Source organism: Micrasema longulum, unplaced genomic scaffold, assembly GCF_059751315.1.
Source record: "Micrasema longulum isolate JH-2025_06_02 unplaced genomic scaffold, ASM5975131v1 h1tg001729l, whole genome shotgun sequence".
In the NCBI taxonomy this organism is placed as follows: Eukaryota; Metazoa; Arthropoda; class Insecta; order Trichoptera; family Brachycentridae; genus Micrasema; species Micrasema longulum.
The window spans coordinates 136,174-280,352 of record NW_028278907.1 but is presented as its reverse complement, the minus strand read 5'-3'; the positions used below and the strand labels follow the sequence as shown (position 1 = coordinate 280,352).

Sequence of the window (144,179 nt, the reverse complement as noted above, 5' to 3'; positions counted from 1 at the left end):
ATTGATTTTAAGCAGTGCCTTAATTGAAAGTGTTTTTTTTTAAATCGTCCAGAAAAACAAACGTCATTTTTTATATGTCTCAGCGAATAAAGAAGTTCTGTCTGAAAATGAACAGGAGTCCTGGACAATTGTTTCTATAAGTACAGGTAGAACCAGATGAATTTAAGAAGATATGCGGAAGGCAGCGTTGCAGCGCTGCCCCATCAAGAAAAAATCGGTAGAATCTGAAAAATTAATCTGTAGATTCATTGTCAACCCAAACGTTGCTATTAAATGTTATAGTGCACAATCTACTTCCATTATTCGTAAGGACAATTAGTAAGTTCTCACAATATAAAATTGCTATTAAGAAATGGATAGTGGAGGTGGGTTGCGCACGGATCAATAAGTGGATCGAGCCAAATAGGTAAAATGTGTGTACTGTTTATGAAATTTGTTCTATTGGTCTATATAAATTAATTATGTTATTATGTTAATGATAATTAGGTTAATTGGATTAATTAGGTTTTTTTTGTTGTTAATATTATGTTAACTTTGTTAAATAGCTAATTTAATAAGGCATGTTTTCATTTTGTAAAATGTTTCCCTCGGCACGGGACACAGTAAAGGAAAATTATTCTCTATAAAAAAAAGAATACAAACAATGTAAAAGTATAAATAAATAAATATGGCGAAATGTTTGAAAATCTGTAGAATTTCCATCGCATTCGGTAGATCGGTAGATTGCTCCTTAATTCGGTAGGGTAAGCAACGCTAGTAGTTGGTAAGAATTTTGACGAATGGGTATTTGAACTTTGTCTTTCTGTCACTCTTTATAAATGCCTCCCCGAAAGAGAGCGGAAAGACAACCGCAACACAACGAGGTGTATAATTACGCCACATTTAATGTATACGTGTTACACGTTGGAATTATTTGCTACCTACTGGGCCCTGGTTAAGATGTTGCGATGCCTACTGTGTGAAGGTTCCACATTTTTGTCTCCAGCCCAACATATTTAATTTTCAATATTATTAAGAAGCGAAATACGAACCGAACTGTCATTGTGCATGTGCTTTTGGTATTCTCACCGCGATTGCGAATAAGGTTTTTTTGCGAAAAATAACTCACTTAATCCACTGTGTAATAATATAAAAATAATAATAATCAAGGAACCAAGTCAAGAGCCCCTCCTTCCTGACCACAGGATCTGATCTGATCCTGACAACCGCGAGAGAAATTTCAAACAATAAGGTTGCTAGACTCCAGTACAAGGTAGGGAATGACATTAATTGTATTGAGGTCCGGTGACAAAGTAGATAAAAATAACGCATACCGCAAACCGGACCAATTTTGAGCGTACATCTGCCTACAGGCAAGTGGCACGATCAGTTTACATATCTCCAATTCAGGATTTCGACCATCGAGTGGAAAACACTCGTCCAGGGTTTCGGTTATATTTCACGCACAGAACTGTATTCTTTATCCATATGCACAAAAATAATTTAATTAAAAATATTATTTAATTGTCGGCCTCGTGGTGTAGTGGTCAGCGCGTTTGCCTACCATGCAAGAGGTCTCAGGTTCGAATCCCGACATGGTTGACAAGGAATATTTAAAATCGTGTTTTTACACTAGAACATTTCACAGTCTCTTTCCTGGCACCTGAAGCGTAAGACTGATTATATTACCTTCGTGTAACAAAAATAAATCAAGATACGCTGCGATCAGTGTACTAATGCATTGCTCTATGCACCATTAGGTGCGAAAAGGTAATGATGATGATGATTTTTTTGATTTACAAACAATTAATAATAATATATAATTCACAGAAATATTCTAAATAAAAAAAGTCTACTTATTGTTCAACAATTACGTGTAAACACTAATAAATAATCTTACCTGCATGTAACAAAAATTATCAAGATAAGCTGCTTGGTGTATCAATGCAGTGCCCTTTGCACCGTTAGGTGCAGAAAGGGAATGATGATGATGATTTATTTTTAGAACTATGTAATTGTTTGATTATTGGATACTTTTCAACATGCTCGTATGTGAATATCTTTGTAATTTTGTAATCTGTGTAATACAATTTTGTACTCTTTTAAACAGCATGGTTTTAATTGAAATATTCACATGTAAATATTCTGCTACTGTGCCGTATAAATACATAAAATATATTTTTTTTAGAGAATGATTGCAGTTTGACGAATTTGTCAAAAAAAATCTAAACTTTTTCTCAAGTTAAGATACGCAAAAAAATATTGAATGACTCTTGAAATTATTATTTTTTTTTGGAAAAAAAAGTTTATTCATATTATGAGAGCAAGGTCTTTTCGCTTTAATTAAATATTCCACTTTCGTTCACATTAACCTTACCAGCCTTGAACCAAAAGACCACGGAAATATAAAGTTGTCTTTACGGGTCTTATTATATCAATGTAATTCTTACTATGGAACTGAACTTACCTAGAGACCTTGCTACAATGAAAGACCTTAAAATACCCGAGAGACTTTAATGCACTTTAAAACGTTAAAACGTTAAAACGTTAAAACGTTAAAACGTTAAAACGTTAAAACGTTAAAACGTTAAAACGTTAATTGAAAACATTTACGCGGAAATAATCACAAGTTTGGAGTCCGATGATGAAAATAAGACAAAAGAAATCAAAATCATACAAAAAAATAAAAAAACATGGTGAAAAATAAAAAAATACAACGTCAAAATTTTTGCAGATAGCATATAATAAATTATACATTTGTAAAGATATGATAAAATAAAGGTGTTATTAAGATCATCAAGTTTTCATATTGCTCCAAAAAACAATTTATTTTTGAAGTATTATTGAAGCGCTATTTTTCTTTTCCATTATTCATCATCATCATCATCATTTTCTTTCCGTATCTAATGGTGCATAGGGCACTGCACCGGTACACCAATCGCAGCGTATCTTGATCATTTTTGTTACATGAAGGTAAGGTGGTCAGTCTTACGCTTCGGGTACCGGGTAAAAACATCATTTTAAATAATATTTCATATCAACCATGTCGGGAGTCGAACCCGAGACCTCTTGCATGGTAGGCAAATGCGCTGACCATTACACCACGAGGCCGACAAAATTATTACTTAGCTAAATACTAGCCACTTTATGTTTGTGTTAAATTATTCTCAATTTTACTTTGTCATATTTTTATTTAGAACATAAGATTTTTTCACGTAAATTTTTTAAATCTTACTTGTCATCTTAGATATGTTACGTTTCTTTTTTACTTTTTTGCTGTTTTATAAATATTTTACTTTCACTAAGTTGTTAAGTTTTAATTATTCAACTTTATTTCATATTATATATAACATAATGAATTGTTCACTGCTGTGATTATTTTTGCTAAACTTTTTATTGTAAAAGGTTCTTTGGACCGTTTATATATAAATAAATACGGAGCTGAGAACTTATAACCACATAATATGTACTAGACAAAATATTACATCTTGATTCATACATATAATTAAAATACAAAATAAATATAATTATACACCTCGTATAAATAAGTTAAACAATTACACATATTTTTAAAAATTTGATAACATTAGTTGTGTCTGCTTTTTTGAAATGAAGAGAACATCAGGACAAAACAAAAACAAATTACAAAAAAATACAAAAATGCAACAGGGATGGAGAATACCTTAAATAAAGGAATATGGAAGTCTAGGCATTTACAGGGCTTGTGACCTGTCATTGGCTGGTTTAAGTGGGCAAAGTACACACTGTGTAACATTCACCATTTTGCCTGTTTGAACATCCAAATTTCTTCAATTCTTCCATTTGTTGATTTTAGTGAAGTTAAAGAGTTGAAACCTTTATTGTTGTGAAGAGATTCATCTGACTGAATTATTTCACATACTAGGCAACGCCTGAAAACAATTTTTCAATTTTTAAACTTCTTCTTAGACCAGTTGGTTTCATTACAATATTTGAGTTTGTCCAAATGATCGTAGACAAAAGACTGGATTTCACCCTCCCCGGGAGTCATTAAGATTAACAAATTACAACAACAACAAATTCTCCATCCCTGTTGTAATTTTTTAAAAGTTTAAGAATTATATCTCGAGAGAAAAAAAGAAATCAGACTCGTTTTATAACTATCAAGTCCAGAACTAAATAAATCAGCCTTGTCCTCATACTGATTATCATGTCTGTGGAGCCTAGGGATCGGCGATTGCATGTGATAGTTGCTCCTAGAACTTACCGAACTCCAGCAATTCTGGACAGTCAATGAATAAATAAATCGATCACTTTATAAAGTAATATTAGATCTGTTAGAATTCTCCTATCGGTAAATTTTAAAAGATTTGCCAACAATAACAATTGATTGTAATTAAATAAAGTAGTTCAAACTTGTAGTGTAAAATTAATGTGTTTTAGAATTTTTCTGTAAGCGCTCAAGTGAATCAGAATGTACACTATAATAGAGCGACCAGACTGGAGAAATATATACTAAACGACTTCTAATCAGAGAGCAATAAAGTATCTAGATTGGTGTGATACTTTTTTAATTTGGTAGTAATCATGCAAATAAATCCCAACATACTTAGAGCCTCATTTGAGTTTTTGTCAATATGTTTGATAACTGTAAGTTTATCATGACAAATCACTCAAAGAAATTACCCCAAGAAATTGAGTTAACATTTACCTTAAATTGTACCTATAAAGTGATATTGAGTTTTTTGTTTGAAAAATAGAATACGTAAGTATGCAACATTTTTTATAAACATATTCAATTATAGGTTACTAACCAAAATACTTTAAATTTTTTACAGATATTCAAATTTTCGTACAGATACAAGTTTCGTTTTAAGTCTCGATATGTACCGATAACGATAGCGTTTGTTATCGCCCCCCTGAACTATTTAGTGTGTAAAAATTATTTTACCTTCATATAACCAAAATTATCAAAATACGCTACGGTTGGTGTACCAATGCAGTGCCCTATGCACCATTAGGTGAGGAAAGACAATGATGACATGATATATTATTATAATGAAATATAAACGGCCACTTCGAACGTCACATGTCTTATGTACATTATACGTCAATAGTATCGTATTAAAAAAAAATAGTCTTTCAGAAATAATGTTCGAAATATTAGTTTCCAAATAGAAAGCCTTCAAATAATATTTGTAATCTGCAAGTTTAATTAAGTACGAAAAAACAAGAACTGAGTTAAAGATGTAAAATAAAGTGTACTTTTTTGTATGGAGAAATAAGCTGAGGTACAAAAACGGGTAATTTCATCGTTCACTGAAAACGGGCTAGGCGCTGGACGCACTTTATAGATATTTTTTTAGAAAGATATGAACATTGGCGGTGATTTAAAATAAATAACAATCATTCGATTTATTTTCTCATGAACATAGTTACTTCTTTTTCTTCTTCTTCAGCCTTATTCTCTCCACTGCTGGATAAAGGCCTCTTCCAAACGTGTCTATTCCTTCCTATCACCCGTTTTCATCATCCACGTTTTACCGGCAATAGAGGCAATGTCGTCGACCCATCTTTTCTGTGGCCTTTCAATACTTCTTTTTTTGCCCATGGTCTCCACTTTATTATTCTGGGTGTCCACCTGCCATCATTTTGTCTCGCCAAGTGTCCTGCCCACTGCCATTTCAATTTCGCAGCACAATCCATGATATCCATGACTCTGGTTTGGCGCCTTATTTCTTCATTTCTTATCCTGTCTCTTAGACATACACCGAGCATCTGTTTTTCCATGGATCGTTGCGTGCATTTGAATTTCTGGCTACTTTTTGTGTTATAGACAGTCCTACGCGGAGCCTGTTACCGCTAGAGGACGCGTCTCCAGGTGGTGGATAGGGGAACACTCAGCAGATATGCAGGGTAGGAGGGAAATAAAATACCTCCCGTGAACCAAACAGGCAGTAGTGTCTGACCCAGATTGGGCGGCTACAAACAGCGTCTGCTCCCTATGTTAAGGGTGGCTGAATCCAAACTCACCAACAAGTCTGGCAAGCGTGGTGTTTTAATGCCAAAAACCTCCAAACAAAACGAAATGAACTCGAATTTTTAAAACATAGTTACTCTAAAACATTATTATAGAAGGTCAAATATATTGAAGCTGTGCATAATCACTTATTTGGACAATTCGCCCCTGAAATGCACCATTAGGTGCGGAAAGGCAATGATGATAAAAACAAATATTCGACATATTAAAAAAAAAAAAAAAAATGATTAGATCGTGCATAATTCATTCGTTTCCTGTCTTGTTAAATAGTTGTTACAAAATTAAATCTTTTTTAATGATCCAATCATCAATCATCAAAACTGATGCTCACGGAATAGGAGCAAATCTTGAAAAAAAGTGATATAACAATTCCACGCACATTACATCATGTGGATGTGGGCAACTAGACTCGAATATTCTCAATGCTTGAATAACTTTCCTCTTGCGTTAAACTTGACCCAGTTTTTTTGCCACACCCTGTGTAAAAGTGGTCTGGTATTGACCGGGCAAGGTGTCAGAACGCGTGTCAGCAATTTTAAACCACATTGTTGAAAAAATATTCAAATTTTTAAAATAGCTCAGTTAATAATTTTTATGTTTTTTTCATTATGTATTTTTGTATAATTTAATTTGGCATATGATTTATTGCTCCTGTTTCTTATATTTCTTACTATAGTATTAGTGAGTTTCTAGAAAACATATCTCAATTATCATTTCAATTATGCTTTTAAATATATATATTCTTTTTCTGTTGATTTAAATGATACTCTTATTTTGTTTTTTTTTTTAATACTACTATATTTTACTATTATTTTGTTGATTTTAATGATACCACTATTTTGTATATTTGATTATATGTGATTCTTAATTTGTATAATTTTTATTTGAAAAATTATTTCTGATTGTCTTTTTTGCATTGTATTCTTTGGAATTTGATAATATATTACATTTACCTTTTTTTTCTAGATTGTTATTCTATGTCATTATAATTTGATCTAATTAATTTTACTATGTATTTTTATTGATATTTATTGTGGTTTGACACGGACATAGCCTAAAAAGCCTTAATAAGTTCATAAATATTTAAACTAGTGTAATTTTTAATGAATAAATAAATAATGTTGCTATTGTTGTGTCGTTTTAATTGCAAGTACAAAAAATATTTTGATTTTTAAATGGGCATCGACAATTTGATACATTTTATTAACAAACAATTTTTATTTTATAATAATACTCTTTAGTAAAAGTATGTTATGCGTAGTGGTAAAGCAGTTAAAACGTTTGTCCACTATGCATCTGATCTCAAATTCGATTTCTGAGATGGTTGACATAGTAATAATTTTAATATTTATTCAACAACATTTTATTGTACTGACAAGGCTGATCTTCTTACGTTCATGTAAAGTTAAAAATCAAGTGAGATATATCAAGTCTTGTATGCTATGTCACGCTAGTCAACATAGGTTACAAGAATTGATATATCTCTCTAATTTTTTTAAATGGTGAAATCGAATTTTTCGTAATCTTCAAATTCATTAAAATAAAATGAAAAATTTTTTTTTTAATAAATTATAAATCGAAATATATTACTATTTATTATGTTTCTCTTTCCTGGGCCCGTATTACAATAGGAAGTTGACATATAAAATAAATGACACTGAAATTCCTTTCACGATTTCCATCAAAAACTTAAGTATTATTTTGCATAAACATTTAGAATGGCACGATCAGGATAACGAAGTTAGTCGTAAACTTCATGGCATGCTCATACACTTACTTAAAAGATTGCAAAATTTGCCAACCAATGTTAAGCAAACATCAGTCCAGAGCTTACTTCTCCCACTCCTTGCTTATGGAGATGTTTGTTACTCAAATGCTTATTCTGAACTGCTTGATAAATTAGAACGATTGCAAAATGTATATAGACATTATATCTTTTATCTTTGCAAATACGAACACATATCCAAATATTGCACGCAACTACACTGGCTCAGTATCAGGCATAGAAGAAACATTCACATTCTATCACTTTTTCACAATATTTTGAATAATTCCGCTTTGCCTGTTTATCTGAGAAAGCTCTTCCAATCTTTATCACAACATGGACCATCTCTTCCTTCTAGTAATGAAAGAACCCTTTTAATACCCATTCATCGCTCTAATTGTCTTGCCTCCTCTTTCACAGAAGTAGCTGCTCAATAGTAGAATAATCTAACTACTAATGATAGAGACATGCTAGAGACAGACCCTTCTTTTTTTACATTAAAATCAAGATTGTAAAATCTAAAATCTAAATGCTAAAATTGTTCCTATCTCTTCCTTTTTCATTCCCACCCCCCCTCCGCTCTTCATAGTATAGTGTATTTTTTTGGTTAACTTTTGTTTTAAATTTTGTATAAAATGATACATTTCTGTATATTAATTACCTAGTTCTTCATGTTCTTGTAATTTTCTCAAAGTTAACAGTTTGAGTAGGTGGGAAGAAATTGCCTTAAGGCAATATGCCCGCCCTTATACGCGAACAATTGTTATGGGTATATGAGGTGTTAAATAAATAGAACTTATCTTCAATTTTATCTATAAAGTGAAATTAATTTTTCTATATGAAAACTAAAATAAACATTTTTTTTTCTAAATCTGTTCACTTATAGATCACAGAAGATACTTTAACTTTTCATACAAATACACACATTTTCGTAAATAAATATCGACTGTACTTTGCAGTCGAAGATAACTTTGTTAACTTCCGATTGTAATTGCCTCCCTGGCTTACAGCAGAGTTTGTACCTTAGTTATCTATAATACGTTATGCAGATACATAAATTTTTATGGCAAAATATAAAGAGTAAATAAATCAATAATAATATTAAATAAATATACGTATAATTTCTTTGTAGCCTTTTTACCCCGAGCGAAACTGTCAGCATTCTAGAAAAAAAAAAACAAGACGTTGTATTTCCACGTATGGTCGTGGGTATACAGTATTTCTTTAGTAATGACATGTCAAAATGTGTAACACAATTTAACGAAGGAAAAATAAAAAACATTAAATGGAGTAATGAAAATAATCATTACCTTCCAATGCCACCAATAAATTATTTATTACTTTCTTATTATTATTTAAAAATAACTCGCCCAGAATCCTGATTGCCAAGTTTACTTATGTTGAATATAGCAAAAATTTTGTAATCAAGGGCGTTTTACTAAAGTAATACCATGCAGTTAATTTGAATTAAACTTTAAGTAAAGCTTTTCACTGAGTCAATTTATTTTGTCTTTGCTTGATAAGGATTTATTAAAACGATTTAGAGGACAGGTGGGTTTTAAGTTTTTTATGAAACATCACTTCACGCCTCAGAGTAATAACGCGCTACCGACATAGAGACAAAAATCATTCTAAGATTATGAATCACGATTAAACTAAAGTTTACAGCAAAACATTTGGTCGTAGGTGCTTAGATCGAGAATCGCAAGCACAGCAACGAAACCGTTTGTTGCACGTCCGCTGTTAAACCAAAAATAAAACTAAAAATTGTGTAACGCTTTTGATAAATGCAATAGAGCGAAAAGGCATCTCTTTAGCAGTAGCACGCTATTACTCTTCTTTTTTTGTATTAACTCTTAAAAGACTGTGGTAAATAATCCCTTTGCGAGCGGTGATGTAGCATCGTGTTACCGCTAGTAAAATACGGTATATTCTAAAGTTCAGACATTGAAAAAAAACAAAAAGCATGGAGACATACTGTTTAATATTTTCTTTTTCATAATTTAAGCAAATAAAAATAAAATTAAGCCCTGGTATAGTAAAATAAATTTAAAATCATAGATACATCGCTCATATTACGCGCGTACGTCCCCCATCACAGACACAATCCGACTGAATCTGTTTTACACAGCCCCGCCATAAAACAGCGTCTCTGTCTTTCTTATTATGAGTTCTATCTTTGTGATCTCTCTTATACATATGTGTTGCTGAATTAGCGGACATTCATTCTTCGCGTAGCATAGATAAATGTTTTTTGTATTAACATCTAGCATAGTTATATAAATTTTACTTTATTTATACAAATCCGGTGTGAAAATGTCCATTTGAAGATTACAAAAAATAAGACATTATAATTTAAGAAAATAAGAGAGAAATATCAAGTCTTGTACCCTATGTCGACTAGTGTGACATCACAGCCACACAAGAGTTAATTGGCTCTTTTACCTTCTTACTGAGGTGTTGTATTCTATCATGAAGGAATATTTTATGTGCTTTTGAAATTTAATATTTTTATTAATTCTGTGCCGCACAATTTTGCTGAGTAAATATTTTCCGGTATAACCGAATTTTCGTTTAACCAAAACCTCATCGGTCCCATCAAATTTTGTTAAACAGGATGTATTGTAACAATAAAATCTTTAGTCGGTGGATTATTATTTTTTTTAATTGAAAGAAAAATTCTTGAGTTCTTACTATTTACTCGAATAATTTTTTGAAAAATTCAAAGCATTTCCTTAAAGTCGTGAATAACTTGTGACGGAAAAATGGAAATCGAGTTATGGTAGAGTGGGATTTGAACTTCGGACCTTTGGTTCGTGAGTCCACAATACTACCACAACCTATTTCAAATATTTTTGTTTAAGAGTATTAAAAATCTTTTGCGCACGCCCTATGTGAAATTGTAATAAATTGCTGAAAATATATTTTCCTTCTGAATATAGAATAAGTTGATATCGCACCTTTAGGACAAAAACGGCTTAACTTAAAAAAGCTTAAAATAGGTTAAGATCATAAAACAACTTCAATGAACATTGTACATCTTTCTAAATAAAAAAAAACGCAACATTCGGGTGGGAATAGCACAAATCGTTACATCAGTCTCTTTATTACTCATAGAATTTAGATTCCGTGTCAGTACCGAAGCGATGCAATTAGTGTCGTGTTTACATTGCTGTGTGAAGGACGCAACGCAGACAAACATATACTGACCGAAAGCCGGTTGAGTCGATTTTATTCCGATACAAATGGCATGTTTACTTATTTTTTTTATTATTAAAACGACGAATTTAGCATTGTGATTTTTTCGTTCCGACTTACTAATAATCTTAGTAACTTATTAAAGTTAATGTCATTTTAATATTTAAGTTATCGATTATCTTAGTGGCTTATTTACGTTTATGCAGTTTTGTGAATAAATAAAAACATGTGTTTGGTGACTTGATCTGACCTAATTAAAATGATGTCATTATTTTATTCATCAAAGTGCTTTTATTTGGTTTTTTTTCAATCTTATAATGACTCGTTAAATAAATGTCTTGTTTAAACTCATTATTATTTTTTTATTTTTTTTCATAGAAAAAATAAATATTTGCGTTTTTATGATTAACTCAAATATTTCATTTTGAGGGCCATTTTCAACGAGTTGTAAATAACTCACTATTAGAAAATGGGAATCAAGTAGGGGTAGAAAAAATGGAAACCAAGTAGATTCGAACCACGGACCTTTGGTCCATGAGTCCGAGACACTAGCCACAAGACCACAACACGATTATATTACCTTTTTTTATAGACTCATAGCTGGAAGACTTCGGTATAATTTTTCATTCTTAATTTGGTGCTCACTTCTAAAAACACAAAACAATCGACGAAAGAATACGAAGCTGTCACAATTTAAATTCTTCTTTTGAAATATCCCAAAAAGTTGATTTTTTGAGTTAAGTCGTTTTCGTTCTAAAGGTGCGATATGACTTTAAATTTTAATTATCTTAAAGTAACATAAGTGATTCATGTTTGTACTTTGCGTATACATTCCTCACGGGTTGCCACATATCACACCATAACTGCTAACGATATTTTAAATATATTATTGGAATTCGTCATTAAAGCACTCAAGTTTATTGATGTCATTGCGCGGGATTGTGCATGTTAATTAATGAATTTTATTTTGATTAAATATGACATTAAAATTAATGCTGTGAAATCGAAAATGGAGAATGCCTTGCGCAAAAAATTGCGAAGGCGCAGGCGTTTTTGTTTTAATTAAATAAGTCCGCCACGTAGTGCAGTAATGGATGCGATTGCCTACCATGCTTAAGGTCCTAGGTTTCGATTCTGAGATAGATGGGATATTGGCACTTAGTGCCTTTTACATAAAAGTTGCATATAATAAAATACATACATGTAAGTGAAATAAATAAAATATAATATTTAAAAGAAATTATTACTAAACAGTTTTTTACAAATTAAGGAGTCAAAAAAAAAGGCACACAGTTAAAAAATAATATTACTAGTTACAAAAATACTTGAAAAATTAAGTATTTGGTGATAGAAATATTTTGAACCTGTAAAAAAAAAGAGAAAAAAAAAGTAAGAAAGCAATACATATTAATAAAAAAGAAAAAAAAAATCAAACAGTTTTGAATAACACTAAACGAAGATTTTTCTTTTAAAAATTACATGTATTAATATTTAAATCTACTACTTAGGTAACTAATATAAATATACACATAATTACATACTGTTAAAAAAAATATATAAGAAAAATATTTTGTGCTTTTAAATAAAACCAAGAAAAGAAAAGAAAAAAAACATTAATAAAGAAATTTAAACAATTTTGAAGAGTGAATACTAATTGATCTAGAACTATTAGGTACTAGCTTCTCCTACCCATGAAATACAGGTGAAGGGTCGTCCTATATAAACTAAACTTAACATGGAATGAGTCACTAACGTCTTGGTACTTATTACCTAGAGCGTGAAGTCTATTGATGACTGCATTGTTACCATATGAAGTCGAAGTATTGTTGCCACAGTATTGGCAGGTTTGCCGAGTCGCTCTTTTTGGCACATTGAAATTAATAAGTGATAAAATTGCAGGGGTATCAAACATAGAATGAATTATTTTATATACATTTAGTAAGTCAGTTATAATTCTTCTATCGCTTAATCTTAATAAGTTCAAAATATACAATGACAAGTTATAATCTAAAAATTCGATACTAACATCTAACTTAAAATTAATAAATCGTAAAAACTTATTCTGAACTCTTTCAATGCAATATTGATGCCTAGAATAATGAGGAGCCAAGATATTGATTTATATATTACTTATTTATTAATGGACTTAGTCCTTTCAATTTACACAGCACATAGTGCCATTTACCTTACAGAAAAAAAACATATTTGATAGAAACAAACGTTTTTTGGAAAATGGCGAGATTTGGCCTGGGCAAATTTATAGATTGTTAAAAGTTCAATTTGTTTGGGGGAAAAAAAGTAAGGAGCATAAATATTTATTTATCAACAGGGCTGTATTTGTCGATTATTAATAAAAACACTCAGGCCCGCTTTCATACAAAAAACTGTAATAATTACCTTCTGAAAGTAGCGTTAATCGCAAAAACGACATTTCTCAATTTGCAGAAAACACTTACAGCACTAAAAAAATAATACGGTATTGATGCTGACAGGAAGATAAATGCCTCCAAAAATCTAGTACTCGTAAATAAATTATTGTGTATAAAAACATTAGTATTCCAATGTTATAAATTCATTAATCTGTAATAAAAAAACATGTTTTAATACAGATTGTTACCTCATAAATTCAATATTAGATCTGGCTGTTTTCTGCAAAATGCATATTGAGTTGTGGGTCAACCAGACTTTTAAAATTCCTTTAACACATAAGTTATTTTTAAAGTTATTTTAACAAACTATTTAAGTGATTCTTAATAATGAAGTACCCTAACATAAATTAATTCAATATATATAGACGCAACATAAAGGTACATTGGGATTTTACTAGGGCTGGCTTTTTTCTGTAAAATGCATATCTTATTTTCTGTCGTCAGCCAAACTTTAAAAATGATTGAAACTGGCCAAATACATAATTAAATGTTTTTTTTTGTAAAATGAAAAAAAAATTAATGTTTGCATTATATATGATTTTTCAAAGTGAAAAACATTCTAACCGCTGTGTAGATTTGATTATTAAGACTATTCTATGGCTGGCTGTTTTTTTGCATAACTTCGATAAATTGAACGTAGTTATGCAGAAAATGGCTAGTCCACAATTAAATAAAAAAAAAAAAAAAAAAAGGGGTATTGATGTTATCGGGTAAAGTAAGATCAATTCTATGTTCTGATAAAAAAGCCAGACCGCTTTCATACAAAAAACTATATTAATCACCATCTGAAAATGGTGTCGATCACAAAAATTGCATTTCTCAATTTGCAGATAACACCCCAGCACTAGAAAAATCTTATGATACTTTATAAATCATTAAAACTGGTCAAATACATTATTAGATTCTTGTTTGCAATATTTAAAAAAACTAATGTATTTATTGTTTATCATTTGTTAAAGTCAAAATCATTCATACTGTTGTGTAGATTTGATAATTCACTCTTTTCAAAGTGCTATTATCTCAGTTTTACTTTTTTATAGCTGGCTGCTTTCTGCATAACTGCGTTCAATTTAAAGTCTTTTTTGGTTCAAAAAAAGAATAATTAGATATTTAACTGATATTATTTATTTTTATTATGCTATTTATTGTTTTCTTATGTAACTGGCCTTGGTTTTGAGGTTTATCTGTCGCATTCCGGACACAATGAACTATGATTTACTTACTAGATATTCCTAGAAGTAATGACTTGATTTCAAAGAAAAACTATTATAATTTATTTACCCAAAACTTTAATCATGGAAATACCAGTTATTCAATTGATTTTTTACTAAAACCACAGCAGAAACTAGATAATAAACCGTAAATTGTAAACCAACGGGACTTTTCGCATTTTTTTTCTTATTCATTCATCCTTCATATATCAGTGGAAAGAGGCTATATATTTATTTTATTTTATTTAATACTTCATAAGAATACATAACATAATGAAATTATCAATGTATTCTTGACATGGAAAACCCGTGCCGAGGACGACATTTTACAATTTTAGTTTAGTGTGATATACATATACGAAAAAATATTTTAAAACAATGAATTCTTCAAGACATTTTTCATAGATACATAAAATAATTTTTAAATAAAAATATATTGTTACAAATTTTAACTACGTGAAGGTAGCTTTTTTTTAATTTAATTTTTTTATTTATAAATCATATAACACAAATTATTTTACAAGTATAATACGTTAAATTACATTCCCTGGAGTTACATCAACTCAATTTGGGACATAAATAATATTAACATTTAGAAAATAACACATATTGAGAACAACAAAGAAACATAGCAAGTTTAGCACCTTTATAACTAAATATAGCACAACAATATATACGCCAAAGACCTTTTCTTACACAAACAGAATAAATATATGTAAAAAAAACGCTTTTAAGAATAAAGAAAAATAGTGAATCTACTAAGGGAGATAAGGTCATTAACGTCACATACTATGCAGATGATGCTGCCATAGTGATGCTGAGAACATATCCATCTTAGTTAGTAAACATCTGGATGCCTAAGACATGTCGTATAGTACAATGAACACATGATTATTGGAAACATAATTCGGATATGCAAAACATGTGTCAGACCAAATCATGATGGAGGCGAAGATAGATAGAGAGAAAATCAAAAATACGAAAAACCTAGTAGAAAAACTAAGTAGAAAAAATGGATTATATAAATTATCGGAAGATCATGGTTTCCAAGTTGGTTGCATTTATATATATTAATATATTTTTTATTTCTTGCTTGAATTTTGAGTATTTTGATGTGTTCCGAACATTGATAAATGATGTCACTTTTTATACATTTTTAAAGTGAGCGATTTGAAAGTTTGATGGGCGCTGATAATTCGGCATTAAGTTTACAAGCCTTATTCTAATAATAATAATAATAATATTTGGCTGTTTTATATAGCGCCATTTTTGTAAAAAATCACCTCAAGGGCGCTTTACAATTGTATTTCTAAGCTTACATTCTAACTAAACTTAAGTGATACATTATATTTCCAGATATAAAATTGAGGGTATGATAGTTTAAAGAAGTGGGATTTTAGTTGGGATCTGAACTGACTAGGACTGTCGATGATTCGTAAGTTTGAAGGCAATTGGTTCCAGGCAGAGGGGCCAGCGGCGTCAAAAGCACGATCTCCAAATCTAGTATCTGGGGAGCGCCGGATTTCAACGTTTCAAGTTTTTCTCTTCCCGAATCAAATGCTGACCTAAGAGTAGATTTTCTTTGACATGTATTTTCCCTAATACAAAAGTCCGATAGGTATTTTGGAGCCATTTCATGAAGGGATTTGAATACTGTCCAGCACAGCTTGTATTTTATTATCTCTGGGCTTTTTAACCAGTGCAAATCTCGAAGATGTTGTGAGATGTGAGAATATTTTTTTACTCCCGTAATAAGCCTTGCTGCTGCATTGAAAACAGATTGAAGTTTATTAGTTTGATATTTTGGGAGATTTGCGTATATTCCATTACAATAATCTAGACGCGAAACTACATAAGCATTTACAAGAGCTTTAGTTGCATCCATAGGAATATTTCTCCGCACGGATTTGATCTGTCGGAGATGGAAAAAACCAGCACTTACCGTTTTATTGACCTGAGAATGAAGAGAAAGATCTGAATCTAAATGAACACCTAGTAGTTTGACATTAGTACTAGGGGTAAGATCACAACCTGTGATTGAAATTGGAGATTGGTCTAAAAGGTGTTGTCGCTTTTTTGTCGCTGTCAATAGGAGCTCAGTTTTAGATGGATTGAGTTTGAGTCTGTTTGATGACATCGGTAGATGCATTGAACATTTGTTTCTCCAGGACTTCTCCCAGTGTGTTGCCGAAAATTTTTTTTTCTTCCAAACTTCCCTGATATATTTAGCCATCTAGAATAAAGACGAGAAAACATGTGTTTGACCTACAATATTTAGTCATTTTTCAACAGATATGACATACCATTTTTAGAAACAGAGTAATGGTTGTCAAAATGAGGTATATTTGACATATTATGTTTTGCCGTCTAAATCAAAGACGGCAAAACGAGATGTGTTTGACTTTTTATAAATTGTCAACCGTTACTCCCCTTCTAAAGATGGTATGTCACGTTTGTCGTCGTGTCATGTTTGTTGTAAAGTGACATATCTCAATTTGCCATCGTTGGAAATAGAAAAAAATACATTATAGAGTCACACAGCTAATATTCTCTAACCCTATTCAACAAAGACATACCATATTTAGCCAGATTGCAGATCTTATCGAGACAAATTGGGTGATATACTATACATATATAAAATTCAACATGCCTAAAAAAGTGACATATTATCATACTTAGTCATCATTCCACCGATATAATATGTTCGTTTAAAAACTAAATCGCTTTTTTTGTACAGTGTAGTAAAATAATACCTTACAATTTATTTTTTTATTTCGAATTAATTAACAGTTTACATATTCACGAACTTAAATCATTTTTACCTGTTGCCGTGTTAAGTCATTATAATTGCCATATGAATAAATCTAATAAATTATAATAAATAATAATTATGCCTAAACAATATCAAGAATCAAAAAAACAATGTTAAATACAACATAAATAGATTGAGAACAATTTAGAGAAGTGAATTTAGATGTTTAGGAATTTACAGAGCTTAATGACCTGTCATGAATAATACTAATAGTAATAAATATTTTTTTACTATAATATATACAGTATGATAAATACAAAGTAATGAAACAAAGGTACAAACGGTTAATTGGCGAACTTATTGCCGCTCATAATCTCTTACAGTCTTATAAAAAACAAATATATATATTTTATTATATAAATAAAAGACGAGTGATACTTTAATCTACAAATTTGGAATATCCAATGACCGGTTTCATCGCTTTCGTGACATCTTCGAGACTGGTATCTTTATTCACTGAATATTCCAAATTTGTGGATAAAATTATCACTCGTCTTTTATTTATATAATAAATTACAATGAACTTCCATCAAGAATTTTCACTTACAAACATAAATGTTTAAAAAAAAAATATATATAAATATATATTAAACGAATTAAATAAAGTTAAAATTTATGGTGTTTAGTGCTTACATTATTTACATTTGATGATTAAGGTAGCCACTTCAAACACTGTGTAACATTTACCTTTCTGCTTATGTTTGAACATCCGTATGTCTTTAATTCTTCCAGCTGTTGATTTTTTAAAGTTAGTTAGTTTGAGATTCATCTGACTCACCCGCATCAACAAAGATTTCAGCCAATTATAAATAACAATGTGGCCAAAAAATTAAAATATTTGGGTACATCATAAGAACACACATATTATGCATTTCAGTAAAACATGTGCCAAATACAAAATAAATCTTAATTAAAAAAACGAGTTCGATTTTTTGGCGATCGTCAATCATCGATTGTGGTGTGCACACACGCTATAAGTTATTGTATATGGGGTCAGTAGGCTTCTGAGTTCATGTTTACCAACTGTTTTAATTCGAATACTCGAGTAGGTTCTGTGACAAAATAACGATGGTGAAATCAAGATCGAAACTTCACGAACGTTAAATTTATCTGGAAGAGAATTTTGTAACCGATTTTATGTAGGTATGAATAACGTCCGTGTATATTTTTAGTATTAAATATTTACATTTACATTGGAAAATATATATTATACAATGTATTGAACAATTTATATCTATTGATTTACTAATTTGTATTTATTATTTTCGTTAGTAAATGTACATTTTTTCATAAATTTAATTACGAGTATCTTTATTATTAATAATAAAAAAAAAAAACAACTTAGTTTTCAACCATTTTTTTTTTTTTTTTTACCCACCAGTTTCAAAGCTACACAAGCTTCTCTATCAAGGTATAATTCGGTAGTCAGATGGCAGAAGGGATCATCTGTAATTTTCAAAAACGTTCAGGAGAGTTGAAATACGACTCAATTTCAAGACTTCAATCCCTAAACTGAAATATTTTAGTGTTGCTTTTCAATAATAAATTACCATTCCTAATAATGATGTTTTTTTTGTTGTTTTTTCTATGTGTATTTTTTCTATGTGTATTGATTAAAACTTTTGAAAACTGAAAAACAGAAAAAAATACAGAATACCTTCTGCCATCTGACTACCGAATTTAGTCATAAATTTTATCCTGTTTTAAATATATTTATTTTATTATTATAAATAATCACAAAGTTAGTGCTTCAAATATCCTTTTAGTTTTACAGCATATATATCTCCATCCCACATTCCACCCTCGGTGGTGTATAGGGCACTGCATCAGTAAACCAAATGCTTTACACTTTGATCATCCATTGTATGAGGGCAAGGTGATCGCCTGATCATTTTGATTTCGTTCAGCCGGATGAATCTCACCCACATAATAAAGGTTTCAGCTCCTTTACTTCACAAAAGTCAACAGATGGAAGAGTTGAGGAAATGTGGATGTTGAAACATGAGCAGAATAGTGAATGTTACACAGTGTGTAAAGTGGCCACTTAAACCAGCCAATGACAGGTCATAAGCCTTGTAAATGCCTAAACGTCCATATTCCCTTCTCAATAATGTTTTCCCTCTGTGTTGAAATAAATTTGAATTCAAATGTTGATTGTAAACAAAAATACCAACTTTTTTATGTACCAAAAATGGGCATCTTACAACAGCAACATTTTATTAGACAGGGCGCGTCTATGTATTAATTAGACGATGATTTTTTTACATCATTTTAAGTTCCGGCGTTCGTTAATTCTCGCATTTAGATGCTGATGCCAAGAATGCAATTTATTTAACTAATCGCCTTTAAAAATATCGAATGGCCTAATTAAGGCAGGAATTCGCAATAGCTCGGTTAGATTTGGAGTGTGCATTCATTTATCAGAATTAAAGCAACATGTTTGTAAGTCTATATGCTATAATTTGGAGCAGACATTTGATCACAGACGGCACTTGATATGTCAGTGACTGGATGAAAATATTTCACATACAGGTGTGGTTACCTAACGTGCTATTAATTGCAAAATATGAATTAATATTGCACCTTTACTATTATGATTATAGGCTACTAGCAAAACTCTCATGGACACATAATCGCAACCGGACAGGGCTCGTATAACAATGGGAAGTCGACTTTTATATCATATTTAATTACTTATATTGTATATGTATATGAAATCAATATATTGCTGCTCTTACTATGTGTCATTAATTCTGAAGATGTTTTTTAAATTGACATAAATTTATTTTCTTATTTAAAGATTCTTCTCGTGTATATATATAGATTCTTCATATGTATATATTTATGTTTTTCCTTTTTAAAAAAATGTTTTTATTTTATTTTATTTTTACATCTAAGCATGTTTTTCATTCTTCATTTATTCCTTAACTTTTAATTACTTTAACAAATTTTCTTCATTTTTTTTACTATAATTTTAATTTTTAAACAACTTCTATTTATGTTTATTTTCCTTCTCTTTTTTGAACTTTAATTAATAACCTTTCTTATATATATTTGAAATATGGAAACTTCACTGGTCCATTAGAGTTAAATCTAACTGTGTTAAATATAAAACAATGTTACTGTACTGTATGTTTCCTAAATAAAATAAAATTAAAATTAAAAATATTATATCAAAAAAGTAAAATTAAGTTTAAATTAAAATAGAGTAACAAATTACAACAGGGATGGAGAATACCTTAAATAAGGGAATTTGGAAGTCTATGCGTTTACAGGGTTTATGACCTGTCATTAGCTGGTTTAAGTGGACACATACACTGTGTAACATTCACGCCTATGTTTGAACATACATATTTCTTCAATTTTTCAATTTGTTGATTTTAGTGAAGTCAAAGAGCTGAAACATTTATTGTAGCAAAGAGATTCATCTGACTGAATTATTACATATACTAGGCAACGCCTGAATTTTTTTTTTCTAATTTTAAAACTTCTTCATAAACCAGTTGAAATCCAGTCTTTTGTCTGCAAACATTTGGAAAAACACAAATATTGTAATGAAACAACTGGTCCAAGAAGAAATAAATAAACATTTTAAAGAAGGTAATATAGAAGTCTAGGCATCTACAGGGCTTTTGACCTGTCATTTGCTGGTTTTAGTGGCCACTTTACACACTGTGTAAGATTCACCATTCTGCCCATATTTGAAAATCTATATTTCTTTAATTATTTCATCTGTTAATGTTTGTGAAGTTAACACTTTGAGTACCGGCCGAATACACTTAGAATTTACCCCGTGCCCGACCATTTTTGTAAAATTTCATGCTTTTAGAAGGGTTTCTTAAAAGTGTCATAATTAGGAAAATACTGGGTTCAGTGAATTGAAACTTCTAATATTTATTTTAAACAATTTAAAAAGTCATTTTTGTATGATAGTTTTGCCAACATTGGCGAGAGAGATTATGGAGAGCCACATTGCAATGTTCGCACATATACAGGGTGAAGGGTCTCACTCCTCTTATTGTGCTTTGTATCCCGGAGCCGTCTAAACACGTGATTATAATAACCATGCGTTGTGTCCCGGTCACGTGTTTTCACGTGGTTTACCAGCATCGAAAAAGTCCTAATAAATGTCACTAGATGTCAATAAAAGGCACCTTTTTAGACAGCTGGTAAACACGGGACCGGGACACAGCGCGTGGTTATATAATCACATGTTTACACGGCTCGGGGATTCTAAGTGTTAAAAGCTGAAATCTTTATTTATACGCGTGAGATTCGGCACACTGAATTATTTCACCTACATACTAGGCAACGCCTGAAATTTTTTTTTTTCAATTTCTATACTTCTTGATGGATCAGGTGGATTGTTGATCAACAATATTCTGAGTTTGTCCAAATTAATAAATATATAAATAATTCAATGTTATAATAATATTAATATTAATGCTCCCCATGGAGTTGAATCCAGTCCTTGTCAAAAAAAATTTGGACAAACTCAAAATATTGTTAATCTCTAATATACAGGGTGTTTTTTAAACCCTGTCACATCCGAAACCACAATGATTAGTATGGGCAAGAAGACATATACGCATATTAAAAAAAATATTTAGAACAAAGAATTGTTTTAAAAATAAAATTTTAAAAAAAACAACAGGTTGCTTACCTCTGCAGAGGTGAAACGAGGGGGGCGCGGCCAAGCGGTTGACGGGGAATCCGACTCCCCCCCCCCTCGTTTTACCACTGCAGAAGTACGCAACCATTTGTTTTTTTCTATATTTTATTTTTTAAGATTTTAGTCGTTCTAAGAATTAATTTTAATGTGCCAATGTGTCTTCTTGCTCATACTGATCGTCGTGGTTTCGGATGTGACAGAGTTTAAAGAAAACCCTGTATATAAATGATTACAATATTTGAGTCTGTCCAAACGTTTGTGGACAAAATTTGTTAAATAAATGATATTTGTTGTATAAATGATATTGATTTTTGCTTTCATTAATTAAAAATTTCTTCTATTTACCGATATGTTACTTGCTACATGTTGCAGTGTGTCGCTTCACTCAAAATACTCCTTGTCGCTTGCGTCAGTGCCGCACGCCACATGTTACCCAGATGTTGCCTCGGTGGAAACTTACCTTTCAATCTGGTATTTGCAAGCGTTGTTCGAGTGTGAGGCGTTCCATTGGTAATTTGAGTATCGTAACAAAACACAAAATAAAAAAAATTGTTATCATTCGTTTAACAAGAGATAGTATTACCAATCGAAAGTTCTATCACGACATGAACAACATTGTATAATATGTTAAAAAAACAGCTTCTCAGACTCGGTCTAATAAATACTCATGTGGCAGAAATCCAACACTTATCTACGAGATTTGAATTATATATGTATACAGGGTGTTCTTTAAACCCTGTAACATCCGAAATCACGATGATCAGTGTGAGCAAGAAGACATATTGGCACATTAAAATATTTTTTTAGAACAAATAAAAATTTTAAAAAAATATATTTAAAAAAAAGCAAATGGTTGCTTACTTCTGCAGGGGTGAAACGAGAAGGGGGAAGAGGGGAGTCTGATACTGCACCGCGCTCCCCTCACTTCTCCCCTGCAGAAGTAAGAGACCATTTGTTTTTTAAAATATTTAATTTTTTAAATTTTTAATTACTTCTACTACTACTACTACTACCATCACGCCATTTCTCCGTAAGGGTAGGCAAAGAGAATGGACCGCCACACACGTCTATCCTGGCATACAATCCTAGCCTCTCCCACATTCATGCATCTTGTCATACATGTCCTTCGGTTCTGTCTGCTTTTGACATGACTAGACTTAAGATTTTGGTTTATCTGATCATGCCACGTCTTCCTTGGTCATCTTCGTCTAACGTTGCCGTTCATTTTCGCCATAAATACTTGTTTTACCATTCTTTCGTCGTCCATTTGTTCTACGTGACCAAACCATCTCAGATACCCTTTCTTAATCTTATCAATTATACTTGTCTCAGATTTACACTCTCGCCTGATTTCATCATTCGTAACCCTGTCATACATTGATTCCCACACATTCGTCTAAAAGATTGCATTTCAACCGCGTTCACTCGGCTTTCATCCTTCCTCTGCCAGTTCCATGTTTCACTTCCATACATAAGTGTTGGGACTAAAACTCCGTTGTGCACTGCCAGTTTAGCTTCGATTGACATATTTTTATTAGAAATTACTGTGCTTAGTGCTCCGTTCATTTTGTTGCCCGCATTCACTCTTCTTTCAACATCTTTTTCTACTCTTCCATCTCTTGAAAACATGCTTCCCAGATACACAAATTCTTCTACTTGCTCGAAGCATTCGTTGTTTACATTTATTATGCAGTCAGTAACCTCACTATCCCTTTCAAATACCATCACTTTTGACTTACTTTCGTTCATCGCCAATTCGCTCTCCAGGCATACATCATACATTCTAGAGACTATTTGCTGCAATTAGCCTTGCTGCTTGCTAACAGTTAATTGTTCTAAATATTTTTTTAAATGTGCTAATATATCTTCTTGCCCATACCGATCATCGTGGTTTCGGATGTGACAGGGTTTAAAGAACACCTTGTATATATAGTTACAGCCGTGGACGTCTAGAGCCGCGAGAACCTGATACTTTGTAAAATAGGCAAACGTTGTTAATTAAGGTTGTCCTGCTAAGATAATTATTTACTTGATTAAAATTACAAACTTAACATACCCATTGAAAATATTGATTACGATTATTTATTGTATACACTAAATATAACAACTATTTGTAAAACATGATTTATAAATGATTTATAAAATTTATATAAAATAGCAAATGGCGAATTGTACGTCCCGGAATCGACGAGTGTTATCAGCATAAAAGTACCTGTTCGAAATATTCGGCAGCTAACGTTATTTTTTTAATCTCCTGCAGTCATAATTATTATTACAATTCACCAATACCTTGACTACACCGGCCAGCGGCCAGGTAACGAGTATGGTGAAGTTGATATATTTCGTTTGTCTTTATATAATTATGGGTTAAGTATTCAAAAGGCTATAAATTAATCTGTGTAAAATTTCTTAATATTGTTCCATAGAATTAAGAATAGTCCAGAAGGAGCGTAGAATCATATTTGAATACATCGGACTGTGTCTAATAATTCCCCTACTTAGACACACTTTCGCCGCGCGCATACTTGAAGTCACCGAGTAATATTGCCAGAAGAATATAACCATAACACAAATGCAAGGTAAAAAAAAAAACAACTTTTTAATTTTACTAAAATTTTATTGTGCACTCGGAAACATTGATTGACACAACAGAGTAGATAAGTAAAGGGTCATTTAATAAGAGTAATGAATGAACTTTGAACTTAAAATATAAAACAAATTTTATTTTACATAAAACGGATATTTTTATTTCATGTTAAATAATATTTTATGTTTTAAAGATAATGTCGACGAAATATCCATCACGGCGTTGTTTCATCCGAGGTTCAATTTTCATTATTTCTCTTACTATATGAGCAAAGTAGGGTAAAAAAAATTTACTACCCTGGTAAAACTAACGAAATTTCCATTTTGTTTCTTCGACAATCTGACAGATGGAAAAATAATAAAATTTTGAAGTAATGCATTTGTGACAAAAACGTTAATTTGATAATTACACATAAAATGTGATTGCACCTATTTCTTTAAGATCTTAGCAGTATTTTTACACTTTAAAAGGACACAACACTGCATGGTTAAATTCGAATCAGGAGTTGCGTACTTAGCGACGTCTACAAAGAAACTAATGCGTCAAAACGTAAACCTACTCATTTATGAGTAGTTGAGTCGCCTTCTGTTTGATGTGCGTATGCGGTTTCTGGACTTTTCTTAATTCCATGTATTGTTCTATATTTACTATTTTTTTTCATGTATCTCTATAATAATGTATATACTTATGTGTGTGTATATATATGCATGTATGTATATGTTTGTGTGTCTGTATGCATATGGGTGTGTATGTATGTGTGTATGTATTATATGTAAATATCTTTCTTTACACCCATATACCTATGTTGGTACATTTCCTTATTTTTACTTATTAACTTTTTTTAATGTTTTTCTTATGTTATCTTTAATTTTAACCAAATGTACATTCTTATGTTTCACTGCTGTGGTTAAATATATTTCTTACACATGTAAAAACCCGTAGGACGTGTAAATTAATAAATTAAATAATAAATTTTTAAAAATTAAGTATTAAGTTGGTAATTTTAATTTTTTTCCCATATGGTTTAGAAGTTTAATATTTTTGTATAACATAAAAAAGGAAAAATAAAATATTCCGTAAAAGATAATATGGTATTTTTTTTATAGTAACTATAAAAGGAAATAAAAAAAAATAAAAAAAAATCATAGAAAAAAGAGTTCATATCTTTTGTTTGAATCCAGGAAAGTGCATGTTTTTTAAAAGAAGGAAAATTTAGAAAGTTTGTAATCAATGAAATATTATCAGTAAAAAAAGAATTAAAATTTTGTGGGCCTATAAAATATGCCTATAAAGTATAAGGTCATAAGTCCTGTGAATGCCATGGCTTCCATATTCTCTTCTCAAAAATGTGTTTCCACCCTTTTGCAATAAATTTCCACTTTAAACAATAGTCAAAATTTATTACAATAGGTAACTTCCGTTATATAATGAGATGTCCGCTTTCATAATTAAACATCATATTCAAAAGAAGTATAAACTCAACAAAGATAGAAATTGGAGTACACCTATTAAATATTAATTTTCTTTAATTCTGTATCAAGCCCGGGGCCTGACCACAGGCAAGGTTGTTTCACAGCCATTGTAACTTACTAGCTTAAATTACAAAAGGATATTGTATAATGTCCAAACGTTCATTTTTTAAATACATTAAAAAATTATTCATTTATTTATTTAAACACTTTATGTATATAATATAAAGTTTACATAAATATGCATTTTAATTTTCTTTTTTTTTTGTTACATTGAGAACATTACACAGTATCCAATTAATTCTCAACACATTACAAAATATACATTTCAGATTTATTAAATAGAAAAGAGAAAAAAAAAGTAATGTAAAATTGACATACATATAACAATTTGAAAATTGCCCTCTTAAGAGTAATCCCACCGTCATGAAATTTATCGACATCCGAGGCGATATGATTAAATAAAACTATTGCTCTTCCTACCGGCATAACCATTGGCAGGTTGGTTCTGCATCGTGGTAGGTAGAACAACCTGTGTTGCCTTTGTCGAAGATAATTATTATATTATTAATATTATTATTAACATTATTTTCTACCTTCCGTTACAAATACAAGAGTTACTAGATACTCCACCCTGAAGCTGCAAAAAAATAAATACAACCTTCGGTCAAAGAGGATTGGCCTACTACTCGGTTAATGTGTGCAATCTACTTCCATTATCCATAAGGACAATTAGTAAGTTCTCACAATATAAAATTGCTATTAAGAAATGGATAGTGGAGGTGGGTTGCAGAGTGAGTTGAAGAGTGGATCAAGCCAAATAGGTAAAATGTGTGTACTGTTTATGAAATTTGTTCTATTGGTCAATATAAATTGGTTATGTTTTTTTTTTATTAATTTATTTATGCTTTTTTAAGTTAATTCATAACATTTTTAGAACTAATATAAACTTTTAATAATATAACAATTCTTTATCAAAATTTCTCAATTACATATTTTTTCAAATTAATTTTAAATATTTAAATTTTTTCTATTTCTTTTATTTCTTCATGCATTCAGGTAACTTATTGTACAGCTTCAATCCCTTGTACAACGAGTTTTGAGATTCTGTTTTTTTCCTCATTGGTAATCTTATCTTTTTTTTTACCCCTTGTTTTATATGTATGACATTGTTGGTTAAATTTTATTATTGTTTTTATTTTATTCATCCCCTTAATTATTTTATGTATAAAAATTGCCACATTATTTTTAATCTGTTGCTTTACTGTGAGTAAGCCAATTTCTTTGTGCATTCTTTCTACATTAGAATATATATATTTTTAAGTTTAATCCCTTTTTATGATTATTTTAGTTTTTTTTATTGTTTATTATGTTAATGATAAATTAGGTTGTTTGAATTAATTACGTTTTTTTATTGTTATTAGTATGTTAATTTTGTTGAATAGCTAATCTTAGGCATGTTTCACATTTTGTAAAAATTTTCCCATGGCGCGGGATACCTCAGTGAGGGAACATTATTTTGTATAAAAAAAGAATATTAACAATGTAAAAGCATAAATAAAAATATTTACAAAAAGGTTTCGAAAGTAGGTAAAAACTATTTTTAAATTACTAAACTTCTTACCAAGCTTTTTTCTGTACAGTTTTCAATATTATAACTTTAAAAATAGATATGTTTATACTTACGCACCCACAAACACGCACCCTCTCCTTCATTCATTCACACTCGCAAATGTACACCCTCCCTCATAATTCATTCACACATATACACATTCACATACACACACATGAATACAAACGTCACACACATACAATTACGTAAGCTCTTTTCTTATATATTATTATATTTAGAGTGGATTTTTAAAATTGGCTCTAGTATTGTTAATATATTTTTACTTATTTTATTATGTAATAGCGGCAAAAATCCCAAATAAAATAAAATTAAAATAAATAAATAAATTACTATCGCGACGTAGCATCATTATTTTGTTTTAATATTAATTTATTTTTCCGATAAGAATTCATTTTTTTATTAATCATTCTCCAGAGGTAAAGATATTTTTCGGGATGAAAAGCTTATGTCATTTGTCAGCTTTTCGGCAGACCCTATACAAATTCAATTGGTTGCTCCATTGTAAAGTTAAAGAATAATGAATTTTTCCAATAGGAGTTTCCCGAGGAAGTGATTTTTTTTTCGTGGTAAATAGTAGCCTATTTTAGTTCTCAGCTCTCCAGCTATCTCATCTCTATGCAAAAAAAACGAATGAATCAGTTGCTCCGTTGTGATGTGAAGGAAACAAACGAACACACTTTTTGTATATGGATTACGCATTGTCAAATCAATTAAAAAATAATTGAATATATATTTTTGAACCATCTTATTTCGAAACCGTATAAAACGTCCGAAAAGAAAAACCCACTGAGGTATTAACACTTTGTATCCCGGAGCCGTGTAAACATGTGATTATATAACCACGTGTGCATTTTATTGACATCTAGTGACTTTTATTAGTACTTTTTCGCTGCTGGTAACCTACGTGAAAACACGGGACCGGGACACAACGCATGGTTATTATTATCAAGTGTTTACTTGGCTCCGGGATACGAAACACAAAAAAGGAGTAAAAACCTGTATATGTGAGAACAATGTGGCTCTTTATAAAGGCCAATGTTGGCAAAACTATCATTCAAAAATGACTCATTAAGTTTATACTTACAAATATGAAAAGATTTAATTGATTTCACAGAGTATTTTACAATTATAACACTTTTAAGAAACCCTTCACAAAGCATGAAATTCCACAAAAATGGGCCGGGCACAAGGAAAATTTTATGTGTAATCGGCCGGCACTCAAAGTGTTAAAAAAAAAAAACAAAAGCGTATGTGAGTTCTGTTTTGTGATTCGATCCACTGTGCACATGCTCTGAAGCACATTTCGTTTGAAAGAACTTTCACTTCGAAGGCTGGTCCGGTGTTCTTGAATCTGTCGATTGCGTAACGTAAACCGCTTTGTCCGTTGACCGAATACCGCTCGACAAAAATGCAATATGTCGAACGGGTTCCGACAATAATTCACTAATATATGCGACCGATGTCACGAATTTTCGACCGCGCCTACCCATATGCTTTGTTTAAATACTTGTTTAATTTAAATATACAAGTCGGTACCCACTTACACATAACTTCAACTGAAATATGCAGTCGCTGGTGGTGACATAATGATATTTTAAGTAGGGCAATTAATTATTTCACTCGGCCAAATTCATACTTTTACACGGGGGTCGCATCAAAAGTTTTCTTTGTCGCAAAAAGTTGCTTATCTTGTTAATTTGTCATAATTATGCTATATTTAAGATATTATTGGATCTTTTTGTAAACACGTTATAGTTCCAATCATTTAAAACAAACTAAGTGTAAGACATTTTGAAAAGAAAAAAACAATAATTCGAAATAAGACTTAAATACAAATTATTAAAAATAATCAGAACATTAAAAATACATAAAACATTTGTATATAACCACTTACCGACTTTCCTATGTCTACCGGTTTCGAGACGTACCTGTCTCTTCGTCGGGACATCAATTAAATTAACATGCAAAATCCACTATGCACCTTCAACACAGTTGTTGCAAAGTTGAAAAAAAGGTAACACTTAAAGTTTGTTAAATACAGTTAGAATAAATTATTCAACAAAGTTTTGAGTACGTCCAAATGTTTGCAGACAGGCTGGGTTTCCTCTTTAGGGAGTTATTCGTATATAAATTAACAATATTTTGAGTTTGTCCAAATTTTTATAGACAAGGACTGGATTCAACTCCCTGGGGAGCTGTTTATATTAACGTATTACAACAGAGATGAAGAACATTTAAGAAAAAGTAATATATAAGTCTAGGCATCTACAGGGCTTATGACCTGTCAATGGCTGGTTTAAGTGGTCACTTTACACACTGTGTAACATTCACTATTCTGCCTATATTTGAACATCTATATTCCTTCAATTCTTGCATCTGTTGATGTTTGTGAAGTTAAAGAGCTGAAACCTTTATTTATGCGGGTGAGATTCATCTAATTGAATTTTTACACCTACAAACTAGGCAACGCCTGAATTTTTTTTTTCTTTCAATTTCTGTACTTCTTCATGGATCAGGTGTATTTATCAACAACTGTACAACAACAACTGTAGACGCCTAGACTTCTAATGTATATAAATTAGTTGCAACAGAGAGGGAAACCACCATTGTTAAGGGAATTTAGAAGTCTAGGAATTAACAGGGCTTATGACATGTGAATGTTTCAGATTGTTAATATGGTCACTTAAACTAGCCAATGATAGGTTATTAGCCCTGTAAATGCCAAGACTTCCTTATTTCCTTCTCAAAAAAAATTTTCCTCTCTGTTGCAATAAATTAAAATCAGAATAAATTATAATTATTATTTACAATAATTAAGGCTCTTTGAAGTTGTTTACAGAGAGGAAACATATTTTACGATTTCAGAAAAAAAGCATGTTGGTATATGAATCATCATATCATATCAATTTTCTCATGAGTTGAGGACAATCAAAGTTGTTTTTGACTATTTTGTAAAAAAAGAGGATTTCAGTGATGGTTCTTCTAAATTACAAGGTTTAGATTTTATGATCTAGTGCAGCTTTTTTACAGTTATTAAAAACATTTCAACCGTTTTGCGTACAAGCATATTCCACTTTAAATATTCGTTAAATGTTTTTGAAAATTTTGTGACCTCGTGTTGCTGTGTAAGTAAAATAACGTTTAAAAAATTTAATTTACATATTTACTTGGTTCACTGACAAGCAAACTAACACATTAACTATGGTTATTAAACATTCGAACGCACTGTTCTATTAAAAGCGCCCTTCTTTTATTATTGTGACCATCCCCGTCCGACGATATTATTCACCCCTGCAATGTATACTTGTTAACTATTTTCTCATTATATTGTACATTGCCTGAATTTAATGAGTTTTTGTCTTCATAGAATTTGCCTTGTATTTTTTAAACCGTTCTATAAAACTATTGTTATTGGAATTCATGTTATTTATTTGATTTATCGAGAATAGAGTATTTTCACAAATCGGAAATGACGTTAATTACATATTTATAAAAAACAAATATTCCTTTATTCTTGTGGGGTTTAAAAACGAGCACGTACGAAACGGGTCGCATTAGCGTCACGTCATTTTGACGTCAAACGTCATGTTTGCTAAGTGCGCTACTTACAGACATTGCGTATAGTTATAGTGTAGTAACGTAATACATTCCCATAGACCGCGAAGCGACTCATTTTCAGGTAATCTAAAATATGCGTATTTCAAACATTTTTTGAAAATTTATACGACGTTGCGCTAAAAAATAATAATACCGTTACATATTTTTTTGCTCTTTTAAAAAAATATTATATATAATATATTATTTATTTTACTAAAAAGAGATGTAGAACAGACGTAGGAGTTTATATCGGGTGTTTAGAGTAATGTATGCCATATGTTAATTTGACTACAAGTCAACGTTCTTTTTCGTACACAATCGTACGAAAATACGGCTCACAAGAAAGCTTAGCGCAATTTTTTTTGTTCATTTGAAAATTCAGAACGAAGGAAGATATTCGTATTAAAAATTGCTCTTAATAATATAAATCTACCCTTCGTAAATATTTTACTAAGATTCAATAAAAATCCGCATTTATTACAGTGAGTTTTTTTAATGGCATTTTTATAGATTTTGAATATCAACTGTTTCTTAAACTCGAATATTTAACTTATGTACTTATTTTTTGTATAGAGTTTTTCAATAAAGGTGGGTAGATGTTGAAATAAAACAAAACAATTTGTGGGTGAGATATTAACAAAATTATTTTATAATACGTGTATTTTATAATTCCAACTTCTTCCAACCAACTGATAAAATAAAGGTGTTATTAAAATTATTTAAGCTTTCACATCGACACAAAAAACGTATTATTTATAAAATCTTATTGTAGCATTATTTTTCTTTTTCATTATTACCTAGCTAAATACTAGTCACTTTATGTTTATGTTAAATTATTCTCAATTTTAATTTGCTTTATTAATATTTAGAACATACGGTTTTCTCACTTTAATTGTCATCTTAGATTTGTACGTTTCTTTTTTACTTTTTTGCAGTTTTAAAAAGAACAAAATATTACTTTTTCGTTTAGTTTCAATTATTTGGTTGAATTAAATAGTTTTATTTCATATTAAACATTACATAGTGAATAATTCACTGCTGTGATTTTTTCTGTAAAACTTTTGATTGTAAAAGGTTCTTTGAACCGTTGATATATAAATAAATATATTTGCCTTAAATAAATATTAAGTGTAAAATATGACATCGTTTAAATACCCGCCTCGACTTTTTACGGGGGCACGGATCTGAGTAGTCCAATTTTCAATGACTCTTCCGCGTAGATCCGGCTTAATTTGAGTGATGGCCTGTGTTATGTTCACCTTTAGGGCATCGGTCGATTAAGGTTTATTTGCATAGACCTGTGACTTCAAGAAACCCTACAAGAAAATGTTTAGCGAGGTCAAATTGCATGATCTTCGAGGCCAATTCAGATCAACCCTGCGAGAGATAACCTTACCCTCAAATTGTTCATGTAGAATGTCAATCGTGGCGCCCGCTGTGTGGCACGTAGCGCTATCCTGCTGGAATTGCATGTCGTCGAGGTCCATATGGTTCAATTTGGATTATAAGAAATTAGTTATCATCGTTCTGCACTCGCTGTTGACGGTGACCGCCTCACTAACGTCGTTTTCGAAAAAGTACGGACTAATGACGCCGCCGGCCCAAAATCCACACTAAACAGTATTTTTTTGAGAATGGAATTATCACTCAGTGAACCTCGCGCGGGGGTGTGTTGTCCCATATACCGCTATTTGCTTGTTAACACAGCCGTTCATCCAAAAATGCGCCTCGTCGCCCAAAATTGTTTTTCGGCAAAAATTGTCGTCGTCTTCCAAACGATTCGAACAGTCAACTAAGTCAGCGAACTCAGCAACTTCGGGCTTCTGGGTCAGTTGGATTTTGTTCCGGTGAAAAATAAATATTTAACTAAACAAATATAAAAAAAATAAAAAAGAAACCCGTGAAATATTTTAAATACTACTACTACCATCACGCCATTTTCTCGACGGGGTAGGCAGAGAGAATGGACCGCCACACACACACACACATATTTTAAATACATTTATCAATTAGCCCTTTTATGCCTGAACAAAGATTTAGAAGAGTTTTTGAACTTTTTGTTTTTGAATTGTGTTATTTGTAGCTTGACAATAGTTACAAGTTTTTATTGTTTTTTTTTTATTCTCTATAAGTACAAAAAAACATTGGTACAAATTTGTACCGTTAGGGATTTGCAATGCAAAAATTTGTTATTTTTCCATTACGATACACAACGTACAAACGCAAATGAAAAACTCGTATTATAATCTAACCACAAAAAGATTTTTGAAAAAAACTTACTATCATTATTGTAATATTGAGGTTAATAAAGGAGTATTCATTTTAAACAACCGAACAAGTTACAGCTCTACGCAAAAATTATCCCCGGGAGTAATTTGTTTAAACTTATTACTTTAAAATGGCCAAAACTACTAATAAATCTCCAAATATGTACCGACAGTGATTAGCTATAACAAATGCATTCTCATATAAGAGATATACGAGTTATTTTACACCGGGACATATGTGTACCGTTAGGGAGTAAAGGGTTAACGCGTTCATATTTTAATCCTTAATTCGTTGATTAAATTCAAGTTCCGAAAAAAAAATACGATCAAGTCAAACTGGCATATTGTGAATTTCATACAGGTGAGTAAAAATTTTTTTGTGACTTCTGTAAAACACCTATAGAAGCAAGTATATGATCTCGAAAATATCGATTGGTATCAATATTATGTCATTCATTGCGCATACATATTGATACCTGTTTAAACTCATATTATGTTAATATTACAACATTTTTCTTGGGCAGTATTATAAATGGAAACAGTGATATAAATCATAAATGTTACTATAAACTTAATCTGATATTTACATAAATCTCTGCCTGCAAATTATGTTTGACATTTTATTGTATGCTATTGATTTCGGGCGACAAATGGCGGTGTTCTACATGCTGTTAATATTGGTAATATTATTATGTGGAAAACCCCGTTTTAGAGCCCCGGCAATTTGCAGCTCCATAATTCATTTTAAAAAGGCTTAAGATTTCTTTAAACTGATTTATTTTAAATTAGCATGTTTAAATACAATATTGTAGGTACACAAGAAACACAATGGATTTATTATTATTATTAGCAGAAAAGACGTATCTTTGTCATTTGATATATTATTAGTGACTGACTGAAGTTCCGGTTCGAGTTTTGGCCGCGGTTAAGGTTCCAGCTAAAAATTGGCCGAAACTTCGGCTCAGCCCAGACTTGCGGTCGGGATTTGTATTTTATTATTTTTATTTTTTTGTTTTATTCAGGAAACATACAGTACGGTTACTTAGACTCAACTCTAATGGACCAGTGAAGTTTCCATATTACATAATAATCATATGTAAGGTTATCAATAAAAGTACAAAAAAAGAAGGAAAAAACCAGAAATAGAAGTTGTTTAAAAATAAAAGTTAAAAAAAGTTATTTTAAAGTTTGTAGTTAGTATTTACAAATGGAAATAATATTAAAAATGAGGAAATTTTTTTTGTAAAAGTTAAGAACTAAAATAAAGAATAAAAAACATGCTCAAAAGTAAAAAAAAAAATTTTTTAAAGGAAACATAAATATACACAAACATGTTTTATGGGATTCAAAGAAACGATGAGAATAATCTTTAAATGAAATATAAGACACTAAATTTAAGTCAATTTAAAAAACATCTTCAAAATTAAAATGATGTGTAGGATTACGTTCGACTATACTTGGGTGCATTTTATGGCATGACTCGGCTATGTGACCCGTGATTTGCTGACTATAATAAATAAATATATTTAAATATTTTTGTACCTAATTCCTTCATAGTTAATAAGTTTATGTTTCTATTTCTTATAGCGTACATTGACGAACTGTTACATATGTCTACAGTACTTCATACGTCATAGTTAAGATGATTGGACCAGCAGAGATTTAAAGACAAAGAAGTGATAATGTTCTCCTGCACAAAATCGGGTCCCGTGGCTAGTGACCAAAGGTCCGTGGTTCGAATCCCACTCTACCCCAACTTGATTCCATTTTCTAATAGTGAGTTATTTACAACTCGTTGAAAATGGTCTCTTAAAATTAAATATTTGGGTAAATCATAAGAACGCAAATATTTCTTTTCAAAAAAAAAAAAAACACACTTATCAACAACAACAAAAAAGTTTTTCATGTAAAGTATAGTTTATAAGAAGCCTTGTGCAGCTTCAAAACTGGTCGGAAAAGTGGTTAAAAGGAAACTTATTTCATTTTTTATTTATTTTCAGTGAATTTTATTCAATGAACGATAAAAAAACGACGATATAAATCTTAACGTTTCTCGCGAATAAATTGAAGTTTCTTAACGCCTACGTTATCATTTTTATCGAATCGATCGATAATGCTAATTGCGTCTGATCTCTATCGCGGTCTTAGACAGAATTGCATAATATTTGCATAAGAAAGCCCAATGACCGACGTACATAAAATGTATATTACATGCATATGTAATTAATTGAATCAGAAACATTAACGACGCATTTACGAGAATAACCGGTTTTTGCATTATACGTTTTATCTAGACCACATATCATGTTCTGTTCTAATATAAATTTTGTTTATATCCTACGTTACTTTAAAGTCATATTTTTAGTTTGAAAGATAACGGTTTTTGATAGCAAAAAATATTCAACTGATAACTAATTAAGGTATTTTATGTGACTAATGTTAATAGATTTAGCCTCGTATTCACTGTCAAATTATACATTAAAATATGACAATGAAACCGAGCGTTTACATTTATCATTTAAAACAGGTGCTCCTTTCACACCATGGTAAAAATACATTTAAATTTTTTAAATTTATATCTTATATTCAAATACACGTTATTATTTCATTAACAATGTTTTCAGTATGACCAAATGTTTGTAGACAGGCTGGATTTGGACAAGTTTAAAACATTGTTCATTAAAGTAACTCGCTGCCCTAGTTCTTGTATGTTAAATTAGATCGTTTTGCAAATTTTACAAAAGACATTTAAGTAGATTTTAAGTAATATAAGTAAACTCATCAAGTGTACCTCATATAGTAAAGTGTAGTCCTTTAGTTTATTTTTGTTTCAAATTTTATATAAAATTATGAGATTTCGTATTAATACCTAAGATACGTCAATATCCTCCATATTTTCTAAAACTGAACGGTTTGGGTAGGTAGGAAGAAATTGCTTTAAAGCATTATGCCCGCCCTTATGTGTATAAAAAGTGTTAAATAAACAACAACACAAACAACAAACCATCACGCCGTTTCCCCGTAGGGGTAGGCAGAGAGGATAGAACGCCATAACACTCTATCTTGGCATACAGACCTCGCTTCCTCTACATTCATACATCTTCTCATGCACGCACGCCGATTATTCCTACTTTTGACATGTCCATCTTCAAGTATTTGATGGACTTGATCGTGCCATGTCTTTCTCGGTCTTCCTCGTTTTCTGCATCCATCGAAATTTGCATCGTAGATCATTTTAGCCGTTCTTTCGCTGTCGATTCGCTCTACATGTCCAAACCAACGCAGCACCCCTTTCTTGATTCTGTCAATAATGCATGTCTCAGCCTTACATACTTCACGGTTTTTTTTTAAATTTACTTATTACTATAAAATGTGTATTGAAATGGTCTACTTTGCTCATGTTCGCAGTTTGCTCGAGTATGCTTCTTCTGTTTGGTCTCCACAATATGTCACACATAAAGAAAAGTTCGAGAAAATTCAATGGACATTTCTTAGACATCTTAACTGGAGATGCAGGTATACCGATCTAAATTATATGTCTTCCTGCAAAAAACACCACTTGCTTACTTTAGAAGATCGCCGTCTACTGTTGGACATGGGGGTGCTTCATGACATACTTAGTGGACGCTTTGATAGTCCGGCTCTTTTGTCGGAGTTATCATTAAATGTCCCCGGCTACCGCACTCGTCACACGTCGAGCTCTCTATTTCATCTGCCAGCAGAACTCTCCACTTATACGTTTTGTTAGTGAATATAATTTGAACTTTCCCCTTATTGATCCATTTGATTGTAAAAAAATAACATTTAAAATGCGCGTCTTAAAACATATTTTTTTGTCTTATACTTAGTTTCAATACTAAATTCTTATTTTATCTTATTTTATTTTATTTTATTATATTTTATCTCTAATTCTTAATATTTTTAATATATTTATATTTTCGACACTTGACACTTGTGCAATATTTACACACATGTCCACCCTCATTCCAATATAACACGCACCCTCTCACTCACTTACACTCACACAAACACACTAGTATGTATTGTGCGTGTATTTAATGTATTTCTGTGGATATCTGTCATTGGTTTTATTCTCTGTATATTTTATTTGGTGTATTTTTGTTACATGTATTACTGTTGATATCCCCAATAAATAAAATAAAAAAAAACTACGCTTTTTTTCTCTCTTTAATATTTGATGAATGTAGTATCCATTTGCGTCATTATGTGCGTAAAAAGGAAGGTGATGAATCATTAAATACTTATAAAATATAATCGTTAATGCATTTTCACGTTTGTTAAGATTACGTAATTATGTAGAAAGTATTGCTGATATTTATACATTTAACGATACATTATTCAAATGGGTGGTTCAACCGTGGCGGGATATATCCTAGCTGGAAGGGAGATGTAGCTTTAAAATGCTGCGACGTCATGTTGCCCTTGCGACGATACCATCAAGTCAGAACTCTACTTCCTCGTCGTAAATTCTGGACTATGTGTCTTTCGGGACATAGCTAACAGAGTTAAGGGTAAATGGCGAATCTCAGACTCCACAAAACCTAAGCAACTCCAGCTAAGGGATAAGAAAAAACCCTGACAGAAAAACCAAAGACATGGTACTAGGTCTTAAGGTAACAGTCCTGCCAAGTACCTAGGATACCACAGTCCAAAACCCAAACTGATTATGAAACCAACAGAAAATGAAACCGGACGGGACTGCAACAGACCTGGCAAACGGAATAAAGAGTATGTACATGGAACATAAGAAGAAGAGCCGCAGGGTTCAGGGAGGAATGGAGACAGATTCTGGAGCAACCAGGGCCCACAATGGGCTGTAGCACCACTGATGATGATGAACAATACATCAAATAATTTTAAGATAATCAAATAGTCCCCTATGATCGTTAGGTAAAATAATTTGTAATGACCCGTTAGTATAATTTATTTGTCATGACTTTAATAATATTAATAAAATTTAATTGAGCGAGTCAATTTAAAAATAAATCAATTATAGACTGTATTTTTTCTCCTTATTTGTACATGTTGTGTTCACATATAATTGATGAACAATATCGAACATAACAAATTGCGATTATTATACCATGTCGTATGTATTGTTTATTGTTTGTGAACCATGATAAATATTAAATAAATAATTATAAGTATGTAACCGTTAACTAGTGACATAGATTATTTCGTCTAAACGTCACCTACTTCTAAAAAGACTATGTTATTAATATAACTTATTAGATAAAACCTTGACCTGTTGTATCAAATTTTTGGCCAAATGAATTATTTAAATATGATACTAGACACCTTTTATAGATTGCTATGGACCAATTCAAAACATTTTTCTTTTGCTTTTTTTGGTGAAGCTAATAGTTTTTTTTAATATATATTGTGTATGCAAACAATTTGTAGAATTCCATATTCAATTTTTTTTTTTTTTTTTTTTATTGAATTTTTTTCACATAAGCATTCTTCTAAATAATTTTTTTAATTCCCGCCAAACTGCAAAAGCAGTTTTTTGCAGAGATTTCTCTCTTTAAACATTTTATTAACACAATATAATAATGTTTACATAAAAATATATTAAAACATCTTAAATATATCAATAAAATAAAAGTTAAAAAAAAAAAAAAATACAAGTAAATCAAGTCTTTTTTGATACCGAAATATAAAAAAAATAATAAACAAACACTTTTTTGGCACTGTTTTAAATTGTTTGGTTTCCCCATTTTAAAGATTTTTTTTTACGCACTAAACATAGAATTTAAGAAAAAGATTTTTAAAACCAATTTTAATTTGTTTTTATTAATATCACTATTCTTTATTTCGTCCGGGAGTCTCTTAATGTATCCAAAATAAAAAACATTAATTGGATTTTAATTCTACTTTATTTTTTTAATTTACAAGAGGGTAAATTGTGGCGTGTTTCGTCTTGTTTTTTTTTCTGTTAATAAATCTTTTTTTTTATATAATTCACTATTTTTACTGTTGGAATGTACCCAAGTAAGTTTTAGGGTAGAAACTTAAATTGTGAAGTGCCAACCACGACACTACGAGGTGAACTTATCTGAATCAAAAGTCTGAGGTTTAAACTCTGCTATACCACAACTTGGTATGTTCTAACAGTGATTTTTTTAAATATTTTTTATTTGTACATTTTATAGTACATACATTTTTGCCCAATTTGGCCAGATAGCAAGGGTACATACCCCGTTCCAAGCTAGGAAATTACGTTTTAAAACAAGTTAATAGAAAGAACAGACAAAAATATATAAATTTACTAGAATACATATATTGATACATCTATACACAAATACATACACATACATATACCCATGCGAATATACATACACATACATAAAAAAAAGACAATTTTATTTATATATATGTGAAACTTCGTGATTGCCATTTGGTTTTTCAAAATTATCCTTTAGTTTTAATATCCAGAAAGAATCTCCAAATCGCGGCATGCATCAACCTCGCTGTCTATGAGTTATTTACAATCATTTGAAAACGGCCCGGCGAACAGAGAAGAGGATTTGTCACTAGCTGGTTTAATAAATATTACATGATAGTAAGATGATCAGTCGTACGTTTCAGGTGCCAGTTCAGGAACAATGAATATTGTATTAAAACAATCCTGAAAATGGTATTACACTCAACAGAAATCGAGCTCAGAACCTCGAGAATAGGAGACGAATTGGTAGTCATCGAGTTGAAAACGCTTGTCCAGAGTTCTGGTTCTTTTTCACATACAGAACTGTATTATTTTTTTGCCTGGAAACGAATAATTTTATTGCTTACATATTAGTCAATAATAGCTTAGATTGCCTACAACTGCTCAAGAAAATTAAATTTCGTATCCCTCAACGTACAACTTGACGGCACCAATTATTTCATGGTTTTATTTTTAGCACAAATAATAATAAGAATGCATCTTTTCCCAGAATCTTAAATTATTGCCATATGTTTTTTCTGAAATCGATAAATATTTACTTACTCAAAACAACTGTAATGAAAATTCTAGAGCCTTAATTGCAAATAATAAATATAATTTAAGCTTACTTTACCTATTTAACAAATTATACATTATTATTTTTTTCTATGCTTTCATATTATATTTATTTTCTCTTATTTGAAAGAAGAAAGAAGTGAAGGCTGATCTGGGATTACTCCATATAGATTCGCCGGCGGAAATATATTTTAAGACCGAGTAAACAAAAAACTTTTTCCAATATGTTCTATTTCATTTTTTTGTGATGTTTTATTTTTTTACAAATGGAATGATTCGGAGTGGCTTTACAGAAGTACGTTTTTTTTCATTGTATTTAACTATAATTTTGGTTTATTTGTAAATATTGTATTTTTTGTGATAATGGCTATTGTTTTTTTTTATAAATTAATAAAATAAAAATAAATTAATACATTATCTGTTTATCTGTAACGGTGTTTAAGTGTAAAATTATCGACAAATTAATGCGATTTATTAGAGTCTAGACATTTCTTAGTGCTTTGGTATCTATAACGTATGTGGCAAATTTTAATTAGAAATTGCTACGAATACCTAACTCAGAGATAGATAGTAATTATCCTGTAATAATAATTATTTAACTGTCATGCGAATATGTAAATATCTTAGTAGTACAGCGACAATAATGTTGCTTGAAACGATAACAATTTACAAATAGGTATGAAGAAATGTGTATATTGTGAGATGATTGTACATTCGGATAATACTTATATTGTAAGCTTAAAAACATCGGTTTTTTTTCGGTCTTTTAAATCCATTCATAATTTATTTAAGTTTTTTCATTTTTCTACAGTTTTGCGTAAGTTCAAAATTGATCAATTAAAAAAAGTATACTTAGTGTGAAAAATAAATTAAGCAAATTATTTTTTTAGATTATTATTTAATTTTATTTATACAAATACAAACATACATATTACAAAAAAAGTATTCCTAACTCCATGAGACCAAAAGCCTTGTGTTGATACAACATAGCGGAAAGTGGAAGCATTATTAAACAGTAGCACAAATTAAAATTTAAAATTATTACATAAACATATTTCAATTAACATCTGGACAACACCCTTAACAGCGTATAAATCTATACAATATCTCGCTAAACTTTTTAAATGTGGTGTTCGGCAGAGGTTTCCCCAGTGAGAATTACTTTGTTAATTCTAACTTATAATGTATTACGATACAATATAAATAAATACAAATTATGCCTGCATGGTACAGAGTTTTTTTTAGGGTGAGTAATAAAAATACATTAAAAAAAACATTTATTTATTTAAATCTTCAAGTACAAAATAAAAGTACAACTAAAAAACAGACTGGTCAAAAGAAGAGGTAGTAAAAATTTTTTTCAATTTTTTTCTTCAATTATATATTAAAATATGCATATTTGAATTAGCGTAATTAATTAAAGATAACTGCTGTTTTTAATAGGAAGACAAAGCTTGCACATTATAAACTGAAAAAATGAACATTATGTTATTCACATTAAAGTCTAAGGAATGTAAAATCAGGTAAAGAGTTTGGAAGGAGACTTATAAAATTGACTTTTGAGTCATAAAACGTACAAATAACTATCTTTTTTATCTATTGAAAGACGAAATATGCCCTTTGATAAATAAAGAAAAATACGTTGCATTATTTTTCATGTGCTAATCATTGCATAAGACATTCGCTATACTTCTAACGCACCTAAATTGGAAATTTTAAAATTACCATGTAACAATGACATGAATTTGCAATTAATTGTGTATTATAATAAAATGACAGGCGGTGATTTCATCCATCAATCATCATGACAATAGCTATTTACGAAAGTGGTATTATAGGCTAAGTAAACGAGTCAAGTATTGAAGGCAACCGTGTAATTTTGCACAAGTGCGTGTTGTCACTGAACAACAAAAACTTTGTTGTAAGAACAATTTTCGCTAATTCATATGTGATTTTGCCTGCTTAATCCGAATATGCTATCAGAATTCGTTCATAAGGCTTTTTTTTGTAACTGTATTTTTTACTCTCATATTAGCATATATTGCCCGATACGTTAAAATCTTCAAATTTTTAATGTTCGAAGCCGCTTTAAAACCGTGCTCCTTCAACTGTGCATATTTATGCACCCATAGCGTATTCGTCTAGGTTAATTGGGTTTTGAGTAACAACCGGACGACTTGGGATTTCCATCCTTATGAGTTTTCGTGGGTTTAAGGGTTTTTTTTTTTTTTTAGTTGCTTTATTATTTACCTTGCTTATAATAATCAAGGTTTATATATCAAAAGATGATTTTTCTGCAATTAAATTTGTTAAAACTGTTGGGATCAGGAGGGATATACTAATGTGGGCCAATGAGGAACATCTCAGCATTTGCTCATGTAGAGAGGAAACCACTTAAAACTCTTCAGTTGAAGCCGGTCTGTTGGCAGTAGTCAACAGTCCTTCCGTTCCACTAGAGGAGTGTTCGGCATTTTATTCCCTACGTTGGTTTATATTACCAATTGCCTGCACTGTATTGACCATGTATGATACTACCTCTCGTGCGAGTTCTTTGTTACCTATCACTGATGGGGTGTCGCATTGATCTTTACCCGAGGTTCTGCATCGCGCCTCCAGCTGTCATTGAAAGCTGAAAAGGGGGGCGCGTCGCGGCAACTGAATAAAATATATTTATTTAAAAGGGTTTATTCACACCGGAATATTTCGTAGTCCCAGAACTGGTACCTGAAGCGTAAGATTGATCATTTACTTTTATTTAACAAAAATGATTAAGATACGCTGCGATTGGTGTGGCAATGCAGTCCCCTATGTACTATTAGGTGTGGAAAGGGAATGTTGATATGAGTTTTGAATTCCCGCAAAAACAGCCATTCCATTGGCCACGCCTCTAATACGTCGCGATTTATGTTTATTTGTTCCCGACTACTCTAATTTGTTTAGAACATTCTCACAATTATCAAGGCCAAACATGTCGCGTTTTTCCAGTAACGTATTTAAAAAAACATTTCTCCACAATATCCATATTGATTTTGGAAATACAATGAATTATTCTTAATCCATTTCATAAATTTTTATTGGTATTCGTAGCATGTGATATTTCCTTATTGTACTAGAGCTGCACTTTACAGCGCGTCCCCAGTCAACCGTAATTCGAGGTTAATATCTATTTATTTCTAAATGAAATTTTATTCAGATTTTTCGCGTTATCCTCTAACGTCTATAATAATTGATAAAAATTCTTCCGGCATCCTGAAGTAGGTAAGTATGAAACCTCTGGGAACTTTTTGTAAGGTGTGGTTTTATCAGTGTCCAGGCTGATGAAGATTATAGTTCTGTGTGTGGAATAGAACCGGATTCCCGTATTTTTTGTCGTTGTTGTTATTGGTTTATTTGTATTTATTGGTTTAGTTTGTTAATTTAAAGAAGAAAATCAAAACGCTAATAATACGATACACAAAAAAACAAATTCATTTTTGGCTTAGTTTGAAACTCTATTAACAAAATAAAAAGTATTCAAAAACCACAAAATTAAGTCATTAAAACTATTTTAATGACTTAATAAATCGTACTTATGTACGTACTTGGGTACTTTTTAATACGTATGATTTATAAATGAAATATTAATTAAATTTAGTTTCAATTATTACCCTTGAATATATCAAAGAAATTACCTTCACCTGTTATTTTTTTTTAATCTACTTTAAAATACATTTGAAATCAGACAGTTCAAGTTGTTTTTTTATGCTTTTCAATACAGCATATCAATTTCAATAAATGATTTTATTAGGTACTTCAATGTCATTAGTTTGTTTAAATTAATTTACAAAATACAGGAAACATGAAATAAATGATAATTTATTTTCACAATCTTTTTAATCTAATTCAAATTTAATTTAATTAATCAATAACTGGAAATACATTTTTCGTTGATTTCTTCGTTTTTCTATATAAAAAATCTTTATACTATATATTATCAGCATTAATGAGTGCAAAACGTTATCTGGATATGCAAAAACGCAGTTTCAGGCCCTAGTGAGGTGGTATCCGTAGAAGAGAATGAGTTTTATTCACTGAGTAAATATCCGATCGATAGGCAGCCTTCATTGTTTTGAACACCGTTCCTAAAAAAATATTTTTTACACCCATAAAGCTTTTTCATATAACAAATCATTATAAATTTTCATTTGCATTTTCCAAATTATATAGCTTCTTTAAAATTTAATAACCTTGATTCACTAACACACAGAAGAGATATCTTCGACCCAATCCTGCTTTACAAAATTGTAATTAATAATTTTGATTTCCTAGAACTAGTTCATCTACTCGTACTTGCTTACCCTATCCTCTCCGGGCCACTGTCTGATATTTTCTATATTTCTAACATTAAAACTGACCATCGAAAACATTCTACCATCCCTCATTTAACAAGAATTTTAATAGTCAAGATATATTTTACACTCCATATAATATGTACAAAAGAGAACTAACAAGCTTGATTAAGAATAACAGAGAATAGACATTGTGTCTTTTTTTACCCTTTATTATATACCCGTCATCAAATCATGTGAAATTTTCTACTCCTACTTTCTTTCGTCCATCTTCCACCATTCCTCATCCTTTTCCTTTTTTTTTTCTTCTCACTATTTCCTAGTTTTGTTCGTATTCCTTTTATTTTATTTTATATGAAAAAAATTGCCGTCGCGTGGTCGCTTTATTTTATTACAATTAAATTTTCAATATAAGGGTGCATTTTTTTATAGTCTCCATGTATAATTATTTAACATCCATATCTGTTTGTAATCTAAATAAATAAAATTTATTAAAATAAATAACATTTCAAAAGAAAAATATATTCTTACATTAATTTCTTACAAATTCATACCTACATGTAGTAAAAAACAGTCTTGTCTTCTGTATTGGGTACTTGTGGATTTTATGCCTGTTTTCCTGGTCACGTAGAAAAAAACAAAAAAAAAAGTATATATGATACGGTATATGTACAAAGAAAACTAAAATGTAGAATAAATTAACAAGATAAGCTAGTTGTTACGCAAAATAACAAAAAATTACCCATAATAAATTTGCAGATAATATTCAATGTTCTTCATTAAATTGCCTCGAGTCCAGTTAAATGAATTGGCATCTATAAATATAACTCGTGTGTTTGTTCCCAAGAAAGGGAAGTCTTGGAAACAAAACCTCAATATATGTAGGCAACTGGAATGTCTCAAAATTAGACAGCGGAGAGATTATTATTCCCTCTCAGTTCTGTTCAATGTACTTCATAGTCCTAACGCTCCTATATACCTGCGTGAAAAATTTCAACGCTTATCAGTTCATGGTTTACCTCCTCGTTCTAATTCTCAAGGCACTCTTTTAATACCCATCTCCAATTCCCCTTTCTTCTCTAACTCACATAGTGTCCATGCGGCTCGACTGTGGAATCATCTCCCATCCACCATCAAAGCTGTTACTACATTATCTCTGTTTAAATTACGTCTTAAGATACAAATCCTTTCTATTCGTTAATCTCTCCTCCTTTCCTCTTTCCTCTTTTTTTCCTTTTCCCCATCGAGTAATAGTTTTAAATGTAATTTATAAACAAATACGTTTATTTCTATTTTATATATCTTTAGCTTTAATCTTTATTTTATATTGAATATCTTTTGTAACTTAAATTATAAAAATAAAACTCTAACTTTATTGGTTGGTTGGATAAAATTGCCATTTGGCAATAAGCCCATCAGTGTATAAATAACATTAAGTACAAAAAGTTAAATAAATAAAAATATCTGCATTTGTTCTAAGACTGTCAATATGTTAAAATATGACGTATATAAGAGAAATAATAAATAAAACACTATTGAAATTATCCTAACGGCTTCTGAATCCTTTTAAACGGATTGCTCATAATCTACAGTGCTTGGAATGGTTGCTTAAAAATATTTTTAATTGAATTATTGCATATCGAAGTCCGTATGATAAAGAGGTCAACTCCTTATAAAGGATCTTGAAATGGTTTTGCGTGAAAAACTTTAATTACGAGTTCTGTAAAAAGCGTTATTATGTAAGGAAACGTAACTTGGTTCGTGTCAATTTACACATTATTTTGGAGGTAGACCTTGGACACACTTTACGACTTACGCAATGTGAAACGGACTTATTTCATTTGAATTTTCTCTGATCAAGGGGTCGAAGAAAATTCAGATGAAAAGGCTACTTAAAGTATCGATGTATTAAGATACTTACATTTTCTATTACAAATTCGTCTACACAATCTTCATCTTTTAAACATTTTAATTCGATACTGACAGATCGGAGTAAAATATCGTTTCATGCATATTTAAAAAAACATATTTATGAAATCAACAATCCTACACCATATCGTTATTTCGATGGTTAAAAGGGCACGAGTGAAAAATACCTAATATATTCGTAACTTTTGTAACAAACGTTTTCATAACAATAGCGGGTCATGGGATCACGAATGGCTAAGACTACCTTATGCGCGAATAGTTCTGTGGTTGATTCTTGTTGCGATCACAATAAAACTTAATGTGATTTTTTCAAGTCTGCATATTCTGTGCTGTAATTAAGCCTCCTGGTCTCTGATATGGTTTAATAGATGTATGTTTCGTCGTGATAGAACTTTCGAATACTTTACTGTCTCTTGTTACTGCAATGCCTTACACAACAACGCAAACGCTTGCAAATTGGATTTAAAAATCAATGATCACTTTCCTAAACGCATAGAACTCTTAGCGAAACCATAAATAATGTACTGCGTTACAAGTTTGGCGATTATTAATAATCCTTTTGATTGGCCTTTACGATTCTACGAATTGACGCCATTAGATTGTTTCCTATGTGGCTACGTTAAGTCCATAATGTCCACGGAATCAAACCAACAACTCTTGAAATATTGGAAGTCAATATAACATGCAATATCAGAAATATTTGTAAGATTTGGCCAAAAATTAGACTGACGGAAGCGCTACGTCACTGGTAGTCGCAGAAGACATTATTTGTCGGAAATCATTTTATATTAAAAAAAATAAATTTATTTTTAATCAAAAGAAACTTATTCAAACGTATTTCTTTTTTATACATGAATTTAAAGTTTTATTGCGCTTAAAAAACACTCGATATACCCCGGTAACAATTTCCTGAATGTTTCATTAACCTAGTTAAATAAACGCCGGTACTACGACGGAAATATATTTTTTTTAAATTAGTCAATATAAAAGTTTTTTCTTAAAACCATGACATTGCGGCCTCAGTTTTTATATCATTAAAACTACGATTATATACTCGTTTGCATTAAAGTAGAAAACAAACATTGCATACATTCAGAATCACTCAATCGCTTTGACACATTACGCAAAATAAGCCTTTCCCTCATTTTTTCATATCATTTTTACTTATTGAAAATTTCTTTTTTTTTTTTTTTGCGCTTCAATTTTAGAATATGTAATTCTTATTTATTTATGTGGTCTACAATGATATAAAAAAAATTAAAAAAAACGGAAATATTTAGGTAAGTTAACATGTACTTTTCATTAATTAAACTTAAAAATCACATATTAAAAAAAATTAAAAATAGTATAACTTGTGTTTAATAAAAGTTAAAATGTAAGATATTAAAAAAGCAAAATTGATAAAATTAATTAATTAGAATAAAATTGCATTTTGTATACCTAAATCATTTCTGAAACCTCAACAATCTGCTGTTAAAAATGTCGATCACTGAGCTTTCGATAATATTATTTAATCTGCACATTCTTGTTTTATTTAATTTTTGCATCACAACAGGCCAGGAGGCCCAATTACAGTGTGAATTACATCACAGAACACTCAGACTTGAGAAAATTCACATTTTAATTTTTGTGTTCTCACCGGGAATCGAACCCGGAACCTTCCGCGCGTGAGTCAAGCGCCTTGACCACTACACCACGGAGGCCACCGTGTTATCGGATTGGTAAACGATAAACATTATTACTGATCGTATCCACTATATATCTGTGAAACGTTTTAGGGTTCCTTAAGATATTATGGTCATTAGAAACACTTATTTTATTTAAAAATTGTGTTGCTTTTAATTGAAAAAAATCTCTTATTGTTTTTATGTATATTTCATTTTTACTTTTTATGTTTATTCATTTACATATGTTTTTTTTTTTCTTTTTAAAACTAGTATTTTAACCGTATCTTATTTTAAAAAAAAATTATAAATGGTATATTCTGTAATTTATTTTTGTTCTTCAATTTTTATTATTATCGGTACGTTTTCCAATTTATATTTTTGTTTAATTTCTTAATTACTCATTTTATATATTATAATGTGTATTTGTGGTTCAATTTTTATTATTATCGGTATGTTTTATAATTTATAATAATTGTGTCTCATTTATTTACTATTAGTGGCATATTTTCTAATCTATTTTTATGATTCAATTTTTATTATTATTACTTGCATGTTTTCTAATTTAAATTTATATTGATTTTTTATAATGTTATTATTATTCTTTGAATTTATTAAGCATCATTTAATGAAATTAAAAATAAAAAAAACACATGAATAAAATAAGGTCCTTTCTAAACACAGGAATTTCCTAGCTAGTCGGGACCTGAAACAAATAAACTCTGTACATTTTAAAACTGTGAAATACTAAATAAATAAAAATAAATAAATAAATTTTGATATTACTTAAACAGTACGAACTTGATTTTAGAAAAATCAAAATGTTAAAACTATGTACTCATATTGTTTTCCATACTCTTTTTTTTAAACTATTATCGTTATGTCTGACACGCAATGACAAATTGGTAATAAAAAGTTTATCGAGAAGAAATTTATTTCAAATTTTACATTTACCTGGAAACAGTTTTTTTTTAAGAAAAATAAATATTCACGTTTTAATGATTTACCCAAATATTTCAATTTTGTGGGCCATTTTCAACGAGTTGTAAATAACTCACTATAAGAAAATGGGAACCAAGTTGTGGTAGAGCGGGGTGCGAACCTCGGACCTCTGATCCGTGAGTCCGCAACCACAACCCGGTTCTTATTGTTTTATATTTAATAATAATAATAAATCTTTATTAACCATAATACAATGTCATGCATAGAAAAATAATAACAAAGGTATGCATAGCTAAATGGTGAACTTATTGCTACTACCAATTTCATACTGTCTAACCAAAACTATTTAAAAAATACAATTATATATATATTTTTTTTAAAGTGAAAAATTAAAAAAATCATTTATTATTTATATATATATAGAATTACTTGTTTATTTTATTTTTAAAATAAAGCCTTATTAAGGCAGTTTCTTTGCACGTATATTAGTGCAGTGCGCTACCAGTAAAAATATGAGTAAATATTATATATTATTGATAGAAAAAATATTCATAGTAAATTGACAAGTATATTTTATTCCATACTAGCGCCAAAACATCTAGCCAAATCGACTCTACCGGACGACCTTCGTATCTTGTCATCTCACTCACACGATAATCGTCACCAGTCACTTTTTTGTTTTTGCGCGAGCTCTCAGCGTATTTTTTAATGAAAAATACCAGATCTGGTGATACCGTGGATTAAATGAAATATACTATTTTATTAGCGGTAAAACATGCGTTAGAGGAAGAAGACAATATACATAATCCGTGCAGTACCGGTGCTTTAAACATGCGTATTGTCTAATATTGGTACTGAATATTGAGAAAAAATTATGTCATTTAGTTACGTCTAATGTACGTATAATGTTAATGGGTACAAAAGAATATGTTAACAAAAACAATGGTGGATTTAACGTTCCGATTCCAATACGCGTGTCGACATTGTACATAACATATCGCTCGTTTACAACACCGTATCAGTATGGACTTATAATAGTATAGTACAAGTTTACAAAATGTAGAGAAATGCACTGTCAGTGTTTTTAGTCAGAAGCCAGCCCTCTGTGGTAACCTACACATAAAAGTAAAAATTTAGGTACCCGCAAGTTTTGCAAGCAGAACCGAATTTTTTCCACCCAGTATGGACAAAAAAAAAAGTACACCCGAGCCATTACACTGTGAATTATGAACATATGTCATATGTATATACGGTCGTACATTTGCAAATTCGTTATGTCTTGGTCGCCGACACAGGAATCGTACTTTTTCATGTCCTTGCTGTATTGATTCCTTGAAAAAAAAAAAAAATCCTGACTGTATCATGTTGAAAACAAAAGGAAAGGCGTGGTTTCGCATTACTAAGGTACCATTGTTAACATTTTGGCACTGTCAAAACTAAGTCTGTTTTATACGGAACAGAAAACTGATCACATTATATGTGGAATTTTGCATGCGAATACTTTATTTTTTATTTTAATCTTTAATATTCCCGAAATGGAATCAGAAGGCCTATTATGTCACGATTTCGTTTCGTAAGTTCGTTCGTCGTATTATATCCATCTTACTCTAACGCAATCAAGGTCGTATTCCGCTCTCGTTTCCTCTCATACGATTCGAATGAATTCACGAAACGAATTAGTTACAGAATAAGGCTACCGAAACCTCAAGCATGGTGGGCAAATCCATCAACCACCACACCAAGAAGCGAATTTATCTTCACTCGATTTCATATTTATGGGTTTTTTCCTAAGATCGGTCATGGAGTAAAACAGTTGACCGGGTTCCTGGTTTTATTTCATAAACAGGGTTGTATTTTTTATCCCTTCTGATGCATCTCACTTTCAAAGACGTCAAAAATTATTTTAATAATAATAACGTACATTTTTTATTCAACCTTGTGATATATGCAGAATTCGTAAAATTAGCTACACCATAAAAATTACCTTTAGAAATCTCCGGCCTCCGTGGTGTAGTGGTCAAGACGTTTGACTCACACATGGTTTCGGGTTCGATTCCCGGTGAAAACACAAAAATTTAATGTGATTTATATCAAGCTTGGGTGTTCTGTAATGTAATTCACCACTGTTTTTGGGCCTCCTCGCCTGTAGTGGTGCAAAAAAAGTCAATGCAAATTTCAGGGAAATTTTTAAGGCAGTTTTCTGATCCATGTGTAATGAGTTAACCATTTTAATAAATAAAATAAATATAATTAAATTATTATACCCAGACCGAGGTCACAAGTCATAAGCGTGGAAGGGCGTACAGCCTATTAAATTAATATACGCGGGTATTGACAGTCATCGTCAACTGACTTAACCATTTATTCCCCAAATAGATCCCATAGATTTATGAAATTTTTTGAGTTTGGAGTTTTTCCTTTTTTAATTGTGTTATTAATAGCTTGACAACAATTACGTATTTTTCTTTTTTTTAAACTATTTATATAAATAAACAGGGGTACAAATTTGTACCATCAGGAAATTGCAAGTTGGGGGGTAAAAACTCACTTAAACTATTTGAATAAATTCTTAGCATGTGGCGACAAAGTAAATTATTTTTCTTAAATTAAAAACTTAAAATTAAATTTATATCTTTATATAATCACTTTGTAAAGCGCCCTTGAAGTATTATATTTATTTATTTATTTATATATCAACGGTTCAAAGAACCTTTTACAATAAAAAGTTTTACAGAAATAATCACAGCAGTGAACAATTCATTATGTAATATAAAATATGAAATATAACTATATAATTCAACTAAATAATTAAAACTAAACAAATTAGTAAATTATTTTCATTTTTTTTTAAAACTTCAAAAAAGTAAAAAAGAAACATACAAATATAAGATGACAAATAAAAGATAACAAATTGAAGTGAGAAAACCTTATGTTCTAAATATAAATATAGCAAATTAAAATTGAGAATATTACGAAAATGGCGCTATATAAGTTATCGGTAATTATTATTATTTAAAAAAACCTGTTTCTCTAATATGATAATTTTACAAAAATAAATTATTATAATCAAACCACAAAAATATTTGAGAAATAAAAGAACTTACTTGTTTTCATAAATATAATACTGAGGTTTGTAAATGAGTGGTAATTTTACACAACTAAACGGGTGACAGCTCTACGCAAAAATGATCCCAAAGAGTCATTTTTTTAAACTAATTACTTCGAAATAGCAGAAACTACTAAAAAATGACTAAATATTCACCGAAATTGATTAGTTGCAACGAATGCAGATAAGAGATATATGAGTTATTTTACAATTGGACAAATTAGTGCGTCTAGTGAGCAAAGGGTTAACCCTAAAAAATCGTACTATCCGGGTCTATAATAAAATCGTGATAAGCATTTTAACTTGTTAAAGTCTAATTTGATTCATATTACAAAGCGTTATAAACAAGAAAAAAATCAATAAGGGTCAGTCGCAGAAAAAAATGTTTATTGTTAAATCATTGTCGCGGTTTGGTCAAAATGTACGAAACTAGTTGCGTAAAAACGAAAGCCTATTTTTTATTGATTTATTATACGGTACAATTGCTATCTACAGTATAAAATATAACATTAAAGTGGATTCAGACACAAAAATAATAAAAAAACAATATTAAAACATGGATATGAAAAAGTTAAAAAAAATAACAAGAAAAATGTACACACAGTTTTCAGGGCCAGACCGCAAAACTTTGGAGGAACATTCATCATGGTAAGCTTTAAAAATAATTCTTGTAAAATTTTTCCAAAAAGTCATTTGAAAAAAATAAAAATTGTAGTAAATCTTTAATTTCTCGGACAATCATCCCTTCCGCAAACCCTTACCCCTCCCCGACAAAAAAAATTGCGATAAAAATGTATTTGATCAACGAAGTGATACGCACCAGTTGCGGACAAGGGAAGCGGCTGGGTAGACGAGGGGTAGGGTTTTATGGAGGGACTGTTTGTCCGAAAAATTAAGGATTTACTATCTTTTGAGGAAACAATTTTTTTTAATGACTTTTTGGAAAAAAATTATTAATTTTTTTTAAAAAGTTTACTATGAGGAATGTTCCTTTAAGGTTTCGCGGTCTGGCCCTGAAAAATCCTGTATATGTATGTCAGCATATAAAAGATATTAAAAAGTCGGTATATTATGAACATTAAATGGGTTAACCACAGATCATTAGCATTTTGACGAAAACTCCATAGTCATTTAACTTCGTTAAACTTAACGTGCCGTGTAAATGTATTATTTTCATCGCTTTCGCGAAATCTTTAAGACTAGTGTCGCAATTAAAAAAATTACAATGAATGTACTAGGTTCAAAAATAAAAGTTCCTTAGACTGCGGACGTTCCTCGAATTACAAATTACTTTGGAGAAAAACGTTAAATTGCATTATTACAATATTGTTTAATAATCTCTAGAAAATCATTATTAACATGGAAGATCTTCTTATGAAAAAAAAAATGCTGAAACAATACCTCCATAATACTTAATAATAAATATTAAAAGGTAATTAACAAACCCATTTCATACGCATATAATATATTATAGCGTTGCGTTGTTGTGGTCCCCAAATTGGTCGCCACTGTAACGCTGTGGCTTCTACGCATGTTGATGCTCATAGGATCACCTACATGGTATAGATAGCCACTGAATAAAAATTAAACATAAAAATTTTACTCACTTCCAAATGGGTTTTTAAAATAACTTTTTAATTTTGATTCCTTATTTTAACCTTTAATTTTAAATTTGAATTTAAACTTTTAACTTTAATTTAAATTCTAATTTTAACTTTTACTCTTGATTTTAATTTTTACTTTCTATTTCAACTCTTAATTTATACTTATTCATATGTACATCTACTACCTGCATCTAATTAAATATTGTTGGTTGTGAATTTTAACAAAGAAATATAAGTGTTCATGGAAGCAGAGAGAGAGGGAGGAAAGTAGAGTTGGAGCTATACAATGTCTTCTCCCTTTTACGTACTTTTTATTTAATATTCATTTTTTACTTTTTTAGAATTCAACTATTTTTCCCCTTTCCTCCTGCATTCATAATAAATTAGTGTGAAATCTGTAATTGGTCTTACTTTTTTTAATTGTTCTTTTGTACCTTGTATTTATATAAAGACTGAGATTTCCTTAATAAATAAATTGTATTTTTATATTTGTAAATATATTATATTTGTAAATTGTTTATAACCACTATAAATATTTAAAAAATTTGGGCGTTAGTAAATAAAAAGATATACAATATAATACAAATAAAATATTTAAGACTATAATAACGATAATGAATATTATACACTGTTTAAAATGTAAATCTACGGTTCTTTTTTACAGTTTAAATTTATTTATTTTTACATTCTGTATGTATTTCATATCATTTTATTTTTTCAAATAAATAAACGTTTATTGAAGGTCAGAAATAGAAAAAAAAATGATACACGTACACTTTTTTTAAAACTATTGACTGACCTTCCGCTTAAAGAAAACCGCAAATTATAATACAACTTTTTGCTCTTAATTTAGAACACTCACTGATTGACAATGCAATATGTTGAATCATAGCCTTTTACTATATAGAAATAAAGTTTATCGATAGTCGTTTCATATTTCCAAGACATCGTTTATGCATTTATCATAAATCAGCAATTTCTAAAATATTTCAATGTTTATTTGAATCACTAGAGTGTGCTGACGAATCAAATTTATATTGCAATACAGACCGGTATACCTTTTTAAACTAATAATATAACAATCAATCTACGTGTTGAAAAAATCATAATTCATCATTCCCTTTCCGCATTTAATATTTAATATTGGTATACAAATCGCAGCGTATCTTGATCATTTTTTTGTTGCATGAAGGTAAGATGATCAGTCTTACGCTTCAGGTACCGGTCCAGGAACTATGAAATATTCAGGTGTAAAAACTCCCTTTTTAAATAAATATTTCATTTCAACCATGCGGGGAATCGAACGCGCTGACCATTACGTCACGAGGCCAACCCTTTCTTTAACCTTTTTTGTGCCGCTAGGTATTGCTATGGAAGTTCCCAGCAGGCAGCAAAATATTACACTGCCTTAGTTCTTGTATGTTCAATATACCATTTTTTTTTAAATTGAGCTATGAATGCCAATATGTTCATTATCTTACTACGCGTCCATGTAGCTAAAGAATTATAATTTTTCCGATATTAAATAGTATTTTCAGCCCAAATATTTTTAAAATATACATGTAAAGTTTTTGAGTGCTAATCTCCACTTACTGATTTTACTTATTTGACTTTAAAAACAAATAAAATGTCTTTCGTAAAGTTTTCAAAATGGTCTATTGAACATACAAAAACTACGGCAGCGATTAGGCAATTTACGTACACTCTCATTTGAACTGCTGTCATGTCTATTATTGTAATAATTTCCCTTACCCGAGTGTTTTATGCTGTAGTAGGTTAAATGCTGTCAAGATGCGATCCCTCAGGCAAATGTGTGATAAAACGATGTATGATAGGTGCGCAAATGTCGAGATCCGTGAACTATGTAAGGCTGAGACATGCATTATCGACAGAATCAAGAACGGGGTGGTGCGATGATTTAGACATGTAGAGCAAATGAACAGCAAAAAAACGGCTTAAAGGATCTACGATGCGAATGTTGATGGATGCAGAAAACGAGGAAGACCGAGAAAGACATGGCACGATCAAGTCCATCAAATACTTGAAGATAGACATGTCAAGTGTAGGAATAATCAGCGTGCGTGCATGAGAAGATGTATGATTGTAGAGGTTTGTATGCAAAGACAGAGTGATTTGGCGTTTTATCCTCCCTGCCTGCCCCTACGGAGAAACGAGTGATGGTTTGTTTGTTTGTATCCTAGTATTTCATCAAGCTTCTAACAGATGTCTACGAGTGAACGAAATCTACAATCTTCCAGAATATTTTGCCTCGACGCGTAAACTGCGTACATAGGCAAGCGTTTTTACGCGCTATTTTTGTATGGCCGGCCCTCCGAGCACGGAAATAGAGAACGCGTTTACGCGCTTATGGCACTTAACCGGTTAAGTATTCAACTAATGTTAACAAATCTGTACCTTAAAGCTGAAATGCTAGTCACATTTGGTCAATTGTTTAGTAGAGGTTTGAAGTTTATCCGGCGGCCTCCGTGGTGTAGTGGTCAAGACGCTTGACTCACGCACGGAAGGTTCCGGGTTCGATTCCCGGTGAGAACACAAAAATTAAAAATGTGATTTTTCTCAAGCCTGTTTGTTCTGTAATGTAATTCACCACTGTAATTGGGCCCCCTGGCCTGTTGTGGTGCAAAAAAATGAAATAAAATGAAATGAAGTATCGTTTAAAATTAAAAAAAAGTTGTAAAACTATTTCAAATGTATCTCTCGAAGTAAAAACACAATTTATTGGTAATTTTTTGGATTTATAGGCTTTTGATAAGAATATTTAAGAAAAAAACATTTAAAATAAGGACTATCAAATAACTATAGGACTTCAATGTTTTTTGTTCAAACCGCCCGGTCCGCGCCCTAATTCCTCCTCGGACTTCAGTATAAAAAGTCATGTAGAATGTTGAATGAAAAACAATGTATTTATAAAACTTTCTTAAGGCAAAAACATAAAGTTACGTGCCATTAATCAAAACATTTATTGTTTATGAAAATAACAGGTAGATATAAATTTTATGACATGATATTGATAGCAATAAAACAGTTATTATAAGTAAACAGTATATAAAAAAAGCAAAGTAAAATAATAAAATTAACGGCAAAAGTTTGGTTGATTATGACAATAAGACTTAATCTTGTGCAAAATCCCTCGCTGCGTCAGAGGTTGTTTGTAATAAAAATTGTGTAATTTATTCGGTATCCACTGCTTTAATACCAGCAAACCGTTGAATTTTGTTGAAAGCATGCGCATTATTACTGCACTACTAGTGTTTAACAAGCTATTTCAGTAGTGGTGTACCAGAGGACTCCAATAGAATCTGAATATATGAACAAAATGAAATTAATAACCCAATTTTGCAGAAAATTTTACTTCCAGCCTTTAAGCTTTAAGGTACAGATATTACAACAGCATGAAGACCATTTTTGAAAAGGAAATATGAAGTCTAGATATTTACAGAGCTTATTATATCTCACTGACTGGTTAAGTGGCCACTTTACAAACAGTAAAACATCCACCATATCACCTACGTTTTAACATCCATATTTCTCTTCGATGTGTTAAATAGCGTTGAGGTCGACAATATTTTGAATTTGCCAAATGTTTGTAGACAAAATTAGATTTCACCCCCTTAGAAGTTATTAAGATTATTATATTACAATACAGATGAAGAATATTTTAGAGAAGGAAATATGGAAGTCAAGCTATAAAAAACTCAAAATGTAAAACAAATTTTAAAATAAAAATAACTGCACATATAAAAAATGGTGTAGCGAGAGATTTTTTTGAAAAATATACGTAGATCAAGAAACGTAGTACTTTATATAATTGGTACACATATTATTTATATGTTTATGTATATTATAACTGTATATTTGTTTTTTATTATATATTATACTATATTATTTATGTTTAAGTAACATGTATTCTTGGCACATATATATACTTTATATTTGTATAATAACGATGTTTAATTTCTTACATTTGATTAGCTAGGCATTTATAATTAAGCAGTTTTAGTTTTTTTTGTTATTGTAATATTATTAAAGAACTACTTATACTTTAAAAGATAAAAAAAATCTTCATCTTAGAACAGACTGAGCAATGTTAGATGAAGACTATCCTGAACATATAACACTCCGTTTTCATTATGTATTCACTAGTTTTATATAGCATCCCTGTTATTAAATATGTATCCTTAATTTATGCAATAAATTTATAAAATAAATAAAAATGCATTTAAAAGACTTACTTCATCATAAACACAATGTGTTAGATGGAAGAATTTAAGAAATATAGATATTCGAACATGGGCAAAGTGATGAATGTTACACGTTGTGCAATTTGGTTACATAAACCAACCAATGCCTAGACTTCCCTTAAATGTTCTCCATCTCGTTCTTGTGGTAATATGTTAATGTTAACAACTTCCTAGGGGGTGAAATCCAGCCCTTATTTACAAAAATACAGAATATTCCAAAATATTTTTTACATAGGGAGGATTGATTTTTATTGTATTATTTAATTACATTATTTTATTTTATAGCAACAAAGTAACACAAGAGATTAGGGTTGCGGGGTCTATCGCATCGTTTCGTGGGATGTCGATGATTTTCGTTGAAAACAAACATCCATACAGGTAGATAGAGCGTCATCGGAAAGCGTCTGGATTTTATTACAATGTTTTGTTTTTGAAATTATTTTTGTATACATATTGTTTGTTTGTTAAGGTATAACTAGGTGTTTGAATTTTATATGTTAAACTATCTAAATAAATACATTACATTACATATTACATCACATACATACCTAAATGTGACCAATTAAGTTATCCAATAAATGAAGTCACAAGACCTTAAAATGCCTTGGCTTCCACTCTATCTCTGTTGTAATATGAGAATGTCAATAAATTCTTAGAAACATCCTTGTCTACAAACATTTGGAAAAACTCAAAGTAATGAGAATACTATAATTTTGCCTACCAAAACGAGTAAGCCAATACAGAATGTGATATAAGTATTTCACACGATTCCTTACATAATTCTGTTTCCTTTATGACGGTAAATGTAAAACGAAAGTACAACACAAATCCGCAGCCTTATTTAATTATAATCAGATCTAGAAAATTGATACTGGAGGCTATAATACAAACAGATATAATACTAAATGCTTGCTCTGACTTTACTTTGACTCTGTTTTTATTGCATAAATACAAATTCACGTATAATTTGTAAACCGCTTGTAAAATAAATATTATAAAATACAATAATAATAAACAAAATTAATACTTCCATTAACAAAAACATTTCAATTTAAAATGTAATTATATATGTATATTACTTATGGGGAAACTATCACATACTAGGAATACCGATAAAAATGTACGAAATGAATTTAGAAAAATTAATTAGGTTTCCAAAATCTATATGGATGTTGTGGAGAAATGAAATACATAAATTTAAAAACGAAATCATTAAAAAAACATGTCCCTACAAGAACGCGACATGTTTGACGTTGATAATTCTGACGCCAAGATTCACTTTATGAGCTTCCCACATTATATGTTACGGATTAAGATATTCTAAACAATTGAAACGAGTTATAATTTCACTGAGTTCATATTTATACTATTTTTAAAATTTATTTCACCCAATTGACAGAACGATGTCAAATACTATCCTATCCTCTTCGTGGCAACGTTCTCTTTAAATTTAAGCAGTCACAAACCAAGTTCAAAATTTACATGAATCGTGACGTGTTGAGGGGCATGTGGGGCCAATGGCGGCCTCCGTGGTGTAGTGGTCAAGACGTTTGACTCACACACGGAAGGTTTCGGGTTCGATTCCCGGTGAGAACCCAAAAAATAAATGTGATTTTTCTCAAGCCTGGGTGTTCTGTGATGTGATTTACCACTGTAATTGGGCCTCCTGGTCTGTTAAGGTGCAAAAAAAATCTCGAATCTCAATGCAATGACCGTTTTCGTGGAAGTAAAAAATTATAAATGAAAAAAAAAAATATGCTATTAGTAAAAAGTAATTATTTTTTTTTACTCGACAGTATTTCATTGACCCTTATTAATTTAAAATTGTAAAAACACATTTTATAATATAATATTTCCCTATTCTGTTATTGATACGACTATATTAAGTGTTCACATCCAAATGAAGAGGACAAGAGGACACAACAAATTGGTCAATAATATCTTCATCGTACATTGTTTAATGAAAAGGTAGGAACGTATTTTTTATAAAAATTGTGTCTGAACACTATTTTACTACTAATTAAAAAATGGGGTTTCAAATGGAGTGCCTTATGCACTTTTATATGTCAAAAAGAGTGATGTTGATTATGTAATTGTCTCCTTGAGATGATGACAAATTCGAATAATATATGTTAATATAGACAAAGGAAAAAAAAAGAATTTAATATGCATTTATAACAAGGCGTTTTACATGCACAAACGACATCATTCGTGAATTTACACATTATATGAGGCGCTTAGAGACATTTAACATCAATTAATCGAGTACGTAGGTAGTAAAATGAAAAAACCCCGTTTCAAATCAATATTGAACCTTGAACCATTTTTTTTAAAAGCTTAAACGATTTTTTTAAAACAAGTATGCATATTATAATAATCTCCCCCAATGAACCAAAAACTAATAAAACCATCATAGGGTCAAAGCACCAGTAAATGACTACCCCTCAGTAAATGACCATTGGGTTATAAAACACAATATATTAAGAATTGCTACATGTGTCTAGTTAAAAAAACTTTTAACTATGACAAAAGCAGTGGGCGGGCACATCTTTTGGTAAGAAACAAATCTATCAGTTTTGACCTGTGAGTTGTCAAAAGGTAATAGTGCGTCTTTCCGTAATTGTTCTGAGATTGATAGTGTTTTTATAAGGAAAGGTGTGGTAAGTGTTTTATTTGATGGTATTTCTTATGCAATTATCTGAATATATCCATATTCTAATGTGTTAGGGTGTTTTATAATGTTGTGATGTAACTAAATCTGAGTATTATTTTTATTTGGTTAGTAATGGTCATTTACCGGTGATTCTGATATTTTTTTAGAGTAATATTAATTATAATTGTAGTACTCGTATTTCATTAAAATAGCTTAAGTACTTTTACTTTTATTTTGTACGCTTAAATATTGAAATTTATACCTTTAATGTGGATTTCACTACAAGCTAAACCTTAAACGGTCATTCATTGGTGCTTTGACCATATCACTAAATAAATTCAAAGTAAATTTAAAGATTTCTTTTTAACTCGAGTAAACTTTTATTTTAATAAATATAACCGTATTGTTATTTTCTGTTTTTCTCTTTATTTCATGTGACTTTTTATTTTTAATTTTATGTGTACATATTTGTAATTATAAACCTTTAAATTAATAAATAACTATATCAGTTTATAGCTCTCCAAGCAAAAGAACTAGTCTCTTTAATGTAAAGTTCCAGTTTTATGATTCACTAAATATTTAAAAGTAGATTTTAACAGAAAAAAAAACGTGTATCATTTTATGTAACTCTATTAATTTATGTAAGAAAATATATATATCAGAAAAGCATAACCGTAAAAATTGGAAGGATCTGTCAATTAATAAAGCTCCCGCTATAGTTTGCTAGGTTATTTAATTTAATTTGATTTAATTGCAAGTCGTAAAAACTTAGCCACCAAAAAATCTGATATAAGTGCGAAGACATGGCATATAAGTTTTATGTTATTTTTTAGAGCGAAAGTCTTGCTTTAAATATTTTTTTCATTCATGTTCGCAAAAACAACCCATTTTGATGAAAACGCGAATATCATTTAACTTGTGTAAACTTGTGTGTTCTTGTAAGCGTTGTTTTCGATATAAAATTTTTGTATAAAGTATTAAACAATAAAGTAGATACTAACCTCCTAAATAAAATACAAATAAATGCGGGATTGAGCACACTCAGACATCGGGAAATATTTAAACTGCCTATGTTTTCAAATAATGCTACATACCACACACCTATAGCCCGCATGTGTCGGGAATATAATATATACTGCCGAAACAATAAAATTGACATTATTCATGATACTCTCTCAGCTTTTGCGAATAATCTCTTAGGAATAAATCTTATTTAATTAGTATACATGTACAACTTTTTTTTATTGCATTGTATCCTGTAAAAAATTAAATATTTAAAAATATGTATTACATCTAAATACATAATTCTATTTTGTGTAATTCTATAATTTAAGATATATCTGCATGTAAAATTGTATCGATGAATGCTTTCAAATTTTATGTTTTTTAGTTTGTATTTTTGTTGAATTACCTAATAAAATAAAATAAAAATAAAATAAATAAACTTAAAATTATTTTATCTACTTATTATATTGAAACGAGTTAATCATTTTGTAGAAAAAATCCAGTTTATATCACGGAATGATTTTGCTAGAAATTGTTCAAACGTCGGTTAAGTTCCTGTGGCTCTCAGCGCCACGTATTATGTAAGAGAAAAGTGCATTATCGGTAACCGAATAAGTAGACATTAATGACAAACCAGTTTCCTGGCTGTCTGCTCGTAATATTATACATTATACCGGCGATTACCAGGTGTCTCACGCGAACAATTGGACTGCACTACCTCGTCCTATGCGACCGGTTTCGGCGCTCCAAATCTCGCCGCAGTACCTACTGACTTAGTACTGACGCAGACTTGCCGCCGGCAGATAAACAAATGACGCACGACTGTCTCCGGGCGGGAGGGGGAGTGGAAGAAAAAATGGAGCAAACCACGCGTGGCCACACCGTATATAAGGGCAGAGCTTTAGCTAAAGTAGCACAGTTTGTCCCGAACAGTCTTCAACACACAATCAAAATGGCATTCAAAGTACGTTTTGTTTAGTATTTCACTCGTAATTAAAGCGCTTTTAAACCGATTTTGTTTTCGACCGCTACCCTAATTTCAATTAATTTTTTTGGGGAAACATGTACATTCTATTAAACATATTAATAAAAATTCCTCGCTTAAATTTATTCTTCCTTTTATTTGACAAAGAGCGCTTAAGCCTGAGTAGGCATTTTCAGGACTGGTAGATGAAGATGCCTAACTTAGGCGAAAACGCTGGTTGGTCAAATTATATAAAGTAAAACATAGCCAGGAATTTTCAGTGATATTTTTATCAAAATCATGAACAACTATGGATTTTTATCAAGAAACGTCTACAAAAATATCAATATTATTTTATTTTACATTTAGAAATTTTCGGTTTTCGCGAAATCATCGTTTTAAGTTCTATTCGACAGATACAGATTTTATTTTTCTGGGTTACTTATATTAGAAATTTAATTGTATCCAATATTTTAAAACATAATAATATGTGATATTTGTACATTTAAGGTATGTTTTTATTCAGGAAAACAGGATTATTGTCCATATTTATTAATTGTTTATTTTTTATTTAGGTTCTCGTCTTCGCCTGCGTCCTGGCCGTAGCTCGTGCTGGAGTGATCGCCCCCGTATCTCACTACGCCGAACCCGCTCAGGTTCACTACTCCGCCCCCCAGGTTCAATATTCCGCGCCCCAAGTTCACTACTCCGCCCCCCAGGTATCTCACTACGCCGCTCCCCAGGTTTCCCACTACGCCGCTCCCGCTCAAGTAGCCCACTATGCCGCCCCAGCTCAGGTCCACTACGCCGCCCCGGCTCAGGTCCACTACGCCGCCCCCGCTAAAGTGGCATATGCCGCTCCTGTGGCCCACTACGCCGAACCAGCTAAAGTAGCCTACGCTCCCGTCGAACAGTATGCTCCCGCTGAATACAACTTCGAATATTCCGTCCATGACGAGCATACCGGAGACATCAAGAGCCAGCAGGAATCTCGTCACGGAGATGACGTTAAGGGATCTTACTCTCTGATCGAAGCCGACGGAAGCCGTCGTACTGTCGAGTACACCGCTGATGAGCATAATGGCTTCAACGCTGTTGTCCACCGTGAACCCGCCCAGCACCCCGTTGCCGTCAAGCCCGTCGTGAAGGTTGCCGCTCCCGTGTACGCCCATGCCGCCCCTGCCTACGCTCATGCCGCCCCCGCCTACGTGCAGGCCGCTCCCGCCTACCAAGGATATGCCGCTCCTGCCCAGTCCTACTACCACCACTAAGTCCTACTGAATGACCATACACGAACTTAGTTATAAGTAGCTAATACTGTAAATAAATTATTTCTGCCTTAAAACTTATTTAATTTAGTGCACTGTTCCTTATAAACATATTTTTTATATCCGAGCATATACGAGTATGCATATGAACATATTTAAGTACACGAGACAGTAAAACAAAAAGAAGGATTTTGCTAACTTAAAAAAGAGTTTCAATTGAATTACTTTATAAAAAATTCTCAGAAGATAGCGGTGGGTAGCGATTATTAAAAACTGATAGGTGAGTTGTGAATTTTTTGACAACACATCTTCTCATGCACGCGCGCCGATTATTCCGACTCTTGACATGTCCATCTTTAAGTTTTTGTTGGATTTGGTCATGCCATGTCTTTCTCGGTCTTCCTCTATTTCTGCATCCATCAACATTCGCATTGTAAATATTATATAGTATAGTAGTGTTAGTATTCAAAAAATTAATACTAAGAAAAAAAATAGCATAAAAATGAAATAAAAAGATCATAAAAGGGAGTAGACATATAATAGTTCTAATTTTACTTTCCTTTTTTATTTTTCTGCTTCCATTTACAATTATATTTATTACTAAATATAATACTTATCAAACAACAATAATTCATTAGGTACATGTAGTAGATGTATGAAAAAGTCAAAGTTATAAGTTAAACTGGAGATAAAGTGAAAATGTATTTAACAGATCTGATAAAGCTATAGTATTTACTGAATAATATGTCGATGTTACTAAAACTGTCATTCTAGATAGTCTTTATTATTCGGAGAGTGCTATTTTTTTATTTAATTAGTCTGTGAGCGTGGAATGTTGAAGAATACAGGTACAGAATGACGAGTTCTACGGACAGGGGCTCAATATGAAATGAAAATGAGAAAGTTCAGTTTTAAAAAAAAAATATTATTGTTAATTGACTATTGAACTAAGCCAAAAAAAAACAAATTATTTTCATGTATCAGCGCTTTGATTTTTTTAAGTTTTGTATTTATTTAAAATAAAACACTGTAAATTTACCACACAAGAGTTTAATACATTAAAACACGACTGGTTTTGGGTAATCAGTATTACCCATCCTCAGATGTAAATATAAACTAAACTAAAATACATACACATATTAATACTTAGGTACTGACAGGGTCGGGCGGAAGGGGGAAGGCAATGTGAGGTGGAGGGGGTGGAGTTTTCCTAATTGTGGGGAATATTGATAGCAGGGGTGATGCATTTTGAAATATAATATTATTAATTAAAGTTTTATCTGAGTTTAAATTTTTTTGTATTCCAACATTTTCTAAATTGTTCATTATGATCCCTTTATTTATGCCCGTATGCAAAAGTTTGATTTTGTGTGAATGAAATGAATGGTTTGTATCTATATTATGGTTTGCGAATTCAGAAAAACTATTACTAGAAAGTCCACGGCGGTGTTCGTTAATTCTAATTTTTTCCAGTTTGGTCGATATATTTGCTGTTGCAATCTCCACACGTAATTTCATATACACCGCTTTTTTCTTAAAGTGAAATTTTCGATTTGGAGTTATTTAGTATTTTTCCTAAATTATTGTTAGTGTAGAACGCGGGTTGGATATTGGGGGGTAATAGTTTACTAATATTTTAAGATACCGGACCAGTGAATAGAATTTTCTTCGAGGATTTATTTTCAATTTTTATATTTTTATTTGCTGAGTATAAATATTTAATTTAATAGAAAAAATGTAAATGAATAAAAATAAAAATAAATTCATTAAAATTTTTTTTTCGTTTTCAATTTTCCGTAGGGCTGAAGTTTCTCATTTCTGGGCTATCAATTAGGTTATTTACAATTTTATTGCGAAAACTCATATCCAACATGATACGCCGAGTTGCGAGATTTTGAATTTTGTGAAAATTACATAAACTCGTTTGGTTTAACAATAAAAACGTCTAATTTTGGGCGTTTTGATGTGACTTTTAACAAATTTATTTATGTTTTGCTTTCGGCTTCTTTGAAACTAGAACAGAAGCCGAAAATCAGTTTCGCCTAAAAATCTTGTTTCGCTCAGTTACTAGAATGTGTACGTGCCGGCTTGAATGCAGCTGGCTGCTGCAGCTTGATCCAATTTCGAAATGTGGTATAAATTTTTGGGGAAACTCTACTTTGTACTGGTTTTTTTTTGGTTTTTATTTCGCACCACAACAAGCCAGGAGGCCCAAAAACAGTGGTGAATTACGGTGCAGAACACCCAGGCTTGAAAAAAATCAAATTAAATTTTTGGGTTCTCATCAAAAATCGAACCCGGAACCTTTCGTGCGTGAGTCAAGCGTTTTGACCACTACACCACGGAGGCCGCATAATGATGTTTTAAAAATTCAAAAAATATGGTAAATGCTGATTACCTGGCAATATGTAGGCCATATTTTATTAGATTAAATTCATTTGCAATGACGGGTATTTATGTAATGGAACTTTGTTTTATTGTTAAATCAGGATCTGAATATTTTAGTACTCAGGAAAAAAGCCACTATCACAACACCAGGAATAAAAGAATCGGGTTGTGGTCTCGTGGCTAGTGTCTTAAACACACGTCTCAAAGGTCCGTGGTTCAAATCCCACTATACCCCAACTTGATTCCCATTTTATAATAGTGAGTTATTTACAACTCGTTAAAAATGACCCTCAAAACGAAATACTTGAGTAAATCATAAGAGCGCATAAAAAATTTTTAAACAAAAAAAAATCCATAAGCGAATCAATCATTTTTGTAGGCAGTAAAAAAATATAATAAGCTTCCAAAAAAAAAAGATAATTAATTGTATTAAAAAATTTACAGAAGTGTTTCTAGTAAATTAATGTTTTTATTCTATAAAATAATATTTGGAAGGTGCAATTTAATAAATTTAAATGAAATTAATGTAACAATAGACACCACAACCTTTTATGATAGTTTAACAGTTTGTGTTTTCTAAACTTTCATATTTATTTGTTTTTTAATATATTTTATTTTTGTCTTTTAAATAAATTCTTGGTCAGGCTGTAAGATATTGCTGTAGGCAATAAGTCTGCCATTTAACCATCCATACCTTTGTTTTATTCTGTATTTGTCACATCGCTCATTATAGTTAATGAATATTTAATATTATTATTATATCGGGTTGTGGTCCCGTGGCTAGTGTCACGGACTCACGGTTCAAAAGTCCGTGGTTCGGATCCCACTCTACCCCAACTTGATCCCATTTTCTAATAGTGAGTTATTTATATTGTTGAAAATGGCTTTCAAAATTAAATATTTGGTTAAATCATAAGAACGCAAATATTTCTACTTTAAAAAAAAAAACAAAATATGAAATTCGTTGAATGAATAACTCAGTGTTCAGCGCGTTGACTGGTTGTAAACTCGCCCTTCGGAAACAGCCGAACTAAAAACCGTTGGGTCAGTTAGGAATGGGTTGAGACACCCGAGGGGTGAGGACTTTGGAGGAAAGTGGGACTTATGCCAAAAATCATATAATTTAAAAAAAATCAGAATGATGTCTAAATTGCCTGTATCTAGCGATTATTTAAGATTCGAAAGAAATTAAATTGATACCAGTTATTCGGTAACTAATTCCTTTCGTAAATTCATTTGTATCGTATGCGAGGAAACGAGAGTAAAATACCATTTTTATTACGTTAGAATATTTGTTATTAAGGTAGTTTTACAATTCAATATTTATTGTTCCCTGGACTGACACCTAAAGCGTCAGACTAATCACTTCACCTTTCTGTAACAGATGATCGAGATACTCCATAGTTGGTTTAACAATAAAGTGCCCTAGGCACTAGAGACAAATGTTGGGCGTCTCCTTAAGAGACCGAATAAGGAATGAGGAGATAAGACGCCGTACAAAGGTGACCGATATCGCAGAAAGAGTGGGAAGACAAAAATGGCAGTGGGTGGGACATGTGGCGAGACAAAAAGTCGATAGGTGGACCCCCAGAATATTAAACTGGAGACGCTACGGAAGTAAAAGGTGACTAACGACGTCGTCAAACTCGTGGGCCATGGATGGAAACAGAGTGCCAAGGACAGAAAAACATGGAAAATTTAGAAGAGGCTTCTATCCAGCAGTGGAGAGAAATGGGCTCATAAGAAGAAGAAGAAGATGCAGAAAGGATGATTTATTTTATTCAGGTATTTATTTATTTCACATTGATTAACGGTTCACATTTTCACGGACTTATCATGGATTTTTAGGCTGTGCCCGTGCTAAGCGATAAAAATCAACATTAGGGGAAAACATCCGGTAAATTCAAACAATTACATTAAATAAACAATTTTTGAAAAATAAGATGACATTCATTTAAAACAAATCGAGTGAAACTATACAATTGTAATAAATTAATAAAACAACGTTGTTTTTAACCACTATTTTTTATTTTTCACCCACCGGTTTCAAAGCAAACAAGCTTCTTTGTCAAGGTTTACGTAACTAGTTAACCTTGACCTTTTAGTTTGTTTGCTTTGAAACCGGTCGGTGAAAAATAAAAATTAGTGGTTAAAAACAAAGTTGTTTTTATTAATTTATTATAATGAAAAACCATAAAGTTAGTGCTTCAAATATAAACTTTATACTATACAATTATAGTTAAAAACATAATTTATAAAACAATATAGCAATTTAACATTAAATTACAATAATTTACAATGATCTTGTAATTGCAATTTATAATTAATTTGACTAAAAATTCTAGTTTTCATTTTATTTCAAATACTTTAAATGACTTGTTAATTGAATCGGCATTCACTTCGTAACACTTCATTATAAATTATTATGAAAATAAAACTTTGTTATTAGTGTTACACAATTTTTATTATTTTACAAGAACACTACTACAGTTTCGAGAGAGCACTCCTTCCATCGACGGGTGATATCAAACTAATATAGTAAACGCAGAATATTGTTCACAATGTCATAGAATTTAAATAAAAAATAAACAATAAAAATAGTGTAAAACTAATAACAAAGTTTTATTTTCATAATAATTTACTTTAGATGATAGTTAGCTATTTCTACATTTTAATGCATTTTTGTTTTTATTTTTATTCTTTGATTCTTCTAAATACCTGTAAAATATAGTATTTTACTCAACTGGTTTTTTATATTGTTCCCTTTATTTTAAATAGATCAAATTTTTAACCTCGGTAATGATGAATAATAGAAAATGTATACATATATGCTGTAAATATTCAGCATTTATTTATTTATTAATTTAATTAACTTTTCATGTGAGAATGTTACAAGATAATTACAATTTACTATTTCTTCTACATGGGAAAATCCATTAGGAAAAAATGAATAAATAACCAACCAGTTGTGCAATATTCTCTTCTAAAAAATCGTTAATTTTATTCAAATAGAATCCAATATACGTAATAATAGAATCATTACATTAATAAGACTTAATTGTAATCAAAATAAATAAACTCGTTTTATTTATGATGTGTGAATTCAAATAATCAATAACGTAATAACAGTCTGCTCAACACTTAACTATAAAACCCAACATAAAAACTTTTTTTTCATTAAGGAAAGCAATAATTATTAAGGATACAATAAATAAATTATTCAATTGAAAAATTACATTGACTAGTTCTACATTATTTTATTTATTGGAAGTTCGGAAAGCAATTAAACATCGTACTTGAGGAACGTACCTGTATGTATTTGAACTTGTTTATTAAGTAATTTGTTAACGAACCCAAATCATTTGTAACTAATAGATTTTAACACCAATTACTCACAGTTGGCCTTAAGAAAGTAATCGTACGATAAGTAATATAAATTAGTTAAAGATAGAAATAAATATAATTAATTGAGATTGAATAGACGGACATAGGTAAATTTTATTTCTCCTCCTATACAGGATGTTTTAACCCTCTATCTCGCATGCGTAGACTGTATAACATGCTACACCTTTACACCGCGAGAAACCATGAAATCTTTTGCAAACTTCATCTTTAAATTCAAATCAAATAGCCGGCGACGGTGGCATGCTTCTCGACTCAATATCTGCACAATACTTCGAAATGTAGCATAGATGCTTGGACTAGAGAGAGGTAATTATTCTTATGCTAATATAGTCAATGTTAAATATTTATAGTCTACAAAAACGTAGAACTAATATTGATTCCATATATATGTTCGGCATACTAAATGGTATAATCGATGTTGCATCATTACTGGGACAAGTAAAATTCAATATTCCGACTCGTAGGTTGAGAAACAATGAAGTACTATTCATCGATCAGCATAGAACAAACTGTGCCCTTATTCTCCAATAAGCCGTCTTTGTCGTATTGTTAACTCACGACAAGATCTGGACTTTTTTGCTTTAAGTTTTCAATGATTTAAACGAGCACTAAATAAATAGTCCAGATCTTGTCTTGATATCCCTTATGTTTGTCAATGCTTCTTTTCTTCTTTTTTAAATGTTTTCAACTATTCTTTTATTGTAATTTATTTTTTTAATGCATAAAATATACAATTTTATCATAGACACAATTATACCTATGTTTTTTATATCCCGACTTGTGAGAAAATTCCGTGTGAAGTCGGGATTCTTCAATATATAAATCAAAAATATTTATTAACAAATTAAAACAATATACACGTAATCAAAACAATATGCAAAATAATCAAAACAATGTACAAAATAATTATAGAAAAATGTTAATTATAAAAATTTTATATTTAAATTTAATATTTGATATTTAAACCCTATAAATTGTATACGTGGACAATGTCCGTTAATAAATAAACAATACCTATGTGCACTGCTTATATTCCTACTATTATTTATTTTTGTTATTGTTTTTGTTATGATTTTTTAAAGCATGTTTTTTATATGAATATATTTTTTAGTAACTTTGCAAACTGAAGTTCTTTGTAAAAAAAAAAAAGTTCTTGGCTGGTCATATTATAACTTATCTCAACAATATTGACATCGCCTAATCCTAAGATATAGAATGTCAACCTATAATCCGGATATGCATAATTCAAACCATAGAGGAAAGTTAATTTAATTATTCGCAAAGAATATGAACTCTATATAGATTGATGAAAGGGAGGAGGATATATGGACATCGTCGTTCCCACCCCTCGTTTCCCTTCAATTCCTTTGATTTTTTTATTTTTGGTAAAAAATATAAAACATATGTAATTAACAGATTAAACAAAAAGAAAACAAATAAAACATACGCAAATAATGACTACGGACTAAAAAAAATAATGTAACTAAATAATATGCAATAATATAAGTAGAAAATGACAAACAGTGAAAACCGAGTGAACGCGGTCGAAATGCGATCCCTTGTGTGGGAATGACGAGGCAAATTTGTCGAAAATCAAGCGAGAGTGTAAATCTGAGTCAGGTTTATATAATTGATAAGATTAAGAAAGGGTCTCTGATATGGTTTGTTCGTGTAGAACAAATAGATGATGAAAGATTGGTAAAACAAGTATATTTGGCGCAAATAAACGGTAACATGAGACGAACATGAATAAGGAAGACGAGATATGATCAGATAAACCAAAGTCTTTAGTCTGGTCATGTCAAGAGCAGGCAAAACCGAGAGGCATGTATGAATGGGAAAGAAGCTAAAAATATATGCCAGGATAGACGTGTGTAGCAGTCCATTCTCTCGGCCTATCCCAAGAGGGAAATGGCGTAATGGTAGTACTATTAGTGAAAATAACATTGACGTTTTCAACCAATCAGAAAAAAAATATTGATTTTATTATAAAGTGGTCATTCGCGGATACTCAGCATTTTCATAGACTTGACGCTATATCCTTGGTTAATATCACAGTGGTGAATATATTATAAATGACACGTGATAAGAAGGGGGGGGGGGGTCGTGACTAAGTATTTATACAGAGCTTTCTGTCTAATTAAGTATAGTTTATTTTTAACCGTAGACAATCACCTTACAATGACATTCAAAGTAAGTTACAGAGACACTTTTATGAAGATTGAAGTTTTTTTATTGTGCCGTAAACTGCTTACTTATCTGATGTGACATCGTTCTCTTTGCTTAATGAATTTAGGAATTCAACCACGATATGCCTAGGTGAATAATTAAAATCCTGTTCTTGAAAATAGCTATAACTGCTACCCGAATGATGAAACGCTTCTTCAAAGTTTTTGTCTAACGCGAAAAGAAAACAAGGCAATACAATTTATTTCCGATCTCTACTTTTTTTATGCCAAAATGTTAAGTTTGATAAATTGAGTAGCTAAGAAAGATTTTTGTAAATGAAACAGTTTCAATAACAGTTTTTTATTTTAGTTTTATTTCTTAGTTATGAATATAATATTAATGATTACTTTTAATAACGAATGTCATACGACAAAATCTCGTGCCGAGCAATGCACATTTTAGTATAGTGGAAAAAAAGTTTCATTTTACAAATAACGGTTGTTGGGACTTTGAGCCGTAAAACTGTAGATTAACATCTAAAATACCATTTTTTAAATCATTTTAGTAATCAAAAGTGTCTCGATTTTCATAAAATCGTTTATTTTCAAATTAAACATTGTTACTTAGTATATGACCTCACAACAGATTATTTATGTTTTTCTTCATCTCCAGATCATCGCTTTCGCTTGCTTCGTGGCCATGGCTCAGGCTGGAGTGATTGCCCCCGTGGATCACTACGCCGCTCCCGCCCAGGTCCACTACGCCGCACCCGCTCAAATCCACTACGCCGCCCCCGCTAAGGTAGCCTATGCCCCCGTCGAACAGTATGCCCCCGCTGAATACAGCTTCGAGTACTCCGTCCATGACGAGCACACCGGAGACATCAAGAGCCAGAAGGAAACTCGCCACGGAGATCAGGTTCAAGGATCTTACTCTCTGATCGAAGCTGACGGAAGCCGCCGCACCGTTGAGTACACCGCTGATGAGCACAGTGGATTCAACGCTGTTGTCCACCGTGAGCCCGGTCAGCACCCCGTTGCCGTCAAGCCCATCCTGAAGGTTGCCGCCCCCGTGTACGCTCATGCCGCCCCCGCCTACGTGCAAGCCGCCCCCGCCTATCACGGATATTCCCAGGCCGCCCCCTCATACCACGGATATTCCGCCCCAGCCCAGTCCTACTACAACTAAATGTTCCATCCTATGCCATTGTCCCGAGACGAGCTAGATATAAGTAGCTTATTTATAATAAATTATTTTTTCCCAACCTCTGTTTTATTTTTCTACTATTTTAAGCATTTTTTAAAATGCTCGATACATTTTTCAAGCCAAAAATATATAAACATAAGAAAGTTGCACAGGTGTATTTGTGTAGTACCTGCATATTTCTGATACAGTATTTTAGACAAAAAAAACAGAGTTAATATGCCTACTGACAATTACACTTTCAAATTACACTTTAAACGTTTTTAAATTAAGAAAAATACGATTTGATCATTCCAAATTATATATTTTTTGTAAGCGGCTGGTTTTAAATTATTATTTCCATTTATTTATTTAATATGTGCTTAAAAATTTTTAAAAAATTTTCAAGGCATACCTACATACAACGATAAATAAATTACCGTAAACTTTTTATATACAAAAATTAAAATACTGGTAATTAGAGATTAATGCAATGATTATTAGTTTCATAATGATAATTGCCTCAAAATCAGTAAAAAAATTACTTAAAGTATAAAGGCATAATGATTGATAAAAATACTAAATGGAAGGAGGCAATAAATAATGTTGTTAACATAATGAGAAAACTTATAAATGTATTTATTAGATTAAGAAATATATTAACTATGTAAAAATTAAAATCAATTAACTCTGCATGTGGCCCAATCCATATTACAGTACGAAATTATCGGATAGGGTGGTGCATTTAAAGCAAATATTTTACCGGTCGAAAAAATACCAAAATTCATTATTAAAGTTTTATAAAAAAACCCGTCTACATTTCCCCCTGTCTAATTGTTTTTAAAAAATAGGGTTTTAGATAAAGAATCGTCATATAAAAAGAATCATTTACTTCAAATCAATAAAGACAATTTAAATGGTATTGTTTCTACGTCACAAAATGTAAATGCGCGACCTAGAATAACTGGCAACATCTTAATTCCAAAATTAAAAACAACTACAGCACAATATCATTATACTCACAGAGAAAGATTTTTCTTTAATGCACTGAAAAGGGGAAATAAAAAGCGCAGTTAGGAATGCAACATATTTAAGAAATAACCGAAAAGTTATATTTATAATTCCTTTTTGTGTAGCACTAATTAAAAACAAAGTTTTTTTAAATAATTTATATGTTATACTAAAAATACTAATAATTAAAAATATAATAAACAAATTATTTATTGTCAGACGTCACTCTTTATTATGTAGACAATAATTGTTTTTTCTTTTACGTAATGGGAAGCGTTGATGTAAATATATGTATTAAATTTATATTAAAAATGGTATTTTGTAGTAATACTGTAAACTTATATAAATATTTCATAAATCACAACTTATGACACCAAAACAATTATAGGCCAAAACAATACTCACTTATAGATTCAAAAACTACTCTTACTCAAACGAAAGACAAAACCCCCACAATACATCACATACAAATAATATAATCACTAGATCCTCAACACATTGATAACTTAAAAAAATACAAACTAATACCACTTTCGGACAAAGGGATTTTGGGTACCATTCAAATAAAATCTTTAACCTACTTCCACTATCTATTAAAACAATTAGTAACGAGAAAATGTATAAAAAGGCTATAAAAAAATGGATAGTGGAGCTAGGTAGAAGTAAAATGGATTGTCTCATTCGCCCATACCAATATTGAATCAACTGCTCCACAAGTGTATAGCTTATGTTAGGTTTTTGTTATTTTCATTTGTAATATAAATAATATAAATGTACATAAATACCGTGTTTTTAAAAACTGTCTGAATATTTGTAAATTATCTCTGTTTTTAAAGTTAGTCTTCTTTGTTTATTCTCAAATATAATTTCAAGAAAGTATATTGTTTAGTGTCCTCTGCACGGGACACCCCAGTGAGGTCACATTATTTTTATTATTAATTATAGTTTGTAGGCAAAAAATATAAATAAATAAAATATCTTAAAAAACTAAAAAAAAAAGAGTTACAGGCTCTTCTTTGAGCTTTTATTCAGGAACACGAAAGATGTTTATTATTATTATTATGGATAACTTATATAGCGCCATTTTCTCAATATAATACATCGAGGGCGCTTTATACGATTGATTAAAGACATTGCTTTTCCTACTGGCATTACAATTAGCAGGTCGGTTATGCAAGCAGAAAGATAAAACAGTTTAAGCCACCGAATGCCAAAAGTTGTAGTTAGGAACATAAACAAAAATACTCTCCATTACGCCTAAGTTGATTGACATGACCGACAACGACTTTGAAATAGGCTTAAACTAAATAACGTATTTTAATTATAATTATAACGCAGTTGCACCAAGAAATGTCAGTACAGTCAGGGCACCACATTACTTAAAAAAAATATTCCAATCTGCCGAGCCTTAGGAATTTCAAGTATTTTCGAATTTTTGATTTTTTGTGTAAACTGTCCCAACTTTATACACAAATCTTTGAAACACTTATTGTTTAATTAAGCTAGGGTTTCCTAGGACAGCGGTGCCCGTATCTTAACGGCCGTAGTGAACGGTGATGCGGTGGACAGCCGTCGTAACGTTGACTAGAGAGTGGTTTCCTAGGAAAACGGTGTTATCAACACCATTCTCTAGTCCACGCTCTAGTCACCGTTACAACGGCTGTCCACCGCATCACCGTTCACTACGGCCGTTAAGATACGGGCACCGCTGTCCTAGGAAACCCTAGCTTTACCCAAGTGTTATTTTTTTCAGTGTCATCTGATTAGTGCTAAACTTCCATTTAACGGTTTTTACTGCGTCGCATTTCTACACAAATAATATGATATTTTTTGTTATTATTTCCATACATTTATAAAAAAAAATTGTATTACAACGGAGATGAGGTACATTTTATAATAGTAAATATTGAAGTCTCGGCATTTACAGAAGTTATGACCGGTCATTGGCAGGTTCAAGTGGTCACTTTACATGCTGTGTAACTTTTACCATTCTGTCTACGTTTTAACATGGATGTTCCTTAAAATCTTCCATTTAATAATCTTTGTGAAGTAAAAGAACTGAAACCTTTATTGTTTATGTTCAAAGCATTAACTTTGTGGTCAAACATTTTAATTATTGTTGGTAAATATTAGTTTATAACCACTTACCAACTTTTTATGTCTACCGGTTTCAAAACGTACCCGAATCTTCGTCGGGACACTCATCACACCAAAATGCAAATACTAAAATAAGCTTTCACGTTTATATATATTGAGATTCATCTAACTGAATTATTTAATTTACGTTATAGGAAACGCCTGAAAATATTTTTCAGTATTTTTATTTCTTTTTGTACCAGTTAGTTTAATTCCCTCACTGGAATGCGAACAGAAGAAGGTATCGAAAATGCTCACTTTCATCTACTTGGTACTCCATTTTGAAGGTTTGTTATCAAATATAAAAAATACGTGTAACGTCAAAGCAAACACAATATCTTGTAGAGCAGAAAAAAAAAATTAATGACGTATAAGTTTCACCAATTTGTTGTATTAATAAAAAAAATACACAACTTACCCTAACACCTGAAAGGTATAAATATTATTTACATTATTATGTATATATTTGTATTTTTAATATTGTGTTATTTATATTCAAATGACGTGTATTATTCATATTACTTTTATTTATTTTTTATAGGAAATGAAAAATTACTTTAGTTCTTATTATTTACTCAAAATTTTTAGAACATTTCCTAAAAGTTGTAAATTATTTGGGATGGAAAAATGAAAATTGAGTTGTGGGATAGTGGGATTCAAACCTCGGACCTTTGGTCCGTGAGTCCACATTACTACAACAAGCTTGAAATCATTATTCAATCTTCCAGAAATCTTAAAATCAATACGAAATATTAAAACATTAATATCTAAATAAATAAAAATACACGAGACCCACTCTAGCCTCTATATACAGTTAAAAATTGTGTATCTTTTAGAATATATTGTTTTAAGGAATCTGTTTTAGATAGTAAAAATGAAAAATAAATAAACTATAAATCATATTATGTGTATAGATACTATATATGTATATAATATTCGTATAAAAATAAACGTAAAACAAACTCCCTCTCTAAACACGAGTTTTCACTCTATTAGAGAGGTAGACACGTTATTATTAATTATATTTGTACTAATCATTTGGTCATTTTTTACATTTTGTCAAGAATTTTTTCATCAAACATATAAAAAAAATCCGATGAAATGTTATAAGTCCCGGTAAATGCCTTGATTTCCATATTTCTCAACAATACTTTTATCAGGGTTAATATATCTATTAGCTTTATTTCCTTTTTCTCTGTTGCGATACTGGTCTACATACGAATTGATCAATGCACCATTGGTTACGAATAAACGCACGAAAAATAACATTGACGTTTTCAACCAATTAGACAAAAAAGTTATTGGCTCTATAATAACGTGGACTTTCGCTGATACTCAGCATTCACATAGACTTGATGCCATATCCTTGGCAAGTGTCACATTGGTGAATATATCCTAAATGATACGTGATAAGATCTGTAGGAGGGGGTATCGTGGCTGAGTATTTATAGAGAGTTTTCCGACTAATTAAGCACAGTTTGTTTTTAACCGCAGACAATCACCTTACAATGGCATTCAAAGTAAGTTGAAGAGACACTCTAATAAGGATTAAAGTTTTTTTTAATACGGTGAACTACTTGCTAATTTGGTGTGACATCGTTCTCTTTGCTTAATAAATAAATTAAAATAATTAAACGATTCGACCCCGATTTGCGATAGTCAAAACCAAAGTTATGTTAACAAAAAAAGCAATAAATCGGTATTCAGATAACAAAAGGGACCATCGGCAATTTTCAAAAATGTTCAGGAGCGCTGAAATAAGATTCAATTTCAAGACTTTAATCCAGAAACTAAAACATTTTACTGTCACTTTTCAATATTAAATTACTGTTCTCAATTGTAAGGTTTTTTTTCTTTTTGCGTTTACTGGAATATTTATTAAAACTTCAGAAAACTAAAAAACAAAAAAATACAGATTGCCATAAAACTAGCAAACTGTTACCAGAATGACAAAACGCTTCTTTGAAGATTTGTCTAGTGCGAAAAATAGCGAGATAGTCGAATGGCTCGACCAAATGTTAAGTCTGATAAATTAAATCTCGTACCGAGAATGTATATTATGGAGGTTAAAAGGTTTTTAATTTTTTTTTTTTAAATAAAACAGTTGTTTCCTGTTTATGCCGTAAAACTAAAGGCTTAAATCTTAAACACAATTTTTTAAACATTTGAAGGTGTTATAAGCAAACTTAGAAATCTCCATTGAAGGAGTTACGAGGGAGGTAGTTAGTTGGTTAAAAACTTTGAAAAAAATTTGTGAGTTTTCTAATTATGCTTCATTAACTCAATCAAGTTGTATAATTGAAATCTAATTTTGCAAGATTGAGATACAGTTTTTAATTACACTATTATTTAAAAAGGTAGGTTTTTATTTATAGTTTATTTTAGTAAAAATAAATAATTTTCCGTATTAGATGAAGATTTATAACATTGCTTCTAATACCCCCATTTACATTATAGAAAATGGATTAGATGGATTAAAAAAAAAAAACTATCATTACAAAATCTTTGTTTTTTTAATTGATTTTTGTTCCGAGGTGCGTGACTATACAACAGATCGTTGATGTTCTTCTTCATCTCTAGATCCTCGCTTTCGCTTGCTTCGTAGCCGCGGCTCAGGCTGGAGTGATTGCCCCCGTGTCCCACTACGCCGCCCCCGCCCAGGTCCACTATGCCGCCCCTGCTCAAGTCCACTACGCCGCCCCCGCTCAAGTCCACTACGCCGCCCCCGCTAAGGTAGCCTATGCCCCCGTCGAACAGTATGCCCCCGCTGAATACAGCTTCGAGTACTCCGTCCATGACGAGCACACCGGAGACATCAAAAGCCAGAAGGAAACTCGCCACGGAGACCAGGTCCAAGGATCTTACTCCCTGATCGAAGCCGACGGAAGCCGTCGCACCGTTGAGTACACCGCTGATGAGCACAGTGGATTCAACGCTGTTGTCCACCGTGAGCCCGGTCAGCACCCCGTTGCCGTCAAGCCCATCCTGAAGGTTGCCGCCCCCGTGTACGCTCATGCCGCCCCCGCCTACGTGCAAGCCGCCCCCGCCTACCACGGATATTCCCAGGCCGCCCCCTCATACCACGGATATTCCGCCCCAGCCCAGTCCTACTACCACTAAATTTCCATCTAATGCCACAGACTAGAAATGAGCTAGATATAAGAAGTTAATTTATATTAAATTATTTTCCCCAAATTTCTCTTTTATTTTTCTCTCTTATCATTTTTTCCTGCCAAAAATATGTAAGTATTCATTTATTTATTTATTAACGGACATTGTCCATGTATACGATTTAAAGGGTTTAAATATTACAATAAAAGAAAAGTTTAAAACATAAAAAAAAGAAAAGAAGCATTGACAAACATAAGGGATATCAAGACAAGATCTGGACTATTTATTTAGTGATCGTTTAAATCGCTGTAAACTCAAACCAAAAAAGTTCAGATCTTGTCTTGAGTTAACAATTCAACAAAAACGGTTCAATGGAGAATTAAGGCCATAGTTTGTTCTATGCTGATCGATGAACAGTACTTCATTGTTTCTCAATCTACGAGTCGGAATATTGTACTTGTCCTAGTGATGATGGAACATCGATTATGCCATAAGTATCATCAAAGAGTCTCACATGTGTATTTGTGTACTAAGTACATATCTCTGATGGAGTAAATTTTTTTTTTGAGAGAACAGTATTACTAAAAATATTTACATATACCACAAATTTTAAAAACCATTCAAAGTTTTCTATTTAGGTATTAGCTATTATTTTATAAACTAAATACAAAATGGAACACCAAAAAATAAAGAAAAACAAAATACCACATATTTTAAAAAGAGAGTAGGTAATACACATTAAGTGCGTACACAAATAATACAGTTTATATACCTACCACAATTCACACTTTCAAATTTTAGTTTAAACTTTTTTAAAATACAGAAAATTGCTTGGTTCAATTTTGTCAAGTTCAAATCATTTATTTTTTTCAGTGACCTGGTTTCGGCATGACCAACATCGATATTGAAAAAGGCTTGAACTAAATCAAGTATATTTTTTTATTATAAATAAAATTAAGATGCCCTAAGTAACACCAGTAGAGTCACACAATATATTTGAAAAGTTTCTAATTAACTTATCCATTGCAATATTAAAATAAAACAACTTTGTTTTTAATTACTTATTTTTTATTTTTTCTACCGACTGGTCTCAAAGCTATAGAAGCACATTTATCAAGGTATACATGACTAATGAATTATTTTCTATTCGATTATATCAATATTGTGTTTCGTATAGAATTAATAAATCAGGTCGCTCTGCCTTATAAAGATGGGAAGCGTGATTTGAGATGAATACGCAAAAAACTAGACAGGAGAGAACTAAAGGAAATATTGTTAGTTTTGTTTTTTTTTTTTTTTTTAATTTGAATCGGATTTTTATTTTCTAAGATTTCCAAATTGTCATATTTTAATATTAAATTTTCAAGATAAAGAACTTATAATCTGGATAAGCACAATATTGATAGAATAAAATAGGATACTATTCATTTGGAAAATATACCCGAGTAAAGAAGCTTGTATAGCTTTGAAACCGGTCGGTAGAAAAAAATTAAACAGAAGTAGTTAAAAATAAAGTTTTTTTATTTTACTAAATGTTATAAAATATTTGTATATAACCACATACCGACTTTTCTATGTCTACCGGTTTCGAGACGTACCCGTTTCTTCGTCAGGATACCAATTAAACCAACATGCAAACCAACATGCAAAACCCACTATACACCTTCACCATAGTTGTTTCACAAAAATATAAAATCATCACGACATGCATTTTAATAAGCACATACACTGATTAGGACAAACATGCACTGATTAAATTATGAAAATATTCTCTTGTTTGAGAATTAATGAAAAAAGTAGAGGAGTAGGGGGAAGGGGAAGAGCTCAATAGGTTTTATAGGGTGACCATTACAGTGGAACATCGTATAAAGGACTATATTGGAAGTTTGTTTGATTATTGATCAAAGGAACATTATTTTTTAAATCTTTCCTAATGTGAGTAAATTGCCATATTATTTACTTTTAACCCTTTATTATTTATATGTAAGATTTTAACATCAGTATTTTTATTATTATATGTCATGATTTAAATTGATTAGGTGATTTGCAAATTCAGAGAAACTATTATTGTGAAGACACCTCATATGTTCTTTAACACGATTATCAAAATTTCTTGATGTCTCGAAACCGGTAGACATAGAAAAGTCGGTAAGTGGTTATATACAAATATTTAATAACATTAAGTCAAATGTTTGACCACAAAGTTAATGCTTTGAATATTAATAATATTTTTTATATTTATTTTATTACAATGAATAACCACAAATTTAGTGCTTCAAACATAACATTTATTTAAGTATATTGTTTATATTTAAGATTTGTTTGGAAAAAGCTGTTTATATTGTATAAATTGATAAATAACCCAAGTTTTGACTTTTTTCAGTATAATCTGATTGGTGCAAAACTTAACACGAATGTCGCATTTATTTTATTTTCTTTATTCGGGACTTTTACAGCTATTACATAAAAAATAAGTAGAAAAATATAAACAATACTACAGCCAATTAAAAAAAACACAGTTAATCTTATAATACATAATATGTAAGAAAAGAGTTTACGTAAATGTATGCGTACGGCGTTTGTATTCATATGTGTGTGTATGTGAATGTATGTGAATGTATGTGAATGTATGTGAATGTATGTGAATGAATGTGTGAGGGTGCGTGTGTGTGGGTGAGAAAGTAAAAAAAAAAAATATTGTAATTATTTATCCACATTTATATAAATTTTGTTTTTATGTAGGTAATGAATATTGAAAGGTTGGGCTTTTTGACTACCGTAAAACGGGGTTAAATTGCATCACTTGTTAATAACTTTTCAGCTATAATGATTTTTTTCATCGAGGAGATGAGTAGTGTTTTTGACAATAAATGTCATGGTTATATAATATATTTCCTTTACTTTTTTGTGGTTATAAGTATATTTTGTAGTTTCATATACAAGCTATAATTTTTTGAAAAATGATGCAAAGTAAACCCTAGGGCGGGGTGACATTGCATCACTTTTTTTCTCCTTCAGTATCTTAATAGATTCCACATGGACATGGAAATATTAATATGAATATTTTTTGGTAAATTTAGTAAGAAATACTGGTATTATCAAATACATGACAAAATTCAACATACGAAACCACTTTACTCACCTTAGAATGATACACACTGTTGAAGATGTGATAAGAATTACCTATAGAAATTATTCATAAAAACTGCACAACCAACCCAAACCGCTAATCGCTCAGTACTAAAGTACCATATTGAATGGAAAATAACCTTATGTAAGAGTGAAAAGTGACATCCATTGAATATTTGGAGAAACAATGAGTTATTGTTAGTAGCAATGACAACAGGTGTCTCTAAAAACTTTTTTTTTTTGATGCAATGTTACCCTTGATGGTGCAATTTAACCCCGTTTTACGGTATATTTCTAAAACACTTGTATGCTACTCGTAAAAGCTTTTCTTGGAGACATTTAGCAGGTCAAAGTCAACGGAATAATTAATAAAATCCTTGATATAATAAGGTTACGAATTCTAGAATAAAATTATAATATTACGTTTTGTTTAGACTTAAGCATATGAATGGAAAATAATTTAAGAAATGGAAATAAATTTTTTTTTTTTGTTATTTTAGTCCTCGAAGAGAGTAGAAAAAAAAATGTTTTTTCATTTCAAAACATTTTTAATCTTATGTCAATTGCAATAATTTTAAATCATGTTGATAATTGAGAGAGTTAAATTTTTATTTTATTTAATTTGTTAATAACTATCAAACTACGTCAAACTCTCAGAATATATTATTTTATGTATCGTATTATCAGCGCTATAATTATTTTATGCTTTGTAATTTCCAAATCACTCCGCGTGTGACATCACTAGCTCCTTCGGTGCGTTCTGCTGATTGGTGAATTGGCTTCTCGTTAACCGGAAATCTATATCTGGTTGATTCGGAAGAACTCGTGACGTCGTTCAAAGTCGTTCGATTTTTTAAAAAACATTGTTAATATTTTTTCATACATTTTCAAGAAACTTCGGCGTACGATTTAATGCTCTAATTTTGATACTGCAGTGCCCTATGTACCACTGGGTGTAAATAGGGAAATATCGATAAATAAATATTATATTGAAAAAGAAAAATGCAACGGAGTAAATTCAAATGTACTAAATGTGAGCACCATTATAATATATTTACCGTTTTTATTTTCTTAATTTTTTTCACTTAGTTATAATTATCATTAAAACTACATAATTATATTCTTAAAATTTCATTAACGTTTTTAATGTAAATTATTTATGTTTAATTTAAGTCATTTATTCCCCATGATATACAGCGAAAAATAGGCTTGACAAAACGTTTTGATGTCATAGTCTGTTTATGCGTTAAATTGACTTCTAAATATTATAACATAGTACGTATATAAAGCGCATTAATGAATCTACCTAAATATTTTTCCTAGTCACTTTTATTAATTACCTTCAACAGTAGAAGAAAGTTAATCGTTTTATTGACACTCATACATTTGTACTTGTCACCGGTATTGTTCAGTGTATGTGTGTTGATCAAATGATAGGAGCTTGGTCGGCATTTGGGAGAGTAGGAGGGGGATTATCAAAGTATTTAAGCGGAGCTTTTCAACCGATAAGGCACAGTTTGTAATTACCCGCAGACAAAAAACTTGCAATGGCATTCAAAGTAAGTTTAATATGTAAAACGTGATTAGTGAATTAACAAACAGTGGCGTGTACCAGTTCTTATAATACTGATTAATTATCGTGTATTTAAATAATAACAGAACCCCGTGACGTTATTATTAAGACCCGATTGCACCAAAAAAGGATAAAAGTTAACGATAAATAATTGTGACGTTTTCGTCAAAATTGACAAATAGGTTGCAAGAAATAATGTAGGATAAAGCAAATAAATTTGCATATTTTTACAAATATGTCACATTTATTTAACATAAATTTTTCGGTGTATCCGTCCCTAGGACGGGAGATCCAGAATCGTTTCGCGATTACAAAAATTAAATATGATTTTCTTAAACTTGGGATTTAAGTATTAATTTATCATTGCAATTGGGTCTGGGTTTTATACTGCAATATTTCACTGTCATTTTATATTTCGGTAACCCATGATCGAGATACACCACAAGTGCTTTTCTAGTGCAGTTCCTTATGCACCATAAGGTGCGAATTAGGGTTAGATGATGACGAACTGATGATTTCAGCCTCGTTGCGTAGTGGTCAGCGTGGTTGTCGACCACGCAAGAGGTCTCGGGTTCAATTCGAGACATAGTTTACATAAAATATTTATTTTTAAAGATGTTTTTACACTAAAGTATTTAATAGTTCCCTGGACTGGTACCTGAAGCGTACGACTGACCATTTTACCTTCATGTAATAAAAAATATTTAGATAAGCTGCGATTGGTGTACCAACGCAGTGCCATATGCACCATTAGATGCGGATAAGGAATGATGATGATGATGATGTGGTAAAAAAATGCTAATGAAGTACATTTTTTTAGGTATTCGCTTTCGCCTGTTTCGTAGCCGTGGCTAACGCTGGCTTGATCACCCAATATGCCGCCCCCGTAGCCCACTACGCTGCCCCCGCTCAGGTCCACTACGCCGCCCCCGCTAAAGTGGCCTATGCCCCCGTCGAACAATACGCCCCCGCTGAATACAACTTCGAATACTCCGTCCACGACGAGCACACCGGAGACATCAAGAGCCAGAAGGAAGTCCGTCACGGAGACCAGGTACAGGGATCCTACTCCCTGATCGAAGCTGACGGAAGCCGTCGCGTTGTTGAGTACACCGCTGATGAGCACAGTGGATTCAACGCCGTTGTCCACCGTGAGCCCGGTCAGCACCCCGTTGCCGTCAAGCCCATCCTGAAGGTTGCCGCTCCCGTGTACGCGCATGCCGCCCCCGCCTACGTGCAAGCTGCCCCCGCCTACCACGGATATTCCCAGGCCGCCCCCTCATACCACGGATATTCCGCCCCAGCCCAGTCCTACTACCACTAAACGCTCCACCTAATACCACTGACTAAACGAACTAGATATAAGTAGTTATTTACAATAAATTATTTTCTCTGATAAAAAAGCATTTTATTATTAGGATATTTTAAAATTATTTTTTTTGAATAACCCGCTAAGCCCCTATTCTATAGGCTTGTCAGCAGGTAGAAAAGAAAGGATATGTAAGAAAGTTATGAATTATACTCCACAGCAACCAGGCCAATTGAGAAAAAATCTTTCTTTGATTTCTTCTTGCAACTGGCGGGAATCAAACCCGCGACGCCAGTTTCACAGTTGACAGTCTTACCAACTGCGCCTATTTTACTTCTATTTTATTTATTTAAAAATTTCTAAAAAATAATCTTAAAAAGCAAATTCCTGCCTCATTGCAAGCATACTATTTGTCAGCAGATTTTCATATCAGATTTTATTCATACTAATAATAATATTCAAAGTGAATATTGAATTTTGCGTGTATTATATTATATGTAATTGGTGCCAGAAAAATGAACTATATTTAAATACCGACAAATGCTGTGTAATGTCATTTAAAAGAAGTAAAAAAAACCTGTCCGTTTCGCGTTTGCCTACTAAGCTAGAGGTCTCGGGTTCGATTCCCGACATGGTTAATATGAAATATTTATTTAAAAAGGTATTTATATACTACAATATTTCATAGTCCCTGGACTGGTATCTGAAGCGTAAGACTAGTCGTCTTACCATCATTTAACAAAAATGATTAAAATACGCTGCGATTAGTGTACCAATGCAGTGCCATATGCACTATTAGGTGCAGACAGGGATTGAAAAAAAAACATAAGTAATATCAATCTGGGCAAAGTTACACAAATAAAGGCTTTGGAGATTGTTTTTGATAAAATATTATCGTTTGTTCCTCACATTGCTGTTTCAATTTCAATTTCAATTTATTTATTTTAAAAACGTTTATGTACATAACAAAAAAATTCAATGCAAACATAAAACGAAAAAATGAACACTAAAATTTAAATATACAAAAATGGTAAAATAAAAAATACCCAGCAATTATAGAGAAAGAATGCAATCCTCTCTGAACTTTTTTTCACTAATATGAAAGATGTCAATATCCGAAGAGATACGGTTGAGTAAAGACATTGCTCTTATCTGTTGTCACTTATGAGGCTATGAAATGGCTTGGGTATTTGCAGCGAACTGCAAAGTATTTAAATTCTATCACTACCTTCAAAGTACTTTATGTTCCTCAGTTAGAAGTTTATTTACAATTTATTTAAACAATTTGGTCACCTCAAATGTTCATATTTTAAATGAAGAAGGAGTACTACATAAATTCCTAAGATTTATCAACTATATACATAATATACCCACAGGAACTATTGATTACGACTATTTATTGTGTAAACAAAATATGTCTTTCTACAAAAGAAGAACAATAAATGATTTACTCAATTTATATAAAATAGCAAATGGCGTAATGGCGAATTAACTGTTCCGGCTCGAAAAAAAATTCCCGTTCGAAATACTCGGCAGCAAATGTAATTTTTTTAATCTCCTGGCAGTAGTATTTATTATTTCAATTCGCCAATACTTAAGACTACACCGGCTAGGTAACGAGTATGGTGAGTCAGGCTAACTATGATAGAAAGTGAAAAATATTGTGATACAAATAAAATTATTTTTAAATGGTTTTCAAAATTACGGTGATAAAAGGCAACAGATAATCTTTATACTTAAACTCATTATATCGACTCATAAGTTAACCCGAAACACTCCTAAATTAACTCCGTAAATATCCTAAAGGCAAAAATAATTTAATTTAATTCACTATCATATAATTTTGAATCGTTACCTTTGTTTTGATTCTTGCGTAGGCGAGTGAAGTGCATTTCTGTTGGAGGTCGTAATTTTTATCATAAACAAGCAAATTTTCTATCATAATTATCCTTAGTCATAATAAAAGATGCATTTTTTTTTATTATCATAAGAATTTTCAACCACAGTATCATTAAATAATGGTTTTAGCGAATAATAGCTTATTAAGTACTACTTTTTAAAAATAATCATGAAAACGCAGGGCAGTTTGTAAAGCTAACTTAAAAAATTGCGTTTTGAGATTTTCAATTTTAAATTTCAAATTCAAGTCTGACTCGCTCGAACGTAAACTCTCCATTTTAGGTCAAAACTTTTCTAGCTTCCATTAATGTTACGAAGCTGATTATTTTATGCCTGCAAGTACAATAAAAATATATATTTACGCAAAAAGAATCCTTATAAAACTTTCCACGAATTTAAAAAAAAAATAAAAACGATCTGGTCAAAAATATTCAGACCCATTAAAAAATCATAACTCGAAAACTAGGCAAAATCACCGAACATACATGGGGGTGATTCGGATACCCCTCAATATTAAGCACATACATTTTCCCTTTGAATGTCAATTCTCCGGTCATCTGTATATGATTTTTTTTATGTTTCATTCCAATATTTATTTTGGACCATTTTTTGTTTTTGATTTTCTATCTGTTTCGATGAATTTTTTTTTTTACTTATTCATTTTTTTCCATTAAAACTTTAATTATTAATAAAAATAATGTGACCTAACCGGGGTTACCATTTACCTTTTAAACTTAATAGTATACTTTTTAAAAATAATTTTACATTTGAAAATAAACAAAGAAGATTTAATAAACAGAGATAATTAACAAAATGTTCAGACAGTTTTAAACACTACGTTTTTATATTTATGATAATTTTTTTACATCTATATTATTTATATTACAAAACCACTGAATAGATAATGCACTACAAAACGAACAATGAAAGAATAAAAGCATAACATAACATTTGTGGAGCAGTTGAATCAATATTGGTTTGGGCGAATGAGACAATCCATTTTACTTCTATCTAGCTACACTATTCATTTTTTATAGCCTTTTTAAACATTTGCATTTATGGCATTATTGAACATTTTCTCCTTGGTAATTGTTTTAATCTATAGTGGAAGTAGGTTTTAGATTTTAATTTAAAAATACTCAAAATCCCTTTGTCCGAAAGTGGTGTTAGTTTGTATTTGTTTAAGTTGTCTTTGTGTTGAGGATCTAGTGATTATATTATTTGTATGTGATGTATTGTAGGGGTTATGTCTTTCATTTGAGTAAGAATTGTTTTTGAACCGGTAAGTGAGTATTGTTTTAGCTTATAATTGCTTTGGTGTCATAAGTTGTGATTTGTGAAATATTTCGTACATCTACAATATACTCTTATATTTATTTATTTTTTTTAAATTATAGGATTTTTGATAAGTTTAAGAATTAAGAGATAATAAAATGAATACTTAAGATCTTCGTGATAAGCACCTACTGACGAACTGCAGTTATGCAGTTTAGTAGGACTTGATCAATTGTATTTTTTTTTGCTTATAAATAAATAAATAAAAATTAGTGAGAATAATAATAATCTAAAACGCAATATATGTACAAAAACATCATTTTCTCACTGCACAACAAATATAATAGTTGTAAATAATTAAATGCTTGCTTACCTCGGACACTGGTACCTACTTGTCGCTTGGATATTTCACCTACAACAATAAAAATTTCAGCAATATTATACTTAACAAAGAAAGAGTGAATAAAAGTAATAAACAGTTAAAACATCGACTTATTAATACAGATAGACGCACCCTGAGTCCTCAACAATGATGACGCTGTACTGATGCCCAAAAGCTTAGTGATGTCAAAAGCGTATTTTTTTATAAATCTCTTTTTTACACCGCGACAGGCCAGGAGGCCCAAAGTGGGGAATTACAGCACAGAACACTCAGGCTTGAGAAAAAAAAAATTTTTTCGTGTTCTCACAAGGAATCGAACCCAGAACCATCCGCTTGTGAGTAAAGCGTCCTGACCATTACACCACGGAGGCCGTTTAAAGTCGTTTTCGTCGATAATTTAGTCGTTCTTTGACCGTCAGCCGAGTGTGACGTGAGCTTGACATTTTAAATCGAAACCAAAATATCTGCTTGTGTAGTGAAAGCGTGTAAAAACTGATCAGATAAACATTGCTAAAAAGATGGTTTAACTTTTCATTGGGAAATACTTGTTTATAAGCGATTTACAAAACATAAAATAATGAATATTTAAATAAAAGAATTATTTATTTTAAATGTCGAACTACGCCTAGTGGAACAAAACCAAATTTCTTCTTTCTAACAGAGTTGCATGTATTTAAACATATAATAAACGACGTAAATTAATTTATTCCAGCATTGTCAACATCAAGTAAAAATAAATAATTGGGTAGAAATTAAAGGAATATAATGAAAAAATCTGATTGGGGTCCATAAAAAACTAATGTTGTTTCTAAACATTTTAATACAAACGTTTTTATATACCCACCGAAAACGGGTTTCCTCCAAGTTTTTGTAGTGAGTAGTTTTGTACTCGAATGCAGCCCTGGAATAAATAAACAAACTCGGTCACTATGGGTACGTTTTTGTGTCACTTCTTTTCTGAATATTTTACTCTATAGAGCGCGTATATGTGTATTGATAGGTCTATGAAATTTAATGTCAAACATAACGCAGTGTATATCTGACAAAAACCTGACAAACTGTGAGTAAGACTTTTTTAGTTAATTTAGTTTTTTTTTAAAATATATTTATATTTTCGATTTTATAATTTCCCCAAATATTTCAATTTAAGTGATCATTTTCAACGAGTTGAGGTAACACAATGTTACATCACCGCTTGCAAAAAAGTTTTAAGCGTTGCATTTAAAGAGTTATTCACCAATAACGAGATATAAAGAAAAAATGCGTTGGACAAAGAAAAACATACTTTTAAGAAAAATTAAATTATTTTTTTTTTCCAGCCATTTAATTTATTGGGTTACATTGTCCAGATTGTAAACAAGCTAAAGTCACGAAACCAAATTTAAGCCGCTTTGCCACATTAAAAACCTTCCAGATATAATTATTTATTTTAAAGAAATTAACAGTCGATAATGATATGGTAACATTATAAAAAATACAGTTTAAATACAGATCAGCAAAGTTTCTAAATAAGAACCATACATATTATCAAATTGTGTTACAACAAACGTGTGTGTTTATGTGTATTTGTATGAGAGTAAGTGTAGATGTGTGTTTATGTGTATAAGTGTAGGAGTATGTGTTCACGTGTGTGTAAGTGTGAGCATTATTAATTAGTAATTAGAATCGTATCGCAGCCAGAAATAAGGAGTCTTAATTTATTTTTAAATAAATTAAGGGGCATGTAAAATACCTATATATATAGATGAAAAAAAGCATGATTGTTAGAGCAAGAACGATAAAAGAAAGAGTGTTGTGGATAGTTAGTGCTACAGACTTGCAGATGTAACAAATATTTATTTCTTGTCACGCGAAACGGGACATTGATATTTATTTTGGAGAGTAAGTTAAAAAAGTCTACTTTATTATTTAATAATTTATGTAAATAGCATAATTCAGATACAGTGCGTCTATTTTCAAGGGTAAAAAATCCATTTGGTTTGGCAGATTGGCTGTGAGTATTAAGCGTTTTATTGTTTTTATAATCTAAGTATTTAAAATATTTTCGTTTAACATTTTCAATCTTTTCTATGTTTATTATGTATTGTGGGCTCCACACAACTCCAAATTACTGCGTACAAAAGTGTCGTATAAAGTTTTTAATGTATTTGGTTTTTTAAAATGAATGTTTTTTTAATATATGAAAATGCATCTGAAAAAAAAATGTTACCGATGGAATTTATAAAAAAATGCACGAAGAAATTGTGCTGTTTACCTATATATAAAACTTCAAAAACACAAAAATAAGATTTTCCTAGTTCTTTCTATTCTATTTCCAACTTTCGAAATTCGATTTCTCGAAAAGGTGTTTTTGGGGTAGTGCCTTTTGCCCGAATGGAGCTAAATTCATTGACAAATTTATGTAGTCTTTAAATGGGCAAGTAAATATAATAATCACAGATTGTCCTTCAACTAGACAGTGTTTTTAAATAAACTTTATACGTTAATGACTTATAATTAATATATAATGAAATACATAAAGTACTTTTAGATAGATAGATAATTGAATTTCCAAACACATTCTCAATATGTAACAAAAAATTCATTTACGGGAAGATTACGAAATATAATAGGTATAAAAAGTAGTATTCTCATATATAAAACAACAATATGTTCACACATAAATTACTGTTCCTCCATTATTTTTTTATGTAATAAAGGAGAAATTAAAAATATACAAATTCTTTAAAAAAAGGCGATGAGGATTATACTCAAAAGAAATATCTATTATAATGTAGAAAGAATGCAGAAAGAAATTGGATTGCTCACAGTAAAGCAGCAAATTAAATATGATGTAACAATTTTTACACATAAAATAATTTAGGGGATGAATAAAATAAAAACAATAGTAAAATTTAATCAACAATGTCATACATATGAAACAAGGGATTTTTGTATATTTTTTTAAAGGAATAACCCGCTAAGTCTTCATTTTGAGGCTTGTCAGCAGGTGGGATAGAAGGGATATGGAAGGAGGTAACGAAAAATACACTTACATCCAGACCAATTGAGAAAAAAATCTTTCTTGGATTTTTTTCTCGCAACTGGCGGGAATCGAATCCGCGACGCCAGTTTCCCAGTTGGCCGTCTAACCAACTGCGCCACGGCGCCTGTCGATAAAGATAAGATTACCAATGAGGAGAAAAACAGAATCTCAAAACTCATTTTACAAGGGATTGAAACTGTACCTAAAGAAATAGAGGAGATAAAAAAAAACGAAATATTTCAAATTAATTTGAAAAAATTATTGAGAAATTTGATAAAAAATTTAAATATTATTAAAAGTTTATATTAGTTCTTTAGATGTTATGAACTAACTTAATAAAGCATAAATAAATATGTGTAAGCGCTAAAGCCATGCATAATGGATTATGAACTACTTTTTTCACATCAGATGAAATGTTTTGATAAAAGAAATAACTTGTCATTCGACCAGAGAGATTTAAAACATGACGTGTCCTCGCAATTGTCACAGTAGTTGCATACAATTATGATAAGACATTTTGTATGCAGTAGGAGGGGCGGCGATTACTGAAGTATTTAAGCCAAGCTTAATTTCTAAAAATGTACAGTTTGTAATCACCCGCAGACAAGAAAACTCAAAATGGCGTTCAAAGTACGTTATTTCAGTGAAAATAATAAGTGAACTGTGATTTTAAAGTTGAAAATATCAGTTATTATTTTTATTTTATTAGTTACACGGCTTACATGTTTTAAATTCATTCTTTCAAAAACTCCGCTATTTACTTTCAACGCGAAATTAGTCAAAATGAGAAAACTGACTTGCAGTTCTCCCCTAGGGGTAGTCAGAAAGGATAGAACGCCATATCACTCTGCCTATGAATACTGACCTATTACCTCTGCATTGATACATCTTCTCATGCACGCGCGCCGATTATTCCGACATTTGACAAGTCCATATTTAATTATTTGTTATATTTAGTCATGTTCTGTCTTTCTTGGACTTCTTTATTTTCTGCATCAATTTGACAACATCCGCATTGTAAATATTTTAGCCACTCTTTTGCCGTCCATTTGCTTAACATGTCCAAACCAACGCAGAACTTTTTTTCTTTTGTTTTGTGGATAATGCTTGAAATTCTCAATTTATTCATTTTGAAAACCGCTCAGGCAATGTAGAGTGTAGAATGTAGAGTAAAATCTTAATTAGTTTTGATTATATTTCATTTACATTAAACAAACATCACAAAAGGAGCCTTATCACTGTGGGTCTATTGCTTAATCCCGATGATGTGAGAGCGGTCGCCCCATATCCATATTATAGCCTGTTATTTAAAGATTTAAGCTTGAAGGGCAAGGTTAAGCGATAGATATGAGAACACCCGCTTTCCTCTTAGTAGCCCAGCTCTTCAAAAACCTAGGCTAAGTCGAGCATCGAGCTCTCTATTTCATGTGCCCGCAGTTTGTACGAACTATGCCCAGAACTCTCCACATATATGCTCGTGAATATAATTTGAATTTTCCCTTTATTGATACATTGGATTGTAAAAAATAACATTTAAAATGCGCGTCATAAAACCTACTTTTTTGTCTTTACTTAGTTTCAATATTATAGACATATTTTATCTTATTTTATTTTATTTTATCTCTAATTCTTAATATTTTATATAAATTTATATTTTCGACACTTGTGCAATAATATTTACCCTCACTACAATATAACACCCACTCACTCACCCTCTCACACACTTACACTAATACAAACACACTAGTATGTATTGTAGGAGTATTTAATGTATTTCTGTGGGTATCTGTCATTGGTTTTATTCTCTGTATACTTTATTTGTTATATTTTTTTATATGTATTTCTGTTGATATCCCCAATAAATAATATAAAAATAAAAAGAGAGATAAATAATTTACGGAGATCATCCACAACAGATCTACAAAGGTTGCAGTGACGTCAGGAGTCGTTTAAGCATTGACCCTTATAAGAATAAGTACATTAGGGCGCATGAACCTATATTTTTTTCCATAAAATCAGCTGATATATATATTTTTTAAATAAAAAATAAATAACTGCGTTCTTATAATTTATCAAAATATTTCCATATTGGTTGCCATTTTCAACAAGTTGTTAATCACTCACTCATAGAAAATGGAAATCAAGTTGGGGTACAGTGGGGTTCGAACCTCGGATCTCTGACCACTGAGACCGCAACACTAGCTACGGGGCCACAAATCGATTATTGTACATTTTTTTTTCTCCACGTGTTTATCGAACATACAGTTGCCGGCATTAAATAAAGTACATCGGCTTAAGAAAGAGATTGCCGGCGTAATCGGCAAACTGCGGCTTTGTAGAGCGTCGTCTTTGTCATACATACATGTTCTCTCAAGTCAGCAGACTAATTCTTAAGCCCGATGTATTTTATTTACTGCCGGGTACTAAACAGCATAACTTTTATTTAACCAATTCAGTGTGTTTCGACATCTAATAATAAATGTATTATATCACAATGACTAACGTATCATTTTTATTCTTCAGGTCCTTGCTTTCGCTTGTTTCGTCGCCGCCGCTAACGCTGGCCTGATCGCCCAATATGCCGCTCCCGTGGCCCACTACGCCGCTCCCGCTCAGGTCCACTACGCCGCACCCGCTGAGGTCCACTACGCCGCCCCCGCTAAGATAGCCTATGCCCCCGTCGAGCAGCACGCCCCCGCTGAATATAGCTTCGAATACTCCGTCCATGACGAGCACACCGGAGACATCAAGAGCCAGAAGGAAGTTCGTCACGGAGACCAGGTACAGGGATCCTACTCCTTGATCGAAGATGACGGAAGCCGTCGCACTGTTGAATACACCGCTGATGAGCACAACGGATTCAACGCTGTTGTTCACCGCGAGCCCAATCAACACCCTGCCCTTGTTAAGCCCGTCGTAAAGGTGGCCGCCCCTGTGTACGCTCATGCCGCCCCCGCCTACGTACAAGCTGCCCCCGCCTACCACGGATATTCCCAGGCCGCTCCCTCTTACCACGGATATTCAGCCCCTGCCCAGTCCTACTACCACTAAATCATTGACCCACCATTTTAACTGTTAATACGATTTGACCTAGTCTTTAATAAATTATTTCTTCTGATTTATGCACGCCTTTTTTTATTTTTTCCTTGCTCTTTTTGTCGTTTAAATCGATGAAATAAAAGTATCTAATGTATTTCGGTATCGACCATCCGTATTTTCTAAAATCTTCAAGAATGCTGAAATGAAACCTTGAGTCAATCTAAAAACTAAAATATATTTAAAATGTTTTGAGTTTGTCCAAATTTTTTTATTTAGCTCCCTCAGGGAGCTGTAAACACCTCATAAGCTCATAACACATATAGCTCACAGCTCACATATAGCTAACAGCTCACATATAGCTCACAGCTTCCATATAGCTTACCTTACAGCTCATAAGCTCAGAAACCCTGTGGATGCCTAGCCTTCTTAATTGTAATTGTATTAAAATACTTATTTATATATTATCAAATATTTATATTAACATACTCGTATTACAACAGAGATGAAGAACATTTTGGATAAAAATATAGAAGTCTAGACATCACCAGGGCTTATGGCCTGTCATTGTCTGGTTTAAGTGGCCACTTTACACACTGTTTAACATTCACCATTCTGCCTGTATTCGAAAACCTATATTACTTCGATTCTTCCATCTGTTGACGTTTGTGAAGTTATTTTGCTGTGTTGTTGTATTTATATGTTGTAAAGTTTAACTTGACAAACGTCAAAAGATTGATGAATCGAAGGAATATAGATGTTTGAATATAGGCAGAATAGTGAATGGTACACGGTGTGTAAAATGGCCACTCAAACCAGTCGATGACAGGTCATAAGCCACGTGGATGCCAAGACGTCAACATTCCATTCTCTGAAATGTTCTTCATCTCTGTTGCAATGTGTTAAAATATATGAATGCTTGTCCGTTTTTCCATAATTAACTATCTTTTTAAATATTGATGTCGTTTTTTTTAATGTGTTTTAAATATACTGAGATATTACTTAATACCCATCTTACTACAGATTTGTTCTACATATCGCATCTTCGGTGCAACAAAGGCACAATTCAGGACACTTTTTTTTTGTTACGTATTTTATTAGTATTTTTTAAAAATAATTCAGAATACGCTTTTAACGTAAAACTAGAGCAATGACAATAAATGAATGCCAGAATTAAAACTTACTGCAAATAGAAATACAGTAATAAGGCAATAAATGCGAAAAAAAACTTAAAAGTCTTATCCTGTAAAATTAAAAAATAAGCTGTCGAATGGTAAAACTTTTGTTGTCAAACTTTTTTAAAAGGCTCATATCAACAAAAAGGAAAAAAAAGAAAATGTTCAGTAATCAAATTGAGAAACACATTTAGTAAAGACAACATAAAAAAGTGTACTATTCTTCTGTCCACTAATTAATCCAGTACGTAATAATTGGATGGGAAGGAGTGTATAATACATAATAAACCTAAAAAGCTTTCTCAACAAAAACATTATATTTATTATTGCATTTTCCCAAAGTAGACAATTTTTCCAGAAAAAAATTGATTATTCAGTTGATCAAAGAAAATAATAAAACAAAATTTAATACACTTTTGCGATGACAAAAATGTCAAACTAAATAATTCTTGCAAAATCACGTTTATTAGGGCATTTAAAGAATGAAAGATATAAATAAATTGAAAATAAAATCAAAAGAACGCCTTGCGCAAAAACAACTCGATGATTTATAAGGACAAATGAAAAATGTCAATGCACTATATTTTTGATATATAAAATACTTGTACTTTCTATTAACTCAGTGTAAGTCCCTTCCCAAGCACGGGGGCATGTTTCTTTTTCAAACAGGAACACTTTAAAAAAAAACAGCCTTAAAAAGCCTTAAAAAGGAACCGCCTTAACAAACATGCGGACATTTTTTGTCACTCACTGTATATACCTTGTTTTAAAAACTGTGAATATTTTGTTAATTATCTCTGTTTATTAATACATAAGTTACTCAAATGTAAAAATATTTCAAAAAAAGTATATTGTTAAGTGTCCTCGGCACGGGTAACCCCAGTGAGGTCACATTATTTTTATTGTTAATTATAGTTTGTAAGAGAAAAATATGAATCAATAAATAAATGAACAAAGAATATTTTTTTAGGAGGTTGCTATTTTTGCTTCCAATACCCTACACGCATTTTCTACGCGTATATAATTCTGTACTGGAAAGTTATAAATATACTACAATTTTTCATGTTATGCTACGATTTCATGTGTAGTATTTTTCAGTGATGATCTACATATAAGTATATGTATTACATTTTATACATTGGCCAACTTACTATGTATTTTTACGCCGTGTCCGCTTATTACATTGCCCCTTTATAATAAATCAAATGAATTGCTTTCTCCCCAAGTTGCAATAGCATGCACTACAATACACAAATTAAATGAAAATACATAAATAAAGTTTAATTTTGTTAAAAAAGATTTATTTGTTTCGCGTATTTAAAAATAAGTGGATCCGATAAAACGCAGTCTGGCTGGTTTGATGGATGAAATGATTTTCATAAACTCAAAGGCTTTAACATTTAAACACTGTTTAAACAATATTTAGAAGCTTTACGAAATATTTGTGAAAAGATTTTAAGAGCTTTTACAAATACATTTTTTTTAATGTGTTCGGTATATTTTTCTTTATTACTCCAAATTGCAACAACGATAGTTAAAAACTAAAAAAACTGTGTCATGCTACATGTTTGTAATATTATGTAAAGAAAAATACAAAAATATTAATAATTACATATTTTAGTAAAAACTATTCTATGTTTACATTTTTTTGTTTATTTCTTTTAACCACTTTAATTTGTGCACTGCATCATCTTCAGGTCAAATACAATGTACAAAATAACTTAAAATTATACCCGTCACTTATTTTAATACGAAATATAAATAAAAATAAAGATATGAGTCATCATAACGTACATAATTGACTGCTTGAGAAAATCAAAATTCGTATCCCTCAACGTACAACTCGGCTGCAACAATTGTTTCATGATGGTATTTCAGCACGAATAATAGTAAGAATACATCTTTTCCCAGAGTTCTAAATAATTATAACACGTTTTTTATTGAAATATATATATTTTTCCTCACTTAAAACAAATTTGAAGAAAATGCTAGAACCCTAATAGAAAATAATAATTATAAATTAATCTAACTGTACCTATCTAATACATATTTATTTTGTACTCTTTAATATTGTAATTAATTAATTTGTTTGAAAGAAGAAATGACAGAGGGCTGATCTGGGGCTACTCCGTATGGATCCGCCGGCGAAAGGATTTTTAAATCCGAGCAAACGAAAAACTTTTTCTTTCATTTTTTTATTATTGTAATATTTTATTTATTTTTTACGTGTAGAATGATGCGGAGTTGCTTTCTAAATGTATGCTTTTTTCTTCTTTTTTTTTGCATTGTATTTAGTAATGTATAGAAAACTATACTCGGCCTATAATTTTGGTTTATTTGTAAATATTTACTGTTTTGCTGTAATGGTTGTTGTTTTTTTTTAATAAATAAATAAAATGAAAAAAATAAAATTATTTCAAGTTAAAAAATAAATTTAAGTTATTTTGCACAAAATTACCGGTATCAAAATGTTGATATTAAATTATGAAGAAGTGGGTACTTACTTTAAAAATCACAATAAACATTTCAGCACTATCACTATGGTAAATTTGATAATCGGGAATATTATTATTGATGATTAGATTCCGAATAAAAAGTACACATTTCACATCTACACTTAGCATTTAATTTATTTTCTATGGAAACCGAATGTCAAAGAAAAATTTAGTACAACAATAATAAATTTGACCGTCGGACGCCAAAGTTACTAACTCATTTCTGTAGATAATACGCTAAATCAAGGTTCCATAACACACGACCGTGCGAATTAATTAGTGATTAATAACTTTTACGCGTCTCAACTTTGTTTTGATCATTTTAAGTGCGTGATTTTTAACTTTATCTCACTGCTATCAAACTGCCGATATACTCATCCGATCGATTGCGCAACTAAGGGAAATTCTAGAGTGTCCGAATATTACGCTTATTGTGAACTAGTGCTCAAATCAAAAATACAACTCTACTTTTTAAAATCGGTATGTACATCTTTATGTATTATTTTGTGTATGTATTTTCAGTCGTTATTAATTAAAATTAAGTAGCATGCTTCTTGAGGCTAGCTTATTAATCTAAGACATTTTAAAAGAGAGAGTAATTTGAAAAATCCACTTTACTTTATATGGAACTAATCGAATAAATGTTATTATTTACATTTACTTAGTCAGAAAGTTCGGTGCTACAGGAATTTGGATTTAAAAGAGTAATTAATTGCATGGCAAAGTTTCTCGAAACTGTATTAACAAAATAATAAAAATGATTTTAATAAAAAAAACTACTTTGAAACGTCTCAGGTTCTTATTGACAATAACTAATCAATTAGAGCATTGCATTGTTAAATGTTGTGATTGATTTCTGGTTTCCTGTTACCATTTTTTTCTACGGTTGGTGTGTTTTGACAACAACGAGGTTTTAATTTAAAATGTCAGTACAACTCGTGACGTCACCGGTTGAGACATTTTAAAATTAAAATACTTTGAAAAATCATAGCGACAATACGATACAAAATAAACTTTTTTTATTGGCTTAGTTTCATGGTATATTAACGAACAATATATATAAAAAAACACTGAACTTTTGCATGACATTAGAGTGCCGATCAAAGACTTCTGGTTTCGTAATTTGGTAATATCTAAGTGTTTTTTGTTATTTTAACCCAATTATTTTCCGTTATAATTGCCCAAACCTTTCAATTTTTGGGGCTATTTTCAACGAGTTGTAAATTACTTAAAATCGGAAAATGGGATTCAAGTTGTGGTAGAGCGGGGTGCGGACCTCTGACCTTTGATAAGTCCAGGACACTAGCCACGGGACTACAACTCGATTCGAAAGTATATCAATTACTCGGAGGGTTGACTTTGATCACCGTGTTTTTTTCGCTCAAACAACATATTTACAGTAACTCCTACTATCATGCCATTTCTTCGTAGGGGTAGGCAGAGAGGATTGACCACCACACATGCCTATCCTGACATACATTCCTAGCTACTTCCACATTCATTAATCATGTCATACATGCCCTTCGGTTGTGTCTGCTTTTGACATGACTATTTATTATAATATTATTATTTTGTAATGTTATATATATACAGAATTATTTTTTAAAGCTAATTTTCATTTTGATCGTGATGAGTATTAAATAAAAAGTGAAGCAATCAGTTTTAAACAATAAGCAAGTTCAGTTGTTTATTTATTTGTTGATATACTAAAAAAAAAACAAAAATTGTTTTTTACAACTTTTATATATCTTATTATCAGCTATGATTAAAAAAAAAATTGTTTCTGAAATAACTCCCCAGAGTCAACGTCAGAGGTTCTCTTCTTCTTATTCTCAGTCAGTTCTGCCGATTGGTCCGTTTGAGGTAAGTGAACCGGATATATTTCATAGCTCTCTTATCATTGGTTAATTCGTGTGAACCAGTGACGTCGTTCAAAGTAGTTCATTTTTATGAAAATCTTTTTTATTATTTTTTTCAGACATTTAAAAAAAACTTTGTCGTACAATTGAATGCTCCAAGTTTTATCTTGAGCAAGAAAACCTTTTTTGCATTTAATTTCCGGTAGAGTTAATGTTCCTTATTACCTGGCAGGCATAAAAGACTAAGTGCTTCCATTTCGGAAATATATTTGAATTCATTGTAATTTTTTAAAATTAAGAAACAGAAGAATTGAAAATATATTTTTAAATGAGCACTTAAAATCATGGTATATTTAAATATCAACACAAAATGCCATTTCATAAGATACAAAAAAAACAATTTGTAACCAAACTTAAATTCATAAATTTTTAAAACAGGGATTTCAGATTAACAAGTTACAACAGAGATGAATAAAATACCTTAAAGAAGGCGAATATGGAAGTCTAGGCATTTACAGGGCTTATGACCTGTCAATGGCTGGTTTAAGTGGTCAAACTCAAATATTATAATAAAACCAACCGGTTCAAGAAGAAGTTTATGAATTGAAAAATTGTTTTCAGGCATTGCCTAGTATGTGAAATGATAAAGTCAGAGGAATCTCATCACAACAAAAAAGGTTTCAGCTCTTTAACTTCACTTAAATCAACGAATGGAACAATTGAAAAAATATGGATATTCAAACATATACAAAATGGTAAATGTTACACAGTGTGAAAAGAGGCCACTTAAACCAGCCATTAACAAGTCAAAAGCCCTGTAAGTGCCTAGACTTCCATATTTCCTAATTTAAGATATTCTTCATCTCTGTTGTAATTTGTTAATCTTAATGACTCCCGAGGGGGTGAAATCCAGTCTTTTGTCAACAAACATTTGGACAAACTCAAATATTGTAAGGGATTTTAGAGTTTAAGTTTATTGCCAGTATACTTACGATATGTACGTGGGTTTTTAAATTTAAAATACTAAAACGACTTCACACATTATGTTTGAATTACATGTATTAAACTAATTTAAATAATTGTGATTCTTATTTGACCTGATTTACGTGCATGTTTTTTGCTAAAGACTAATAACTTGCTGTTTTTAACTGTTTGAGATTTTGTTTTCAAGGTAATATTTGCATACTTATTTATTAAAGTGCTCTACATGTGCGAAGTTCAAATTATGTTTAATTAGTGTCACCGTATTCACTCAATGTCAATCAAATCAATGTTCTTGTGGTAAATCTCAAGTGCGTATTTTTGTCAGTTTAATTTATTTAAAAAATGGTCAGCTCGTTTGCCTGACATGACAACGGTCTCTGATTTGATTCACGACGTGGTTGAAATGAAACATGTATTTAAAAATCGTGGAAACAAGGGGATTCAGAAGAAGATAATGAAAATAATCGTAATTAATAATAAATAATCGTCATTTAAGTCAAAAGTCATATAAATATTGAAAGAAGCAGATATTTAATTAATTTAATTTTATATATATCTTTTTTATTTTCTATCTTTTGCATGTTTTGTTTATTTATACTTTATTTGTTAAGTTCATAACATCTTCATAACTAATATAAACTTTTAATAACGCTACAATTTTTTTATTAAAATTTCTCAATAACATATTTTTTCCGATTACTTTGAAATATTTTGATTTTTCCTATCTCCTTTATTTCTTTGGGTAACTCATTGTACAGCTTCAATCCCTTGTACAATGAGTTGAGATTCTGTTTTTCTCCTCATTGGTAATCTTATCTTTTTTATCCCTTGTTTCATATGTATGACATTGTAGGTTAAATTTTATTGTTGTTTTTATTTTATTCATCCCCTAAATTATTTTATGTATAAAATTTGCAACATTATATCTCATTTGCTGCTTTACTGTGAGTAAGCCAATTTCTTTGTGCATTCTTTCTACATTAGAATAGATATTTCTTTTGAGTATAATTCTTATCGCCTTATTCGGAAGAATTAGCATATTTTTAATTTCTCCTTCATTGTATAAAAAAAATGGAAGAACAGTAATTTATGTGTGGACATATAAGTGAATTATATATAAGAACACTACTCTTTATATCTATTACATTTCTGTTCTTACGGCTATAGAACTTGGTACATTCCGTGCGTGAGTAAAGCGTCTTAGCATTATTATCTATAGGGCACTGCATTAGTCCATTAGATGCAGCGTATATCGGTCATCTGTTACACGATAAAAATATATTACCATAAATAAACTATTATTACTATAATTATTTTCATAAATTAATATACAAAAAATCGTTTTTACGAGACTATTTATAAATTATTAATATTATTTAAATTAAATTTTATTAAATTGTATACATTTCATCTATTTTGCATTAAATTTTATTAATATTGATAGAAATTTTAATAAATTCTTTTTTGTCAACGTCTATTTTGAATTAAATCAAATTAATATTGATAGAAATTTTAATAAATTGTATTAATTACATATGCTTTAAATTAAATTTTGGCTCATTTAACAATTTTAATTTTAGTTTTTTTTATAATTGGTCTTCACATATAATTGGTTAAAGATGTTTGGTGTTATTATTTTTTATTTCCGTAATTGTTTTGATATTGTGATATCTTTTACTGTTTGTGAACTGAAAGTAAATAAATAAATTTACGTAAGCAGATCAGCCTTACGCATCAGGCGCCTTGTTTCTGTGGCTTGTTGGTGGAGATTTATATTAATACTAACTTATTTAATATTACCTAAATTAAAATTTAAAAAAAAATACCGGATATAATTAACAGCCAGAAAGATAAGTTATATATATAAAAATAATAGAGTTTTTTGTTTTCAAGTACAAAAAAAAAAGAAAGAAAAAAAAATGAAAATATTTACACAAAAGCTAGTTTAATAACTATTCATATACAAACTTTTGATCGAGTAGCCACTTTTATTTTGCTAATGTTACATTATGAATTAAATTTAAGTAATTATTGCAATAAATTGAAAATGCTCGGTACTAAATAATTATGAGTTCTATTATTACATATTTTTGAAGAGCACTTTTAGGGGAAACAGAAGTCTAGGCATTTACAGGGCTCATGATCTGTCAGTGGCTGGTTTAAGTGACCAATTGTAACTCCCAAGGGGGTTAAACCTAGTTCTTGTATACAAACAATTAGGATAAAACCTTTAAGTTTGTAAGCGAAAGTTCTTTATGAAAGTTCGTTGTAATTTATTATAGAAATAAAAGGCGAGTGATACCTTACCCAACAATTTGAAAAAATCATCGCTTTCGCAACATCTTCATAGTAAGATACCAGTCTCGAAGATGTCGCGAAGGTGATGAAATCGGTCACTGTTTTTTTTCCAAATTTGTGGATGAAAGTATCACTTATTTTTTGTTTCTATAAAAAAAATTAAAAAATGGATAGACTAAAAATATTGTTAAACAAATATTGTTTTTTATATCGACATTGCTTATAACAAGAAAATTACTGCAATTTACTAAAAATATTATAAGCGTATCAAATCACGCAGAACGTATTTGCGTATGTTGCTATTATGTTATTTATAATAATTTAAATTATTGAATAAAATTATAATACGTGTAATAACAAATGTAATTCTAGTAGGTTTCGAAGCATTCACTAATAATTTTAATGTTGCAATAAAATATGAATATGCATATTTTAATATCCATATTATTATTTATTTTCTGAATGTGGTTCGCAAAAATTGTTTCCAAATAACCGATTTCAATATCTCAATGTCTCTATTTCAAATAACACGGTGGCACGAAAAAAAAAACCTCAATAATTATACTAAAATAACTTATAGCAACAAAAAAAAACGTATTTATCTGGGGAAATTGGTTTTATTTATTTATTCACAGTGTTTAAATTTCTTAGTCTCACGCCACAGTTAAAATACTGCAGTGTAAAAAAAAAACAAAATAAAAAAATAAATATTAAAATAGAATTGAAATGAACTAAAGTTGTGTTTTTTATTGGAAAAAAACATTTGTAACATTAACATTTCATTTTATTTTAGAGAAGTGTTTGAATAGAAGAATTTTAATTTGTTCTAATGTATCATTTTCATTTATTTTTTAAATAAACAAAACAAGTAAGGTTACCTTTACCAGTAGTTGAAATGATGTATGTTAAAGTCCAGTTATATACACTCTTTTTGGTAGTGGTAGTTGACATGGTTAAAAATAATTCTATAATTTTGTTAAAAACCTTTATTTTAAATTGGCTAATCTGTAGTTTCCATGGAAATCTAAAATGTATGACATAAAATCTACTTACCTTCACCAAATTACCTAAATTTGATTGAAATTTGTGCTCACTCTCGATTTGTTTGGCATATTTTAATGTCCACTACAGAGTGGGTGTGTCCAGTATTTCTTCATTTCTACATATGTAGATTAAACACCAAGGCATTTTATAAGTGTTTCGATAACTGTGATTGGTAAACAGTTGACTTAAAACTGTACCAAAGTTAAGAGTGTCAATTACTACATTGCTGGCAACTTTACCCACATATAATAAGTAAAAATTAGTTAATGCATTAAAATATCATAAAACTAAATAAATTTAAAGGTCAACAATGTTTGAGTATGTCCAAGTGCTTGCAGACTGGCTGGATTTCCTCCCTTGGGAGTCATTCATATTTCAATTTATTGCAACAGAGAGGAAAAACACTATTGAGCAGTGAATATGGAAATCTAGGCATTTATAGAATTTATGACCTGTCATTTGCTGGTTTAAGTGGTCATTTTATACACTGTCTAGCATTCACCATTCTGCCCATGTTTAAACATCCACATTTCCTCCACTCTTACATCTGTTGACTTTTGTGAAATAAGGGAGCTGAAACCTTTATCATACGGGTGAGATTCATCCGGATGAACCAAATCACCTACTAGGCAACGCCCGAAAACAATTTTCCAATTTTTATACTTTTCTTTTATGATGTAGTTAATTCAACAATGTCTGAGTATGTCCAAATGCTTGCAGACTGGCTGGATTTCCTCAGCATTTGGAGATACTCAAACATTGTTGAATTAACTACCCGAACGAACTAGTGAAGGGATTTTCGCAAAGGTTTGCTTTCGACATAGCGACACTAATTTGAAACTATATAAGAGTTATCACTAAAACCCCTACAGGGCACCGCAGATTAAATTATCACCTTACTAGAATAATTAATAACGAATTTTTAGATGTAGGTTCTGCTGTGAAGATGATAAAACACGTTTTTACATAACATATTATGTGAATGTGATGTTATATATAATAAATTAATGCGTATTTTTGGTGGACCATTAGTTAAACCTAAGGATATGAGGACGCTCGCTTTTTACGTGATAGCCGGATACTTTAAAGTCTTGATCTTGCAGTAGGAGATGAAAAATCTCGTCCTCCATTCAGTATTCTGGTTTTTTAAAGACTTAGGCTTGGAAAGCAAGAATTAATTTACGAGGAACCATTACAATAGATCTATTCGGGTCGCAATGACGTAAGGAGCTCATTCAGCACCGACTCCCATGTGGAAGAATAGGAATAATCAAATAATTTCATAAATTCACTAACAGTTCGTCATCCGGTGCTCAAACGTAAGTGTAAATAGTCTCAATAACTTTTGAGAATAGGGAAGTATCACATACTAGGAATACCGACAAAAATTAATGTAACGGATTTAGAAAAAAATACTTGTATCTCCGAAATTAATATGGATATAGTGGAGAAATGTTTTCTTACACAACCTAATAAAAAACATTATACAAAAACCATGTCTAGAAAAACGCGACATGTTCGGCTTCGAAAATTGTGACGTTAAGTTTCGTGGAAATGTGTATAAGAAAATAACGTTTTCAAAACAAACATGAATCGTGACGTATTGGAGGCGGCCAATGCAATGACATCTTTTTATGGGAATTCAGAATTATACATTTTAAAATATTTTTTATACTAAGAACTAATAAGTACTGAAAAAAAAAATTGTCTCGACAGTATTTTATAGACCCTTATTACTTTTTTTTTTTTAAACTGGCGTTTCCTTCTTTTTCTTATCGTCAAGAGCCACCGTATACTATTTACAATGCCGTCAATGCCAGAAACTAAACCATAATTTCAGATGACAGTAAGGCCTGTTTCACACCATGGCGAAAATACACACAGCACGACAAAATAACATAGGTTGGATTGATATATTAAAAAAATATGTATTTCAGTTATCCAACAAAATAAGCATAAATATTTACAAGGTTTTAAAAAAAATAAAAATGTATACGCACATATGGAGTACATTTACAGTGACAACAACAACAAATCATCTCGTGGTTTCCCCGTAGGATAAGGCAGATATGGTGGAACGCCACATCCCTCTGTCTTTGCCTGCAGACCTCGCTTACATTCATACAGTAATAATAATAATAATATTAGTAATCATAGTTTATAAACAAAATAACAATTACTTTATCTACTACATATACACTTAGGTAATAGATTTCTTTGGATCATGTCTAGTCTGGCTAACTAGGTACAACCTGTTTTAAGGCAGACATTTTTATGCAAAAATAAACAATAACATTACAACCTACTAGATAATTTACTATAATAATAATAATAAGATTAATTTTTTGATAATTTATATAGCGCCATTTTTGAGAAAATCCCCTCAAGGGCGCTGTACAATAAATAAATATCACAACACGTCTTGCATTTATTATAAGTATGGGACATTCAAGGTCATTCGGTATGTATTTTTTTCACTTTTTTTAAATAAAAAAGGTTATTATGTTTTTAAACTAAACAGGATCGGTGGACATAGGGTCCTTAGTAAAACCTAAAGTTTGTGACCTTGAATGATCAACGCTCATGCCACGAAAAAATGGTGCTTTAAATCAATTTTTTGTGTATAATTACGACCCTGAAGATAAATATATATATATGTATATATAAAGTCTGAGAAAATAAAATTTACTTAAAAATCGTAACATTTTTTTTTACTAATATTTTCCAAGATACACGTTTGAACATCAAATACATTTTATCAAAATAGTGGAAAAGCGGTATTTACACTAACTTTTTACTAATTATTTTATAGTAGACTGGTAGTGTGAGAGTGTTCCTTTTCGGATTTGGTAGTATAATTTGCTTTCACAAGCATTATTATTCTAAAAATACATAATTGCCTTATATTTAAAATCACAAATTCCTCAAAACTTGATGCTGGGGTACCTGAAGGGCTTTTTAAAAATTATTTTAACTATTGATATTTGAGCAGATTCGAGAGGTTTTAATATTGATTTATTAGTGCCCCCCATCCTATTATGCCATACAGTACATTTACATTTTATTTGTTTTATCTTTGGATATAGCCAGCCCACTGGCCCATACGCACTATGTCAGTGTCGGTGTATAATTTATATTAAACATAAGAGTTCTTTCACATCAATTACAATTATAGTTTACTAAACGTATTTTTTAAAATCAGAATAATAATTTTGATTATGAAATAAAAAGAGACATTTAATAAATATAATTTATACTCTGATATATAAGACATATTTCTCAGCTTCTTACATTATTTTTAATGTATTTATAAATTGAATATCAGGAAAACGCAATAACAAGTAGACATTCAATTTTAAAGGCTTCTTGTCAAATAAAATATTACATCAACGTAAAAAAAGCTTTTTGTACCGCAAAAAATAATTTTCTTTCGAATGACGTACAACTTTAACCTTTTTGTTTTAATTTTGGAGTTCATTTTTTAATTTGAAAAACAACGTACATAACTTATGATACCTAAGAATTTAATAAGAAACAATCCAACGTAATTTTATCGGGCCGTTTGGATTTGGATGATTCGTGTGAAATGGGCGAATAACTAAACAAGAATGTCATGTGTTATAACTGGGTAATGAGTTTAAGAGTGTCACAAGTAGCTGTCTGTAATTGATAAAAAGTTTTAGATAAAGACAGAGGGGGGGTGTAAAAAGAGGTATTTAAAGCGAACTTTTTGGGTGATTAAGTACAGTTTGTAATTAACCGCAGACAGAAACTTACAATGGCATTCAAAGTAAGTTCTTTTTTAGCAAAGAAACATTATTTGGTTCTGTAAAAAGTGACAAAAAGTGCAATTGAGGATTGTTTTTCCAAAATCTGATATTCGATTCACATGGCGATTTGTTTTTTTAGTTTAAAGCCAGTGTCGAGACGCATTGATAACCTGATCCGCCAAAACACTCTGACTTAAAAAATATCTACGTTTTATCGTATTTTTTCAAAATACAATATTTTATCGTGTATAAACTGTATATTAATCCCTAATTCAATAATTTTTGTTGGGTGCCAATGAAATATAAAATGAAATTATATACTGAATCGGGTTGTGATCCCGTGGCTAGTGTTGCGGACTCACGGGCCAGAGGCCCGAGGTTCAAACCCCACTCTACCCCAACTTGATTTCCATTTTCTAATAGTGAGTTATTTACAACTTGTTGAAAATGGCCACCAAAATTGAAATGTGTGTGTAAATTATAAGAACGCTTATATTTTTTATTTTATATTTTATTATAAATAAGAGTACCTTCAGGCTGAGTTGTAAGATGATTTTTTCTTTAAATCAAAGATTGTTCACGCGATTTGACGCGAATCACAAAAAAATTCTCCTAAAATATTGTGTTACTAGCAAATTTCGATCTTTGAAAATAAAGGTCCTCAAGTATAGGTACACACTGTAACAAAGACGAAGAAATTCTAGAAAATATGAAAGTCGTCAATAAAAAACAACTATTTGGCAGTTTTTTTCACTATCGTCATCACCGCGAATAAGGGTGATGCCATCAACTAGTGCATAGAACCTACTGTTTTGTGAACAGAACAGTACTATGCACTAATTAGATAAACAGTTTTGCGCGTTAATAAAATAAAAATTCGGTTTTTTTTTTTTTTGACTTGTCAGGTAGTAAAAAAATGCTTACTACTCGTCAGTACCGTATAATGAAATCGGCACTTTTAATCAACTTTTGACGCTTCCGTATCCCACAAAAAAAACTTTAATGAAAACAGCAGATGCAAGAATTGAAGATATATAAATGTTCCAACATAGACAAATGCTAAATGCTACACATGAATGCTAATGTGTGTCGTGTAAATACCTAGACATTCATATACCCTTCTTTACATTGCTCTCCATTTCTGTTGTAATATTTCATGACGTTTAATGTTCATTCCATGAAATATTGTGTTTATTTTTTTAATCTCCTTTGTTTGAGTTAACCACAACAGAAAATTTTTGGCGCCATTTACAGTTTTCTGCTTTTTTTAGTTTATTTCAAATTTTAAAAAAAGAACAAAAACATTCTAAAACTATTTTTTTTTATTAAATTAAATTAGGTACTCGCTTTCGCCTGTTTCCTGGCCGTGGCTCAGGCTGGATTAATCGCCCCCGTAGCTCACTACGCCGCCCCGGCTCAAGTTCACTACGCCGCCCCTGTAGCCCACTACGCCGCCCCCGCTCAGGTCCACTACGCCGCCCCCGCCAAGGTTGCCTACGCCCCCGTGGAACACTACGCCCCCGCCGAATACAACTTCGAATACTCCGTTCACGACGAGCACACCGGAGACATCAAGAGCCAGCAGGAAACTCGTCATGGAGATGACGTTAAGGGATCCTATTCTCTGATCGAAGCTGACGGAAGCCGTCGCGTTGTCGAGTACACCGCTGATGAACACAACGGGTTCAACGCTGTTGTCCACCGTGAGCCTGGTCAGCACCCCGTCGCCGTCAAGCCCATCCTGAAGGTTGCCGCCCCCGTGTACGCTCATGCCGCCCCCGTGTACGCTCATGCCGCCCCCGCCTACGTACATGCCGCCCCTGCTCACTCTTACTACCACTAAGCTGTCCCATTGCCTTTCAACTGCGGTTGATCTAGATTTTAAGTAACTTATAATAAATTATTGAACTCAATTATGATTTATTTTTAATTATCCCTTTAAATACAGTCGTATAGGTGGCCTCCGTGGTGTAGTGGTCAAGACGCTTGACTCACGCACGGAAGGTTCCAGGTTCGATTCCCGGTGAGAACACAAAAATTAAAATGTGATTTTTCTCAAGCCTGGGTGCTCTGTGATGTAATTCACCACTGTAATTAGGCCTCCTGGCCTGTTGTGGTGCAAAAGAAAATGCAAATGTAAAAAAATGTAAACACTTACGGAGGAATAGCTAGAGCTAAAACCTTAACTTATATTTGTTTATTGGTGTATATGGCAAAAATCCATTTTCGTAAAATATACTCGTAAATAGATAAATTTACAGAAAAGATTAATTCGAAATCGTTAAATGCAGATATTAATTGTATTTTCTTGATAAATGTAAACACAGAAACATGTTTTAGACAGTGGATACGTTCCACGCAGTAGGGTAGTGTACGTAAAGCTAGGGTTTCCTAGGACAGCGGTGCCCGTATCTTAACGGCCGTAATGAACAGTGATGCGGTGGACTACCGTTTTAATGGTGACTAGAGTGTGGTTTCCTAAGAAAACAGTGTTAAACGGTTTGATAACACCGTTTTCATAGGAAACCACTCTCTCGGCACCGTTACGACTACCGCATCACCGTTCACTACGGCCGTTAAGATACGGGCACCACTGTCCTAGGAAACCCTAGCTTAAGAGACAAGAAGAAAAGATACTTTGTAATTTTTGCAAATTTTTATTGCAAAATTAAACGTTTACAACCATTAAAAGTATAAATGAGATACAAATAATGAATGTTTAAAATGAACATATTACAACAGAGATGAAGAACATTTAAGAGAACGTAATATAGAAGTCTAGGAATCTACAGGGCTTAATGGGCCTGTCAATGACTGGTTCAAGTGGCCACTTTATACACTGTGTAACATTCACCATTCTGCCCATATTTGAACATCTATATTCCTTCAATTCTTTATCTGTTGATATTTGTAAAGTTTAAGAGCTGAAACCTTTTTTTATGCGGGTGAGATTCATCTAATTTAATTATTTCACCGACATAGTAGGCAACGCCTGAAAATGTTATTTTTTCAATTTTTATACTTCTTCATGGACCAGGTAGATATCAACAATATTTTGAGTTTGTCCAAATTTTTGTAGACAAAAACTGGATTCAACTCCCTGGGGAGCTGTTTATATAAATAATTCAATTAGATGAATCTCGCCCGCATAAATAAAGGTTTCAGCTCTTCAACTTCACAAACATCAACAGATGAAAGAATTGAAGGAATATAAATGTTCAAATATGGGCAGAATGGTGAATGTTACACAGTGTATAAAATGGCCACTAAAACCAACCATTGACAGGTCATAAGCCCTGTAGATGCCTAGACTTCTATATTACCTTCTCTTAAATGTTCTTCATCTCTGTTGTAATATGTTAATATAAACAGCTCCCCAGGGAGTTGAATCCAGTTCTTGTTTACAAAAATTTGGACAAACTCGAAATATTGAATAAGTAAGTACAAGCATAGTAAGTAATAATTTTTAAAATAACCAACAAGTTTTTTGGATACATGTAGAAACAATAAAAAACATACTGCAATGCAAAATAAAAAGTTACTAATAAAAAAGAAAAAAATATGGATGTAAGAAAAATTTTAGAATTAAAAAACAAATTGTAATTGATCCGAGCTGTACTTACATGTTTTCACAAATAATTACTAATTGAAATATCTCAGGTTATTGTTTTTGAGTTTTTGCAATGTTAATAATGTTTCTTACTTAAAGCTTTTTTTACTTTGTTTTGTATTGCTAGACGTCACTCTCGTCTTTATAATTTTATGTAGGTACATTGCATAGGTATATTAAATGTTTTACTATATTTATTGAAAATACAAGCTTTTACACTATTAAAATATCCAAAAAGCAATTGACATCACACTTTATGTAATCAACTGAAAAAGAAAAATCTGAATTTAAAAAAAATATATATTTTAATTGTAAAATAAACGGTTTATATTATGATACATATTATGAACCCAATATTTCAATTTTCGGGTGGTTTCCTAAAATACTTGAATAACTTTTGCTATAAAATGGGAATAAAGTTGTGGTCAAGTGAGATTTGAACCTAGGATCTACGATCCGTGAGTCCACAATACTACCGCGGAAACTCAACCCGATTCAATGTGAAGTTAACAGATACTTCAATTACCCATGAAGTACAATCAAATCCCCTGTGCAAAAATGTGTATTTGTCACGGACTCGTGGATTTTGATCCGTCTGAGGTTCGAATCCCACTCTCTCCCAACTTGATAGCCACCTTCTAATAGTGATTTATTGGCCCTTAAAATTAAAGTATTTTGACAAATTTTATAGCACAAATATTTTATGTGAATATTTGATTTTGCTTTAATAACTCTAATTACTTTCCACTGCAACGCTGGCCCAGCAAAGTTATCTTCAATTGTCTGCGAAGTATGTAAAATCTATTTTTTTGTACAAAAATGTGTCAATTTGTGTAAAAATTTAAGTATCTTTATCGATAACAGGTAATTAAATATGTTTGAAATAAAACATCATACAAATATACACATTTTTGTACAGAAAATTCGATTTTACTTTATAGACAATTGAAGATAACTCTTTTAACTTCCATTGTAATTGGGGCCGTGGGGACGAAGTCGGTACACAATCAAACTCGAAATGATAATAATGATAATTACGTTTAATTAGTTACTAAATAAAAAAAAACAGAAAGGATAACATTCAGTGGTGGTAGTAGGAGTGAACAGGGATGGGGGCGGCATGGACCAACACGGGGGCAACCTTTACAACTGGTTTAACAACAACGGGGTGCTTGCTGGGTTCACGGTGAACGATGGCGTTGAACCCATTGTGCTTATCAGCGGTGTACTCAACAACGCGGCGGCTTCCGTCAGCTTCGATCAGAGAATATGACCCCTTAACGTCATCTCCATGACGAGTTTCTTGCTGGCTCTTGATGTCTCCGGTGTGCTCGTCGTGGACGGAGTACTCGAAGCTGTATTCAGCAGGGGCGTAGTGTTCCTCTTCAACATGGGCTACCTTGACGGGGGCGGCGTAGTGGACCTTGACGGGGGCGGTGTAGTGGACCTTGACGGGGGCGGTGTAGTGAACTTGAGCGGGCGCGGCGTAGTGGACTACTGGAGCGATCAGGCCAGCATTGGCCACGGCTACCAAACAAGCGAAAGCGAGGACCTAGAATGATTTTTTAAACAATTTGTTTATATGTAGCAGCCTCAGGAAGAATGATAATATCCGACATTAACCTTACATACACTTTGCCATGAAAGAGGCAACGAAAGCATTAAAATTACATTAAAATGGCGGTTAATGAATATGACATTTAAAAAAATACTCGACTCGTTTATTGACAAAAAAAAGATTTTTTAGTATGAACAAAACCGATAGCCAGATGCTCGAACTTTATAGCAGGTTTTGGTTTATGTGGAGGAAGTGCTATACTCTAGTTCATTTAAAATTCAAATAAACGATTTTTATTCTGACTAGAAGCTAAGTAAATCAAATTGTTTTAATTCATATTTTATAAAAAAAAGGTTCTACCTATATAGCGAATACTATTTTTGTCACTTTTACAAACAGAAAATTAATATTTATTAAATGTTAAAGTTTTCCATAACACGAACTAGCCAATCGATTTCTCGATTATAAACAATAAAATATGTGTCTTTATTATTAAAATGTTATTTTTTATCCATAAGAGGTTATATGTTTTAGCGAAACGACAAAAAACAATTTATTAATATTTACGTAAAACTATAATTATTTAGTTTTTATACTATTTTAAATACGTGTTTGAAATATGTTGGTAAGAGAAAGGTTGGGAGCATATTTAAATACCTAGTTACAAACAGCAAGCAAGTTGTTTATTTTACCATACATAATATAAACATATTATTATAAATTAGCATAAGTACGTACGATATTTTGTGAATAATTAAAAAATATGTTTACTTTACTAATTCACTTTGCAAGCATATTTTGTTCTATGTCCGAGCGGATGAAGAGTGAGTGTAAAATAAATCCAGCTTGGAATAGTGCTTTCGACTCGATGCTCAAAAACCTAAAAAGGAAATGGAGTTTAGAGTACCATTTCAGTGACTTATGCACCGCTGGGTGGAGATAAGGAAATTCTTTTAATGATTTTGAAAACGTGTATGGTTATATTTTTCGGACACGATTATAATTTTTTTATATATTTAATTTTAGTTTTGTACCTACATCTAATCTATATATATATATATAAGCCAATGTTTGTTTGTGTGTCCTCGATAGACTGAATAACTACTGGACCGATTTACGTGCGATTTTACGAAAAATGTAAATCTTTGCAATGAGCATATTTATAACTCTTAAAATCTTCAATTTTATCAGTAGAAAAAAAATTAGGAGCGTAAATGTTTTATTTATCTACCACCAGGGTCGCATTTGACGAGAATGCATAAATATACAAAAAAATAGATAGACGCTATTTTTCTGTGTATAAAAAAGGGTGTGTATATTTGCAAAGAACATTTGTTTTTTATTGGTAGGTACCAATCAGATTATTTTCTTAAATTGCTTATAATTTATTTACTTGTAATGGATTTTTGGTAAAACTAAAATAATATTAACTGACATTCAACACATTTTTGAAAATCGCATTCCTAAATAAAGTGCACCACTGTTGGTAAGAAGAGCAGAATTTGACATTTGCGAAAAGAATACTGTATTTGAAAATTAATTATTTGAAGTTTTGGATTTCAACCATTAACAAGTACCTAGGTACATACTTAAATCAAATACTTCTAAATGAATTATTTTTAGTCCTGGAATTTAATAATAAACAAGCACAAAGGTACCTTCTTATCAATGAAAAGTTACACCATCTTTTTTACGTTTTTTTGAACGGTTTATACACGCCTTCACGACACAATTAAGCATTTGGTTTCGAATCAAATGTCAAGCTCACGTCTAAAATTGTCTGGCGGTCAAAGAACGACTAAATACGCGTAGGGCAGGACTAAGCGTTTAGACATAAGTTAAGTTTCATAATTTTAGAGGGTTTCGGATGCGTCTAGGTTTATTAATATGTCGATGGTTTTGTTTTTGTCACCGAACCTGTTTCTATGATTATATAAAATAATAATGAAGTAAAATTTTGTATGTTTAATCTTTAGAGAAAACGCGGTCTGACTTTTCTTCATTCAAACGTATTCCCGTATTTACTCTCTGGATTATGGTATTAGAGCAGTATTTTTTTTATGCAATATAGATATATACCATTGGCGTGACTCTATTGTTCTGTTTTTTGAAAAATTGTTGATTATAGGAACTGAAACCATCTAAAAACCCGTAAAAAAACATAGTTTTATTTGCTGTCTTCGGGCGTACGGTATACAAATAAAACTTTTTTTGAAAAACGCAAAACATACCGATACAGAAAATCTTATTTTGATACTCTGTCTAAAAAAATAATTAAATAGGTTCAGTTTTGAGGTGCGGAAAACATGACAACGAAACGCTGATTTTGTCTATTCTAACAAAAGGAGAAGCATCTGTAAGACAGTGATAGAAAAAAATGTTACAATACCTATTTATCAAAATTCCCTGTCCTCACAATTTATGTGAACCGAAACGCAAAAAAAGTATTGTACATTTACATATCTAATTTGAACCAAATGTAATAATTGATATCAAACTTTAGATTGTGTTCATTTAATCTATATACAAGTATGTGCTCAAATCTAACAATAGCAAGGCATTGCCGGGTTCAGCTTGTTGACTACAAATGTCACTTTATGCGGTAAAGGTAGTTCTACCCGCGCGTCCAACTGGTGCTTATCGGCGGAAAGGGTTGAAATACCCACTGGGCCGGCTCCACTTTAAAGGCCGAAAAGGTAGATCAAGTCGATTATTTCGCCCGAATATTTTATGTCAATGCTTCAAGATGCTTCAAATTACACACACACGCATAAAAAGTAAGATAAGCTGTAGTTTCATTAGAATACATACACACTCTTGCACAGCTTATATGAGAAACATGAGAGCTTTTGCGTAAGATGATTTGTTTAGTCAATGAATTGATAAATTATACCCCGCATAAAATGTGTTTCAATAAAAAAAAAGAGACATCAATTTGCTTTGAATGGAGTGCGTAAAATACTGTTCAATAAACTATTTTTAAAATTTCCATGGACGAAAATACATACCCTGAAAGCCATTTTGAATAAATGCTCAGACTGCCGATTTCAAACTGTAAATATTGTCAATCGTATCTTGTCTTTTATATTCCTTTTCGTTCCCCACTAATGTGTTTCTTTTATTGTCTAAAAAAACAAAATGACAAAATATCCATATTTAAATATTAATTTAGACATAATGTGTTGGCCAATCATGTCACATTAGGATAAGTATCTACCCGAGAGATTTAAAATTAATATTATGCAAGAGATAAGACGCTTTTAAAACATATTTATAAATACGAAGAAAAAAAACTCAGATCAACGCTTATTTTTAAAACTGTAACACAAAAATCACAAATTGGTTGGCAAGGAGTAAAATGCTTTAAAAATCATTTATGTTTGGGCTTGAAAATTTCGAAACTGTTTGTTTTTCACACTTGTATTTTTTTTTTTTTTTACTTTACTGAATGATGGCTAAATATGATGTATAGTTATTTTAGGCATAATAAATTATAATACCACCAGATTTTTTAGTTAGACTATTTGTGAAAAAAACCCTGTATAAACAAATATCAAATGCATCTACTGGCATTAGGCTTGTAAACTAAATTTTCTTTAATTATAAAAAATGACATATCATGTTTTGCTATCTTTCAATTGAAAAACAATGTTAGGTGCAGGTCTGATGATCGTAAAAAAAAACACGACACGAAAAAAATACTAGGGGTGGACAAATTACAACAGAAGAATAACATGTATGACAAGAAGTCGAGGCATTTGAAGGGCTTATGACTTGTCATTGGTTGGTTTTAGTGTCAAATTTACACCTTGTAACATTCACCATTGTGCCAATGTTTAAACGTCCATATTTCATCAATTTAGTAAATTCCATATTTGTAGATTTAACATATTACAACAGAGATGAAGAACATTTAAGAAAAGGTAATATAAAAGTCTAGGCATCTACAGAGCTTATGACCTGTCAATGGCTGGTTTAAGTGGCCACTTTACAAACTGTGTAACATTCACCATTCTGCCTATATTTGAACATCTATATTCCTTCAATTCTTTCATCTGTTGATGTTTGTGAAGTTAAAGAGCTGAAACCTTTATTTATGCAGGTGAGATTCATCTAATTGAATTATTTCACCTGCATACTAGGCAACGCCTGAAAATGTTAATTTTTCAATTTCTATACTTCTTCATGAACCCGGTAATTTATTAAAAATATTCTTTAACTTTATTTATTTAATATTTTAACTTTATTTATGTAAAGCCAAATAAACATTTAAAAAACTATTTATTAAATACATATTTATTATACCTACATATCAACTTTTGTAATGAAAAGCTTGAATTGTAATTTTGTACCTATAATGTAAAAGCTTTCTGGGGTATATAATTTTAAAAAAATAATTTCGTTTCTTTTTCTTGGATTTGGTTGTTAATTATTGTGGCTTAACACGGGTGTTAAGTAATTAACAGCATTTATTGATACTATTCCTGGCCGATTACCTTTCGTTCCCATCCTTCCTTTGACCTATCCTTATGGTACCTACCTAACATTAAGATAGAAGATATTCAAAATTAGAAGATTCGAATTTAGAACAAAAACAATACAACATTTTTGACTTCACATAAAATCGGATAAAAAAGTGGTCGGAATCGTCGCGCGTCGTGGAAAACATTGTTATATATTATAGTCCATTTTGTGATCTAGTGCCAGAAATTGAAGAACATTCAGATCATATTGAAGATAGGTATCCATTCCATATTCCTTTCCTTTCTCAAATATTTCCCAATAACAAAACCGAATGAAATTCGTCTTTCATTTACAGTCCGCCTCTTCGCTAACACGGGCACAGACTCAAAAGCCACAATTTGTATTTGCAAATATACAAATGTAATTTGAAATTGATAAATTAATTACGTAAATGATAATAGGCAAAATATCAAGAAAGTTGACAGTTATATATACTTGGGACTCTATATAATTAGAATTGTGTCATGCACAGTGAGCTTACAACTCGCACTCCGCATAGAAACTGCTGGAGAAACTTTTAACACGATGCGTGCTTTCGAACCCTAGTCTATCCTCTTTCAAAACAAAATTCCGATTAATTATCTCCTGTATAATTCCATTACTCCAATATGGGTGCAAATCCTGGCGCTTCACCAAAACTCAAAACACCAAACTTCTGAGTTTTGAAACTAGTGCCTGAGGAGAATACTGGTATGGTGGTTCGATTTCATTCACCACTCGTTTTTAATTAAAACTTTCATGGGTATTTTGTGTCTAATTACGCCGTCAAACTGCATTTTCTTGTTTAAAATGCGGTCAATTTCAATGTCTCTTGTCCAGTATTACTAGTTTGTATTACATATTATATTATGCATTATACACACATGCATAATACTTGTACATTTATTATGTTAGGTACGCGAAATCAGAGTAAACGCGTTTATTTGCATAATAGAACGCCGTTTTAACGGAGATTGTAAAAAAACTGTTCCGTTTTGTCAAGTTATTAAAATTTACAAATGCATTTCCATTGATTAGTTTATTATGTTTACTAGAAGATAGAGTGCTTTATAAAGTGATTTAAAAATAAAATAATATTCCGTAATTTATTTATTTTTAAATGTGCGTTTTTACCCCAGTATTACAATACGATTTTGGTGCCATTTTCAACTCGTTGTAAATCAATCACTTTTAAAAGATGGGAATCAAATTGAGATAGATTAGGGTTCGAATCTCGGACCGCTGATCCGCAATAATAGCCACGGGACCACAACACGATTATTTTTTTAAAGGTTAACCTTTTCAGATTTTTTTTATAAATATTTTTTTTAATCAATGTACGAGTATATGCGATTCATATGTACGATATTTATTCATATTTACATATCCATATATTTATTTTTGAATAAATTATATAGCGCCGTTTTTGTGAAAATAACCTCAAGGGTGCTGTACAATAAATAAATATCCCAGCACGTCTTGCAGCTACAGAGCGCATGGACGGTTAGGATTCTTGTTTCTCGTCTCCAGTAATGATATATAGGAGCTAGATTACACGTCTTGCAGCTACAGAGCGCATGGACGATAAGAAATCTAGCCCGTATTTACATTTTTATTTTTTTATTTTTTATTTGACAATGGAGTTTAGAGTTTAAGTGATATTTTAAAAAATGAAGTAAAAAACAAATTTATAAAAATAGAAGTTTGATAACAACAAGTCTTGCAGCTACTGAGCGCATGGACGGTTGGAATTCTAGACCTCATTTACTAAATTTATTTACATTTACTTTTATCTATATGTATATACTATATTTATGTTCCAAAGGAATTGTCTAATTTGTAATTAATTTTTTTTTTTCATCTTTATAATATGTAAATATGATTAAACTTATTTGATAGTCATTTTTAATGATAAATCAACAATGTACATCAAACATGTGATCTTGTTATTTTGTTTATTTACTGAAATAAATTTAATTTTAGTAAAATTTAGTATTTAAAACAAACCTCAACTATAATTTAGTGAGACTACATTAATTCGCTCCAAAACAAATAAACCATCCAGCAACTACAGGCGTATTAACAGTATTTTGAGTATATCCAAATGTTTTTAGACAAGGACTGGATTCCACTTCCTAGGGTTTATCAAGATTTTATTTTAAATTCTTCATTTGGATAACCATCAGCTATATTTATCTTAAATATAAAACAAAACAAATTTTAAATAAGACAATTATAGGTTTTCACAAGTAGCATCACAGTAAATTAAAAAAGATTCTCGAACATAAAATGAACAGTAATCTAATGTAAATCCAAAAGAAAAAAAAACATTACGAATCGTTTCGGAAGCAAATATGTAATTTTATTTTATATGTACATGTAGGCGTGTTTAAAATGACCACTGAAACCAGTAAATGACAAGTCACTAGCCCTGTAAATGCCTTCCATCCTCAAGAATGTTTTTCCTCTCTGACAATATAAATTTCAATCTACATAATATACGTCTAAAAGGCTTAAAAAAAACATGACAAATTGGAATCACATAAATGGAATAGAAAATATTAACTAAAGTGATAAAAATATGAGCATCGGCAACATAAAAATCCAGGTCCACATATACCAACCTAACAACGCACCATGCGCAGCGAAACGGAAACGCAAACGCAAACCAGACTTTCTCTGATCGACACTATACAGCTAACGACATTCATCGTAAATGTAAATTCGATTCGTGTTTATATAACACAGAATCTTTTATTTAATACAAGTAACCTTGTAACAAAACTTCTAAAAAGTCCAATTTAATATAATTAATATTTACACAAAAATAATTCAATACATAAAAATAGACTCAAAAGAAAAGAAAAAATAGGCGTAATATTTTATTACAAATAAAATTTATATGTATTACAACAGAGACGGATAACATAATTGGTAAGAAAACAAAATAATCTATTAATGGATTTCAAAAGATTAGCTGAATAATGAATGTTTAATCGTGCGTAAGGTGGCCAATCAGACCAGAGTACGTTTATTTTTTAAACTTTTTCTGCATTCATATTTGTGTATTGGTAAGTTTATTCTCAAATAGCAATTTTTTTTCTGAACAAAAAAAATTCAAAATGTATTTTTTTTTGTTCATGTGGATAAAAAATACAGTTCTGTTTGTGAAATAGAGTCAGATCCCTAGATGAGTGTTATGGACTCAAGTGAAAATTCTAAAAAAGGATGTCAAGTGGATGTAATTCCACCTCGTTGTATAGTAAATGACGTGTTTGCCTACCATTATTGAGGTCCTGGCTTCGATTTCTGACAGAGTAGACTTAAATGGTTATTTTTAATGTTTTTTTGAACTGCAGTATTTCATTGTTCCTAGACTGGTGTCTGATGAGTGATCACCCGATCATCAACCCAAATGTATGATCGAACTTTGCTGTATATGGTTTACTAACGCAGTGCCCTGTACGCCACTGGGTGTGAAAAGGGAGATGATAGTGATTTATTTTAGTTAAAATATGCGTATGCATATTGAGGCGGTTCGGAATCATGGGTTTTTCCATTATTGAATTCAAACCGGGCTCAAAATTTGTGTATTGTCATGCTTATTAATGAAAAAATCTAAGTCCTTCATTTTAGTTGCCTTATGATAGAAAAAATATGTTTTAAGACATCTGTGGGATAAGGAAAGTATTTTTTTTTAATATTTAAAAAAAATTGCGGTTTTTACCCTTTTATATTTTGTAGTTCTCCGCTCATTTCACTTTTATTTATTGAAATGACCCATAACGACCCTAAAAGGTGGCCGCTATTCGAGTCTTACCAACGCCGTACCAAACTAACCAACAAATTGGGGTGTATTATTAAAATACATAAATCGTTTTGTAATAACATTTATTTAAGCTAAAAAAATAATATAATAACATGGAATGAAGATGAAGAGGAGTGGTGTTTAATGGTGATAGTAAGAATGATGGTTGGATGCGGGAACAGAGTGAACTTGAGAGTGAGAGGAGTGTGAAACGGCAGCGTGAGAGTGAGAAGGAGCGGCGTGAGAATGAGAAGGAGCGACGTGAGAGTGAGAAGGCGCGGCTTTCGGAACAGTTTTAGCTACAAATCCTTTTGGGGCGGGCTCATGTTCAACAACAGCGTTAAATCCTGTGTGTTTATCGGAGGTGTAGTGGACAATACGACGCCTTCCATCAGCTTCAACCATGGTGTAATATCCTTCCACTTTGTCTCCTTGTCTGGTTTCATGCTGGCTCTTGATGTCTCCGGTGTGGTCATCGTGGACAGAATACTCGAAGCTGTAGTGAGCTGGGCCATAGTGCTCTTCGTGTTTATGTTCGCTCTGGACCTGGGCGGGGGCTGCATGGACCATCTTCATGACGATGGGGGCAACAACTTTAGCTGGGGCGAAGTAATGTCCCTGAGAGTACACTCCGGTACTGGCTACAGCCAACAAGCAGGCGAGGGTTATGATCTGGAAACATTTTTTTTATTTTAAAATTTGAACCAATTTTCCATAATCCCTTTGTCAAGTCGAAATAAAAAATGCAAATATCTTTTGGTAACATTAATGTTTTTTGTTGATATTTCTTGATAAAACTCCATGGTTAATGATTATGATAAAATTATAAATAAACTTATCAATGAAATTTCTTGGTTTAGTTTAACTTTCATTCGCGTGTATCTTAAAATATTTCGTCATTTATATAAAGGTATATAAACTTCCCTGTCAAAAATCAAGTATTATGCTAACTTTATTTGTAAAAATGTGTATTTCGCCATGTGTTTCTTTCCCCCCCTTTAAATAATAAAAGCTTAATCCCAATTTCGGTCCAAAAACTCCCAAAAATGAACTGTTTAGCAAACTAGTTGTAAATATTTATGTTTCTGTTCCCTGATAATACTTATTTGATCTTATCTCCAAAATATGTTAAGAATAGTATAAAAACTGTAAATGTTGTAAACAATTCACCAGTCTTGAAGATGCCTACTGAAGCGAAAGCGCTCGTGTGTCAAAATTATAAAAAGTATAAAGTATTTATAATTTTATTATAATCATCTTTTGGTAAATTTAAAAAGCCAAACAAACAAACCATCGTGAGAATAGAACGCCATATCACTCTGTCAATGCGTACATACCAACCTCACTTCCTATACATTCTTACATCTTCTCATGCACGCGCACAGATTATTCCGATTTTTGACATATGCGTCGTCTATTTCCAAAGCTTTGCCATGTGTTTCTCGATCTTTCTCGTGTTTGCGTCCATTAACATTTGCATCGTCAATCTTATAAGTCAGTTTTTCGCCGCCATTACGCTCTACATACAAACCGACGCAGAACTCCTATCTTGGATTTTTCAATAATGCGTATCACAGCCTCACACAATTTATGGATGTGGTACATATTTTGACCACACGCCCAAGTAAAAATCGCATATCGACAACATTTAGCCTACATTCATCCTTGTTTTTTCAGTTCTATACTTCGCTTCCATACATAATGGTCAGCACCAAAACTGTATTGAGAACGGCCAATTTCGCCTCCTGCGACAAACATTTATTTGCCAACTTTGATTTGAGTGCACCGTTTACCCTGTTCCCGGCACTTTAGGTAGGTTCTTATTTAAAACAATTTATTTCCTCACTAGCGCACATGTTTTATTCTAAAGTGTCACCAATTATAGCACACATAAACACACTTGTTAAATTAATATTATAATCACGTACTTTGAAAGCCATTTTACGTTGTGATGTTTGATGTAACTGAGATACTGTACTAACACCAAAAATAATTCAACAATATATACTGTCACTCCTTCCCCACCTTAATCATACTTTCTTATAATATTATAGTCCATATATTTCATATGAGAAAATTGCCTAATTGTTCTAAAAAACCGCAGTACATTAGGACATACTTACCCTTTTTTATATGATATAAAATGGTCGTACAGTACAATATTATGTATTTAGATCACACGTACCAAAGTCGATTTTACAAGTAATAGTTAGTTAATTTATGCTGGTAATTAATAATATCTTATTTATAATTACGTACAATGCAATCGGATTTTTTTATAAAATCATATGAAATCGTGTTAAAAACATTGTATTGACGGCACGAAATATTTCAATAGGGTAAAAAAGTATGGTTTGTTGCTGTTTTATTATTTTAACGTGTAATTAGCAGGTTAATTTAGCAGGTGGATAAAACGTTGACCCATTTTATATCCAGACATATACAGTTTGACAAATAATCTTCGTCTTTCATATATTTTTTTAATGTTTGGCAATTTCCTTTCCTAACCTTTAAATTTTTATTATCATTAGTATCGAAATAAATTATTTTATCATCTGATTAAAAGACCGGAATGAAATCGGACAATGCACGGCGTCAGAATCGCGTTTTCAGAATATTTTACTAGGCAGCGGCAAGGGAGAAAGTGCGCGAACGTTTTTGGCATGCCAGGGCTGGTATTCCAAACGCTCTCGTAGCCGTATTATCTCGTGTATTTACATACAAAATGCACGAAATAAACTGTTTTCTCGTGCTGCAAGAGTGGTTTAGAATAGCACCCCTGGGTGCAATTATTATGAATCTTCTCTATCCCCTAAAGAGTGATTAATTTGGGGATATTTTTTTTTCCATGCTACTAATTTTTGCTTCATAAATGCCACACTGATGACTTATCGTCAAAAAATATGAACACGTGAAATCAAACATTATGATTTTCATTTAAAACATTATTGCGACCTTAATCATTACCCAAAACACTTAATTAGGTTGAAATGACCAAACCGCATTAGTTTTATTTCAGATTTTGAAGCAGTTTTATACACCATTTGACGTTCAATCATCAGTGTGGCCATTATATGAAGCAAAGTGTCGTTGCATTAAAAAAAATTTTTCAACTTAATCACTATCAAGGGGGTAGAGATGATCCAGAATACCACCACCGGATTGGAATGCTTGGAATGTTTCGGAAAATTCCTAAATATGCATAAACATTAAAAAACACCAAGAACATGATTAAGTGGTGACCGGTGTGGGACTCTGATTTCGTTCTGGTTCTTGATTATGGCAATTAATCCGTAATTTCAAGATGTTGGGAGACATTTAATGTATGTAGGTAGCAGGGACGAGCCGTGATTTATTCTTTAGGTAATCTACAAAAAATGTTCATTAATTTGTCCCAACATTCATTTGTACATAAGTGACTATTTTTTCTGTGATTCTGTGAAAATCAATTCAAACAACAATTATTACTAACCACGCAATAAACGTAGCTTTATTCTACACTATTTTAATACAATACTTGTACAAAAGTTTATAAACAAATACCGCAATGACATTCAGTGGTTACTGTCAACACTGGCCGATTCCTTTTTAAATTAATCATACCAAAAACGGCCACTGCAAACGCAACGTGTCCTATGTGATACATAATCAATGGTATCCTATTAAAGAAAAATCGTCCTTCGGAAATAATGTTAAAAATACAAATTTCCAAATAAATCATCTTAAAATAATATTTATAATCTGCAAGCTTATTTTAGTACTAAAAAAGCTGGCTTGGGTTAAAGATGTAAAATATATAGAGTACTTTTTTAGATGGAGAAATAAACTGAGGTAATTGGTTCACTTAATCCTCTTATTGTCAATGGTACCAATATTCAATACAGGAAATCCGTAAAAAATCTAGGAGTACAAATGGATGAACATCTCTGCTGGCGAGCGCATACTAATGAATTAAGCCGCAAAACATTTTTCAATCTACACTCATTTAGAAGGTTGCAAAAATTCTTACCCATTAGTACTAAATGCACCCTTGTACAAGCATTACTACTACCCATTCTAGATTACGCTGATGTTTTTTCAGTTTCAGTGCTGCAGAGCAGCGTTTATTTTATAATTAAAAAATACTTATAAGAATTTGTTACCCACTAAGTCTAAAGACTTTTCGGTGGGACACGTGACTTTTCCATGACTGATTTAAGCTGTGAGCAACTCGATAAACTTGAACGACTTCAGAATATATGCATAAGGTACATTTTTGGTCTTAAGAAATATGACCACATTTCTGATTATCGTAGGCAACTGAAATGGCTCAAAATTAGACAGCGGAGAGACTTTCACTCCCTCTCACTTCTGTTCAATGTACTTCATAGTCCTAACGCTCCTACATACCTGCGTGAAAAATTTCAACGCTTATCAGTTCATGGTTTACCTCTTCGTTCTAATTCTCAAGGCACTCTCTTAATACCCATCCACAATTCCTCTTTCTTCTCTAACTCATATAGTGTCCATGCGGCTCGACTGTGGAATCATCTCCCATCCACCATCAAAGATTTTACAACATTATCTCTGTTTAAATCACGTCTGAAGAAACATCTCCTTTTTCTTCCTTAATCTCTCCTCCTTTTTTTTCCTCTTTCCTCTTTTTTCCTTTTTCCTATTGAGTAATAGTTTTGATTTAAGGTAATTTATAAACAAATACGTTTATTTCTATTTTTATATATTTTTAGCTTTTTAATATGTTTTTTCTATTAAATATGTTCTGTAACATGAATTATAAAAATAAAACTTTTATTTTATTGGTTGGTTTGAAGAAATGGCCATTTGGCAATAAGCCCGCCAATGTACAAATAACATTTCGTACAAAAAGTTAAATAAATAAATAAATAATTGGCTACTTTCATCGTTCAATGAGAACGGGCTTGGCGCTAGGCGGACTTCACAGATATTTTTTTGTGTAGGAAGATATGAACGGTGGTAATGATTTATAATAAATAACAAATATTTTATTCATTTTCGCATAAATGTATTAACTATAAAACATTATTATCGAAAGTCAAATAAAATGGTAAGCTGTGCATAATCGCTTATTTTGACGATTCGCCCCTAGTAGGTAGAGCTAATATGAAAAATGCAGACATTTTATTGTATCCCATACAAATCCTTCACCGTATCCTTTAAACCCAAATATCTCAAGGATCCCGCTGCCGCTAACTACGCGCCGCGCCTTCCGGCAGCGTATTTACAACCCGGGGTTAGAAACTGGAGCATAGTGGGGTCGGCACGGCGGTTTTTTCGTTTGCCAGTGTCCGCTCGACACCCTTAAGCTAGGGTTTCCTAGGACAGCGGTGCCCGTATCTTAACGGCCGTAGTGAACGGTGATGCGGTAGGCAGCCGTCGTAGCGGTGACTAGAGAGTGGTTTTATTTTATAACGGTGTTATCAACACTATTTTTATAGGAAACCACTTTCTAGTCACCGTTACGACGGCTGTCAACCGCATCACTGTTCAATACGGCCGTTAAAATACGGGCACCGCTGTCCTAGGAAACCCTAGCTTTACGGTCTGGGCGCGCGCGCGTTGGCAGCAAGGTTATAAGCCCTCTAAATGCCTAGACTACCATAATAATAATAATAATTATGGATAACTTATAGAGCGCCATTTTTGTAATATAACACCTCAGGAGCGCTTTACAAGGTGATTATATAAAGATATAAATTAAATTTTAGCTTTTTAATTTAAGAAAACTAATGTACTTTGTTACCAAATGCTAAGAATTTATTCAAATGATTTAGAGAACAAGGGGGTTTTATGTTTCTTCGGAAACATCACTTCACTCTCACAGTTTCGGATTTCTGCTGGGAGAGCATTCCATGCCGTAGGGCCTGCGATCGATGCACGTTCGCCGAATTTAGTGCGCTGTTTGCGTAGAGGTATAATAACTTTTCCTTTCGACGTAGATGTAGCTGATCTAAGCGTAAGACGTCTGTCAGCTGGTTCATCTGGAATGCAGAGTTCTCTTAGATATTCTGGAGCAGAGATGTGCAGTGACTTATACATAAGCCAACAGGGTTTGTATTCCACCCTCTGTGGAAAACGTAGCCAGTGCAATTCCCGAAGTAGTGGAGTGATACGACTAAACTTAGAGATTCCAAAAATAAGTCTCGCTGCGGCATTCAATACAGACTGTAGGCGAGTCATTTTATTCATTGGTAGACCTGCGTAGATACCATTACAATAATCGACTACAAACGCATTTATTAATTGACGGGCGGCATCAACTGGAAAATTTTAGCGTATGCATTTAATCTGTCTCAGCTGGTAAAAGCATGAACTTATCGTTCTACTAATTTGAGCGTCAAGAGAAAGGTCAGAATTAAGGATGACTCCCAGTAGTTTAACGGTGGGTAAAGCGGTACTCCTTACATCGGGTAGTGCCGTATCCTGAATCAAATTCTGTCTTCTGGCTGAAGCCATCCATAGTTCCATATTACCTTCTCAAAAACATTATCCCTCTTCGATGTAATTGATGATAACCTTTAATATTGTTGTTAAATTTTTTTCATTTATTAAAAAAAAATAGCAGTGGCATTCAGTTTTTAAATCCATGTTAGTTTTTTTACCAATTAAATAAATTTATTTATTTATTTATTCATTTAAAGTTACACTAGTTTAAATATAAATAAACTTATTAAGGCTTTTTACCCTATGTCAGTGTCCAGTCATAATAATTTACTATAAAAATACATAGTAAAATAAATAATATTAAATTATAATGATATGTGATGCAATATAATAACAATCTAGAAAAAAAAGGTATTAGTAATAAATAATAAAATTCTAAAGAATACAATGCAAACCAGATATAAATTTTAAAATATGAATTAAACATAGTTAGATTTATACATAATCAAATATACAAAATAATGGTATCATTAAAATCTGCAAAATAAGAGTAAAATAAGTAGTATTAAAATAAAACAAAATAAAAGTATCATTGAAATCAATAGAAAAAGAATATATATGTAAAAACTTAATTGAAATGATAATTGAGATATGAAACTCACTTAATACCAGTGCAAGCGGTGAGTTTTGAAATTGGTAAGCTACGAAAATTCTGATATAATGTCCATAGCGGTAGTATGGCATATAAAAAACAAGTCTTTTTTGTATTTGATAAATAATCCCTAGCAAATAGCTCCAGCAGCTAATAGTTTCAGTAAAAATATTTTTTTGATTTATTGATTGATTTGATATTGATTGCTTATCTCGAAAAAAAATTCACAACCTCGTCTATCTATCTATCTATCTATCTAATCTATCTTTTTTGGTATACACTTCCTACTATGTGTATTATGTAGGCTGCATATTTTTATTAAACTTTTAGAAACAAATATTAAACATTGTTGTGCAGAAACTATGTTTAAGGAAAATATGTTTAGTGTGTATCATAAAAGAGAAAATAAAACCTTAATTGAGGCGGGTTAGATTCATCTGACTGAATTATTTCGCCTTCATTCTTAGAAACGGCTGAAAATATATTTCTATTTTTATGCTTCTTGGACAACTTTGTTTTATCAACATGTCCAAATTTGTATACACAAGGATTGGATTTCACTCCCTTAAACCAGCCAATGACAGAATATTTTTACTTATGAAACTTTTTGTACCTTGGCGAGCTTATTCCCAAATTAAATGGAAATTTCTTCCAATTCACCAAAAAAATTAAATGCGTTATTTATTTCAGTTTAAATACGTTTGAAACAATGAGATACTTAAAAGGAACTCTAATTAATGTCGGGGGCATAGCGGCGACGCACTGAGGTTTTAAAGTCAATTCTAGCGGGAAATCGGGTTATTTATTCACTATTTTTAATTCCAATTATTTCTTAAATTATATCTTAAAGCACAAATGGAGCATCATAAACTAAGTCAATTACTCATTTGGCAACAATGTTAACGCGATGCGATGTTGCCAAAGTTGCTAATTAAGGAACCAAACATGTCATTGTTTTAATAGCGTTTGTATTCCCAAGTTGACAAGACCTCTTAGCAAGGAGTTAGCATTATTGTTTGATTTTACACTATGGATATTTTGATTTAAGGTATGTTCTTAATAATTCACTTTATTATATTATTTTGCTTTTTTATTTCATGGGTTTAAGAGGAAATAACTAAACAGTGAATTATCGGATTATAAATATTTATCATTTGAGTTTGTGAAGGCCTACAAAAATATCCCCGAGATACCCGATCAATATGATTATTTTATTTTATTGAGTGATATATAATTTTTTAAATTAATAAGAAATTAGCTGCCAGAAATTGCCTATTTTGAATGTATGTTACTTTTTATTTCAGATTGCTCAATTTCTCGAAGAATCTTATTTGACATTTGGCGAAGGGGAAATAATAAAACTAAAGGAAAAAATGTTTTGGCTAATATTTTTTAATAATTTCAACTTAAAAAAATAGATAAAGAGACCGGTATGTCTATAAACAAAAAAAAAGGGTTTTTGTGGCACATTAAGATCGAAATAGGTCGGAAGTAACTAAACACTACAAATATTTATGAAAAAAAGTGGTTGAATGCTAAAATATATTATCCTGAATTGATTTCTAAAGAGATTCTACATATATCAGAAGTACCATCCATTTCTGGAAATACCAGCAGAAAGAAATTGGTAACTTTTGGTAACTGTACGAAAAAAACTAAGCGAAAAATAGTAAAGCCTACACTTGAGTTGGTGTCTGGCGACGAGTTAATGTACGCTGCACAAATTAGTTTAAGAGTTGCGGGAAAAAGAGAGGAAAGAAGAAATTGAGGAGATTACGTTTTCTCCAAAGAGAGCAACTAGAATAAAAAGGGATATATAAACTCTCCTAGGTCGGCTAAAATGTACTCACCTGAAAAAGCACGAGCTTTGTTTGTTGACGCAAAACTTACTAAACGACAGTATATGCTCATTTTATCAGAAGCTAAAGCAAGAAATTTACATTTCTTTAATAAAACAAGTATTTTATACAATAAATATTGCAGTTTCTGTATTTTTAAATTTTTCAAACTATTAATTACCATTTTATTGCGTATTTGAGAAATTTCCAGTCAGAATTGAATTTGGGACCTCTGTGCGACGTATGCATAACGGAAAATCAAAAATGCACTGATACACCGATCGCAACGTAACTTGGTCATTTTTTGTTACATCAAAGTAATATGATCAATCTTACGCTTCAGTTGCTAGTCCAGGGACTATTATTTTTGTACATATTTTTTTTTACTTAAAGACAGTTTATTACACATTATTTGGGACATAAGTTCCAACTCGACGAGTAATTTCATTTTCATTTATTTATTCAGATATTTAGAACATTACAGAAAAAAGACTCAATTCATTCTAAATACAATAATAGATCACAAATTACAGTAGATAGTTATGTTATTAAAATAATATAACAAAATGTAAAAAGAAAAATTAAAAGTTAGAAAGTGCTTTCCTAAGGGAAGGCCCACTGTCGTGAAATATGTCGACATCCGAGGAGATGCGATTAAGTAGCAAGATTGCTCTACCAACCGGCATAACCATTGGCAGGTTGGTTTTGCATCGCGGTAGGTAAAACAATCGATGCTGTCTTTGCCGAAGATAGTTATCAGGTACGAACAGACCTACATCCATCAGAATTTTTAAGTTATGTATGCGACTACCGATCACCTGGAAAAAATGAACACCCAAATAACCGTCCCTCCTCCTCCATAATGACTGATAGCCTAGCATCCCCAGTAAAAAGTCGGTTGGGAAGAGCCAAGGATAATATCCACACTCTTTTAGGTTGACACAGACATACGAGTATACGACACGAGTGTTGACACAAACATACGAGTATACGAGAATGATCACAAATATTATATTGGGTCAGAAACAAAATAAAAATTTTCAAAGATAAATATCTGGCACATCAAAATGGTAAATAGTTACTCAAAAATCATCAAGGAGTTTCCCACTCAAATTCCTCCTAATAAATAAAATCCAGTCCTTAACTCGTCTCTTGAAAATAGCTTTTGTCCTTGAGAGCTTAATTCACTCTTCCAAAATATTAAATACTCTCGGTGCGACAAAAGAGAGATGTCTCCGAGCAAAACCATAAGGGTTTTATGTGTAACACGGTAAAACCTTGTACAAAATTTTTGCTGAGATCTCACCTTATTGTTCGACCAGAAATGTGTACGTAAATCACAATTTCTTTAATAACATTCTAACCCCACACTAAATAAGAGGTTAGGTAGTTTACCTCTCGCATACAAAAGTTAGTATTCAATATAAATTATTATTATTAGTGCCAAAAAAGATGTATTTTAATGTTTGAAAAGCACATGTTTATTATACACTTTTTTTTTTAGTTTATGCGTAATTGAAATTTAAATTTAGAAAGAAAATTTTAGGAACAACTATTAAAAGCAAATATTTGTTTTTAATATATGTAGGTATTTCGAATGTAAAAAAATTACATATTAAACTTCTATTAATTAAATAATAATTTTAAAAGGGGGTTTAAATAAACAAGTCATTTTAAAATAACTTTTTTTTATTTATTTAAGCTTAAAATTAAACGCATTTATATAAAAATAAATAATAGTAACATGGATTGATGATGAAGAAGGGTGGTGTCTTAATGGTGATAATAAGAATGATGACCAGATGCGGGAACGGAGTGAACTTGAGAGTGAGAGGAGTGCGAAACAGCAGCGTGAGAGTGAGAAGGAGCGGCGTGAGAGTGAGAAGGAGCGGCGTGAGAGTGAGAAGGAGCGGCGTGAGAATGAGAAGGAGCGACGTGAGAGTGAGAAGGAGCGGCTTTCGGAACAGTTTTAGCTACAAATCCTTTTGGGGCGGGCTCATGCTCAACAATAGCGTTAAATCCGGTGTGCTTATCGGAGGTGTAGTGGACAATACGACGCCTTCCATCAGCTTCAACCATGGTGTAATATCCTTCCACTTTGTCTCCTTGCCTGGTTTCGTGCTGGCTCTTGATGTCTCCGGTATGGTCATCGTGGACAGAATACTCGAAGCTGTAGTGAGCTGGGCCATAGTGCTCTTCGTGTTTATGTTCGCTCTGGACCTGGGCGGGGGCTGCATGGACCATATTCATGACGATGGGAGCAACTACTTTAGCTGGAGCGTGGTAATGTCCCTGAGAGTACACTCCGGTACTGGCTGCAGCCAGCAAGCAGGCGAGGGTTATAATCTGGAAACATTTTTTGATTGTTAAATCCGAAGTTATTTATTTTCATCATCCCTTGTCGGGGTCAAATGTAGAATACTTTTATAAGAGTGAAATAGAACCAGAACTCTAAAAGAGTGTTATCGACCAGATGACCACGTTTTAGGCACTGTTCAAATACCATAACAAACGAATGTAGGAGTAAATTATAAGTTTTGCCTGAGAGAAGCAAGTCAGGTTGTGTCAATATAAATAATGTCAATAAACTGTCGATTACTCTCTTAAAAGCTTTAAAATCGTTATAAATAGGTATGTTGATTAGTTAATTTGATTGTATTTTTTTTTCTCTCTTTTTAAAAATACTTAAAACCATTTTATCTGGTTTAATTGAGGTTTTTTTCTCTTCTTGATGGGTAATATTTTTAATTTTCAAAGCATCAAAAACAAAATAAATAAAACGTTCATTTTTCAATGTGTATTCAATATGTTGTCTTTATTTGAATTTAAATTCATACTAATTTGTGAGCACGTGATGACAAACTATTATTTAATGGTTTATCGGGACAAATAAATGTGCTTTATTCTTTATGTATTAATATTGTAACAACATTGATATTTTTTTTATTTAAGAGTTATCGTGAGCATACAAAGAAAACTTGCCTAAAAAGTCAGAATTCTTGATTGTTGGCAAATTAAGAATGAAGTTTTACACAGTCACAAACTACTTGTTTTGCTATTTAGCACAATTTTGATAAGTAGTTTATTTTGCTTTACATAAAGAAAGAGTTAGCAATGTATGTTTGATATTAAGATCTGATTTTGTCAGTATTTCCTGTTACAGATCAACATATAGTTTTGTAAAAAAACTTTGAAATATAAGTGAACTTGATTTTTTTAGTAAAAGATAACTTGGTGAAAAAATCTCAGCATTCCAAAAAATTAATTTGGCCAGTTTTCTTATCTAACTCACGCTTTTTTCAATTGCTTATAAAGTTAAAATAATTTTTCTGTACGAAAATGTGTATGTTTTCGTGGAAAATAAAAGTGTCGTGGTAACCTGAAATTGAAAACGTTTTAATTATATGTATGATTTATATATTTTCTGAACAGAACATAATACGGGCCATAGTTTTATTTTACATACAGGACCTGTATTTTTGATTGCACTCGGACACGAAAACGGTTTATTTATTTTTCCATTATTACATTGGCTTTTTTGCGCCAATTTGTTACCGTCTGTGTTATTGCATAGTCATGACTCAAGTATGATCGACAGAATCCAACACAAGCCTTTCATACAAAGAGCCAAACTTATAGTGAAGGGACAGTGATAGCATTATTGTTCAATTAAACCCAAATCCCGATTTATAAAATTGAAAAACTACTCAAATTATTATATATGATGTTCGATTGATATCTAAATAAATACAATGAAATTATTACAAAATCTATGGTTAAATCCAGTACATGTCAAGAATTTGTACACACTACATACTCAAAAGATTGTTAAAGTTACACTTTTTTGTCATTATCCTTCAGTAAATTTACTTAACAAAACGGTCTATCTTTCCGTTTCCCCGTAGGGGTAGTCAGAGAGGATAGAACGTCATATCGCTATATCTTTGCATACCGATTTCTTTTTTTGAAAATTCATTCTTCTCATGTACGCGTGCCGATTATTCCGACGTTTGTCGTGTCCATCTTCAAGTATTTTATTGAATTTGATCATGTCATGTGTTTTTCAATCTTTCTCGTTTTCTGTGTCCAGTAAAGTGTGCATCGCAAATCTTTTTAGCCGTGGCGTATCAGCCTCACACAACGCACGGATCTCGAGATTAGGTATATATCGTAGGTATATAGTTTTACCACACATTTACCCGAAAGATCGCATTTCGTCAACATTTAGCCTTATTTTATCCCTGTTTTTCGATTCCGCACAAAATGGTTGCCACCTGCACTCCATTGCAAATGGCGAATTTCTCCTCTGGCGACTAACATTTATTTGCCAAGGTTAATTTTAGAGCACCGTTCACCCTGTTCCCGGCACTGACCCGGTAAATTTGTATTATTTTTAACAATTTTCTTTTATCACTAGCGCACACCACGCTTTATTCTAACGTTTCACCAATGAAGAAGTTCAGTGCAACGGGAAGTTACATGTAAAATAAGTATTCTTACGCGCGGTAAAAATAAAAGTATTAAACAGTAGAGCGAAGTTTTTTGAAAACGTACGAAAAAAATAATAAAAATGATTTTAATAAGAACGACGTTATTAATTCTACCGAATCAACTAATGATTCAGTGTAGTGATAGATATCCAGTTTACGGGAAGCCAATTTATCAATCAGAAGAACTTAATGAAGAGAAATTGTGTCGTCACACGCGGATTAATTTCAAAATTACTTCACTTTAAAAAATCTTTACGCTGATAATACTACGTATTAAATCATTTTTTTAATACTTTGTTTTAGTTTGATAGTCTGGTAACAAATAAAAATATACAAAAAACTGCAGAAATTCCTTATTATAGCACACATAAAAACACTTTTTTATTTAATATTATATTACGTACTTTGAAAGCCATTTTATGTTGTGATGTTTATTGTTACTGAGAAACTGTACTTACACTCAAAATAATTCAACAATATATACTGTCACTCATACCCCCCCTTAAACATACTTTCCTATAATATTAGCAAGTAAATATTATAATTCATGTATTGAAATACATACTAATATGAAAAATTGCCTAATTGTGCTAAAAAACTCGTACCTATGCACAGAATATGTGCATACCCTTTTTTATGTGATGTGAAATTGTCGATCAGAAAAATATTATGTATTTAGATCAAATGTGCCGAAGTCGATCTTGCAATTCATAATAAAATAAGTTAATTAATGTTTGTAATTAACAATATCCCAATTAAATTTATTTATTACGTACAATTGAATTATAAATATAAACCACAAAAATTATGTTATAAAACTAATTTCAATGACAGGAAATCGCACCTCCAAAAGTACACTCCAGTATAGGGCTGCTATACGTCGCGGTACTCCAAAACATGTCCTAGATTTGAGGTCTGTGTTTCATAGTCCTGGACTGATACCTGAAGCGTGAGACTGATCATCTTACCTTCATGTAACAAAATGATCAAGATACACTGCGAGGCCCATTGCACCATTAGGTGCGGAAAGGGAGTGATAATGATGATGATACACGGCCGAAGCCGATTACAACGGTTATATGAAAATACATTTTTATTAATTTTATTTTATTGATATAAACGGCATTTTTTCCTTTTTACACAATAGTTGCAAATACAATAATATATATGCATGTAAGTAAAATTATAAGTAAAAGATAGCATTTAAAACAAATTCAAACTAAACCGTTATTTACAAATTAAGAAATCTGAACAGATAAACAGTACAAACATTACATAAAAAGTAATAAAAATATTGATAAAAATAATAATTTGGTAATATAAATATTTTAAACCTGTAAATTAGACAGCGGAGAGACTATCACTCCCTCTCACTTCTGTTCAATGTGCTTCATAGTCCTAACGCTCCTATATACCTGCGTGAAAAATTTCAACGCTTATCAGTTCATGGTTTACCTCTTCGTCCTAATTCTCAAGGCACTCTCTTAATACCCATCCACAATTCCTCTTTCTTCTCTAACTCATATAGTGTCCATGCGGCTCGACTGTGGAATCATCTCCCATCCACCATCAAAGATGTTTATTTATTTTTTATTTATTAAGGAAAAACAACATTTGTTATATAAGAATACAAAACAGAAAAAATAGTACATACATCCAGTTACAGTTTTTCACAAATATAATGAGAGAACAGTAAAGAGAAAAATAATATATTATAGAAGACATGAGAAAAAAAAGACCTCTTAATAAGGTTAAGTGATGAGAATATAGAGTGGAGAAGTGGGGGAGAGGGATTTTGATAATATAGTTGACCAATTCAAAATTTTAATATTATAATAAAATAAACATAATTAAAGGAACATAAACTTATTACACACTGACAAATGTTTTATTTTGCAGTGTTTCAAAAAGTTTTTTTTTGAAGTCACAAAATTTTGTATTAAAAATATCTAAATGAGGACAAAGTAAATTAAATTTGGATCAGCTACGATAAATAAACGAGTTTTGAACATAATTTTTTATTGGCAATAAATTATAAAAAAAATTAACTTGTCGTGTTGACTTAACGGGACAATTGATTGAAATACGCTCAAAGAGATGTGGACTATCAATAAAATTGTTTAAAATTTTGAACAGGAAAGACAGATCAGAAATGCTTCTACGTTTAGTAAGGGAGTTACTATACTATCTCTGTTTAAATCACGTCTGAAGAAACATCTCCTTTCTCTTCCTTAATCTCCCCTCCTTTCCCTTTACCTCTTTTTTCCTTTTTCCCATTGAGTAATAGTTTTGATTTAAGGTAATTTATAAAAAAAATACGCTTATTTGTATTTTTATATTTCTTTGGCTTTTTTGAATTATAAAAATAAAACTTTTATTTTATTGGTTGGTTGGAAGAAATTGCCATTTGGCAATAAGCCCGCCAATATACAAACAACATTATGTACAAAAAGTTAAATAAATAAAAAAAAACTTAAAAAACCATACATACTTATAATTAAAGAAATTAAAATAATTTTTATAACACTAAACTATAAGTTTATGTAATTATGTATGTAAATATTATTTTAAACTACTACGTACGTACGTAGTAATATGAAAACATATGCTCATTTAAAAAATATATAAAGATAAGAAATTGCCGAATTGACGAATTGCCTAATCTACAGATTCTGGACATTGGGACATAAAAACAAAAGTTACTCTTAGAAGATTTCATAAATAGCAGATTTTTATTCAATTGAATCGTCGGTTTATCAATATTGTTTTATTTATTCATTCTATCAAATTTTCTAATGCAACGTTTTGCTCTCGGAATACCTATTATCGATCTCTTTGATTATTCTTTTTTTGCCGTCCCTTTTTTTTTAGATTACATTAAATTGAAAAAAGTGAAAAAAAAGTATTTTTGTTTTGGGGAAAGGGGGTATTCCAGTCACGTCGGTGATTCGACAATTACGGCAGCCCGACGTCTAAATTTAACATTTTGCAAGAAGGAAAAAACTCGCTTTTAAAAATATATTAATGCTTGTAACGAAATGTTTATTGGCATTTTAATGTCCAGTATTCGTGGTATATTTGATTGTGCAGCATTGTAATAATTGCAGCTTTCTTTTCGATATTTTACTTGATCGATTTTATGAAAAGTTTGGGTTATATCACGTTAAAAAAAATGTGGAGATACGACAGCGTTCTCCTAAGAAAGAAAAAAAAAATTAAACTTTATTCATCGCTCAAAACAGCGAAATTGAGACTTAGAAGAGTGCACTTCGGGGTATGCGAAATATTTTAAGGGGGCGGAAAAGTTTTTTGTTGCTTTTTTATTACTTCTACGTGTAATTAGCAGGTTTACTTAGAAACTGGATGAAATGAAAATAATTTTGAAATTTAGTTATTTAAAGTTGTATATTTTTATTAAAATCAATTTTATAATTTTTTCTCATGCATTTTCAGGAAACTTTGCAATAAAATTTGATACCTTAATTTTTCCCGCCCAAAAAAAACATTTTTTAAATCTAATTTCTTTGAAATAATATTTTGTCTGTTTTATTTTTATTGCGTTCTACTGTTTTTTTATTGTTAAGTAATTTACATTTATGTTTCAATTAAACATTGAAGAAGTATTAAAAATGTTCAACGTAATGAGTGCAAGAAAAACATTACAAATCAAACCATATTTTGTTAAAAGTTAAGACCATATATAAATAAAAAAACTTTTGAGAAGTAATAATACTGATCGAAAGTGGTAATTTTCAATTCAAGGGAAATAAAAAAATATTCTAATTACTCATTTTTTAATTTGGTCAGCGAGATATCGTATTACAAAAACGGCGCTATATACACTATCTACAATAATAGTAAAAAATGTTTTATATTATTTAAGATATTTTATTATTTTCGCAATGTAAAAAATATGTATTACAAGCTGAACTCGGCCACGCTTTGCTGAGGCTTTATCTGATAATTATTATTAGGGGAGTAAATAAAAATAGTCCAGCAACTATGCATTTACCGAGAAAATACATTGCTTAATTAAATATCTTAATTTGCATTGATGAGCCTATGCTGTAGAATATGAGGAAAGAAAATGGTAACTTTGTCTAATATTGATAAAATGGAAGCACTGTGTAGAATTGTCATTCGGTACTTACTAACTATGACAAATTATAGGTAATTAAATACGCATAGAATGTTCCGCTTCCGTTAAAACATCAAAAAAAGTATAGAAATGCTTTTCTGCTAAAATGTAATGTTCCGTTAAAATTTTGAGTAAATTCATCAATTACTTTACGAGATTTGCGGCCTCAAACATTCGGAACCTATTTTTTTATAACATGTGGGTGGACCTGACAGACGTTGTGCTATTAGCTGGTTGAACAAACGTTTTTTCGTCTTTTTTTAGCTATTCATATATTCGTAATAAGGGTTATTTTTCGATTTATCTCCTTATATGATTGGCTTAAGAGTCCTCGTCGTGCAGAAATTAAAATTATGCAAAAATCACTGCTCTGGTGTCATAATCCAGGAAGAAAATACGAGAATACGTTTTAATGAAGAACATTCAGAGCGTGATTTACCCTAATGACATTCAACCCATGCCTAACGCGAATTTATTCATTCTTTGATGAATTAACTATAATAAAGTAAAATGCCTGATTGGGTCGTTAAAGTGTGCAAAAACTGTTCGATTTTTTTTTAAAGTTAGACAGAGATAAACTTATTATTTCAAAATACGATAACGAATTCATAACTGATCGAAAAAAAAATGTTTAAAGGAAACAAAAAATATTAACATGACTCATTTTTAAATTTTGTCAGAAAATAGTAAATGTTATTCATTTATTTATGTTTTATTAAGTTAGTTCATAATATCTTAAGAACTAATATAAATTTTTAATAATATTGCAATTTTTTTATTAATATTTCTCAATAACATATTTTTTCAAATTAATTTTAAATATTTCATTTTTTTCTATTTACTTTATTTCTTCAGGTAACTCATTGTACAGCTTCAATCCCTTGTACAATGAGTTTTGAGATTCTGTTTTTCTCTTCATTGGTAATCTTATTTTTTTTAACCCCTTGTTTCATATGTATGACATTGTTAGTTATTTCTTTTTATTGTTTTTATTTTATTTATCCCCTTAATTATTTTATGCATTAAAATTGCTTCATTATATTTTATTTGTTGCTTTACTGTGAGCAAGCCGATTCTTTTTATATTAGAATAGATATTTCTTTTGAGTGTAATCCTCATCGCCTTTTTGAAGAATTTGCATATTTTTAATTTCTCCTTCATTACATAAAAAAAGAATGGAAGAACCATAATTTATATGTGGACATATTATTGTTTTATATGTAAGAGTACTTTTTATAACTATTACATTTCGTAATCTTCCCATAAATGTTTTTTTTTTGTTATAATATATTGTGAATATGTTTTGAAATTCAAATATATATCCAAGTAGACCCCGAGATTCTTTATTTCGTCCACAGAATTTATATTTAAATTATCAATATTAATATTGTAACCCTTTGGTATTATTTTTTTCCCAATATTCATATATTTTGTTTTTTATATATTTAATTTATTTACTTTTAATATTTTGATATATTTCTCAAATCGTAATTTATCTTATTTATCTTATTTATCACTGTATCATAATTATTTCCTGATATTTCACATTCTGAAAGAAGAACTCTTAATGATCTCATTGTACTGTATAAAATTGTAAATTCTCTTTCTGACGTACCCACAATACTTAAATTGATTAATTTTAGAGTACCCGCTGTCAACACTAGGAGTACTTTATTGTTTCATTGCTCCAGTACTTCTTCCAACCAACAAAACAATTCATTGATACCGAGACTGCATAGGTTAGGTAACACTTATGGAATGGCTGCAGACATTCTGTCCAATTATTTACTATCTTATAAAGCTAGGGTTTCCTAGGACAGCGGTGCCCGTATTTTAACGGCCGTAGTGAACGGTGATGCAGTGAACAGCCATCGTAAAGGCGATTAGAGAGTGGTTTCCTAGGAAAACGGTGTTAAATGGTGTTGATAATACCGTTTTCCTAGAAAACCACACTCTAGTCACCTTTACGACGGCTGTCCACTGCATCACCGTTCACTACGGCCGTTAAAATACGGGCACCGCTGTCCTAGGAAACCCTAGCTTAAGTCCACAATATCAAGTTTATTTGTAGCTGCTCGTCAAACTATTACTGACAATTCAATTCCATAAATTAAAAAAATACTTACCTGTTTATTTTTACTACCTTATACTTGTTTTTTTTATTTTTGACTATTATATCAAATTTCATTGTGGTATTGACAAATGCGCATTTCATTTATAAATATTTTTATTTCTTATGTTTTCGTGATAATATATGCTTGCTAATTTATTAATTTAACTTAAATTTGTTTTTCTTGCTTATCGTAACACTTTATTTATTGTTTGCTTTACAGAATTTATTTCATAAGCTTATATCTTTGCATTTTTTGTTTATATGCTTACTGTTTTTTCTTGCATACCTTTGTTATTATTGTTTTTTTTTCTTTGTAAAACTTTTTATTATATTCTTTCTAACTAATTTCACATATTTTTTCTGTATATTCTGTGTTTATTATTTAGTCTGTTAGCATATATTTCTTTTTTTTTGTAAATGCCTTTTGGGCGTTAATGAACAAAATAAATAAATATGTAAACTCACAGATATATAAAATAATATATTCAGTGTGTCAACTAATGCATCATCTGCAAAAAAATGGATTATACAATATTTTAGAGATTTACCGATGTCATATATGTATATGATAAACAATATGGGCCCTAGCACTGAGCCTTGGGGTACTCCTAAATTATTTTCTATCGGATCTGAAATAATATTTTTAACTTTCGTTATTTGATATCTGTTATTTGAGTAGCTTTGAAACCAATTTAAGGCATTTCCTCTCATTCCAAATAATTTTAATTTTCCTAATATTCTTGTTCTATCAATATTCTCAAATGCTCTTTTAAAGTCCAGAGAAACTGCTATGACATATTTATTTTTGTTGATTTTTTCTTTCCAATCATCAATAACTGTATTAAGAGCTGTTTCACAAGAACGTTTGTTTCTGAATCCAAACTGCTCTTTAATAATTTAGTTCATTTTGTCTAGAAATAAAAAGCCTCAACACATTTTTCGAACTTTTCAAAACTCTTCGACTAAAACTTTTATTTTACTATCCTTTCTTCTAGTTTTAGCTTATCTAGGTCAAATCATTGAGTAAGTGAGGATCTTTATCTCTTGATCTTCTTAAAAAATTACCTCTTGCATTATTTGTGTAAAACAGCAACACCAAGAGATAGGCCTCCAATTTTCGCATTTATATAGATACATAGAAGAATGATTATATTGATTATATTCTTTTGAATTTAATGTTTACACATTTAATCAGTTATTCATTTGTTTTTATTTTTATGTAACATTAATATAATAATAACATATTTTAAATATTATTTGTATGTGTGCAATAATATTAGGCCAAAAAATATTTTTTTGGATTTGGAGATTTTATGTGCAAGCATCTGGTTTTTTGCATTTACAATAAGACCATAGTCATGAGCCCAGTTTAAAAAAATATTAAATCATTTCGCAGTTTCTCTTGAGATACTTAACAGTTTTTAAAATAAATGACAAGCGCGGTGTCATCTGCAAATATAAACCTCCTTACTTCATTGAAAACATTACAAATCATTGACACCTAAATTACAAACAATTTAGAACTCAGAAATGATCCTTGAGGCACTACTGATAAACTCCGTCGTACTACTGATAAAAATTCCGTCGTATTTTGTCATTTATTATAATTATGAAAATTAATATTTTATATTGACCTGTTTTCGTAATATTTCTTAAGAGCTTTATAAAGCTGATGCATACTGATTTTAATTTGACTTAGATTTCTTAAGTCGTATTAAGAACTTGCGAAAGCACCATTATACCTTAAAGACGCTTTGCAAAGTGATTTTATAAATATTGATTTGTTTTATGTGTGACTTATATGTGTATTAAAATTAATATCACATGCACTTACATTTGTAAATATCAAAAGTTTATTTTTAATGTAGGTATTTCTTTGATATTGTTTTGTAATAAACTTTAGTGTAATAAATAAATTTAACATACGAATAAAAAGGGGGTTAAAATGAATAACAGGTTTTAAAATAATATTTTTTGATTTATTTAATCTTAAAATTTAAGGCATTCATATAAAAATAAATAATA

At 31.1% G+C, this 144,179-nt stretch overlaps 3 protein-coding genes and 1 pseudogene across 3 annotated transcripts; 3 read left to right on the top strand and 1 right to left on the bottom strand.

Moving 5' to 3' along the window:
* The first annotated feature begins 62,999 nt into the window (after window positions 1-62,999).
* LOC148274189 (uncharacterized) lies at window positions 63,000-73,552 on the top strand. Its single transcript, XM_088237465.1, has 4 exons — window positions 63,000-63,119; window positions 63,695-64,388; window positions 72,348-72,373; window positions 73,022-73,552. Exons 1-4 carry the CDS (start codon window positions 63,012-63,014, stop codon window positions 73,535-73,537), a joined length of 1,344 nt encoding a protein of 447 aa, XP_088093591.1. The 5' UTR covers window positions 63,000-63,011; the 3' UTR covers window positions 73,538-73,552.
* A 4,620-nt stretch (window positions 73,553-78,172) lies between these two features.
* On the top strand, window positions 78,173-85,882 carry LOC148274188 (uncharacterized). Its single transcript, XM_088237464.1, has 3 exons — window positions 78,173-78,198; window positions 79,259-79,777; window positions 85,312-85,882. The coding sequence occupies exons 1-3, from the start codon at window positions 78,187-78,189 to the stop codon at window positions 85,813-85,815; spliced, it is 1,035 nt and encodes a 344-aa protein (XP_088093590.1). The 5' UTR covers window positions 78,173-78,186; the 3' UTR covers window positions 85,816-85,882.
* A 7,095-nt stretch (window positions 85,883-92,977) lies between these two features.
* On the top strand, window positions 92,978-110,885 carry LOC148274187 (uncharacterized). Its single transcript, XM_088237463.1, has 4 exons — window positions 92,978-93,011; window positions 94,905-95,429; window positions 109,042-109,062; window positions 110,382-110,885. The coding sequence occupies exons 1-4, from the start codon at window positions 93,000-93,002 to the stop codon at window positions 110,883-110,885; spliced, it is 1,062 nt and encodes a 353-aa protein (XP_088093589.1). The 5' UTR covers window positions 92,978-92,999.
* Window positions 110,886-113,733: 2,848 nt separating this feature from the next.
* LOC148274186 (larval cuticle protein A2B pseudogene) lies at window positions 113,734-117,230 on the bottom strand (annotated as a pseudogene).
* Window positions 117,231-144,179: the final 26,949 nt, after the last annotated feature.

Bases quoted from the DNA above. Each gene is read 5' to 3' on its own strand.
- LOC148274189 (XM_088237465.1), top strand. From the start codon at position 63,012: ATGGAGCAAACCACGCGTGGCCACACCGTATATAAGGGCAGAGCTTTA. The intron at 64,389-72,347 runs AAGTCCTACTGA...TTTTAACCGTAG, and splicing joins CCAGTCCTACTACCACCACT to ACAATCACCTTACAATGACA. The intron at 72,374-73,021 runs GTAAGTTACAGA...CTTCATCTCCAG, and splicing joins ACCTTACAATGACATTCAAA to ATCATCGCTTTCGCTTGCTT.
- LOC148274188 (XM_088237464.1), top strand. The intron at 79,778-85,311 runs GCCCAGTCCTAC...ACATTTTTTTAG, and splicing joins ACCACGGATATTCCGCCCCA to GTATTCGCTTTCGCCTGTTT.
- LOC148274187 (XM_088237463.1), top strand. The intron at 95,430-109,041 runs TAAATCATTGAC...AACCGCAGACAG, and splicing joins CTGCCCAGTCCTACTACCAC to AAACTTACAATGGCATTCAA. The intron at 109,063-110,381 runs GTAAGTTCTTTT...AAATTAAATTAG, and splicing joins AACTTACAATGGCATTCAAA to GTACTCGCTTTCGCCTGTTT.